Source organism: Lacerta agilis, chromosome Z (assembly GCF_009819535.1).
Source record: "Lacerta agilis isolate rLacAgi1 chromosome Z, rLacAgi1.pri, whole genome shotgun sequence".
Taxonomy (NCBI): Eukaryota; Metazoa; Chordata; class Lepidosauria; order Squamata; family Lacertidae; genus Lacerta; species Lacerta agilis.
Window position 1 is genome coordinate 35,727,322 of NC_046331.1, and position 144,179 is coordinate 35,871,500.

Here is a 144,179-nt window from a genome sequence, read left to right on the forward strand (position 1 = left end):
GGTATGAGCTTTCATGTGCATGCACACTCCTTCAGATACAGTCACACATGCACACGAAAGCTCATACCAAGAACAAACTTAGTTGGTCTCTAAGGTGCTACTGGAAGGAATTTTTTTTTATTTTATTTTGTTTTGACCTTCCAATAACACTTTCTAAAACCACACACTTAGAAACACATGCTTACATCCTTCTCATGTACTCTCCCCTGTGGCTATAGATGCAATTGAAGAAAATGACAATTAGATTTGGCCTCAACAGAAATTCTGCCTTTGGTCTATAAGTTAATTGCAGTGTGTGAACACACAACTTGGCCACATCCACGCCATTCATGTAAAGCACTCTTATACCACTTTAAAGTCATCGTTCCTCCCAAAGAAACCTGGGAACTGTTAAGGGTGCTGATAGTTTTTAGAAGACCCCCTCGCAGAGCTACAAATCCTAGCACTCTTAACTACATTACAGTTCTCATGATTCCTTTAGGGAAGCAAATTGCTTTGGTGTAAGAGTGCTTTAAATATATGGTGTGGATGTGGTCAGTAACCAGAATCATGAGTTATATGCACTCAGGGCACCCAGTGCTGTCTTCTAATTCCCATCAGCCCTAGCCAACACACCCAAGCTCAGCTAAATATATTGAGGTAGCTCAGAGACTCAACCCACTGGGAACGTCCTAACTCCAAAGCACGATGAAATGAGTGGCAAATTGGCAAGGAGCACATGCATACTCAGATGCGAGACCCATTAATTCATGCAGCAGTCACTGTCAAGGGGAATAGGAAAGAGCCATTGTTGGCCTCAAACTCTAGAGACCTGAATTCAAATCCTGATCAGCCATGAAACTTGCTGGTTGGTCTTGTTGGGCAAGTCAACTCTCTCTCAGTCTAACCTAAGGGGGGCATGGGAACAGTAGAGTGGTGCTTGAACTAATTAGATAAAGGTTGGGATACAAATGTGATACATAATAAAAATCATTTCACTCTCCTTTTGCCCGTTCTATTTCTCTAAATATAATTTTTTTTAAAGGGACACATTTCCAGTCTGAGAAATCTGTTAACTTTCTTGGTCATGGAAAGTTATTAAGCCAGGGGCATTTAGATCTCCCGATAGTTAAACAAATCTCAGATGATTTTGATATGCATCAAGCCAATCATGTAAGTGGTTCACAATTAGAAACTGGTTGGAATGAATATTCATAATGCACTTGTTTCCAAAACAAACAGTAGTATTAACCGCCCTTATACCGGTAAATAACTTATTGCAGAGCCGGAGGGAAACTTTTGAAACCTATTGAACCACAAGGCTGGATTCTTGATCCCTCTTCAGGCACCTAACATTATTTCCTGGTTTTCTCTCACTGCAGCTAGACCAAATCTATATGTTTGCAGGGATGCATGTTTCAAGTTTTTCCTTCTTAGCATTGAATATTTATCTGGTCCAGAAGGATGGTGCAAATGTAACAACTGTTGTGGGAGCGGACTACGTTTTTATGTTGTTTTCACTTACATGCATTTTTCTGTACACTTTACCCCAATGTTTGCATTTTTGTAAATGCTAAGTAATTAGACAACTGTATTGCAATATTCAGAAAAGTGCAAATTTTGAAAAAAGGCTGCATTTCTGTTTACATGTCACTTCAGGAAAGGCAAATTAGATAGATTCACTTTTAGATCTTAACGGAATTTCATTTACACCACATCTCTACCCCAGCATGGCATTTTATCTGACCAGTATTAGCCCTGATTTAACACATCAGACTCTGCTTTCAGAATCCAGTAGCTCAAGCATATCAATCCTTCTATTTCCAGTTTTCATGGTGTGAGTGCCATTGCATACTTACCTAAAATGGAAACTCAGGAGGGAGCTATCAGAAGGCTTGGGAGGGAGGAGCCCTAAGAAGTAAAACAAATATTTAGGGGGGGAATGAGGAAGGCAAGCCCCGAAGTAGACCAATGAAGGCAGAGCATGCCCAGTGGCTACAGAATGTGGATCATTCTTGGAGGATCAGGAATGAAAAACTGGAGGAATGCCTATGTGGCAAAGCAACCATACTTTAGTGCAGTCTTCCTCAACCTCGGCCCTCCAAATGTTTTTGGCCTACAACTCCCATGATCCCTAGCTAGCAGGACCAGTAGTCAGGGATGATGGGAATTGTAGTCTCAAAACATCTGGAGGGCCGAGGTTGAGGAAGCCTGCTTTAGTGAGTGAAAAGCTAATAATTGTAGGAACGGATGGTCTGCCTTCCAGAGGCAGCATGGGAAAATAATGCATTGTGCTTATTACCACCTCCACCCCCCACAATCATTGTTGGTATTGTTAAGACAGCTGACTTCAAAAGCTCAAGATTGTGCTTTATATTAAAATAAACAGTTACACCTAACTTTCTAATACATCAGTGTTTTAGAAAGTAATTTAAACTGTCCTTTCAGCATTCTGGGTCCCATCTGCATGATACACTTAAAGTAGTCTCCGACGACTTTTAACAGTCATGGTTCCCCTCCCCTCCCCAAACAATTATGGGAAATGTGGTTTGTTAAGGGTGCTAAGAGTTATTAGGAGACCCATATCCCCTTCACAGAGCTACAATTCCCAAAGTTTCCTCAAAGTTAATAATTTCAAGCTTGGCAGAACGGTATATTTCAGACATCAATTGCCTTAATGAACAGAAATGCTTTTTAATTCCCTCCCGAATGTCAATAATGAGAAAGACAGGTACACTTCACCATAAAGAACATTACACAAATTAGGAGTCACCACTGACATGGCTCTGTCACCCATCATTGCTAGCTAGGCAACAGACAGCAGCAGAACTAAAAACAAAGCCTTGCATGCTGATTGTAGGGTACAAGGTGTTTGCTAGTTTTGATACTTGGCTCCCAAGCCATTTAGGGGTTTATACACAGTAATGGAATCTTGAATTGGGCCCAGTAGCTACTGTCAGACAGTGCAGCACTGTAAGAACCAGTGGCACATAATGGCTGCCCCCTAATTAAGATAGCAGTCACATTCCACACAAGATGAAGCTTCCTGACCAAGGACAGACCCACATAGATTGCACTCGAGTAGTCTGGACAGGATGAAGAACCTGGGAATAAGTTGCACTGAATTCAATATAACTTATGAGCAGACCACCAGACTGCACAAATAAGCTTCATATAATTATTAATTTTGTTATTATGCCCCTTGTGTTCTATTAAATCTTGGCTGTCTTCTTTAATGTAGAGCTTCCTTCATAACTTTATTTTTTTATATAAAAACGGGTTGGTCATAATGTTCTATGATTATGTGTTCTGAAGTTCTGTCTGTATCAATCACTAAGTGTGTTAACTGATTTCCATTTAAAATGTGTCAGAAAACTAGGTGAAGACTATTCAATAATTTCATTTTGGGGGTAAGTGGGAGAGAAACATTCTGGCATTTCAGGCATCTCATTTTGTCTGACAGCTTCCCTTTGGTAAGCAATGCAAATAAAAAAGAAAGATTAAAAAGCTGGCGGCATATCTTTAGTGTCAGATGCTAATAATATTGTTCAGACACCAAGACAATATTCACTTTATGCTTTTCAACATGTTGTTCCATGCTCCTGTCACTTCAGACTGTCTTACAACAATTTCCTTCTTACACTTGTAGCTGCTAAAATATATTCCAACAGAATATATTAACAATGTGAGTCAGGGGCAAGGAAGCTGTGGAGCCCTGGAAATTGCTAGACTGCAACTCCTACCACCCTTGACCATTGGCCATGCTGGTTGGGGCTGATGCAATCTGGAGTCCAACAACAACTGGGATGCCACAGCTTCCCCATCCCTGATTTACGTCATTGACCCAATTCAGATTATCCAAACCATCAATTTGATTATTATGAAAGACTTTACATGCCTGAGGATCCTGTACTCCCCTCCCCATCCTCTTCCTTTGCTTTGGTTTCACTTTTGAGCAAACCACAGTTCCCTATTATGAACTCAGGGAACTGTGTTTGTTCTATCCATGGCTTATTAACTAACTGAAGTTAGAACAAAGCAGTTCTGTAAGTTTGTTCTAAACTGAAAGAGTGAAGGTACAGGAGAGTGGAGCATGTAAGCCTGAAGTTTTTGTGGGATCATTTGTGATCACTGCAACCATTGTTTAGATCAGCATGTTGTTGGGCTACAACTCCTATAATCACTGATTATCTAGAGCAGGCACGTCCAACAGGTAGATCGTGATCTACCGGCAGATCACTGGACATCTGTGGTAGATCACTGGCTCCCCCCAAAGAAGCTCAACAAATATGGCTCCCTTAAAAAAAGCTCAATATTTTTGCCCTGTACCTCCAAAAACTGGGGCTTTCCTTCTCCCTAAAAAAAAAAAAGCTGAACAACATTGATCTGAATGCCTAAAAAACGGGCCTTCCTCCTCCCCCAAAAAGCTGAACAACTTTGACCTGAACCCCAAAAAGGGGGTAGATCACTGCCAGTTTTTAACTCTGTAAGTAGATCGCAGTCTCTTGGGAGTTGGCCACCCCTGATCTAGAGGGCTCAAAAGGGCTGACTTAGATGATCAACTGAACAGGGTCATTATCTAACATCAGTGCATGTTAGAAACTAGGAAATGTCTAATTTTAAATTCCTCCCTCTCTCCTTCCATGCTGCCTTACTATTTCATAGATGTAAAAGAGACACCCACTGTTAATGCCACCATTGCCATCATTGTCCAAAAAAAACAACAACAACAAAACAACAACCCCACTCCCCTTCTTACCCATGGAGAAAAGTTCATCTCTGCTTGCTGTCTTCATTTACAATAGACTTTCTTGCTCTGCTTTAAAAGAAAACAGTAAATTTAAAAAATGTTAAGAGGCTTTAAAAAAAGAAAGAAAGAAAGAACAAATAAGACACCCCCTCCATGTCAAAAGCTTCACCTTTTCTCAACCAGTCAGGTCTAACCATGACCCTCAAAATGGTGATTCTCAATCCACCACCTGCAAGTGAGATGACGGCTTGTGTGCAGTTACTTTTGACCCATTCTTAGCTACAATTAGTGTGGGGTGAGTAGTTCTGTCTCCTCCAGGGGACCTGGTTATGGAGGCTAGCATGGATACCCAGTGTGGCCATGTACTCCTGGTACCACTGACTCAACTACACCTGATGGATTGTCACTGCCCCCTTGCGAGGAGAGGCAGGTGTGAAGTACAGTAGTTTGTTCATATTGCTGCTTAGAGGTTTTATTACAATGAAGCGGTATATAAATTCTTATCAGCTTTGCTAGTAGCAATATCATGCCTTCACAGATGCTGGGCAGATCCCAGCTGTTGAGCCTCCCCAGCCCTGAGTTTTCTACATTGCTTTACCTTAGCTGAGATGGTCTTCACAGACACTTCTTCCACTTTTTTGGTATTTCTCACATTCACAAATTACCTTGCTGCCAAATCTATGACAGAAAGAAGAAAATTACCAATGCACCTGGTGGAACCATACTTACATACCACTCATACATCTGTCTCTCACACTGATTGGAGGTGCAGTCACTTGTCCTCATTTGGTGTGGTCCTGCCTCTATATTTAGAAACAACACATTTGTGCATATGATGTCATCTGTCCCAGCAAACATGTTTTGGCATTTGGGGGCATGCGAGCAAGCAGGAAACACGTTGTGAGTTTTTTTAGTATGTTGAGGATCATTAACTTGATTGTGTCAATTTGCTAAAGTGCCAAGTAATGATTTTACAGGTAATTAGACTTTAACAGGCAGAAACAAATTTATGTCCTTGTTTTTATGACACATGTAATGATAGATGTACCATCATGCAAGCTGTTGTTTCTAGGTACACAACACCTCTTAATGTCTTCAAACCAATGAAATATTACATGTCAGGAACTGATCAGTGACTGTATAAAACACATTAGTGGCTTTTTCTTCTTTTAGCTGCTGTTAATCGAAGCTCATTCGTCATGTCATAGAAAGATGGAATGTTTCAGGTTATTTTTTTGCTGTATGGAGAAATGGCTATGAACCTTTAAGGTCAAAAGGATAAGACAATAGTTTCAGGTTATTACAATTGCTTCCCCCCTCCCCACAATAGTTCAGGCCCATGTAGCCTTAATGGATTTTGTGTTCATTTTTCCCCTTCTATGTGTAAGTACTCATAGTGACAGCAAGGGTAAAAGCGCCTGCTGAGTTTTTAGAGGATTGGTATGGTACGATGTTCAGTTGCAGGAAACCGCGTTATAATACTTGATCAACCAGGAAACTCTTTGAGTGACTTTGTCACTACCCTGGTAAACAACTTTTATCCAGCCTACCCCAACCTGGTGACCTCCAAATGTTGCTAGATTCCAGTTTCCATATGCTCCAGCTCCATGAGCAGGATTGATGGGGGTTTGGAGTTCTGAAATATGTGGAGAGCACTAGGATGGGGGAGGCTGATCTTATCCAAAGGTTAACATTAAATGTGGTCTGTTGCCTTGGTTAAGATTCCAAAATATACAATGAACTATACCAGGGTTCCCAATCTGTGGTTCATGAACCACCACTGGTTTGTGGGCTGGTTCAGGTGGCCCGTGGCATGCCCAATTTAAATAGTCATTGTATTTTTATTGCTTCTTTTAGTTCTTATATAGTATTTTATTGTTTTAAATTTTGAATTGTATAGAATGCAGATTGTACTTAATTTTCCACATGATTTCCTCTCAATATAATATCCTTAGGCACATTTTCCTATAATGTATGCATTTTTGTACACATTCTTTTGTTGGAGAATGAAACACATAAGAAAAGAAGAGAATTTTAAGGATAGCTATATTAGGTAGTTTCTCATTAAAATGCAAACAAAATTTTTCAGCAATCTCAATAATAATAATAATAATAATAATAATAATAATAATAATAATAATAATAATAATTTGTTGTTTGTACCCCGCCCATCTGGCTGGGTTTCCCCAGCCACTCTGGGTGGCTTCCAACAGATATTAGGATACATTAAAATGTCACAAATTAAAAACTTCCCTGAACAGGGCTGCCTTCAGATGTCTTCTGAATGTAAGGTACCGGTAGTTGTTTATCTCTTTGACATGAGATGGGAGGGCGATCCACAGGGTGGGTGCCGCTACCGAGAAGGCCTCTGCCTGGTTCCCTATAGCTTTACTTCTCGCAGTGAGGGAACCACCAGAAGGCCCTTGGCGCTAGATCTCAGTGTCCGGGCTGAACGATGGGGGTGGAGACGCTCCTTCAGGTATACAGGACCGAGGCCATTTAGGGCTTTAAAGGTCAGCACCAACACTTTGAATTGTGCTCGGAAACGTACTGGGAGCCAATGTAGGTATTTCAGGACCAGTGTTATATGGTCTCGGTGGTGGCTCCCAGTCACCAGTCTAGCTGCTGCATTCTGGATTAGTTGTAGTTTTGGGGTCACCTTCAAAGGTAGCCCTACGTAGAGCGCATTGCAGTAGTCCAAGCAGGAGATAACTAGAGCATGCATCACTCTGGTGAGACAGTCTGCGGGCAGGTAGGGTCTCAGCCTGTGTACCAGATGGAGCTGGTAGACAGCCGCCCTCGACATAGAATTAACCTGCGCCTCCATGGACAGCTGTGAGTCCAAAATGACTCCCAGGCTGCACACCTGGGCCCTTCAGGGGCACAGTTATCCCATTCAGGATCAGGGAGTCCCCCACACTCGCCCGTCCCCTGTCCCCCAAAACAATACTTCTGTCTTGTCAGGATTCAACCTCAATCTGTTAGCCACCATCCATCCTCCAACCGCCTCCAGACACTCACACAGGACCTTCACTGCCTTCACTGGTTCAGATTTGAAAGAGAGGTAGAGCTGGGTGTCATCTGCATACTGATGAACACCCAGCCCAAACCCCCTGGTGATCTCTCCCAGCGGTTTCATATAGATATTAAAAAGCATGGGGGAGAGGACAGAACCCTGAGGCACCCCACAAGTTCTAGGTTACCTGGAGAAGCAGAGGTATTTCATCACTTCCTTTTGCTTTTGTTTGGGCTCTAGCGATCAGATGAATATGACCCACTTTCCTGTCTCCACTAGTGACAATTCAGACACAGGGGTTAATTAAAGATAGCACGATGGGCCTGCCTCGGTTAATTGCCCTTGTTACCCATTTTATCCTGGAGGGCAGAGAAAGAGGAAGGAGAGAGGAAAACCCATGCAGCTGTGTGCTTAAAAGCCATTTGTCTCTGTGTTTGTTCCCTGCTTCTCTGCCACAGTGGCTTGTTGTCAGTCAGTCCTGTTGTCAGCCTGTTGCCTTGCGCTGAAATGTCAGCACTGCAACATACTTTTGTGAAGCCTGATGCTTGCACAAATGAAGTGTTTACTTCCAAAGATTCTTACCTGTAATTATAATGTCACAACTCACAAAACTGGAGTTAAACCTCTGTCACTATTTTTTAATTGTTATCGAAAGTGTTGTTTTTCCTGCCGCAATCTCAAGGGTTTATAACTTTGGGGAAATGTTATTAAAGGATAAAAAAAAACAAAACCGTTTAGCATGCAAACTCCTGTTCTATAAGCCACCAGAGCAAGTCAGGAAATGTGTTGACATGCAGTTTCAAAGGCAGAAGAAGTTAGGATTGACCCAACTGCCCATGAAAACCCAGTAACATTGCTTGGGGTGGAAGTATATGGTATATAGGGTGCCAAGGGAGCAGGGTGTGATTGGGAAAGTATGCACACACCTGTAGGAAGAGAGGCTGATTGTTTAAACCACTCAGAAGTGTAGCGCTGTGAAGAGACTAAGGGTATCATAACAAGCCTCAGCACCCTTTAGGAACTTACAGTTCCCAGGATTCTTGGCGAAACCATGAATGTTTCATATTGTTGCATGCTATCCCAATCTCTGAGTGGCGTAAGATTCCAGGGGTTTCTTTGGAATGAGTGACAGTGGAAACTGTGGTGTCCTTATGATATTTGGTTTATTTACACACATATACAACTTGAGACTACGATGGAGTGGTTCACAGCATTAACACCTCAAGAGAGCCTTGCTTCTCCAATAGCCATAGTATTGTACTCCATTCAAACAGAAATCAAGCATTACTCTGAATCTCTCACTCCATAGCTTGTTGCTTCCAGCGTCTAGCTCACATCATTCAACTCTCAACTCTGGCTTTTGTATTTCTAACCAGCAGGCAGTTGAGGGAGTGGTCCCACCCATTTGTCATCTACAACAGAGCCACTTTCTTTGTTCCCTTAATGACCCATTATCTAGGCTCACCTCACCAAGAATCTATTCTGGTTTTTTCCAGGAATTAAATGGCACCCAGGCAAACAACCTACCCCACACAAAATTCATAAGAAACTGCTTTAAATGTATAGTGCAAATAGAGCTTGGGTCTCACTGTCATCTCTACTCAAACAGTTTGGATAGTTCTTTGAAGTACTTTAAAAAAAAAAGCCCACAAGAAAACCTTTTTATTCAGTTTTTGGCAGTCTTTGGTTATTGATTGTACAGATATTGATTGTGTCATTTTTGTGGGAAATTATTGTTTTGGATTATATAGGTAACTAGTTCTGTTTTTCTGTTCATATATATATTTGTGTATAATATGTAATGATATATCTAGATATAGATATAGATAATGATTGTATTTTGCATTGGGGTTATGTTCCAGGGATGGCACATCTATGCAAAAACATGCAAACTCAAACCACCCCCTTGGAACCACTCCCTTTCTGGAGCCATGCCTCCCCTCCAGCAAGGCAGAGAGCTCTTTAGACTTCTGGGAGGTTCTTGTGAGACCTTGCAAGAGCCTTCCAGAGAAGGAGAAGGAGAAGAAGAGTTGGTTTTTGATATCCCGCTTTATCACTATCCAGAGGAGTCTCAAAGCGGCTAACATTCTCCTTTCCCTTCCTCCCCCACAACAAACACTCTGTGAGGTGAGTGGGGCTGAGAGACTTCAGAGAAGTGTGACTAGCCCAAGGTCACCCAGCAGCTGCATTTGGAGGAGCGGAGATGTGAACCCGGTTCACCAGATTACAAGTCTACTGCTCTTAACCACTACACCATGCCAACACAAGAGAGCCCCAGAGCCCAGATAGCAAGTCTCGGAGCTTAAATTTTGTTTTGCCTCAGAAAACCCTCTGCAAAAGAGCTCTGAAGCTCTCTACCTTTGGTTCATTCGATTTATGTGATTTGAACGGGCTGGCCTTCAACAATGTAAAGTTGAAATTGCACATGCTAAATGTGTAAGTTGTGATCATACTGTGTATATATAGATATAGATATGGGGAAAGGTGCCTGAGAAATTAATAATAATAATAATAATAATAATAATAATAATAATAATAATAATGTTGTATCCAACCCTAGTCCTCCTCAGAGCAGAACCATTGAAATTAATGGGCATTACTAACTTCCATTCCTTTCAATGGATCTACTCTATACGACTTAATTGGATAAAACATGATGATGGTGATTTATTTAGGGTGGGGGCTTGGTATTCAAATGGAAAACCCGTTTCCCCCTCTCCTTTAATTTACAGTTAATTGGTAGCATCATAGTTGCTAGCTAGTTTACAAACTGTTTAGCAGAGAAGCTGAGTAATTACTTCCCATTAATATCAGAGTTCGGAATTTGTATAGCTGTCATTAAGACAACACTATGAGGGACTTTTCCCTCTCTCTCTTTGGGCAAAGCCTAAGGGTAAATGAATGCTAATTAGCCACACAAATGTCAGTTCCTTTTTGCAAGTGTCAGCCCTCAGCATGTCTACCTGGGGATGTAACCAGACTGGAAATAATGTTATGCCATTGCTTTCTATGATCGTGGTGTGAAGATGATAACTGCTGTACGCTGTTGGGAGCAGTGCACCGTTCTAATGACTAGTGAAATCCCTGAACTGTAATATAAATAATCAGTGAACAACTTCTAGTCTGTGTGGTACTTCCACCCCCACCCACAGGCTTCCATTTAATTGTCAGGAATTCTTGCCAATAGATCTCCAACTCTAACCATTATGTATCGTGCAGAAACAAGCAAACAAAGCGAGACAAAAGTGCAACTGACATTGCATTTTCTCTTCTGCCAATATCATCTTTGTTGCGTGAAAGGCAATATCTATCAAGCCAAATGAACTTGGCTTTCTCAGAATGAGTTAGCCCGTGGTGTTAACACTGAGGTTTTATGCTGAAAAGATCCTGACCTACATTAAGCAACAGAATGATTTCCAGGACTTGAATTTCACACTGAGGCTTTTATTTTTAATTGAAAGGTGATATTGTATTTATTTAGTACATTTGTGACTGCATTCACACGGCAGTTTATTCTGTTTCCCTGTCTGTAAATTTCCACATTATATTTGAGCTTTCACAGAACACAAATGCCAGTTCTGGAAATCATGAAAGAAGTTGGAGTTCTTATTGCCAAATAAATTGTAATGAATCCAAATAAGAACTCTGGCCAAAGTTTTAACAAAAAAACATGCGTTTACTCATAAGTAATTCCAAACGTATTATCAATTCTGTAAAGAGTTACAGTCTTAAACAACAAATAGTTTCATATGAAAGTTTTCTTTAAAGTCTTTTAGAGATGGCTGTCAGGGCTTCTCCAATGCGTGTCAGGTGTAAACCAGGGAGACCAGGACAGGGCCCCGTTTCGGCATGGATGCCTTCTTCAGCTGGCAATATCAAATAGTATTAAATAGCACAGAGTACATCAAGTTTCAAAATTGAACATTTTAAACAACATCAAACGAGTTATGTAAGGTTTTAAACAGAATTATAAAGTATCATTCACTAAAGGTCATAATTCAACAACATCAGATAAATTATTATTACAGGAAGTTTTAAAGTCTCGTGCTTATATATGTGCCCAAGTGGCTTTTCAAAGTATTTGGTTCCTTACCTTGTTTTTTATGGTAGAAGTATGTGAAAAATAAAAATGGTGTGTTTCTTTGATTCCTAAGAGGATATAGCGTCTGTAAACCATAGAAAAAACGACTGTTACAATTCTTCCATTAAATTGTGTATATGTGAAGTACAAGATTATGTGTGGTCTCACCTTAGAAGTTTTGCTGTATTTTTCTCTGTTTTTTTCGGGCGTTTCCTACTCATAGGTGAGTTTGTGGCCTTATATCTGAAAGGGGAGGAGATAACCCCCTGTTCTTCTTAAAGGTGTAATGCAATCTAAACTCCTCAAAAACAAAAGGCACTGTGGTGATATTTTAAAGAAAGGAAATGTATTCCTGATGTTCATTCAGACCCTTGGGAGACATGGTTTCCAACAGGTTTTTTTGTTAAAAGTTCTGGAAATCAAGCAGAATCTAGTGGAAGCTTAGTCCTTATTTCCATGTTTATTGCTTCCGGGGGTAGGGGGTGGGGATACCACTTAACCCAGAAAATTGTGAGAGCTAAGTGATGAAATTTGGTTGTAGTGAATAGTGAACACTGGAAGCTGCAAGTCCACTCACCCCTTTTGGTTCCATGGCGTTGCAGGACTCCAGAGGCTTCACCAAGGCTCCGATGAGGGAACTGGAACAGTGGTGCCCTTCCTGATATGCGGTGGGGGCTTAAGCCCCCTCTGCCTATCAAGAACTGGATCCTAGCCTGTGCCAGGCTTTGGCTAATGGGGATGCAGGCTGGGGCTGGGGCTGGGGCTGCACTAGGGGGGCGGAAGCCGACGGAGCAGATAAGCTTCCCTCAGATCCACCCCTTGCCACAAGTATTTTTATTGCCCCATGCCCAAGCCAAACCTCTGCATTCATCTGCATTCAATAAAGTTGTGGCCTGTTTTGATCCAAATACCAGCCTCATTGGTCTCTTATTTGCATGGGTTGGGGTATGGGAACCCGATGCCTGGTCCTGCAAGCAGTGCAGGGTGTATTCACAGGAGCAGGCTAAACACAACATATTCCTGCTTTGCTGGGAGTTGTACTCAGTGATTTTTTGTGTGTGTGTGGTGGTACTCACCAGTACTGAATACTGAAACTCAGGCCCTGCCCATTCAAAAGGCCGGGTGAGGAGACCACCTCAGGTTGCAGGGTCCATAGGGGCAGCAGATCCCAGTGTACCTCTTTATTCTCCCTCTGCTCCTGATGTAGATCTCCACTCACCCAATATCTGATGGTTTGCCTCAGGTGCCAAAATGTCTTGGGCCAGCCCTGCCGACATCCAAGGCAGTGCTATTTTGTGCTGGCAGCTGCAGCACTTTTATCGAGTTATGATTACAGTCACCTCATTTAAAACAAACAAACAAAAAAGCACTGGGATTAAACCTTTAGCATGGCAGGCCCAGCCCTGTGGAATTCCTTGCCACTAGTACTTTGGCAGGGGTTATCCTCACTTACTTTCTGGTTTGAAAACTGCACTGTTCAGACTGGTGAGTGTGATTTATTTAATTTTTTTACCAAGCAGCTTAGCAAAGCGTTATTAGCCTCTAAAAAAAAAAAGCTTACAATTATATACAGTGGATGCTCGGGTTGCGAACGCGATCCGTGCGGGAGGCGCATTCGCAACCCACAGCGTCTGTAACCTGCAGCGCCACGTCTGCGCACGCGCGGGTTGCGATCCAGTGGTTCTGCACATGCGCGAGCGCCGAAACCCAGAAGTAACCCATTCTGGTACTTCCAGGTTTGGCGTGGTGCGCAACCCGAAAATGCGCAACCTGAAGCGGCCGTAACCCGAGGTATGACTGTAATTAGATTTCTATGTTGTATGCTGCCTTATGCTGCCTCTCTTTGAAAGTATGCTTTATAAATTTTTAATTTTTTTAAAGATTGCTTAACTAAAAAAAAGCGTACAATAACAACCAATTAGAACATACACAACCAATAAAAACCCAAAGAAAGCAATTACAGGGCCTGGGTTAGTTCATGCAGGAAGAGGCGCTCCTTGAGGTATTTATGCTATTTATGCTGAGTCAACCATTTACCCATCCAGCCCAATATTGTCTACCATGACAAGAGCTAGCTAAAGCTTTGTGAGAAGTCCTCTTTCTGCCAAACACCCGTCCCCTGTTCCTTTTAGCTGGAGCTACCCTAGAGCTAAACCTTCTAGGGGCTCTCAGGGAATGCCAAGCATGTGTTCTTCCAATGAATTATGGGGCCCATCCCTAATCCCCCAGATTTGGCAGGTGTGATGGGCTTGATAGCAAGTCCTGCTTGTGAGGCACAATTTCTCTTATCACTGTTGTCATCCCTTATCTTTCAGAAAACACAGACTATTATAGCAAACTGTATTGAATAATGTAGCTGGCTAGACCAAGGCAGCCCTGAAGGAATAGAGATTGATCCAATAGACTGGAAGATGGAAGTGCAGTCACTCGTGAATACAAAGTGTGATTGGGAGAGCTGGGTTGTAAGATGGTGGTTCCTTTTTTACTGTTGGTAGAGATGGGGAAAATTTGATTCAGCTCACATTTAATGGCAACCTACATAATTTGCATTTTTAAAGCCCACCAACTGATGCACACCCATCCTTCAAAATTTGCACCTCTCCTAATTTTGCAATGGAGTTCCCTCTTACAATACACCATAGTTGCATCTTCAGCCTCTCTGCTCTCACCTGCTGGTTGGGGTTCCTTACTGCACTACTGTGGAATTCTGTGTGTCCAGAAGAACCCTACTCATTGGTTGCATTTCCAAGCAGACAGTGAGGCCTGAAGATGCAGACTTCCTTCAGCATAGCTGAACCTTGGGAGAAGGTGGGACGTACAGAACAAAAATCAATTTGAGTACTGCTCATTGTGCTGTTAATCTCATATTAACCCACTGTTGTTGTTTGAACAAATGGCATTATCCACACATACCTTAGGAATAGGTGTGTACTGTGGGAAGGCTCCTATTCAGACATCGAAATTGGAGTCCCAGAACTTGAGCCAGAACTTAATATAAGAAGACCATTCCTTAGATACTGAACCTGACCTGGATGCTGACCCAAGGGCTAAATTATTACCTCATTTTCCCAATGTTCTGACCTCCAAACTAACTGGAAACCAGATCCAGAACAAGGCAGGTGGTTTTAAGGTTGGCCCAGGGTAAGTCAACCTCACTGAGTAGGGGCACTGTGCACTGACCTAGTTTACATTTTAATGTTTGTGCAACCACCTAGAGGTCTGTTGTCCACTAAGTCATACACAAATTCAATAGTAACAATAATCCCCAGATCACATATTGTTGTGATGGTGAAGAACTATGTACCGGTAGAACATTTTGAGTTCCTTAGAAGAAAGCTGAGACTGGTGTGGGAATACCATTATAGTTTTCATAATGGTCTTCAGCTCTAGTTTTCTGAATCTTCATAGGACCTATGGGATGTAAATTACTCAGCTGCATACTATCTATTCAATACAATACTATCTATTCAATGTACAATACACATGTTACCTTGCACACATTTTGAAGGGGGTTAAACTGTTTCCTTTGGAAGAGGGGGAAATGTGTACTCAAATTAGTAGCTCTTGACGGCTTGAAGTTAATTCATCTAGGAAAATTGGATTGCACTTTTCTTATCAACTGCTGCTACCTTGATGTGGTTGTGAAAAATCCATTCCAGTTTGATAATTTCAAGTGACACTTTGAAAGTTTGCTAGTCATTGGCTCTTAATCATGGAGAGCTTTGATAACCATCAGCTGTGCGACAGGAATGTCACGGCCCATTTCTTTCAGCAATAAAAAACAAAAAGGTAGCAAGCTCTTGCTGAATTTTGCTGTTCCTGTTTTTAAGAAGAAGAAAAAGAAAAAAAATTTGAGCAGTCTTTACTGAATTTTGCTATTGCTATAAAAATCTCTTTGGGGTGACTCTACATAAGAACTGGTGCACGCTAAGAACTGGTGCAGATGCAGTAAAGCAACTGTATCTAAATGATGGTTTACAAATTACAGGATCACACTCCCCAGGGATACCCCACTATGGTCATATTCACACCATATATTTAAAGCACTATGATATGACTTCAGATAACCATGCTTCCCCAAAAAGAATTCTGGAAGCTGTAGTTTGTTAAGTGTGCTGAGAGTTTTTAGGAGCCCCTGTTCCTCTCAGAGAGTTACAATTCACAGGTGGTTTAACCGTCAATCTCTTTTCACTGGAAACTCTGGGAATTGTAGCTTTGTGAAAGGAATAGGAATCTCCTAACAACTCTCAGCACGTTAACAAACTACAGCTCCCAGAATTTTGGGGGAGAAGCCATGGCTGTTTAAAGTCGCATCATAATAGTGCTTTAGGGCATGCGGCCTTTTTGAAGTAAAGTGGGTGACTTTCTGGTTGTGATGCTCCCCTTGCAGAATTCTCTGCTGATGCAAGTTCAACTTTTAAGGGAAGTGTAATCTAGAAATGTTTTCGTTTGCACACTCTTTCCGTTCAGTCTCAGCTAGCATGACCATTACATTACCAGATCAGATTCAAGGTTCTTGTATTAATTTTCAAGGTCCTTAAAAAGTTAGGTCCACGATATCTTGAAGACAATATGATCCCTGAGATCTTTGGAGGAGTCTCTGTTGGTGGTTCCCCATGGCTTGGATGCAATGCACTCAGTGCTGAAAAACTAATCCTGTGGTTGTTTTTGTTGTTGTTGTTTAGTCGTGTCTGACTCTTTGTGACCCCATGGACCAGAGCATGCCAGGCACTCCTGTCTTCCACTGCCTCCCGCAGTTTGGTCAAACTCATGTTGGTAGCTTCGAGAACACTGTCCAACCATCTCTGTCATCCCCTTCTCCTTGTGCCCTCAATCTTTCCCAATATCAGGGTCTTTTCCAGGGAGTCTTCTCTTCTCATGAGGTGGCCAAAGTATTGGAGCCTCAGCTTCAGGATCTGTCCTTCCAGTGAGCACTCAGGGCTGATTTCCTTCAGAATGGATAGTTTTGATCTTCTTGCAGTCCATGGGACTCTCAAGAGTCTCCTCCAGCACCATAATTCAAAAGCATCAATTTTTCGGCAATCAGCCTTCTTTATGGTCCAGCTCTCATTCCATACATCACTACTGGGAAAACCATAGCTTTAACTATACTCTCTCCTGATTGAGATTATGCAGGTACCCTGCTTGCTGAACTTCAGGTGTATGACAAAGACTTTCTTATTCCAAAAGGCATATTAAGGCAGTGTTTGGTTTTTATGATAACTCTATGTATAGTTTGTTTTTATATAATCACTTGGAAATGTCTTAAACATTAACAGACATTGCATTTGTTAATCACTTTATAAAAATGTTTTGTCTCAGTGTGACTTAACAACATGCCCACCTTACTGACAGTTCAATGTACACAAGGGAGCAGACAGGTGCAGCTACCCCTAAAAAAATTAAATGAAAAACTAAACAGGTTTGAAGGGAATCTAATCCGTTCCTCCAATGTTCTCCCAAAAGTTATCTGTCTCAGCTCAAGCGGCATGGAGGCAAATTATGTTTTTGGTGGGTTTTCTTCTTTCCTGATCATGGCCTTTTAATTGAATTGGCTGCTGTCCATCTCTCTGCTAATTTGGTGGCAGCCTTTGCTGAAAACTGCACAAAGTTCCTAATACCAGGCTATATTTGGAGGAATGAAGTTATCAAGTTTAAACCTCATTTTCTTGTTTGTCTTTATGAGCAGTAGCTAATGGCAGCACCACTGAGCCCTGAACATGACAAAATATTAATTATAAGTATCTACATAATGGAAAATCCTTTTCTAAATTTTAATCTCACAACAATTCCCCATAGGGCTTCCTAATCCCAGAAGCCTTTCTAAGTCAGCAGAGAAAAGATGATGGGGAACATATGCCTTAGTGGTTTTCATTTAATTAAACAAAATTCAAAACTGGGAGTTTTAAAATAGGAGAGATTAGTTCATTAGTGACCCTTAAGCATGTCACAGCAGTGAAATATAGTGCCCCTCTAGTGATGCTTTTTTGTAGGGATGTTATAGATGATGTCAGGATTTGTACTGACCCAGAAATTATTCTGATACATTGTAGTAAGGGTGAGGGAGAATTTGTACATTTTAATACAAATCTGCCTATTTCACACTTTCCAGCACCATGGCAAACTAAAACAAAGATATGCTTTGAAATTCACCCTTCTCTGAATGGTTGTGCTCTGGTTCTCCAGCCTAAAAATGCATACAAAAACTGTGTTTATGAAGTGGAAGCGTGCAGTAAGTTAACATAAAATGCGATGAGAAGTTGCTTGCAAAATTCATTATATTAGGCAACAATGCGCACAAAAACGTGTGTATTGGGGGAATGCACATGAAAATGCACACAAGCTTCTGAGGAGGAAATGGGGCAAACTGATCTTAAGATTTTGAAAATAAGAAGCTGAGATAGACAAAAATGAATGGATTCTTCCATGCCTACATGGTAAGCTGCTACCAGTCCTGACCAATGTGTTGATGTTTGCAAAGTGATGAGATCAAGAGCTTCTTAGAGAGCAACAACTTCTACCTTCCTAGGGTCAGTTTCAACTAGAGATGTCATAGATTAAATCTGGGTCTTTTGAATATAGTGCATGTGCTTCACCCCTGTGTTGCTGCTCATTCATGTTAATTCCCATCTATCAGCCAAGAAGTGATTGGTCAGTTTTGGTTTCTCTCGGTTTTTCTTTTTTCTCCACATTTCCACCTAAGCTTCCACTTTTTAAAAAGTCCTAATGAGAAATCATCAGTATCTTGGTGTCAGTTTTCTCCTAATACACACATTTCTATGAACTTTTGTCTGATACTCACAGCTAGTTACCAGAAATAATGCATTTTTATATTATGTTCACTGATGCATGCACTTTTATGCACACTTTATCTCTCTGTGAGAATTGTTCAACATATTACTCGGCTGGAGAACTGCATTGCAAAATTCAGAAATCTATGAATTTCAAAGAATGGCTGTGTTTCAGTCTTCATGTTGTTTTGGGAAGTGTGAATTAGTTAGGCTTACCTTTACCTCCTGGCAAATAGAAGGGGAAGAAATTGAGGCAGTGAGAGATTTTACTTTCTTGAGTTCCATGATCACTGCAGATGGTGACAGCAGTCACGAAATTAGAAGACGCCTGCTTCTTGGGAGAAAAGCAATGACAAACCTAGACAGCATCTTAAAAAGCAGAGACATCACCTTGCCGACAAAGGTCTGTATAGTTAAAGCCATGGTTTTCCCAGTACTGTAGTAATGTATGGAAGTGAGAGCTGGACCATAAAGAAAACTGATCGCCGATGAGTTAATGCTTTTGAATTATGGTGCTGGAGGAGACTCTTGAGAGTCCCATGGACTACAAGAAGATCAAATTTTATCTTCCTTCCACTGATGGAACAGAAGAGCAGACACCCTCTATACAAAATCTCATAATATGAAATAATGGCTCCAGCAACAAATAGGCTTCTAAAACATGGGTTCGTTTCCATGTCACAGTTAGGGCTGGATGGATTAGCCTATTTTTTTAATCAATCATAAGTCTGTAAGACTGTCCCAATTTTTTATTTTTTTTATTTTTGCAGGTGGTTTCTTCAGTTGGTATATGCATAGACCTCTACAAAATTGTTGTGAAACAATAAAGCAATAAAAGAAAACAAGTGGAAACAGATAAAATTGTTCTGTATGTATGTATGTATGTATGTATTTTTAAGTGCATGCTGCCCACAGCTTCTGGGGAAACTTGTAAATAGAGAGTGTTTAAAAAGGTAAAGGTAAAGGACCCCTGACAGTTAAGTCCAGTCGTGAATGACTCTGGAGTTGCGGTGCTCATCTCGCTTTACAGGCCGAGGGAGCCGGCGTTTGTCCACAGACAGTTTTTCCAGGTCATGTGGCCAGCATGACTGAGCCACTTCTGGCGAACCCAGAGCAGCGCACAGAAACACTGTTTACCTTCCTGCCGCAGCGGTACTTATTTATCTACTTGTAATGGCATGCTTTCAAACTGCGAGGTGGGCAGGAGCTGGGACCAGTTTGGTGTAGTGGTTAAGAGCGGCAGACTCGTAATCTGGGGAACCGGGTTCGTGTCTGCACTCCTCCACATGCAGCTGCTGGGTGACCTTGGGCTAGTCACACTTCTCTGAAGTCTCTCAGCCCCACTCACCTCACAGAGTGTTTGTTGTGGGGGAGGAAGGGAAAGGAGAATGTTAGCCGCTTTGAGACTCCTTCGGGTAGTAAAAAGCGGGATATCAAATCCAAACTCTTCTTCTTCTTCAACGGGAGCTCACCCCATCATGGGAATTTGAACCGCCAACCTTCTGATCGGCAAGCCCTAGAATCAGTGGTTTAGATCACAGCACCACCCGCATTTAGCATCCAACAAAATGTAGACAGTGTTGGAGCTTGTCTAACTGCGATGGGCAGTGCCCTCCTCAAGGCAATTGCTGCTGTGCTGAAGGATCTAGCCTGAGCTGCCAAGGAACCACAAGGAAGGCCACCTGCAGATAACTGCAGTAAATGGACAGGTGTGGGGGGACATGTCCAATTGGTTTAAACAGGTCTACAGGACTTTGAGCAGGACTTGGACGCAATGATTTGAGTAGAATTTGGTAGCTGAGTAGAAACAGGGAGCAAAGCTTTCGGCAGGAGTGACAAGATCAAACAGTGGTGGGGTTGTTTTTTTATGAATGAGATAATGAGATAGTAGGCAAGAAAACATTCTGTAAAGCATTAAGGTCCATTTGTCATGCTAGGGCTTCTTTCCCCCTCCAGTGCCCGAAAAACAATCAGTCTTTCCTATCTGAGTAATACATTAAACTAAAGCACGTTAAAACTATTAAACTCCATAGTCACTGGAAAGCCCTCAAAATTAGTTTAAAAATTGAATAATTAGGCTCATGCTGTGATGACATTCAGTCTGCTGGTATTGCTTTCAGCTCCTGCATAGGATCATTGTGCTGCCTTCATTAGCTGCTCCTTGGAAATTGGTTGCTAAAGAATGCCCTGTGTTTTCCATTAGATTTTTAATGGGAGAAAATGAATTATGGCCCATCCAACAATCACAAGCATACAACCAAATTCAGAACCCAGGTGAGACGAATTATGTTGGTTTAAACTGATGTTCTCTTATTTAACTCTTCTCCTGCCCGCCCAGGTTTCTCCTGGATGTTTATATGTTCTCAGTTTAGAAGTAAAGGTTTACACTCCAGCAAATGACTATAGGATCAAACCGACCTCATCTAGTTCATTTATGATGATGAGAAAAAGTATTATGATGAAGAAATAGATAGAGAAATCAATCTATTTCTGACTGTGTCATTTTCATATTTATTCATTCATAGATACACATTGTCCTGTTTCCTGTTTTAGAAAAAACTGTATTAAATTTGCCTTTAAGTATGCATTTAAATTCATCTTTTATCTTACTGTACTCATTTCTGAACATATGTTTTGTCATGCATTGTGGCAACTATTATTATTAGTTGTAGTATTGTCAGGGCTTTTTTCAGCTGGAACTCACCAGAACTCAGTTCTGGCACCTCTCAGGTGCCATTATAAGAGAACAAGGGAACTGTTTGTGGTGAGTTCCAGCACCTCTTTTTCTAGAAAAAATAGCACTTTTTGTTGTTGTTAGGTGGAGACCTGTATCACAAATTAAGGGGAAGTTTGAAGGGGGAAATCTGAAGTATAAATCTATTCTGATCCACACATTAATTTGGGAGAGGCAGACCGAGCCAATTCCCAACAAAATTCACAGAAAACCATTCCTCATTCATCCCTAACTGGAAGCCCACATTGCTCTACATTGCATGTCACCTCAAGCTTAAGTACTCCTACAAACAAGCAATCTATTGGGTGCCAAGGCCCTGTGACCCACAGTTCCCTAGTGATTACTAAACACGTGGACACGAGTATTTTGGTTTATGGGTTCAAATAGGCCACAACTTTATTGGTTACATATGTGAGTGGTTTGGCTTAGGCATTGGATGAAGCGAGACTATATCTTGACTCCCGCTCGTCTTCTGGTGGTCCATCTAATGGTAAACCACCAATAGGGGGAGCCCTATGACTTACATCAAATAGGGAAACCCGAGGTGTCCCTATTGGGGTCATGGCATGGCCCTAGACCACGTTCAGGCATTGGACAGGATCCACACATGATACTCTTAATGAGGAGGGGCAGGCAGAGGCTACAACCTCCTCTCCATCCAAACGAAGGCTTACCCAATGCCTAACCGCCACTTGAGCCCAAATGGCTCACCGCCAACACCCTCACACTTGCAACCAATCTCTGATGTTCTCTGTAATGTCATTCAGCCAGATATCATTGCCCACATCAGAAAGGTGTACCCTGTCATTACAGGGGGAAAAGGCCTCCTGGTTGAAGGTGATGGTAGGGTGATGTATCACACAGCCTTTCAAGTGTTGCACAACTGTGTGGTTTGCTTTCTTTCTAGCTCTATTATTGGCAACCAGGTCAGGGCAATCACGCCAGCAAGGCTTCTCCAGGAGCTGGGACCAAATTATGGTTAAGCCGGGTACAGGGCAGCAAGCTTATCAAAATCGTCTTTAATGGTCCAGGTTAGATCAATGCCCTTCCTTAGAACTAAGTCGTTTTCACCCAGCTGAATGACCAATTAATCATAGAGGCCATTCAATGCACTTCTCGTTGTCATGATGGACAGTTGTCATGTGCAGTTTCATGAACATGTCTTGTCAGCCAAGAGACCCTGATGTTCTGTGGGAGCCCCAGCAAATTGCTTTGGTGTAAGAGTGCTTTAAATATATGGTGTGGATGTGGCCAGTAACCAGAATCATGAGAGCCAGTGTGGTGTAGTGGTTAAGAGCGGTAGACTCGTAATCTGGGGAACCGGGTTTGTGTCTCCACTCCTCCACACGCAGCTGCTGGGTGACCTTGGGCTAGTCACACTTCTTTGAAGTCTCTCAGCCCCACACACCCCACAGAGTGTTTGTTGTGGGGGAGGAAGGGAAAGGAGAATGTTAGCCGCTTTGAGACTCCTTCGGGTAGTGAAAAGTGGGATATCAAATCCAAACTCTTCTTCTTCTTCTTCTTTGCTGGTAGCGATGGCATACATTTGGGCCCAGTGGGTTATGCTGTGTCTGACAATCCAGATATTGTGGGTTCTTGTGGATGTATCTTCTATATGCATTACAACTTCAAAAGCCCATATCTTGTCTGTAGGAAGACCCCAATGTGTGGCCACCGTGGCGGCCCCAATTCTAAAGGAATGAGCTGTGAAGTCCACAGCCAGGAGGCCACAGGTCTGCATGTCTTTGTGGGAATGATCTTAGAGGGCTAGAGCCAGGAGGCCTGAGGTATAGATATCTTCTGGTGTCTTTTACAGGACAAGGGCCCTTGTATTCTGAAGCTGAGAACCTGATTAGCACGCCTTTACCTGACTGGTCTGATTTAGAGTGATGAATGTGGATTACCAATGCAGAGGGGCTAAGGTTTATGTCCTATTGTAATAGCCCTCTGGAGAAGGCGCCAGGCTCACCCTAACTGACACATTCGCTCACCCCGAGGGCCCCAAAGAATGCAATGGCGTAGACTGCAGAGAACAGATGGCAATCATATTTCGACCAGCAGGTGGCTCTTAAGACTCTGGAGATACAGCAAAGGAGGTCAAATATGATCCGTTTCCTACCCTCCATGTTCGGGGGTTGAAGTCTATGCCAGCTTTTTATAACCCTGCACACTACAAATGCTGAACAGATACATTTGCTGAAGTAGGTAATAGTGGCAGTTTGTATGGATAACATTTTAGCTGCACGTCCAAGCCTCCAGAGGTGCACCAGGTATTGCAAGACCTGATCCTTGGTAGGTAGCTGGGGTGGCCCAATGGAAAGAGTTTTTTCTGCAGAAGGCAATGAAATCAGACCAGGCCATCTAAGTGTAGATGGTGCCACAGAGGCCAATACTTCCTGCACCTTGTTGAACTTCCAAGGTACCAGAGATGCTCATGGAATGGCTCTGGTAACTGCTGGGCCTCCGGCGCTAACAGTCAGAAACGATCCATCTGGAATCAAGGTAATGTGTCAGCAATGTTGTTGTTAACCCCAGAGATAAATCTGGCAGAGAAAACAATGTTTGATTCCAGACACAGAAGAATGAAGGAGTTCAGTAGTCACAACACCCTCTCAGAGTGTGCAGATTGTCTGGATAGGACACTGACTATGGCTTGATTATCCGTCCATAAGCAAACTCACTGGTCCTTGAAGTCCTTGATCCAGAAATGAACTGCAACTACTATGGGAAAGAACTCCAAAAAGATTAGGTCGCATGTGTTTGAAGTACCACACCAGTTGACAGGCCACTGCTGCACACACCAGTGACCTCTAAAGTACACCCCAAAGCCCAAGGACCCAGCCGTGTCTGAATGCACCTGGAAATCATTATACTCCTTCAGATTATCCTGATTTGGAGAGGCAGACCTGATGAAGGGGGCATGTAGGCTCACAGTGAGTGTGGCTAGATGGGCACAGAAGGACCAACCAGGGGCAACCACACAGCAGGCAAAATTTAAATGACCCAGGAGTGATTGTACTTGACAGAGAGTGACTTTCCTAGGGGGAAGCACCTGAGTGATGATATTCTTAAGGGAAGCCAGCTTCTCTGTGGGAAGGTGGGAGGACTGGGCCACCGTGTCTAGCTCGATGCCCAAGTAAGTGAGAGTTGTTACCAGACCCTCAGTTTTGTCTGCAGCCGAGAGAACCCTGGTGACCTTGGGCTAGTCACACTTCTTTGAAGTCTCTCAGCCCCACACACCCCACAGAGAAGCCAGGCCCCTCAAGAGATTAACGCAGGAAGGTTCATTTGTAGGTCCCACTAAAAGAAAATCATCCAGATAATGAATGACTCCCATTAAACCTGTCTGAAAATGAAGTACCCAATCTATGAAGGTACTAAATGCCTCAAAAGCTGCACATGTGATAGAGCAACCCATAAGCATGGCCTTATCCACATACCATTTGTCTTCAAACCTGAAGCCCAAACAATGAAAGTCATCTGGGCACACCAGAAGCAGGCAAAAGGCAGATTCAATGTCACACTTCACCAGTAGAGCCACAGGGCTGAAGCTCCTGATTTATGGCATGGTTGAAAGGGGCGTATTTCACCATACACAAGTCTGGCCCCACTTCGGATAAGACAAATTGTGAATTAAACAGAATTCTCCAAGGGCCTTTATGGGGATAATACCTAGTGGTGAGATATGCAAACCGGGACTGGGCAGAGAGGAGAATGGCCCCACCATACGCCCAGCCACAATCTCCTTGGTGATGTTCTTCCTAGCTACTTCCAGTAATTCCCTAACTGATTTCTGATTTGGCAGGTCCTTGGAGTTAGGGGGAGAGAAGACTAGTATTATGAAGCCCTGAGTGAAGCCCTACCAAAGGTACCTAGCCACATCTATATTGGGGTGCTTATCAAGGAGAGGCTTTTATGTGGGAGTTAGCCAGGGAGAAGCAACTATTGTTTACGGTTGCCTGCTGCTGCCTGATTGGTAAGTGTTACAGGGGTTCCGCATGCAGTTTGAGAATTGAACCCCTGCCCCTTGAAGGGGCTGTTTCCCCCTGTTACATGAAACCCAGGGTGCATGCCAAGGCACCTCTCGCACTCGTGCAAGAATTTGCAGTTAGTCCACCGACATAATCCCTGATTGAACTCCCAACACACTTTACGATGAGGATCCCATCTGGATGTGAATTTTGGGCATCTATTAATGTCGGACTGCTTCTTACTGATGTTAGACCCTACAATCTTTATCCACACCAATTGATTCACCAAGTCCCACCTAATGCTAGGTAAATTTGAGGCTAGATTATGAAATATAACATCATAAGATAGTGCTGTGGCTTCCCCTGCCAGTGCATTGGCCTCCCTCACATTCTTAAGGTAATTAATGAGATGCCAAGCTTTCAGGGGTAGGCTGCGGAAACAACCCCTGAAAAAGCACGAAAGCCTTCCAGCCAATTGGTGAAAGACCTTTCTACCCTGGGTGCCCTATACTTACGTTTACCGGAGGAGCGTTTCAACTGCCCCTTCCCCAGGACATCTTCTGGCAGTAATAGTTTGAACATGTCAACGTAGTCCCCATTTAGTATTTTAGCCCTCAATCTGGGGGTCAGGTGGGAAATTGGGACATCATCAGTGGCAGCGTGTGTGGGACTTTTTTGTGTCCTCCACCAAGGCCCCACCCTTCCATTTCAAAGTTCCCCCAAATAAATTCCAGTGGAAGTTCACTCTCCGCTCCCAACACCAATCCGGAAGACCCCCCAAAATCTTCCCCCTCCACCTAATAATAATCCAGCAAGGTGCCGCTATCATACTCCAAACTGGATGTACCTGATTGGGTGCAGTAGAGAGAGTGGTGAGGCTGTGCAGCCAGGGAACTTCCTGGCCACCAGGCTGCTCGATCCAAGGCAAAACCAAAAGGCTCAATCTAAAGGCTGCAAAAGAGGATCACAAGGAGTGTCCAATGATGAAAGGCAAGATCCGGTGAAAGGGTGAGAGAAAAGGGCCCCCTGGCCACACAGCAGTTAAATTTCCAATGGCCATGCCCCCTATTGGCACTGATTGGTCAGCGGGGCCACACTGGGCATGGCCCCGCCCAGCACTGATGACATGACCAGGCTGGCATAAGGGGGGTCATCAACTCCCCACCACCATGCCGGATCACTGCAGGGGCCCAGGTGTCTGGCCTCCCACTGAAAAAGGTGGGCAGACCTGCCTCCCATCCAATCCCCAGAAAGGCACCTTCTGTCCTGAACACACCCAGGCCAATGAGGACAACTGACTCGACTTTGAGCTCTTTATTGGCAAAGCACTCGGTTAAATGAGCTCCTACTGTGCAAGTGATGTACAACAGCACTCTCCACTAAGCAGCTGGTCTAGGCAACGTACAGCTGTAGACCCATGCTCCATTTTGGACAATTGGAACAACAGTGTAGCCCCTGCCGTGTCGCTTTCTTAAACCCCCTTGTCTGCACAAGCACCTGACAGCTACTCCTTAAGCAGCTCTAACTGTTCCCATCACTTCAAGCCCCTCCTTGAGTATAGAGACAATGGAGGGGGCAGGGGGGGATTCCAAAGACACGAAGTGTAAGATGAAAGATGGGGACTTCTTCCATATGTGGTGGGGGTGTGAGAAAGTAAAGCAATACTGGGAAGCAATATATAATGAGCTAAAAAAGATGTTGCAATATACCTTTCACAAAATACCCGAAGCCTTTTTATTAGGATTAATGGGAAGTGACATCATAAAGAATGACCAAAAGATATTCCTTTATGCTACCACGGCGGCAAGAATTTTGCTGGCCCAAAAATGGAAAACGCCGGACCTACCTACAATTGAAGAGTGGCGGAACAAATTAATAGAATACTTGGAATTAGCTAGACTAACAGGAAGGATAAGAAACTGTAGCATAATTAACTACTTAGATAAGCGGCCGCAGGCTGGGCTGCTTTCGGACGCTTACTATCTGGGTCCACGCGCTTCCTCCTACGCATTAAACTCACAGTTCACAGCAGAGCAGTTCTTTGTGTAGCAGAGCAGAGCAGCGCAGCTTCGTCCCAAATAATGAGGCTTCAGAAGTCTGTAGTATTTTGTCTACAAACTACTTTTATTCATAAACTATTTACAGCTTAGCCCGGAGCACACTCCTGTAACATGGTGCTCAGAAAAACGAAACCGAAAGCAGTAAAGCCATACAGCAACTGAAAACGAAAGTAGAAAGTACAATAGCTTCAAGACATCAGCAGTATATATCCAGTGAGGGACGTCACATCCTTGCCAGGCTTAACCCTTTGTTAACCTGTATGTACAACACCCCCTCTCGTACCGAAATCTGGATATTATAAACATAACAGTTCATCCCAAACCAATCCCATCACAGAACACCTTGTGTTTGACGTTTCCTAGAGGTTTGGTGAATCCATCAGCCAAGTTCTCCTGGCTGGGACAGTATCGCAACTTAACCATCCCGGTCTTGATACTTTCACAAACATTCTTGAAGCGTATGTCCAAGTGTTTTGTCCGAGATTTAAACTGTCCTGACTCAGCGAGTTTCAGGCAAGGCTGATTGTCTTCCCAAACTGTAATGGGCAATGGACAATCCCCACAGATCTCACGAACTAAACACTTGTAGAACTCAAGTTCCCGAACTGAATCTGAAAGTGATGCGAACTCTGCTTCTGTGCTCGAAAGCGCTATAAGGCTTTGTTTCTTGGATCTCCATCCAATTACAGCATTTCCAAATTTAACAATCATACCAGAAACAGATTTTCTATCTGCCAAATTGGCCCAGTCAGCATCAGTAGAACACTGAAGCGTAGTGTCACCCTGTGCTGACAGTTTGAGTCTGAACGTTTTAGTATCTTGCAAGTATCTCAGAACCCTTTTTACACCATTCCAGGCAACTGTACTGGGTTCTGCAGTCTCCCTACTGAGTAGGTTTACCGCATAGGCGATATCGGGTCTGGACCACTGGGACAAATACAGCAACATGCCGATTGCAGACTGATAGATTTCCGGCCTTTGAAACTTGGGTGTCCCTTCAACCTGAATATCTTTTACAAAGCATGATTCCATGGGTGTCTTTGACCCTGCACAGTCAGACATATTGTACCTTTCTAGTAACTGTGCGATTTTACCTTGTTGGCTCAAAAGAAAACTTCCATCTTGAGATCTGGTGATCTCCACACCAAGGTACATGCTCACTGGGCCTAGGTCCTTTAGCTTGAAACTCTGACCTAGCTCATGAGCGAACTGTTGTACCTGTTTATCTGACTGACAAGCCAGAATGACATCATCAACATAAATTAGAGCCAATGTTTGGTGCACACCTGCCCCTTTCAGGTACAGGCAGCTGTCTGCACAACTCCTTTTAAAGCCTAGCTTGACCAAAGCTGCATTAAGAGTAAAATTCCAATTGCGTGCAGATTGTTTCAATCCATAAATAGACTTCTTCAATTTCCATACCTTTCCTGGCCATTTATCTTCAAAACCTGGCGGAGGAATCATGTAAATCTCTTCCTGCAATGGAGCATTGAGGTATGCCACATCAACATCAAAGTGATTTACGATGTACCCTCGCTGTGCAGCTACAGCTAGTAGCATGCGCAAGGTTTCACACCTGGCAGTGGGTGAATACACCTGTGTGTAATGCACCCCAGGTCTCTGCGCGAAACCTCTTGCGACAAGTCTGGCCTTGTACTGTGGTGTACCATTAGCAGTGGGTTTCAACCGGTACACCCAGCGACAGCTTACAGCTTGCTGTTGTGCTGGTAGAGGTGTGGGAGTGAAGACTTCCAAAGACTTCATAGCATCCAGTTCCTTTAACATGGCATGCTCCCACTTCTCTGCTTCTGCTGCAGGTAAGCGTTGTACCTCAGCATAACTTTCTGGTTCACACCTTGCAAACCCAATAAACACATTTGAGGCTTGATACCTATCAGGAGGTCTTGTGGTGCGTCCTGTACGCCTAGGCATCACGGCAGCCTCATTCTCAGAGCTAGCTGAGCTTGAAGATTCTGACTGAGAATCTCTTTCACTGGTTGCGCCACCTAGTGACCTACTATGTTTACTCACTCCACGTTGACCTGGTCTGAACGTGGGTGATACAGGAGATCTACTTCGTTTGCGTGATCTGGTTGACCTGCTTCTATCTGAAGGAGAAGCACTTCTGGTCTCTTGCTTCACTACCCTCTTAGGAATTGCCCCCTCTGAACCTGCAACCTGTCTGGAGTCGGGCGTCCGCCCCTGACCTCCAGGAGATCCGTTCTGGACAGAAGGTTGACCACTAGGAGGAGCCCCTCCTGAGGGTCCAGCACCACCTGGGTCCACTCCAACCGGAGCGCTTGGTGCAAGTAGTTGAGGGTCATTATCCAGTTCATAGAACACGTCTGTGAGCACTTCTGGGTTACCGTGGATTCTCTTCCAACCCTCTTGCTCACAGAAGTCAGCGCTTCTGCTCAGCAACAAGCGTGAACGATCACCTTGTGGATAAGCAAATTTCCACGCTTTTGACGCTGGCTCATAGCCGCAGAAGATCATTTTCTGTGTTCTAGGACCACCCTTTCTGCGCTTCTGTTTGGGAATCAAAACCCAGGCAATAGCTCCAAAGGTCCTGAAGTAGTGCACCTTGGGCTTCTTGCCATATAGCAGGAAATAAGGCGTGGTTCCAATCACAGAATTGTAAGTCCTGTTAAAGACATGGGTACAAAACTTCCAAGCTTCCCCCCAAAATGGTCTAGGCAAATTTGCATCAAAGAGTATTGCGTCTACTGCCTCCTGCATCGTGCGATTCCTTCTCTCCGCAACCGAATTGCATTGAGGCGAATAGGGAGCACTCAGTCTGTGTTTGATGCCCTTTGCACGAAAGAACGTCTGCAAAGTAGACACCAAAAACTCGGATCCTCGATCCGATTGAATGGCTTTTACACGGGTGTCAAATTGTAATTCCACAGCATTCACCCATTCTATGACTGTGTCAGCAGTCTCACTTTTGTCTCTTATCATCAAAGACCATGTGGCCCGAGAAAAATCGTCCACCAGAGATAAAACATAACGTTTTCGTCCAAGACTCTCTACAGGGAAGGGTCCACAGAGGTCTGCATGAATCAACGCGAAAGCCTGAGTGGTGACCCTGTCTGATTTTGGATAAGTGCAAGTGTGAGTCTTTGCACGTTTGCAAGCATTGCAATCCAGGTACTTAGAACATGGCTTCATCTTGCAGCCTTCAGCATAGTCTACCTGTTTGCGTACATACCCAAAATTCATGTGTGCGAAGCGGCGATGCCACAAGTGTGCACAATCCGAATGCGTGGGAGCGTTAGCACACTGCGCCTGAACCTCTGCAGTTGCTACCTCCTTAGCACCATCAGCTTGAGCCTCAGCTGAGTACTCTTTACCTGTTTCCAAGACATATAACCCATTCTTGGATGGTACCTTAACCAGCAGTTTCCCACCTCTGGAGATGGAGCAGATTTGGTTCTCAAACTCCACTTTGAAACCTGCTGCATCTAAGGCTGAAACAGAAAGCAAAGCGTTAGGCATCTCAGGCAAAACATACACATCTAACTCAGTGTTTAAGCAGTCCAAAAAGAAAACACCAGTAGTCTGTAAATGTCTTTTGGAAGAATCAGCCAAAGTAACAGTCTGTCCATTCTCAACATCTCTGCATTCCAGCAGGTCAGCTGTTGAAGGAAAAATGTTTCTGTTGGCTCCCGAATCAATAATTAGTTTAAGAGCTGGTCTGGCAACTGCACTCCCCACCATTGCATACGTAGCAGACACATGGGAAGTCTCTGAATTGCCAGCAATTAAGCTACGTGACTTGTAGCACTTCTTTCCTCTCCTTATCTGTCCGTCGCCCCTAGCAACGGCCTTGTGGGAGGAGGAGAACTCCCGTTGCTTGGGACAATCTCTACGGAGATGGTGGGGGGAGTTGCAGCTGTGGCAAAGCTTAACAAGATTAGCTTTTACGAACGGCTCACCAACTGCACCCCCACTCCTGGGAACAGCAAAGCCCCCCTTCGCAACATTTCCTTTCTCTCTAAGACGTTTATTCTGTTCATCCAGCAGTCACGAAGTTACGTAGTTCATCGATAAATCGTCAACTGGCACTGACTCCAAAGTTAACACCATTGTTTTCCAGCTAGGGTCCAGCGAAGACAGCAAAATATAAACCTGCTGCTCAGCAGTAAAAGGCACATGTAGCTGCCTCAGTCTAGTATACAGCGATAGCATCCTGGTGATGTGGGCTTGAATGTCCCCTCCAGGTGACAAACGCGTCTCAAACACTTCACGTATTGCATGTAAGCGCGAACCTGCTGTATCTCTCTCGTGAAGGCGTTCCAAAGATTGCCAAATTTGCTGTGCAGTGCCATCAGGATCAATATGAGGAAGCACATTCTCATCTATGGCCATGCAAATGCTAGCAGCTGCTTTGGCATCCCGAAGCTGTTCTCTTTGTGCTCTAGCCACAACATCATCGGCAGCACCATCTGGAGCAACAGCCGGGGGGTTTAATACACAAGTCCATAAATTTCGTGCCCGCAACCAAAGTTTACAACGGATCGCCCAGTTGGCCCAATTAGCACCGTTAAGACGTGGAAATGGGACTTGAAAACTCTCATGGGGTTCAGCAGCAGCCATTTTCCCTCCCCAACTCCAGGGATTTGCGTACTCACACTCAGACTCAGGAAAAACGCTCTTCTCTTCCCCTCAGTTTCTCAAGCCACCGACTGTAACTCGATCTCGCAGGCAGCAAACAAAGCAGCAGCTTCTAGCAGCTTTTTCTCACAGTATTAGCATTCCAAAAGCTTTTGTTTTCTTTTCGCCCGCAGCCAGCAGCGAAAGGCAAACAAACGTAGCTAACGAGCTCACAAGCTGCTCGACCTTGCAGCCAAGTCAACATTCTTCCAGGGACATCAAAGCACTCTCATTAATCACCCATAACCTGTAGCATAATTAACTACTTAGATAAGCGGCCGCAGGCTGGGCTGCTTTCGGACGCTTACTATCTGGGTCCACGCGCTTCCTCCTACGCATTAAACTCACAGTTCACAGCAGAGCAGTTCTTTGTGTAGCAGAGCAGAGCAGAGCAGCTTCGTCCCAAAGAATGAGGCTTCAGAAGTCTGTAGTATTTTGTCTACAAACTACTTTTATTCATAAACTATTTACAGCTTAGCCCGGAGCACACTCCTGTAACATGGTGCTCAGAAAAACGAAACCGAAAGCAGTAAAGCCATACAGCAACTGAAAACGAAAGTAGAAAGTACAATAGCTTCAAGACATCAGCAGTATATATCCAGTGAGGGACGTCACATCCTTGCCAGGCTTAACCCTTTGTTAACCTGTATGTACAACAGAAACCAGAGAGACCAAAAGGTCACAACAGATTGGAGTAAATTTATTGAGTATTTTAAAAAGTCTGGTAATAAAACGATAACACCAACAGGATTTAACAAAATACTTGCAATGTGAAAATATTCGATAACAGATGTAGATAAGAACAAATTAAGAATGTACATATGGGGAATGAACAATAATTAAAGCGAGAGAATGATGAGAAGACTGAAAACCAGGGATGGAAGGGAGGGAAGTCACAATACTCGGCAGAGTATAGGGATACACAAAGAAAATATTTGAATACATAATTGTTTGCAATAAGTCATGGAATTATGTTTAATATTATGTGAATTCGTTGATGTAATTAATAAAAGCAATTAAAAAAACTTTAAAAAAAACAAAAAACAAAGACACGACTCTCTCTGGGGGTGCCGCAGGCTCTCCAAACTCCAAGAAATCGTGCAGCTCTTCTCTTACCTCTTCCTCCCCTTCCCCAGGCTGCCCAGTCTCTTCCTCCTCTCCCACCAGCAGCTGCCTCATGGGTGGCACAGAACCCCACAAATCACTGGCCCCTCCCTCTGGATCATCTGCCTCCCCACCTGACCACCTGCCTCTGCTGACCACACAATCCCAACCCCTCCTTGGGCTCCTGCCCATCCCTGACACCTCACCTTCAGATAACTCTCTGCCCCTCGGTCTCCATGTCTGTGTCTGAAACTGCAGTTATTTTTGCTCCTCTTCATGGTCAGAAACATCCTCCCTCTCCCCATAGCTGGGGGGGGGACAGGCATACCAGCTCCCCCAAGTTCTGATGGGTCAGATAACAACAAGTTGTCTTAAAGTGGGCCCTCCAAATCCAGCCCTCCAGTCATCAGCATCTGGGCATTGGGATTCTCTCTGTACCATTCGCCCCTCTTCCCACCCCACTTCTTTTTCACCATCCTTGAAAGATTTTGCCTGGCTGGAACATGTCTTTCAACTCTGGCAATGCCACTTGCTTGTCCGGATGGAGGATTAGAGAGGGATTTACATTGTTGCTCTCCCCACTTTTACTTTTGGCCCCACCTCCACTGGCATGTGACCCCTGGGAAGTTGCCCAGGAGGGAATTTGGCCCCTAGGCTCAAGAAGATTCCCTTTAATTAGTTACCAGTAAATAATATATCAGATATGGAGATACTGTGAAAGAATAAATGAAAAATATGAATTTACCTGGCTTGCTAATTTTCTGGATACGTGCGTCAAAATGAGGAAGCTGAAGTTCAATTCTTCAGCCCTAGTTGGATGTTCATTATGAACTTGGACGCCATCCCCACTAATAAATGAATATAATGGAGCACTTTTTAATCTTGGCAACAGCAAGAGCTAGAGTCAGTTATCCGAAGCAAGAACAATTATAGAGATGCATTCTAGAGAGTTCATTTGTTCTGGAGACTTGAAACATTTATGTGAAGCTTCATATTGAATATTTAACCAGTGGAAATGTGGGATATTGAAAAAAGAAAAGAAAACCTTTGGCAGGGACCCTGAAGATGCTTCACTAAACTTTGTGTCTTGTTGCTGGAATTGCCAAGTATTTGCATGCACTTCGTGCCAAAATTATGAGTATCCAAATTTGTTATTGTGCCTCCATACTGGATCACTTGGGTCTGTGAAATATCATGACAAATAGATGTTTGTTTTTATTTTACACATGTTAGGTCTCTACCCATTTGTGCTTAAGTTGATCTATTCAGTCTTCTTGCAGAGTCCAGCCTATGCAATCATCACTTATACCAAGCACGAATCACTTGAAAAAACATCCTATGAAAATGATCTAACCTTAAGAAATTGGAGCAGTGAAGCAAACCCTTTTTTTAATTATCATTATTATTTATGATGTTGCTTTAAATTTTGCTAAGCACTGTGAAAAGAATAGAATAAACAGGTCCCTGCAAGCGAAAAAGGGGGGGGGGGAAGAAGTTTGAACTGGATGCAGCACAAGAAGACAGAAGGTTCAGGAAATTTCTCTGATTCCCAGGTACAGTGGTACCTTGGTTGTCGAACGGCTTGGCTCCCAAACAAATCGGTTCCCAAACGCCTCAAACCCAGAAGTAAGTGTTCTGGTTTGCGACAGTTTTGGGGAAGCTGACGTGGTTTCTGCGGCTTCCAATTGAGTACAGGAAGCTCCTACAACCAATCGGAAGCTGCACCTTTGTTTTCAAATGGTTCCCGGAGTCAAACGGACTCCCGGAACAGATTAAGTTTGATAACCAAGGTACATTCATTTTCAGTATGAGAACCAGGTGAAATTGCCACTGTAGTAGTAGGTGAAATGGCTGTCTGATAGTGGATGTTTGGGGTGGTTGTGCTTCCTGTGACCTTGTTGCCAGTGCCAGGGAACCAGCAAGCAATAAATCACACCGGGAAACTGGAGCTGACTCATTATTAGAAGAAACAAGGTCTTCTCAGGGAAGCCAGGACTAATGAGTACAGGAACTCTTCTCAGTAAATCTTGCCCTTATGAAGCATTTGTGGAAGCTGAAGGTGCCTACCTTCCCACAGCTGCCTAAATCTCCTCTCTTTCCCCCCCCCCAGGTCCTTCCCAAGTAATCTGCGACTACGCCATGCCTTCCTCTGCTCCTCCCTCTTCATACCTTTTCTGACCTTTCTATGCCACCGTTCATCCAAGGCTCACAAGGTGGTTTACAATATTAAAACACAAAAATGCATACCATAGTAACAAACAAAAGCAATAATCTACACACATTTTAGGAGTTGGCTGTGATTCCTTGGTCACTTCTGGGCCGAGTTAAAAAAAAAATGGCCCACCCATTGATTGGTCTAGTGGATTGGATATTATTATTATTATTATTATTATTATTATTATTATTATTATTATTACCTACTCCACACTGAGAAGCTCGAAGATGGTGTTAGCAGTCCATCATATGTAAATAAATTAATTTGGTCACTTTGGGCAGGAAGGGGAACAGGAGGTTTCAGCTAAGTGCACCCCATAGGCCCCTTTCAAGATGAGAGAAGTGCCTGAAGCTGGGTTTTTGGACAATGGGCCCTGGGACTGGGTAGAGTCTGAGGCCAACCTGCCTCAGCCACCTAGGGCTCTGGGGCCCCAACCAGGGGTGATATGGGGAAATCCTACCTACTCACCTTCAGGGTGAGGCCTGAGGAAGGTGTTAGGCAGTACTTCAATACCCCCACTTTCCACAGGTTGGGGTTGGTTGCCCTATTAGCTGCAGGATTTGCCTGATATTTTGAGCTAATTCTGCTGGTTGGTTGGTTCAGAGTCAATAAAGTGACCCTAGTTCATCCCAATCCGATTTGCCTGATACTTTATTTAGTCATCAGGTCGTAAGTGGGAGGAGTAAGAATGAAATCAAGCAACCATGGTTTGCCCAAAGCTCAATATTTCACTGAGTTCATTACTGTTATGCACCACCTCAAACTCCAAGTGGTAAGACACTCAAAGGGTTATTGGGTTTGGTTTCCTTGGAATGAAGGTCCGTGGAGACTGTGGTGTCTTTAGGATGTATGGTTTTATTTACACATATATACAACCTGGGGGATAAGATAGAGGGGCTCACAGTTCTAACACCTCAACACATCTTACTTCCCCATTAGGTTTCCATGGGAGCCCCAAATTCCAGCACAGAGTGAACATCCCTAACTCCACAGCTACAACAGGCTATCTGTTGCAGGCATTCGCACATGCCCCCCAACACATGGTAGCTTAACACTTCATCTGAGGAGGGCTGATGTATTTAATCAGTGTGTTGTTTTTTTAAGGAAAAAATGGTTCTCAGTGTTATCATATACTGAATTACACAAATGCATCAATGTATTATTATTTCTTTATTGAATTTACACCCTGCCATTCTTCCCAAAGGAGCCCAGGGCGGCAAACAGGTCCACAAATTATAAAACAACCAGAAAATGAAGACAAACTTTATATTCAAACAAGTCCTGTAAATTTGGGGTAGGAGGTTTCGAATTTCTATGCAAAGGTGTGCATGATAACCATTTTTACAATGTTTTGGTTTACTGTAAGTAAATATGTTCTTATTTCTAGTCAGAATATCATGTGAAATATTTTTATTTTGTTTGGGGCTTTTCCCCTTCTTTTTGCTAATTTGTCTTGGAAGTCACCCAAATTGTGTGTTGTTGTTTTTAAATGAAGAAAGAAAAATGGAAACAAGAGTTGAAATTCTCAGTTTATTAGTACGTTTACTTGTAAACAATGTATTTTCCAGTCTGGTTTAGGCAGTTCTGACATAATACTGCGATTACATATAGAAATGTACACTGAGTGGCATTATGTTTCTGTAATAACTAGATTGCACCAGAAGTAAGGTGGGGCTATCTTTGAATTTCTCTTTGTATTAGCTTATGCTGCCATCTAATGGATAAATGAACAAGCTATAATATTTGTTCATCTGACTTTGAATATTGTGGGTTGTGGTTATTTCCCTTGTCTGTGAGAAGATTAAATCTAGGGTTGCCATATGTCCAGAATTTCCCAGACATATCTGGAATACTGCAGTCAGAAGCAATGTCTGGGCAGAAATTGGATTTGGGAGCTCAGCCATAGCTCAGTCGTCTTCATCATCATCATCATCATCATCATCATCATTTTTATTTATATCCCACCGTCCCTGGCCAAAACAAGACTCAGAGCGGCTAACATCAAATGTATAACACATTAACATAAGATCAGGCAATCAATTAAAATGCATCCTAAAATCAGATCAGGATAAGAATAAAATCCAATCAAATGGCAACCCACAGATTAGGATTGGGGACCTTCAATGCTCACCAGGCCCAACTGTTTGTGCTGAACTTATATGAGCCTGTGAGAAAAATTAGGAGGCCAATTTCATGCAAGTTCTTATGAAAGGGGAGGGGGAGTCAGACTGAACCCTGACCAAAGGCCTGGCGGAACAGCTCCATCTTGAGGGCCCTGGTCTTTTGTGACAGGGTGTTCCACCAGGCCAGGGCCACAGCTGAAAAGGCCTTGTCCCTGATCAAGGCCAGCCTTGAGGCTCGGGACCTCCAAGATGTTGTTATTTGCGGACCATAAGGTCCTCCATGGGGCATACCATAGAACACATGCTCTTGGCTAAAGAACACAGAGCAGAGAGTTGAAACAGATTGAAAGTTCTCACAGTGGAAGGGTGTAAGAAGTTGGATCTCCCAAGGATCTGCAGCTGGACCAGTGCTTTTTGACTTGTTCATAAATGATCCTGAGTTAGGAGTGAATAATGACATGTGTAAATTTGCTAATGATACATGGGTGGCTAGAGCAAAAAGGTATTATGAGAAGCTGTAGAAAGATTTGAGCTCCAAATTGGGTGAACAAGTGCTGAAATGGCAGCTGCAGTTCAGTGTAAGCAAATTTAAAGTGGTGCATCTTGGGAGTATACAGTATTATGCATGGTGTGCAGGAAATGGATTGGAGAACCCTGCGTCATCCAATAATTTGTAAAAATAAAAATGGTTTTAATGTGGCAGCATCAACACTTTGTTAGTCCCTGTGTATTGGCACCAGGCAAGTCTCTTCATTTAGTCTTTTTGGTGCCTACTAAAAACATTTATTTTCTTTAGGCAAGCCTATTCATGCATGTAGAATGTTGAATATATGCTCTAATCTGGTTTCATAGCTTGTATGTTTTTCAACAGCTGTGTTTGGCTCATGACTTCATAGTTGTTGCTGTTTTATAAACAGCAGCTTTAGGGTTGTTGTTTTCCACAGTCAAGCAGTATATAAATTTTATGAAATAAAATGTTGGAAGATTCAGGACAGGCAAATGAAAGCGCTTCTTACACAGTGTGTAGCTAAACTGTAATTTGCTACCATGAGATGTCACGACTGGTACTAAGATGCCTTTAAAAGTGTACTAATGGAGGATGAGTCATGGAGGCTTTGGCTGCCTCCAGCAGAGGTATGCTTCTGAGTACCAGTTGCTGGGAATATGAGTGAGGAGAGCACTGCTGTGCTCATGTCCTGCTTGTGGCTTTCGCATAGGCATCTGGTCGACAACTATGAGAACAGAATGCTGGACTAGATTACCCGCAGTCTGATTTATTAGGCTTTTCTTACATTCTCCATGGTTCAATTCCAGGCACCCTCAATTTAAAATATTTCAAGGAATATCCTGAAGAGCTATCGCCCATCAAAGTGAACAGTACTGAGGATGATGAATTAATGCAGGGATAGGGAACCTGTGCTGTCCCCCCCCCCACCGCCCGCCCAAAGTTGCTGGACTTAAACTCCCATCATCCTTTACCATTGGCTTTGTTGCGTGATAGGAACTAAAATCCAAAAACATATGGAAGACTACAGGTTCCCCATCTCTGGACCAATAAAGGGTGTTATAGAAGGTCCAACCTGTATCATTTTTCTTGTCATTCAAAAAAAATTATCACAATGGTTTGATTCCAATATCTACAAACATTTGAAGACAACCAGAACATTTCCCCTGTTGTTTCTTTCTGCCAAGTTGTCTATTGGGTTTAGGTCATTTTCAATTTGGGGGCCCATCCTCTAAATTCCTTGCAATGTTATTTTAAAATACAGGAGATGAGCCATCCAAAAGTCTTTTCATAGAGCCTCTGCTTCTATTTCAGCTGTATCACTTAAGGTCCCCAAAGTCCATTGAAAGAAATTCAGCAGCTCATTAGAAGAAACAGAGCCCTTTTTATTATATTCTCTAATCTCTTTATTGCCAGAATCACAAATGAGAATATAAGGCATGCACCAATAGTCTATTAGCCCCTCTGGATTCTCTGTTCTACTCTCTGCCTTAGTGGTTTCCATAATAATAGCTCTGCCCAGGCCTCTCATCACTGCTGCAGCCTCCCATAACAGTTGCTACAGCGATAGCTTCAGGGAACTCCTAGGCAAGCACAGTGGTAATGGACACAGCCAATTAATTTTCTCTCTACCCTTTCCCCATGCATAGTTTTGCTCAATACTGGCACTGAATGTCAAGTTTAAAATTTCATTGTTTCTTCATCCCCAAACCATCCCTTCAAACCTCCCTAATAAATGTAATCAATGCATTTAGAGCTATGGATGCTTAATCACGTTGAACACAATAGTTTTCCATAGACACCTGACCTTGAAGCAGCAGTGCTACAGTACACACAGACATCAGCAGGGTCAGAGTTCCAGGCGAGGAGCTGTGAGGGCCTGACCCCCTTAAGAATTTATCTCGTTCTTCTGAGGCCTCATTGGGTTGTCAGGTGGGGAAAAAAATAACATGGCCCAACTAGGTCCAAAGGCTAAGGACAGAGCAAGGAGATGAGAGCAGAAGGAACCGGGGGGGGGGCTTGTTAAAATGTGCAATTAAGGGAAGACAAGGTACCCAAAGTCTGTGTCCAATTTGGTGGGAGCTGGAAACTCGCAGGGAAAGCAGGAAGCATCTGTGCCAAGCAGCCACCACACCAGACCTTGGACAGAGCTATTATCTACAGAGAGCTAGAACTCGCTGGTGCCTTATGTAGGCTGACCAGCCCTGGAGTGTGGTAGGCTCCAGCTCCTTGTAACAAACATTGTCTTATTTTGTAGTCTTTGGTTTCTGCAAGGCTGGAGAGGTGGAGACGCTGCAAGGGAGTCATCCTCTGAGCCACAGGATGACGGCAGGGCTGTGTGAATGAGAAACTCTCTGTTCTCCCTCAAAGGAAGCAGTCTTATCCTCATCAAACAACTCTGCCATGCAAGACAAGATCACTGAGTCAAGACGTTCTGCAGCGGCTACTCATAAGAAAGAGTTGCTCAGACAGATGGACAAGCCCAGGACTTTGTATGCCTAGGTGAGTTGTGGGGTTGGCTGACATTGATGGAAAAGTCCCTAGTGAGGCCAATCCCAGTGGAGTACCCTGTCAGTTTCTGGTTGCTCCTTTGGAGCCATATCTTTAGGTAAAGGTAAAGGGACCCCTGAACATTAGGTCCAGTCTCAGACGACTCTGGGGTTGCAGCACTCATCTTGCTTTACTGGCCGAGGGAGCCGGCGTACAGCTTCCAGGTCATGTGGCCAGCATGACTAAGCCGCTTCTGGCAAACCAGAGCAGTGCACGGAAATGCCATTTACCTTCCCGCCAGAGCGGTACCTATTTATCTACTTGCACTTTGATGTGTTTTTGAACTGCTAGGTTGGCAGGAGGTGGGACCGAGCAACAGGAGCTCACCCCGTCGCAGGGATTCAAACTGCCGACCTACTAATCAGCAATCCCTAGGCTCAGCGCCACCTGTGTCCCTGGACTCAAATCATTGTGCTGCTGGCCAACCAGATGCCTACAGGAAAGACACAAGCAGGACTTGAGTTCAGCAGCATTCTCCCCTCCAGTGGTTCCCACAACTGGAATTCAGAAGTATACATTGTTTGGACATCAGTTGATGAAGATGCACCTTTTTCACAGGATGAGGGAGGTGAAGATGAGATTGGAACACCCCTCCCATTTGTAGTGCTGTTGCTTTTTCTGACTTCTGACTTAATTTATGGTCTCATAATCTAATAAATGGTTGACTTGTTACACTGAGCAGTATTTAGTTCACCCTGGGACTACATGGTGAAGTGTGGTCTATGAATGCCTATAAAAAAAAATATGCCATGCATAGCTTCTGGAGTATTAACATTTGTCCTTGTTTCTGTCAACTGCAAAGCATTTCACCCTTTGGAATGTGACTGTGCCCTTGAAGATGTCTTCTACAAGCAGAGGACCACCCAGCTGTGTAAGCATCTTAAGCCAGTACAGTCAGAAGTTGCATCCACACCAAACATTGAAATCACATTTATACCAGTCATGACTTCCCACAAAGAATGCTGGGAATGGTATTTGTCAAGGGTGCTGAGAATTGTGATTCTGCAGCGGGTCTCTTAACAGCTCTCAGCACCCTTAACAGACAACAGTTCCCAGGCTTCTTTGGGGGAAGCCGTGACTATTAAAGTATCGCAAGAGCTCTTTAAACAAATGGTGTGATGTGACTAGAGACACAAAGAGAGGATTTTGCCATTGCTTTTCATTAAATGTGTGAATGGTGTTGTTTCTGATCACATACACACTTCAGGCAATAGGATTTCCATAATTAAGGGGCAACAGAATTGCAGCAGATTTCTCTCAGAGGGAAGGCAGCTTTAGCTTTCATTATGGAGTGAAGGTCATATTCTGAGTGGAGGAAGCTGAATGAGTGGAACTTTGATGATCAAAAACATTTTTTTAAATCCTCCTTAAACATATAGTATGATGCATGTCAGAACTGGGCATAAATTCTGTTGACATGAGATTATAGTGTTTAATGAAAACTAGCCACAGATGGATGGAGGGCTTCACCTGAATGCTTTGTCAACCCATTGCCATTCCGAGGATACTTGGCGACAATAAATATGGAGGAAAAAGTAAAGCTCTTTCGACTCAATTTTACACGCCATTTACTTGCCCGCATTGATTCCTCTATTAGATGAACATTTTCCAATGTCACATGCAGCACTGAGGAAGAAAAGTGATTTTATGTATTATCACAATTGCTTAGTGGGAAGTGTGTTGGTCAGGATTAGGAATGGGTGAATATGTTAGTTTCTGTTTCTCTTGTTTTCTTACTTTTCCAGTCTCATGAAGTTTTCCACATTATTTTGCAATGTAAAAAAAAAATGCTCATGAAAATTCACCAGCATTTTAGTGCAATTTTTTCCTAATGTACACATTTTTGCAAAGCAGTTTTCCCTAATATAATGAAGTTTTTCATAACAAAATAAAAAATAAAAAATTCCTTCCAGTAGCACCTTAGAGACCAACTAAGTTTGTTCTTGGTATGAGCTTTCATGTGCATGCACACTTCTTCAGTAGTTTTTCATGTTACTTTCACTAATAAATATGCATCTATATGAACACTAGTACCCTAGTACAGTGGTACATTGGTTGTCAAACAGAATCTGTTCTGGGAGTCTGTTTGACTTCCAAAACATTTGCAAACCAAGGTGCGGCATCTGATTGGCCCCGGAAACAATGCCAACAGCCGAAAAGGACATTTGGCTTCCAAAAAAAAAAGTTTGCAAACCGGAACACTTCCGTGTTTGCGGCATTCAGGAGCCAAAACGTCTGAGTACCAAAGCGTTTGACAACCATGGTATGGCTGTATATGCATTTTTGTACACATTACTTGGCTAGAGAACTAGCTTGAAAGAATCATAAATTGGCTATGTGGCTGGCTGGTGATCATGGAAGTAGCATTCCCAAACATCTGAAGGGTACCAGTTTGCCATGTCGGTTTTAGGGTAGCATGAGTGATGGAGCCATACTGGACATCAAGCTGCAAGGGCACCACAATGATGTTGTAGGACAGAGCACGAGAGGTGGGGTTGCCAAGTTTTAGTGTCACACAGGGGGTCACTGAAATTTGAGAGCCCAAAGTCCACCAATGCAGTTTGGAGGAGGCTAGTCTATACTGGCTGTAGGCAGGTAGGCAGGATTTCAGGCTGTGATCTTTTTCAACTTTATCTGGATATATTGGGGATTGAACCCCAACTTCTACATCCAAACCATGTGCTCTACCACTGAACTTTCCCCCTTCCCCTGCCCTATATTCTAACATTTAAACTTGTTTGATCATCAAGTCATAGAATTGCAGAGATGGAAGGGACCACTGGGGTCATCTAACCCAAACCCTCTGCCCATAACCCTGAGATTAGGAGTCTCATGACCAACTGAGCTATTTCTTAGTAGATCCTGGGGTACAGCTCCACAGATGGGCTGAGAAACAAATTCAAAAGCCTGGTGGTTTCTATGACTTTACCAAACCCAGCTACATTGGCAAAGAAAGCTTTAGCTGAGCTTATTCAGTTTGGATTACACTGTAATTTATGCCAATAGAAAGTCTGCATTAGCTTCGGTGAGCTATCACTAAGTGCTAAGGTCAGCTGTGCATTTCATACTTCAGCTGTACGGGAAGCATTTTATGGCTTTTCAGAGTCATGCTGCAGCAAAAAGGGTTCTTTATGATGCCACAGACAATTAATTGAGGCACATTACCTAAAAACTAAAAAGGTCACACATGGAACATAATCGACACCTTGTATCCCTTGTTGCTGAGTGCTGAAATGCAAATGAGTGCATTTTGACTTCCTTGGAGTAGCATAATTCTTTGGCGGTCTTGAATTATGCTTCCATTTGCTTACACTTTAAAATACTAAGTTTACCTCCCTTTTTAAAATAATAACATTGGTCAGAGTTGGAAACGGTTACAGACCATTTTTAATTTTTATTTATTTTGAGGAGAGAAAGCGCATTAAGCTGCAATTATAGCTGTGTCTGGCACAAATGGGAAAAGGAGTGTGGGAATCTGCATAAAAGACACTTTCAAATGCCTCAGCAAATCCTCTTAAGGCTGCAATAATAATATTGTGTCTGTGCTGTAAGAAAGATAAAAAAAGGACAGCCCAGAAGGGTAAATTGGAATGCAAAGACATCAGAGTGTAAGGTCAAGAAGAGAGAAGTGGGGGGACATGTCCTATATTCAGAAATACAGCACACTCAGGACTGGAAACGGTAGAATATTCTGGGCCTCTGAACATTATGGATGTAAACGTGGATATTATTCACATCTGTGAATAGTAGAATTCATTTTGTCACAAGGATCTGACCATGAATGAAAATCTTATGTTTTGAGCAAGGAAGAGCCAAACTACATGTGATGTTGTGTGTCCTTTTGGTTCTTCCATCAGAATACTGATAGGCTGTGTTGCTCACAGCAAGAGGAGATCAACCTGGCCCTATCCAGCCAGAGAAGGAGCAGTTGATGAGAGTTTGCCTCTCCCCTCTCAGGCAGAAGAACATTTGGCTCCAGCTACTTATTGCCTTGGGATCCAGAACTGAAGGGGAGCACACTCTGGCTTCATGCATGAGCCAGGGACTAAAAGTTACTGGGTAGGGATGGGTGAACCTATCAATTTGGGTTTCTCTCTGCTCCTCATTTTTACAGCCTTAAGTTTAGTTCTCTATATTTCTGCATCAGTTTATGGATTTTAAAAATAAGAAAGACTTCATGAAAGCATTCTGGTGTGAACTTCTGCCAATATGCAAGTGTTGTTGTTGTTGTTGTTGTTGTTTTAAAAAAAATCAATTTCCTCAATGCACCCCTTTGCAAAGCAATTTTACTTAATATGATGCAATTTTTCTTGCCCCCACAAGGGGATAGCATTTGGTTCTCATGCATGAAGTCCTGGGTTCAATCCCCAACATCTCCTTGAAGGCCTTGGAGAACCACTACCTGGAAGAGAAGTCAATAAGTACTGGGCTTCATAGGCTCATTAACTAGCACTTTAAGGAAGTTTTGGTTTCTTGCCTCTGTTTCATTGACTTCCTTCACAGTCATTCATATAGAAAGACTAACATCCTGCTAGCTTTACCATGCTTCTCTTATTCAGCAGGGGAAGAAAGTTTTCAATAAAATTATAGGAGAAAAATCTGATATCTTATCAATGGAAGGCAGCTTTATATCTTCATACATACCCCATGGACTCCTGCCATGCAGTTGGACTATTCTGGCATTGTGTTTGTGGTAGAAGAGGGAGAAGTGCAACAAAAATTCCCACACTGCAAAGATAATGCCAGAACAAGGCCCTCAATGGAGAATGTTGTTTAAGATTAGGTTAGAGATAGCCAGGGCTTTTTTTAGTGGGAACGTGCCGGAACTCAGTTCCAGCACCTCTCAGGTGGATGCCATTGCCATTATAAGAGAACAAGGGAGGTGTTCATGGTGAGTTCCAGCACCTCTTTTTCTAAAAGAAACAAACAATGGAGACAGCCAACATGGCACCCTGCTATAGTTATTGGGTCCAGCTATGAAAATTGGCTATGCTGGAAGGAGTTGATGGGAGTTGGAGTTGTAAAGGCACCATGCTGGCTGTTCCTGAGCAGGTGAAAGGACCCATTGGGTGGTTAGTTCTGTCTCCTCTAGAGCATAAGACAGTGCCTTACACTGAGTCCATTAATTGGCTCAGTATTGTCTACACCAGGGCTAGTCAATGTGCTGCACTCCAGATGTTGTGAGCTATAACTCCCATCAGCCCCAGCTAGCATGACCAAAGGCCATGGATGGTGGAAGTTATAATCTACAATGCCTGGAGGATATTGTTACAGGTAGGTAGCCGTGTTGGTCTGCCATTGTCAAAACAAAATAAAAAATCAAAAAACCCTTCCAGTAGCACCTTAGAGACCAACTAAGTTTGTTCTTGGTATGAGCTTTCGTGTGCAGCAACACTTCTTTAGATACCTTCAGGTATCTGAAGAAGTGTTCATGCACACGGAAGCTCATACCAAGAACAAACTTAGTTGGTCTCTAAGGTGCTACTGGAAGGGTTTTTTATTTTGTTTTGGAGGATATCGTGTTGACCAGCCATTATTTATACTGTTGGACAGGGTTTTCAAGAGGCGTCTTTCCCCACCCAACCTGGAGATGTTTCGATATGAACCAGATACCTTTTTCATGCAAAACACGTGCTTGACCTATAGACCACTTCCTGTTCTGATTCTGATCTGATGCTAGTCAAAGCATGCCATGCCCATCTTAACTGCAGGATGAAACTCCCAAACAAGTTTAATGTGTAGTTTTAAAGGAAGAGGGAGGAGGGAGGAGGGAGAAGGAGACCTCCCAGGCTCAAAAAGAGACACAAGTTAGTTATCATGCAGCAAACAGAAAGCCACTGTCTTTTAAAAGGCCAAAATATAGTCATGGTGTCTAATATGAAGGAGAAGGAGGAAGAGAAGGGGAAGAAAACCCAACCAGGTTCATATGCAGACACAGGTTAGTTAGGATGCAGCACACCACTGCCTTGGTACATTTTCTTTTCTCCCAGAAAAAATGCTTTTATAGATCAGTGGAGGAGGAAAGATTTAAATAAAGTTATGAGAGAGAATTTGATTTGATCATCAGTTTAAAGAATGCTGGAGTGGTAATTGGAAAATTGAATCCTTACTAGGATTCACTGTAAGGAGAGTAAAATTTGGCATGCATGAAATGAGATGTTACCGGCCAGGTGATTTATCACCCAAAGTGAGTTTGCCACAGCTCATTTGCTTTTACTATGCAAGTCCCTCCCCTTTCTCCTCTCGCTCACCCTGATCTTAGGGTTGAGCACATGGATATTTGTTTTCCCTTTTTCTGTTTTCCTGTCAGGCCTGCTGCTTATTCCCAGGGGTTTGTGTGCATATATTTTACCGGTATTTTATTTTTGCTGGTGTTGGCCACAATAGTGTTGAATGGGTGTGGGGGTCCATTTGTTTGCATTTTAATAAAAAAGCTACTTAATTTGGACTTCTTCAGCCAATGACACGATATTGATATTTCTCCAAAACATGGAGAAATAGGTTTAAGTTTAGCGAAATGAGAAACCGTATCAAAACTGGCAGATCCCTTCCTCCCAGTTGTAGGTGCAGCTTCACTTCCTGGAACTGGGTCTCATAACTTTATGATCAATTGGGTGATTGTTCATTTATCTCACACACAAACACACACACACGTCACCAGGGCTGATATCAACAGGCAGCTACCCCATGCACCTGCCAAGGCCCATTAACTGAAGCAGAGCCCTTTGGTGCTGATACGTGGCCCTCACGCCTGCCTGTTATCATAAGAAAATGAGAGCTGAATCAGGACAATGGCTTATCATGTACATCAGTTCTCACAGTAGCTAATCAGATGTCTATGGGGAGCCTGCAAGCAGTGCCTGAGTGCAACAGCAACTCAGTAGTGATTCCTAACTACTGGCATTCAGAAGCATTGACACCTACAAAAGAGCAGGCACATTGCTCCTCCAGTCACAAACTTATCTGGCAGTAGCTGCTGGGCCTGAGAAGCTGCCCATCATTGAAAATGTTCCACAGTAACTGTCTCCACATTGGGATGTGGTTATTTGAATCCCCATTTGAAGGCTTCCACCAACCATGATTAATTATGCTGGTGCAAAACTTTGAATGGGGATCCTTGAAACGCAAGCATTTATTTGAGTCCAGCCCCATTTGAGCTCAAAGTAGGTTTAGTCTTGATGTCCCTTTTCACACTTCTTCTGTTGGGCTGAGGAAAACTACAGTTGTGGACACCTAAGCATGCTCTTTGCAGGTGAATCCACTTAAAAGCAATTGTTTTTCAAATAATCTTTATCATCATGATGGATCATTGTGAAATGTTACATTTCTAAATACAAAACCTATAGCATGTATCCAAAGTAGTACCAAGCCAGTTGTTCCATTAGCACAAAGATTTACAGATGTGCAACAAATCTTTCCCCTCTCCACCCACCCAATACCCACTTAAATCTGTTCTAGGGGCTCCCCCAACCCTAGGGTTGCCATATTTGAGGGTTTGGGGTTTGTTTGTTTCTTGCAAAATCTCCAAAATCTCCAGTTTGGTCAGCCAGAGTGGGGGGGGGTCATCAAAAAACAGCTCAGCAGCTCAGCAATCTTACAAAAGAAACTCAACAACTGTTTTTGCAATTTCCCAAATTTCTTAATTTTGGGTTCCCAAAAACAGGGGTTGTCATACATGGGATCGTGTTATGCATGAAAAATTACGATAAGATTTTGATGCATATTTTAGGGAATTCACAAAGTAAAATCACTTCCAATATGGGCTGCCCTATGCTAGGATCTTCCTGGAAATTTTAACTGATTTCTGAAAATTCCGCCCAGGCGCTATTTTCAGCAGATGAATCCCATATATGTCCGGGAATTTCCATACATAAGGCAGCCCTACCCAACCCTCTAGAGCAGATTAGGGGATAATATAAGTGAGGAGAGGGGCAAAGTTTTATTCTGCAAGCATAAATCCTTGCACTAACAGAATGAGGGCATTGGAGATGTACAACCCTTTGTTTTAGATTAGAATTGAACATTTTGAAACTAACCAACCACTTCTTCAAAAATGTCCCCAAAAGGAAATTCTCTTATAATCTGAGCTTTTCTGCTTTCCCTTAGCAGACTTGCAAATCTTAGCAGAAAAAACCCCTTTCCATCCTGGGGAATATGATATATTTTGCACCACCACAATTCTTCAAAGGATGCATAATTAATGATTCACATTCTTCTGTTTTCATCTGGGCCCTGATCAAAAATTGATGATTATCTTCATAGGTCATCCAATTATAATTCAAAGTAAGTATATCTAATAAAAGATTAACACAAATTTCCATTTATCCAAAAGACAAAAGCTATGTTAAGATTAAGTTAAGGGTGAGAGGTCGCAACAGTAATTTAAAGCTCAGTGTTTCACAGGCAAATTGTAGTCCTCTTCAAAGCTAAAAATTAAGGTGGGGGGAAGAATCCTTAGAAATTCTGAATTAATCTTAGCTGAAAAGAAATCGTGCAGCCTGATGCAAGGATTGGCTAAACTTGTAGTTTTCCTGTGTAATGACTTGTGTTTCAATGGCTAAAGTTAAGTTCCTGCACTTCAGAGGCGAAGCAGTGTCAGCAAAGTAGGTCTTGTGGTGACCATGACAACTCATGTCATGCTGTGATCTGGAAGCTACAGCTTATCTTCACCAACAGGGAATGGTTTAAGCACTTCTTTTCCTGGTAAAGCATGCCCATCTTGAAAACTAAGGCAGAGAGAAAAGATCTGTGACTGTCCCAATGTTCTTGGACTCCAGCTCCCATCAGCCCCACAAGCATTCCCCATGGTCACAGATTTTTAGACCTGGAGTCCAATAACATCTGAAGGGCCACAGGTTCTCCATCTCTGATTTAAATGTATAAACAACAAGCTGTTCCCATACCCAGATAAGCCATTATGAGAACTAGAGTTTCCTGAGTGGAGTGTTGGGAGCAAAGAAACAATGCTTGCTATAAGTTACCTGAAGCAGTAGAAAGTACGGTGGTACCTTGGCTGTCGAACTCCCGGAACGGTTCAACAACCAAGGCACGGCTTTTGATTGACTGCAGGAGCTTCCTGCACTCAATCAGAAGCTGTGGAAGCTGTGTCTGACATTTGGCTTCCAAAAAACGTTCGCAAACCGGAACACTCACTTCCAGGTTTGCGGCATTCAGGAGCAAAAACATCCAAGTACCAAGGCATTCAACAACCAAGATATGACTGTAATGCAAAGGCTACCTATCCTTCCCTCACAGATTCCTTCTTGAACAACTTCCTGTAGATTGCTTTTCTTCAGCCTTTACTTCCTTAGTGCTTCTTCTCCAAATCAGTTAGTGTTAGTCTTAGCCTCTTGATTCTAGGCTGCCCACATGTAATCCTGTACCCTGAATAGCTTTGTTTGCCATGAGTAAAAAACAACAACCTTAACCTTCTATATTATTTCAACCAGCAGCCTTTCCAGACTATCAACTTCCGCAGTCGATTGCAATATATATACCAGACTCCAAAAGGGAGTAGTGTTATCTGAAAACCAAAGCACATTTCCTAGCTTATGACCTTCCTGTAGGTATTTGGTTTGCCATTGTTGGGAAAGGGATGGTCTTGAGGTCTGATGCAGTCAGGCTCTTCTGCCTTTACAACATAAGGCAAGGGGGCAGCCTGTGGGCCTCCAGATGTTGCTGGCCTCCAACTCCCATCAGCCCCCGCCAGCAAGGCCAATGGTTAGGAATGATGGGTGTTGTAGCCCAGCAACATCTGAGAGCCACAGATCCCACAACACTGATTGAATGGGGTGGGCACTCCACATGGAAAAATGTCCACGTGAATAATAGATCTTGACATTCACAGAGAGGGGGATGTTCATGCTTATTGGAGTTACATGCCAATGAGACTAACCATTAGGTACCCAATGGACACATTAACTTAGATGTATTCATGTTCAGGCAGAGACTCTTGAGGGAACAGTGACATACCATCACATGTTCTATATCTACTATATTTCTTGAAAAGAGGGTTGTTTCTCTATCCATTTGTTCTCTCTGGGTTTGGACAAATGTTTATTGCCAAACTCAGCATAATGGTACCTAAGGTTGGGGGTCTACTTGTATATTGACAATGTGCTGCTGGATGCCATTTTAAATCAAGATAGTCAACTGAAACAATCACTTTGACATAAATTCATCCATTTGGGGGCATGGGGTTGGCCACCTCTTGAGATATCATCACCCAAGCTGGAGGCAGCAGTCTTTGTTGATGTTTGGATGACAGACACCACTTTGAATCAAAATGGCAGGCTGAAACATGGCTTTGGTGTGACTTCACCCAATTTGGTATGGCAGCCCCAAACTGCACCAATGTGCACCAACTCCTCTGCAGATTGTTGCCTGGTTTGGTGCAACTTTGCCCAGTTCAGTGTCATGGTACAAACTGTGCGGATTTTGTGGACTCTGGAGGTACGGTCACCAAATTTGGTGTGACAGGTCACAACTGTGCTTATTTGGATGCCTCTCAAGACATTGTTATTCAACCTGTCAAAAGGATTCCTGAGGTAAAGTGGGCAGTCTTTGCCTATCTTTGGACACTGGACACCATTTTGAATCAATATGGTGGATTGAAAAGTGACTTTGGTGTGACTTTGCCCATATGGGTTTGACTGTTAAAAACAAGAGTTCCTAAGGTGGAGGAGACATTTCCACCTACATTTGGATGCCATTAGATGCATCAGTGTGTGTGTGTGTGTGTGTGTGTGTGTGTGTGTGTGTGTGTGTGTGTTTGCAGTCCCGAACCTCACAAATTATACTATGCATTTAAAAATCACTTTGGGGCAGACGGGGGGGGGGGGTTCCTTCAGATTCCTGAGCAGCACTGGGTACTCTCCACTAGTTAACTAAATATAGTTCGGGAGAGGTGGAAATCCAAGGTTACTGGCTTTCTTTCATTCAACAGCTTCCATGTATTCTCCAGTTGTGCCTCCAAATGTTCTTGGTGGTGGTGGTTGTTCCCCCCCCCACACACACACACACACACACACACTTGGAAATGGAGTAGATCCCGTATCCGTCTACTAATCTTTCATAATTGGAGTAAACATTACTGTAAATAGAAGATGCTCAACTTATCTCTGACAGAATGTTAATAGGATTAACAGGCAATATGGAATCTCATTGCCACTGAGTGCTGTAATCCTCCTAATTAGAGTGGTATATCATGGCATAAACCCAGTGTTGTGATTTTAATGAGCAAAAACATACTTTGGGGGGAAATATGGGGGAAATCTAAATATTTTCATGTCGTCTTTGATTCTTCAGCAAAAGAGGGGGGGGGGTCCCTCTGGTTTAATCAAGGATGCAAATTCTTTTGGCGTTAACACCTGCTTCACCCTCTTTGAGTAAGCAATCCTGATGCTTCTTGTTGTACCTGAGGAGCAGATCCTTCACAGATGTATTTGGTCATTGCCAATATCAGCTTCTTCCCATAGAAAACAGCTATTTGTTGGTTACAAAGGCAGGAAATAGGTATATAAAGGAGAATTCCCTGGATGCCAAGATCCAGGTTTGGGGAAAGTACTCTTTGGTGAGAACCCCAGCAGAAATTGTAAATTACAAAATATGGAGCAAAGTAAAGTGTGGAAATATAGGCTGTTAGACCTTTAAAAGGTGGTGCTGTGGGTTAAACCACATAGTCTAGGGCTTGCTGATCAGAAGGTTGGAGGTTCGAATCCATGCCACAGGGTGAGCTCCCGTTGCTCTGTCCCAGCTCCTGCCCACCTAGCAGTTCAAAAGCACATCAAAGTGCAAGTAGATAAATAGGTACCGCTCTGGCGGGAAGGTGAACGGCATTTCCGTGCGCTGCTCTGGTTCGCCAGAAGTGGCTTAGTCATGCTGGCCACATGACCCAGAAGCTGTCTGCGGACAAATGCCAGCTCCCTTGGCCTATAGAGCGAGATTAGTGCCGCAACCCCAGAGTCGGACACGACTGGACCTGATGGTCAGGGGTCCCTTTACCTTTACCTTTATGTTCCTTCAAAAGTTTCTCCCTTCTCCTAGCATAGAAAAAGGTTACACATTTGGTAAGTTAAGAATGGTTTAAGTTAAAGTTTAGAAAGGTAACTTGCAACTTTTGTTCATTTAACTTGTGCACATTTTGCTTTAGGCACTTGGCTTTTTTTTTTCAGGGGGTGGAGAGCAAAAAAAAAGAAAAGAAAAAAAGCTTTGCCGATCCCACCTGCCATTGAGCCCAATGTCTTTTGACTACACACGATTTTGGATTTACACTATTGCACACATCATTTTCTGATTGTGGCTTCCCAAGGGCACCTGGTTGGCCACTCTGAGAACAGAATGTAGGATTAGATAGGCCTTTGGTCTGATCCTGTGGAGCTCTTCTGTGTTCTTATATGCTGTGTCCCTGTTTGAAACTGATTTGTTTTCAATGGATGCATTATCAAGAACAAAGTCTGCATTTTCAACTTTCCCCATCATGAAGCCGCAGAGGTGGGGCAATTGGCCCTGTTGAATTACTGCCTGTAAAGCAACTAGGAAGCTACCTTTACTGAATTGGACCATTGCTCCAACTAGCTCAGCCTTGTCTACAATGACCGGCACAAGCTCTCCCACATCTCAGGCAGCAATGTCTCCCAGCTTAACCCAGAGTTGCCAGGGATTGATCTTGGGGCTTTCTGCATGCAAAGCAAATATTCTGCCACTAAGTTATGGCCTTTCTCTATTCTGTTAGAGGCATGGGATGCCCCCCTTTACGTTGTGCAAATGTTGTGTATTTCCATCCTAATCTTGAAAACTGAGCAATAGAGTTTCATTCACACATAGAACATAACTCAGCATGTTGGACTCAGAGGCATTCCACTATAACAAACTGTGTGCACCCATAAGCATCAGGTTGGCCACTATGGGAAGAGAACAGTGGACTAGATCGCTCTGGTGCAGCTCTTCTTAGTTTCTTATATGTTACATTCCTGAATGAAACCTCGCTGTTTTTGGAAGGTCAAGAGGAGCACCTGTGTTTTCTGCTTCCCTCACCATGGACCTGCAGTGGTGGAAAAACTGAACCTGTTGAACTACTGCATGTAAAGCCCACTCTTAAAGGTGTGGAAGTTACTGCCAGGAGAGGGCATGTCTCCTTATGCCCTTTATGGTATGTCAGCCTCTTGCTTGCACATTTCCACCCTAATCTATAATGTGGAAAAGTCCTAAATAAATTGAACTGAAGAAGGGAGTCAATTTACCATCCATGCAACAAGTCCATACGGCAAGGGAACTTAGGGAGGACCTCTTGGCAGCAGTTTCACAACTCAAGCTCAGATACATTTCAGTATAACAAGCTATGTGCTGGATTGCAAATTCATTGAATAAACTTCAATTTGAGAATTGCTTTCCTCTCTTTGGGAGACATAGGGAGATAAGCAAGGACTTCTCATCATCTCGGGATGATGAGTGCCTGGACCCACAAACCACTTCTTTCATCCCTTGACCTTAGAGCTTTCCATTCCTCTTCCTTTTGAAATGGTCCAGAATCCGAGTTTTAGAGGGTGAGGGGAAGACTTCATTATCACTGTGTACCTCGGGCTTCATTGTGAATAAATCCAATTATATCCTAGTAATGAGACTACTGGATTTTAAAGTCATGTTTAATGAATGGTAAAGTGTACTCAAAAACAAGCTGAACAACTCTGCTTGCCCCAGAGGTCCTCAGAGATCAATGCGCTTAATTGGTTATGGCATAGCATAGAAGCAGATGTGCAAGGATGTATTGATCTAACTAGTTCCTCTGAATTAAAACTGGTGCTCATACGAGAGGGCCCAGGTGAACAGTAATTTCTTGCTATATGCCAGCTTTTTTCTGGATGCAACCAGTGAATACTCAAGATGCAATCTGTAGACATGTGGACACTTATGTCTCAGTGGTAATTGTAAAGCATTTTACAATGCACTTTTCATCTGTCATCATCATCATTATTATTTCATAATCAGATAACCATAAATGGACACAAAAAATGTTTAATTAAATATTCAGACAATACCATTGCAGAAGCACTTCATGGGTGGTATCCAACTAGCTTCTGCTAGTGCAAGGATTTTGGCTGTGCAAGAGAACATCCCTCTCCTCTCCTCTCCTCTCCTCTCCTCTCCCCATGTACCCCATAAATCTGTTCTGGTGGTCCTCTTCAGAGCAGATTTAGGTTGGGTGTGTGGAATGCATGTAAAGAAGAGAGAGGAGGAAAATTCCACTGCATAAGCAGAAACCCTTTCATTAGCAGAAGCGCTCCACTGGGTGCTACCCTATGTCTTTATCTGAGTGCTTATATCCCAAGCTCAATCACTGATATCTTCGGCAGGTGTGTCATTGGTTGTTCCTTGAGTTGGCAAGACTCATTTGACCTCAACATGAAATAGAACTGTCAGTGTCATTGGCCCAGTCCTGTGAAATACTCTGCCAACATAGATTCAGCAGGTGTCCTCCATCTCAACCTTTAAACACCTGCTGAAAACTCAACTATTCCATCAGGCTTATGCAAGATATTAAAAATAAAAACTAAAAAGCATCCAGATACCAACCGTAAGAAGCAGGAAACTGGGGCTGCACATTTGCCTTTGGTTTGATCCAGTGGGGCTTTTCATTTGAATCCTCAGCACCTTGCCAAAAAAGTACCCACAATCTCGGAGGCAAGCCACGAGTGCTATAAAATGATGCAAGATTTATTTATTGTGTTTATATCTCTTCCAAGGAGATTAATATGGTGATTATGGTTCTCTCTCTCCCCCCCCCACCATTTTCTCTGAACAACAGCCCTGTGAGGTAGTTTAGGCTGAGGTGTGGGGAGTGGGGAAGAAAATCAATTCAGTTTCACATTTAAAGCTGAATCTATGTAATTTGCACGGTCTGAAATGATATGCAAAATGAAGCACAGCTCTTCTCTGAAGTCTGCACTGCTCCGAATTTTGCAATGTTTCCCAGTCAAGTACTGTGCACCAAAATGCAGAGTGCAAAGTGTGCATTCAAATGCATATATTTGTGAAAACAGCATACAAAACCACATTTTAGTAGGGGAAATTGCAGAAATATATAAATTGGGCCAAATGGCATGCAAAATGTGTACGTTAGGAGAAATTTGCACTAAAATGGTGATGGATTTTCAAGAGGACTTAAAAAGCACACACATCATCAGTAAATGTGGAGGACTTAACTTAAAACAGGAAAAAATGAAAAACTAAGGGAAACCAAAATGGACAAATCTGCCCACTCCTAATTGAGACTGTGTACTGCCCAAGGTCTACTTCATGATTGACTGGGGATTTGAACCTTCATCTCCCAGGTCGTAGTCTGGCATTCTAACCACTATTCTACACACTGTCTCTCAGATCAGATAAGACTTTATAGTATAGTTAATGCCAAAGTCCAACTTGTTGCTTCCATTCAGTCCACTGTTCTTGCATTCACTTCCACCCTCCAGCACATGTTCTCTGCAGTGTTTAGTCCCCTGGTGGCTCTAAATAAATGCTAAATAGTGCTTGCAGGGAAAGATGATTAAATGAAATCACTGTCAAGTCAGTTTAGATTCTAATCACACGGCTCAGTCTGTTTTATATTCTATTTACACTGTTGCCGCATTTCTTTAATCCAGCAAGCTAGCCTGGTGAATAGAAGGAATCAGACTCAAACACCAGCTGGAGAATGCTGGATGCGTTATGCACACCACCCATGCTCAGAATTGGCAATGGCTGCAAGCACACTTGAGAAGGAACTCGGAGCTGGCAGAAGCAACAGCCAAGTGTAAAGGAACTGTGATGGGAAATGTGTGCATTTGTGTGCCTAACAATATGAGCTGTTACATATGGACAGGCACATCACAGCAGCAAAATGCATGAACCCCAAATAAAGTTGCAAAAGAAGATAGACTTGCAGCTAATCAAACTATTAAACTAACATGTTCTATTCAACAGGTGTATTTTCCCTTAAAGGTGATCATACAGTGCCATCTTCTGATCAGAATTTTTATTGCAGGAAGTATACTTGAGGCTTGGTGTGGTGCAATATTCAGTATTCACCTGCTTCATACATAGGACATTAGAAGCAAAGGATTGTGGGACTTTCACCCAGGGTGCCCTTCTGGTGTTAACAGGCCCATCTTCCCTGATCATTGGCCATGCTGCTTCTGAGACTCTTTTCCCAGATGCATTTATTCTCTTCAGGGCTACAACTTTTAGTTTGTTGATCAGTTATATCCATCCATAATCATTGTTAATGGACTAGAACGAGGCTCCTACTTAAGCAAAACAAAGATTAAAATAATAAATTTAATCTGAGCAGGCATGGTGTCATATCCAACATTCTGTGTTCGCTAGCACAAGAGTCCTTGCATGAGCAGATGGCAGAGATTAAAAGGGGCACAAATAAAACCAATGCAAGAGGTATGCTAGCAGAAGCTTGCTTTGATCCTTATTTATTCATTCATCAGCTCATTGAGTTTCTATCCTACCCTTCCTCCCTAGCAGCTGATTCTTGTTGTGCAATCCGCCAATCTTTGTGTACAGTGGTACCTTGGTACTCGAACGGCTTGGCTCCCGAACGCCGCAAACCTGGATGTGAGTGTTCTGGTTTGCAAACGTTCTTTGGAAGCTGAACGTCCAACGTGGCTTCCACAGCTTCCAATAGAGTGCAGGAAGCTCCTGCAGCCAATCGAAAGCCACACCTTGGTTTTTGAACCATTTCAGGAGTCAAATGGACTCCTGGAATGGATTAAGTTCAAGAACCAAGCTACCACTTTGTTTACTTAATTGTGGTAATTTAGAAAGCCCTAAATAATTTGGGCCTGCAATACATTAAGGAAGATCTGGTTCCCTTATGCTCTGCCTCAATCACTGAGGAACCTCTGAGGGGGCACTACAACCTACAGGCTGAAAATACAACTGCAGCACTACAACCTACAGGCTGAAAATATAACTGCAGCACTACAACCTACAGGCTGAAAATATAACTGCAGCACTACAACCTACAGGCTGAAAATATAACTGCAGCACTACAACCTACAGGCTGAAAATACAACTGCAGCACTACAACCTACAGGCTGAAAATATAACTGCAGCACTACAACCTACAGGCTGAAAATATAACTGCAGCACTACAACCTACAGGCTGAAAATATAACTGCAGCATTATTGAAGAACCCAAAGGCGAAATACTCAAAAAGGACATAAGGGGAAGGTAAAGCAAAGAGGGGGCACATCTCAGGGTTCCCCTTGTCCCTGAGGTTCAGGTGGCTTTTATTAGGGACTAAGCCTCTAGTATGGGAGGCCCTGCCCTTCAGAATTCTCTGGTGGTAGAGGTTTGGCATGAATCACTTCTGCCTTCTTTTAGATGTCTTCTGAAGACTGTTACTCACATGTGTCTTTGCAATGTGAATCTATTTTCACCAACCAGTATTTATTGGTGCTTTTCCTGATATTTTTCCCCTATCGTTTTTATTGCGCTTTTATTTCTCTTATTGCAACTTTGTATTCTGAATACCACATTGTTGTGTTTTTTCACGGAACTGCAGCCCATAGATACGCCAATAAATAAATAAAATAACTAAAATTTGGGATAGAAAAGCCTCAGCGAATGAAGAAATACCGCTACTAGAATTCACCAGGTGCAAAACTGAACCGTACAATTTCAAACGTTTTCAAAAACCTTCTTCTAGAAATTCTGGTGGCCCAACCTAAATCCTCCCTGTGAAATCCATTCTGCATTTCTTACATCTATACTCAGGGATGGCTAGCGTAGTGCCCTCCAGATGTTGTTGAACTACAGCTAACATCATCCCTGACCATTGACTTATGCTGGCAGGAACTGATGGAAGCCATGGCTCAACAACCTCTGGAGAGCATCAGTATAGCTATCTTAGTTCTACGCGCTCATTTTTTGAGACACCAGGAAACCTTCATGGTTTTCTCACACACCAGTGAGCAGTATCATCACTTCTGCATTCTTTCCTAGTGTTACCAATCCATGTCCTACAATCAATGGTTTGAAGGGGAGGGGGGTGAGAAATGAATAGGGGTGGTTTTTTTTTCAGCCCAGAAGACTAACTCTGCTATTTACTTGAAGAGAACAAACACAACTACAAATGTTTGCTCTCTGTATTATCAATGTTGTTCAATAATTCAATGCACTAATCATATTCATGGACACACTGTGCAATCTAGATGCCTCTTCAATTAATTGTTCTGTATCCAAGATCTGAAAGAATGTTAAACACTTTCTAAAGAAAAGGGATTTAACCAGCTCTTCCCAAGTGATTTAGAACAGAGTTAGGCAGGCAGTAGGTTTACATGGTGAGACTTTAGCTGGAGTTTACCATTTTGTTCTACGGGGGGAGTGCGGGAACATATTTGAATATCCACCGATACATGCACACATGGATATAAAAATCATGCATGGGTGGCAGGGAGATATATCAGGGAGAGAGGCCAGAATTATTTTCCCCAGTGCACTTTTCAGTTCAATTTTTAGTTCATTGATCAGTTATTTCCATCAATAATTATTGTTTACAAGCTTAAATGAAGCTCCTACTTAATCAAAACAAAGATTAAAAGATTTCATTTTAATCAAAGCAGGCATAGTGTCATATCCAGCATTCTCTGTTCACTAGCACAAGAGTCCTTGCACTAGCAGAGATTAAAGGTGGCACAAATGAATCCGCTGTGACAGATACAGTTGCAGAAGCTTGTTTTTCATTCTCTTTTTTATTCACTAATTCACTCAATTTCTATCCTATCCTTCCAGTCAGCTGATTCTTGCTGTGCAATCCACCAGTCTTTGGTGATGTGATTTCTCTTGCACAACTATGTCCAGCCAGCACAAGTATGTTGCTTGTCCAGGCTCTCACCGCATGAAAAACTCGGGCTAATATTTCTGCAAAAATCTATAATGCTCAGATAAACATGATGCTTGGGTGGAGGTGAGGGTTAAAGGCACTTCAGGTGAACTGCATGGCTATGCAAGTTAAGAGGTGATCCAGTGAGCAACACACATCCTGCTCTTTGCTTTAAAAGATAAGGGTGCGCACAGCTTTAGCACGGCGAGAGGAATATTCAGACTGGGCGGGCAAGCAAATAGATGCTCCTCAGAGTGAGTTGGTTCTGAGCAGTCCCTTCGCGCTGGTGCTGGCATCTCCAACTGTAGAGGCAGAGCATAGCCATTGTGGCAAGTAGACATCGACAGCCCTGTCCTCCATGGATTTGCTGAATCCTCTTTTAAACCAAACCAAAATAAAATAAAAAATTCCTTCCATTAGCACCTTAGAGACCAACTAAGTTAGTTCTTGGTATGAGCTTTCATGTGCATGCACACTTCTTCAGATACCAGTTAGGTTGGTGGCCATCACTGCCTCCTGTGAGAGTGAGTTCCACAGTTTTAACTATTCACTGTGTACTTTTATTTTGTCTTTCCTGAATAGTTCAACATTCAGCTTTGTGGGATGTCCACGAGTTCCCATGTCATGAGAGAAGGGGAGAAACTTTTCTCTATCCACTTTCTCCACTGAAAGGTTTTAATCGGTGCTGGGGAGAAATGATACAGTGGAAGTGAGTTCCAAAGGGTAGGTGATGAAATAGTCTTTTCAGGAGGCCCTCTCTTGCAGGACACAGTGGGCTTCATTTGCACAAGGGGGTGGGTGGAGGCTGAATACTAAAGGAGGTGGAGCCCAACCTAAAACTAGGTGGGGCCAAAGGACACATCTGCACACATACAACCCATTTAGGCTGCATTTCTGTGGTATTCCTGTCATTTCTTTACCTGTTAATTTGTGTGGTGTGTTGTTGTTGTTTTGTAATATTTGACATGACACAAATGCCACCTCTGGAAATCCAGTGAAACCTTGCAGGTGTTTCGTGCTGATTTCTCCGTTAATCGTTTCCAAGTGGGGGTGGGGAACCAATTTGCAACTCTTCTAACTTGGAAAATCGTGGGAGTTTTGTGTTGTAGTTTCCCCCACGATTTTCTGATCATGCCACCATCACTCTCATATGATTAAATTTGGGGCGGTACCCCGGTATACAGTTCTTCCCCACCATTTAAATACTGTAACAATAATCAGAATGTGATGGATCAAAATGCCACAGCTCCACAATGCAACAGGAACTGCGGCATAAAAAGGAATGTTAGAAAACAGGTCAGGGGATGCTTGCATTATATCCAGGCACCCCCAAACTTGGCCCTCCAGCTGTTATGGCACTAAAATTCCCATCATCCCTGACTACTGGTCCTGTTATCTAGGGATGATGGGAGTTGTAGTCCCAAAACAGCTGGAGGGCCGAGTTTGGGGGATGCCTGCTTATAACCCACAAAGACCACATCTGAATTCAGCTTCATGCATGCCCATCACAACAAATGTGTTCAGACACACATATTCCCACGCTTTCCCCCACCACTCATCTGTTTCACGAGCAGCTGGGCAGCATAGAGAGAAAGAGATCACAAGGAAGAGAAATTGAATCCCTCGCTGCTACTGTTCAGATGACAGGGGGAAACTGGTGGAGGAGCAGCCACCGTTTCAAGAACCACCACTAAACCTCAGCCTAACTGAGACACAGCCTAGCCTTCCTTCCAGGGTTGTGAGCGTAACATGTATTTGTGTTGGTGAGCACACATGATGTTGGTGTCCGATTAAAAAAATCTTTCCCCCTTGGTGCCCTTTTCTTAATTAAAGTCCCTCCTTCCTCACCCCATCCGTCTAAAACTTTTTACTACTCCATCTGAGAGAGAAAGTGCACTTAATGAAGAAATTACTTAGAGTGGGGGTGGGAGCCCCTCCTGCAGCTTTGGTCCACATGCAGAACTACACAGCTGCCATACAGATGCTCTTTACCAAAACAGAAACAAGAGTCACAATCACGGGCATGCATTGGCACACCTAGTTTGGTCCTCAGTAGTCCTTACACAACAATCTCTTAAAGTAGGCCAGAACCAATGTCTTCCACAGTACAGGCTGAGATACTGTGGTTGGCCAAAGGCAATGCAACGACCTTTGGACTAGACGGTAATATAAGCTCTGTGGCTAACAGCTCATTTTCCAAACCAATGTGCTGCACTGGCTCCAGCATAGGAGCCAACTCCAAGTGGCAGAGGTCCCTTCGTCTCTTCCGATAAAATATTTGAGAGGACAGCCTCTTCCCCCCCCCCAGGTGATGGGCATTGCCACTCGGATGGCCCCCAATATTTTATTCAAGTTAGTACCCCTTGTGACTGATATCCTTTGGTTGCTCACCAAAAGCTACTGGAAAAGCATCCCTTCTCTCATTTGATTGTTCACAGCAACAGATACCGTGAAAAAGAAAATCACATCGTAGCCAAAAATATACCATGAATTCTTTGTCAGAGAAAGTAGACTTTATTTCAACTGCATGCTGTACTTGCTGCACTATAAATATAAGGTATTTTTAATGTTTGAATGGATCAGTATTTTTTTATTAAAAAAACGACAACAACCACAAACCCTTCCCTCCCCACCTCCCATATACTACCCACCCCGCTAAATACTTCCATGTTCTGCACCTTTTCCCCCCTTTTCTAAGTCCAGCAAATAGTATATTATTTTAAAAATCATTTATTTAAAAAATTGCACATTGACAGGGTTCAGAAATCATTGTCTGGTTTTTTTGTTGTTTTTTTGGTAAAACTTTTATTTCCCCCCAAGTCACAATAACTTTTTAAAAGGGAGGAAGTCAACTTGCAAAATTATGTGGGTAAACACATATGATTCCAACTGTTTGTTTGTTTTTTAAACCAGACCAAGCTTCTTATATACAGTGTAATATTCCCTTGCTTATATGATGGCAACAGGTGAAATAATCAGAAACACACACACACACTGTATAGATTGGCACATGAAAGGAAATATATCTGCATGTGCTTTGTTCTTTCTCTGGGGGAGCTGAATTATTTCTAAAATTCTTCTCTCTTTTTTTAGGAAGACTTCATTGTTTTCCTTAATAACGGGATGATTACATACATCATGTGCTTATGAGGTTACACTGATGACAAAATATTATACTGGTACCTCAGGTTATGAACTTAATTCTTTCCGCAGGTCCGTTCTTAACCCGAAACCGTTCTTAACCTGAGGCGCACTTTTGCTAATGGGGCCTCCCACTGCTGCAGCGCACCCGGCGAGCAATTTCCGTTCTCATCCTGGGGCAAAGTTCTCAACCTGAGGTACTACTTTGTTTGTAACTCAAAGTGTTTGTAACCCAAGGTACCACTGTAACTTCATTTTAAAGCAATAACTGCTGGCAGTGTTGAGCACCAATGTAGGGATCGGCAATTAGAAGACCTTGAAGCAAATCCCACCCACCACTTGGCCCCTTAAGTTGTCAACCTTACGGCAGGGCCGTGGCTCACTAGTAGATGATGATGATGATGATGATGATGATGATGATGATATTATTTCTGCCCCGCCCATCTGGCTGGGTTTCCCCAGCCACTCTGGGTGGCTTTCAACAGAACGTTAAAAACAGAATAAAACTTCAAACATTAAAAACTTCCCTAAACAGAGCTGCTTTCAGATGTCTTCTAAAAGTCAAACAGTTGTTTACTTCCTTGACATCTGATGGGAGGGCGTTCCAAAAGGTGGAGCATCTGCTTTACATGCAGAAGGCCCCAGGTTCAATTCTCAGCATCTCCAAGTAGGTATCCAAGGAGGCAGAAACCCAGCCTGAAATCTTGAACAGTTGCTGCCAGTCACTGGCTGCATGAAAGAAGGCAGGCAATCGGGAACTGATTGAAGGCAGATTAGGGTAAGGGGGTGTCTGCCACTGTGCCTACCCTTTACATTTCAGGGTAGCTGGTATGGGGGTGGGGAACCATTAGTTGCCTGGGACACTGGAGAGCAGCTGCCAGTCAAAGTAGACCGCCCTGAACTATATGGACAAACAGTTCAACTTGCTCTAAGGCAGGCATGTCCCACAGGTAGATCGTGATCTACTGGTAGATCACTGGACGTCTCTGGTAGATCACTGGCTACCCCCAAAGAAACTCAGCAACTTTGGCTCCCCTAAAAAAGCTCTACATCTTTGCGCTTGAAGCCCCCAAATCAGGGCTTTCCTTCCTAAAAAAAAACAAAAAACTCAACTTTTACCCAAATCCCCCAAAACATGGATGACTTTCCTTCCTAAAAAAAGCACAACAACCTTGACCTGAAACCCCAAAAAGGGGGTAGATCACTGCCAGCTTTTAACTCTGTGAGTAGATCACAGTCTCTTGGAAGTTGGCCACCCCTGCTCTAAGGCAGTTTTCTGTGTTCCTATATTGGAGCCTCCCCAAGATTCAAATGCACAGAGGGAACTCCTGAATACTTAGGTTCCCTGCATTCACTTTAGTAGATCTGCCACTTTTCTTGGATTCTTTTGTCATGGGGAAAAGTCATAGGCCAGTGATAGAATGCTTGGCATACAAATGACCCCTTCCAGTTAAATAGACCTCTGGTTAGCATTGTTCGCAATGATTCTTGCCTTGGAGAGCTGCTGTCAACTGGAGTGGGAAATACTGACCTTTACACATTCATATCCTCAGAAGAACACACCTGCTGCCCATTCAGTATAAGGAAGAGGAGGGCAGAAGAGCACACAAGTATCATCTTTCCATGTGCCCAGTGATGGCTGGTGCCCAGTGGGACTGATAGGGCAAAAGGCAGGTTAGCCAGGAGTAGATGGAGACACAACTGATGGCAGGCAGAAACAACTAATTCTAGGTTTTGTCCTCATCCTCCTCCATACTGAGTTTTTCAGGGTCAAGACTGAGAGTAAGGAGGAGGAGAAGGAAGCAGGTGATTGTGCCAACCACCTGGACTGGGTGCAAGTAGGAAAGCAGGCAAGTGGGGGCTGGGTGAGGGCAGACTGAGGTTGATGGGGCAGGACCCCATTTGCCCTGATGGAACAGCCTCCAATGGGAAGAACATATCAACATCTCATTAGGGCTGTGAAAGACACCCTGCCAAAAACCCTGGAGAGCTGCTACTAGTCAGTGTGGACAGTACTGGGATGGAATGGACTAGCGATCTGACTCAGTGGAGAGCAGCTTTCTATGTTCCTATGTATTTTGCCCTTTCCTTTCCACAGCAAGTGCTCGACAAATCACCTTCTTTACTATTCAGCATCTTTTGGAATTAAAGTGTAAACACACTTATTTTAATGATCTGTAGTTCCCTGCAGCACACCAGTTCTGAACTTAACAGAATATTTATCGGAATGCACCACAAGGTTTGCACCCCACAGCTGAGGTCGCAGGCTTGTCATATCAATATGATATACATAGTTCCCCCGTGTATGTTTCATTCCGCAAATGCGATTACATTAATGCCACACTGCCAACAGGGTCTTGACCCACGGCCATTATTCCAGAGGAAGCAGAATTGGTTCAAAACGGTTCTCACAGATGGATTTGCAAAGGAAAGACAATTCCGAGAATCATCGGGCATGTGGTGATTAATATAATAGCAGCTGTGCGGTTTTCAGCTTATGTTTTATGTGCCATCTTCATTAGAAATCCTTCTTTTTGAGAGAGAGAGAGAGAGAGAGAGAGAGAGAGAGAGAGGGAGAGGTGTTTCACTTTTGGTGGTATATAGACTTTGGATTCTGGAGGGCTGTACGCACTACACAACCTCAGAAAGTAAATCTTAAGAACACTTCACATATTACAATGAACATACAAAGAAATGGGAGCAGAACTGCAGCCATTGGCCCTGCCCTTGATGCTTATTCAGCATAGTAAACATCATGTGCAAAGTATATCCAGACTCTTTAGGAGCTAGGAGGGACCACTGGACTGGTGCATATGTACGTTGCACATAGGAGAAGACTACAGATATGAATCCTGGCCATGGCTATTCTAACATGCAAAGCAGGGGAGAGGACCCCTATTCCTCTCACATAACAATTCCCATGGTTCCTTGGGAACAGAGATTACTTGTTAAATCACTCCAGAACTGTGGCTCTGTGAGGAGAACTCTCAGCACCCTTAGCAGATTACGGTCTACAGGATTCTTTCTGACAGAGGTTGGATGGCCACCTGTCATGGATGCCTTAGTTGATGTTCCTGCATTGCAGGAGGTTGGACTAGGTTACCTTGGGGTCCCTTCCAACTCTACAATTCTATATGATTCTAGATCCCAGGCTGGATCTAGACACATCAAAGAAGTGTTTCAGTTAAACGCGTTGCAAACTTTATATGCGAAATCGGGTTAGCAAAAGCAGAACTCCACAGCGCCATCTGGTGTCACAGCATTATAATGCATATACAAACGAATATAAAGCACTTTTTCTTTGCCAGTGTAGCTGTGTCCTCAGACAATGTTGGGACCCTGTCACCTTCCTGGGGTACCATAGTGAAAGACTTGAAGCCGATGGTCTGCGGTGTTTTGTTAGGGAAGGGGTTGGGTGTTGGTTGCGTTTACTTAAACCAGGGTGATGAACCTTTTTGAGCCAAAGAACATCTGGGGCAACCTTCTATGAGCCACAGACCTGTGCTGTGCAGAACCAGGGGCAAAAGTGAGCAGATCAATGAATAGGAAAGTTAGCTTTGTACAGTAAGTTAGTTTATATACACGCACATACGCACCTCCATCCAGGCAAGCAAGCAAGCAAGCAGGAGGCACTATCAATGGCACATTTCAGCAAGGGGGATGTGATGCAATGCCAGTGCGCAGAGTTTCATTGGGTCCCTTTGGGCCAGAGGCTCCCCACCCCTTCTTTAAGCACTCTGATGCTTGCAAGACATGCAACACTTTGCAGTGGCCTAGGCTGATCTGTCGCAGGTGGGTGAACTGTAGGGGGAGCATGGATGGCCCAACTGACATGAAGTAAGGGGTGAAACCTTGTGCCACATCGCACACCTTCTCCTGAGGACTTCTATTTGGTGCTAAAGCCTCTGCCCAACAAAGCAGAGAGATTCTGTGTGCATTTGCAATCATGCATTTGCAATACACCAGACCTCAACTGGAGAACTGGAAGCACGTGACTTTGTGTGGGTGGAACCAGCACTGCAGTGACTTTTTTTTCCCCTGTCAGAGGAGGAAGGAAAGCAAAGAAAAGAGGGCAGATCTACATGCAGCAGGGGTAAGCATATAATACATTTACAAAAACAAAAACTGGGCCCATGTTAGCAGAGTCCTGTGTTCAGAAAGACTAAAGACCACTTCCATAATAATTATGTCTTATATTCATTTTCCATTAGCAATTCCAGGAACATCAGTGTGACACTGTATTTGAGTTGCTGCTTATAACCTACCAAGTATTTTATTTCTGCAATCACAATCTCCTTCCCACCTTGTTTCTAGACATTGGGTGATACGTAAGCAATGTCTATATTAGGAGCCACTGACTCCTTTTTTTATTACCATTGGCCACATTTTGAGCAAGGGCTGCATTCCCACCCTCTCCCAGATCAGCACCTTCCCCACCCAAAGACAAAAAAGATGAAACACATGTGTGTGCACGCACACATAGATTCTACAAGGGTCAAAGTTAGAATCAATATAATTAATCTGAATCACACACACACACACACACAATATTAAGAGTTGGAAGAGGATGCGAGAAAGAGTGGAACTTTTCCAACTTCCTCCTTCAGCTGTATGTACTTTTGAAAGGAGAAGAAAGTAACCCCCCCTTGCTACCTTATGACCATGGGGACAGTGACAGGGGATGCTCAGAGATTCCATAGCTGCATAGCCACCACTGTGCCAACATGTGCTAAGTTGCCAACTCCTGGTCTAGATTTATCACAGAATCCAAAGAATCAGGGTCAGCTCAAGCATTAAGTGGCCCTGAACAATGTGTCCTCTCGGCACTGCCTTCCATCAGTGGACATCTTGCTGCAGTAGCAGTGCTCCGCACAGCATTAGCCAGCTGTGCCTAGCTACCCTTTTATTTTTCCACATGCAATATGACCCCAGGTCAAGAGCACTGCGAGAAACTTTAAGGGCAACTAGATCCAGCTAACCGATGGTGATCAAAACCAGGGGCAAGGCCTGAAAAAGCTCAAAAGAGGCAAGCATTAGCAAGGAGCCTTGCCAAAGTCCTGGGGTCCTGGCAACTATTCACGGATGCTAAGTGGTGCAGAAAAGACCCTGCAGAGGTATCTTTGTGCATGAGGAGGAGACTACGCAAGGCGTCTTTCTGGTGAGGGAATAGGGATTCAAGGCTCCACATGGCTCCCTGCCCTCCTTCTCCATATCAAGCTGTCCAGGGGTTCTTATAATGCAAGTGTAAGTAATTATAGGGGGGAGATACATGTTTCATTTTCAGCTGCACGCTCAGCTGTTCTTGACACAGAATTGCTTTAGAATGAGGCTCTCTCTATTGATGCACAGTGTGTACCCAGATCCTCCCTACAGATAGAGATTAACATCACCCATGATGGTCAAACACCTGCTAAGTGTGTCTTTGGAATGCAGAAAATGTGGTTTTCATGCTCAGGCTCCACATGGGCTCATCCTTGTCTTTCCTCCTCCTGTAGTGGAAGCGCTTTGTGTTGTTTTCAAGGATGCATTTCCTCCTCTTCTGCCATGCTTCTTATTAATATTTCACACCTGGAAATGGTCTGTTATGGCAGCTTCACGACTACAACACAGGCACCAGCTCTTCCTATATTGACTGGAACTTCCTAAAAAAAAAACCAGAATGTGCACTGTTAACTCCATCTAACATGACAGTCTGAATCGGGGTGGGGGGGGGGACACAGGGGGAACTGCTGCCCTTTGGATGTTGTCAAACCCGAACTCCATCAGCTAATGGCCAAGGATGGTGGGAGCCCAGCATCACCTCGAGGGTGAAAGATTCCCCAGCCATGATCTAAATTAATTAAGAATAGCATATAATTTCCCTCCAAATACTATGTTGCTATTGCTAGGGCTATTGTTGGGGTGTGGGGAGTGTTAAAGGAGGGGTGCTACCTCTGGTGGGGGACATGTGCTGCTTCTTCAGGGATAGTTTGGTCCCCACCCTTCACTCATTTCTCACCTGTGGCATCTAGACACTGTCAGCATGCAACAGCAGCCATACCCCCAGGAACGTCTTTGTCTGACCAGCTAAACCAGGTGAGGGTAGCCAATGGGTCTCAAACCCTCAGTGAGTTAGGTACCTCCCCTGCATGGCAAATTAAGTGAATGAGGCCAATAGTGGGTCTGAAGGTGGTTTCTTCATGTGCTTTAGAGAAAAGTGAGAGGCAGATGGGGTTCGTCAACTTGGGAAAGGAGCCAATCTAGGAGATGGAAAACTCTGACCCTAACACACACACACACACACCCCACACACACTACTTTGCAGGATATCTTCAGGAAAAGAAAAAGCTAAGGAGTAAACCCTACACGAATCCAGAATGGAATCCCTAAGGTTGGATGGCTTCCTTGTATGTTTCCTTCTGGCAATTCCTGCAGCCAGACATGTTGCTCTGCTTGCCCTTGGACCACATCAATAAAGCTGACAGGGGGGTCTTGTCACCTGGGCAGCCCAGGACCTCCATATACGCTGCCCAGGAAGGTCACTTCAGTGCTGCTTATGCAATAGTTTGACTACATCCCCTGAGGCACACTCTACTGAGACATACAGATGTCAACAACTGTGTTTTGGGGTAATGTAGAGATCAATATAAAAGTATAAACTGGGGTGCTTAGTAAATTGGAAGATTGTGCATATCAACCAGTGAATATGCATACTGTCCAAGTGCAGAATATGCACAGTAAGATACTGGTCAGTGTGTGAACTAGCTGAAGGACCACTTGCCCATTCAATCCAAGTGTGGTTCCAAATGTGCACACCTTCTGGTGGTTAGGCCAAGCGGTGAGTGAGGACACAGCCTTTTCTGTGATGACATTTCAACAGTAAACACCTTCTCCAGAAATTCTCCTCTGTCGGACACTGTTTTGGCCCCATCTGCACTATGCATTTAAACTGTATCATACCACTTTAAACTGTCATGGCTTCCCCCAAATAATCTTGGGAACTGTACAGTGGTACCTCGAGTTACGAACTTAATTCGTTCCGGAGGTCCATTCCTAACCCGAAACCATTCTTAACCTGAGGCACGCTTTCGCTAATGGGGCCTCCCGCTGCCACCGTGCTCCCAGTGCGCCATTTCCGTTCTCATCCTGGGGCAAAGTTCGCAACCAGAGATACTATTTCCGGGTTAGCGGAGTTTGTAACCCGAAGTGTTTGTAACCTGAAGCATTTGTACCACTGTAGTTTGAAAGTTGTTAGGATACTTTTAATCCTCTTACAGGGCTAAAAACCCCAGAGTAGTTAAACAACCAGTCCCTCTTCCTGGGGAATTCTGGAAATTGTAGCTCTGCGAGGGAAATAGGTATCTCCCAACAACTCTCAGCATCTTTGGCAAACTAGCTTCCAGAATCCTCTATGGGAAGCTGTGACTGTTTGAAGTAGAATAATAGTGATTTAAATGTATAGTGAAAATGGGGCCTTTTGTTAACCTGGGCCTCTTTTCAAGGATGTCATCATATAGTCCAGCCCCCTGCAATGCAGGAATCACAGCTAAGGAATCCCTGAAAGATGGCCAGTGAAGGAGAGTCCATCACCTCCCATAAAAGGGGTTGCATTTTACTGCTGCTTATCTATTAATTGCCTTACAGAGTAACATAGACAAAAAGGTAGATCCCTGCCCCAAGACCCTTACAATGTAAACTTTGACAGAGGGGGGGAGGAAGACTTAGGCAAAGTAACTAATATGGGAGAAATACAGTTAACGCACACTAAAGTTTAGTTTCTGTGCAGAGTAAGGACTTATAGGCTTGTACCAGAGGCTTTACAGGATAATTGCGTTTGAGGTGTCTTGAGAGACAGGCTCAAGCAGAAGGGGCAGCCAGGGATAATGGGTGGAAACATTTGAGGGAAAGGGAGACCCTGGAGCAGCCAGGGTTGGTACACCTGGAAGTGCAATACAGACAGGTGGGCATTTCTTGGTTAGTGGCAATGGGCAAGATGGTGTTGTGTAGTGTAGCTGTTAGCAGGCTAGACTCACTCAGCCATGAAGCTCCTTGGGTGACCTTGGGCCAGCCACCATCTTCTCAGCATAATTTATCCCACAGGGTTGTTGTGAGAACAAAAATTTGGGGGGGGGGGTAGGAGAAGCCATGTAATGCAGCTTGAGCTACTTGGAGGGAAAGTGGGGTATAAATGCAATAACAAGCAAATTACCTCTATCCATTCATTGTTTTGTGCATCGTAAGATTCCACCGTATCCAGGTAGGTTTGTCCATCGTAACCACCCACTGCGTACAACCTGTCTCCAAGAGGACAGATCCCAACAGCATCACGGGGTACGCTCAAAGGTGCTACAGTGGTCCAAGTGTCTGTTTTCGGATCATACCTAGAGTATTTATGTAGATCTTTGCAGTTATTAGTAGAATAGATATAAATAAATAAAATAACTAAGCTCAAATGCCTCCTTCAGCTGCAGCACCCCATTGGAAGGGGCCAGTTTGGTGATTTGGGCATGGGAACTTGAAGAGGGTGGATTATATACACAGTAGCATTCATCCTCATCTCTTATACTACATGGTACTTTCTCTTCCCCCTCCCCACCCCTGCAAAGTTCCTTCTGTTTCTTCCTCTCTAGACAGGACGTGTCACGTCCCACTTGTGCCCTCACTCTGATTTGGCTTCAGGGTAGAATAATCAGAGTGAGGGCAGGAAAAGGAAGCAACATTTGCCTTCTGGGGAGGAAGGAATCGATGGCATTGGGGCAGCAGGTATACCTAGCAGCAGCAAAGAGTAATCGAAGAGAAAACAAAGGCATCCAGATTAACAGGAAGGAGTGGCACTGCTTTGAGAAAACTTCCCCCACACCCAGTCACCCAAATCTGAGCTGGTAAAGGTTCTCAAGACTCCATATTGAGCCGCGAGGAAGAAATATAATCATGCTACCTGCAGCCACAAGAGGGCACTCTTGACTTATGATCTAGTCTTTTCTTCTTAGTCACAATGTAAAATGACTGAGTTGAAGCATGCAGCAGCAACAGTGACAGCCAATCACCCATTCTTTACTCCCTTTCCATTTGGAGGACATCAAGCAAATGTCCCAAGAAAAAAGCCAAGCATTTATTGTTGTTGTTAGTATTGTTATTATTATTATTATTTGCTGGATGGCTATAACAATTCATAGAAATGTTTTGGTCTGTGCACGCTTTAAGGAATTTTAGATTATCAGCAAGCTGCCTTTTGAAGAAATTGATGGATTCTTAGTATAGGAGCCTTTTGCAGATCTTGAAGTAGTTTGAGATAATGTACAGCTTAATAAATCAAGGCTACCATTCATTGTTAGATGGAAAGTGGGCATGCAGCATACATTTGGAATTAAGAGAAGCAGCATTTGCTTCAGATAAATCAGGGGTGGGGGAACCTCAGGCCCAATTTCAGACCTCCAAGCCTCTCTGCCTGGGCCTTAGAACTTCTCCCCCATCCGCCACTGACTCTACTTTGCATCCTCCTTGAGTGTTTTTGCCTGCCTTGAATATGTCCTCGAATACGGATCATACTTCTCGCTACCATGGAAGGAAGATAAAGAAGAGTGTGTGAATGTGTGTAGGACCTAGCCTACTGTATAAATGTAGATTTTATATGCATTGTTGCTTATGGTCCTGCCCACACGGTATGTGGCCTCCAGAAGGTTCCCCACCTCCAATATGAATCTATCGGTTTACGAAGCGGCACACAGGTACAGTATGATCACTTCCCTAGTTTTAACTTCCATTCTTTGGGAGGCCCTCCAACTGCATCCCCAATTTTGTTAATTTTATAAATTACTTTCTCTGGTGAATAATTTTAAACACCTGGTAAATCCAGCATGTTGTTTAAACCTAAAACATCTGCTTCGACGCACAAAGGAAGATTCCAGTCATTTAATTCCTTTATGCAGTGTGGCATAATGGTTACAGCATGAGAAGGTGACCAGACCCCCACCCGGGCATGAACCTCACTGGGGTGACGTTGGGCCAGTCACCTTCTCTCATCCTGAACTACCTTATAGGGTTGTTGTGGGGATAACGTTGGAGTTGGAGAATATTGTATGCCACCTTGACCTCCTTAAAGAGTATGCACTAACAAATTTTTTTAAATGCCCCCTACCTTTCTACGCAGTCGGAAAGCCGAGAACAGTGGTTAGAAGCAGGTGCATCATGGCCACCCACGGCATAGAGAAACCCGTTGTAGGTTGCAACACCAACCCCTCCACGCCGCTTTGACATGGATGCACACATGCTCCACTTGTTTGTGTGGGGGTCAAAGCACTCCATGGATTTCAGGCAGGAGCTGCCGTCTCGCCCGCCAACAGCATACAACCTATAACAGCAAGACAAGCAAGACATGAAGGCATATTGTCTAACTGCCCACATTTTAAAGGAAGGACGCAGGAAGCATGCCATCGGTTCATCTTGCTCTACAACAAGGATGTAGAATACGTGGCCCTCCAGATGTTGTTGAACTCCCATCAGCCGTTGCCAGCATGGCCAATGCTTAAGGGTGATGGAGGGTGGGGATGAGATGCAGTACAACATCCAAAAGGCCAAAGGTTCTCCAACTCTGGTCTGCACTGGCTGGTGGTGGCTCTACAGGGTTAATCATAGAATCATAGTGGAGTTGGAAGAGACACTGAGGGTCATCTTGTCTGACCCCCTACAATGCAGCTATCCCATACAGGGATTGAACCTGAAACCTTGGCATTATCAGCCCCACAGTCTAATCAACTGAGCTTATCTGTGAGTGTTATGCATACTTGCTGTTCAGTGCTGCAACCCCCACAGTGCTCCTTGGTGTTGCCATGCTTGCGACGTAATTCCACTGCCGGGCCTGAGGGTCCCATCTTTCCACCGTGTTGAGGTAACTCCATCCATCATGGCCTCCCACCGCATACATTGGCCCTTCAAGCATTGCTACACCTTTGGATGAAAATCAGAGTTGGGAGGAAAGTAGTAGATATTAATGTAGAGACACATCTGTTGAATTACGTATTCGTGTTCCTCACCTACACCCCGCCATCCACCCAGTAGAGCCATATGGTGGATAACTGGCATAACAGTCACACAACAAAACAAAACACCGAAATTCATGCACCAATACAGGACAAGGAATCTCGGGCTGTGAACAGCCTGTGAAGCTTCATGGCTATGGAGTAGGGATGGGTGGAATGGCCCATATCTGTTTCATACAGTGCATTCCATCCCATTTTTAACTCTGTGTGTGTACTCATAACATTCTCTTTTTAATAACTGCAGTGAAGAGGAGGGCTGGGAAAGCCCAGTAACACACACAGTTCTGACTTCCACCAACGCTGGATCCAAATTGTTGTGTTTGAGATATGATAGAAAAGCTCTTACTGTGATCACTGAATCACAGTGGTCCATTCACACATGCATCTAATGTCAAGGGATGGCTAGGAATATGTAGACCTGTTCTCTGTTAGAGGTCTCTGGAGAATCATTGCACAGCAAGTGCATGTTTAATGTGTGTCAAACTGTCATTGCCAGTTTAAGTAGAAGATAATTTTGCAGATGCTCTTACCCAAACCATGCCTGTGGGTTGACATTGGGGGCATCACGGTCCAGGCTTTGGTTACTGGATTGAAACATTCAACTGTATTGGATGTTTTCAGGCCATCTCTTCCTCCTACAATGTACAGCTTGTTGTCAATCACAGCAACTCCGAACTGTAGCCGCCTTCCATTCATGGTTCCAATTTGGATCCAGCTGTTTGTCCTCAAGTCATATTTCTCAATGGTGGTAGTGCCTGTTGAAAATATATGAATAGTGAATTTGAAGGAGAATCTTACAGAACAGTGGTGGCAATGGAATATTCATGAACATTCAGTGATATCGCTGACACTGATTGGAGATAATGAACAGCCAATTTTAACCACTTATATAACTGAGATATCTTGAGAACTTGTACGTAAAATACATGAAAAGTATTTGTGCCTGAAACACATGGAAGTGCAAGACACCATTAAATATTTGGTGGTTAAGAAGTTTTTTTAGAGTTAGCTTCAAGGATAGGAACTGGTCAAACTTCTAAAATTATGGTGTGGTCATATGTATCAGTGGCAAGCAACTTAGTGTGGAAAATGAACTACATGCTTATAGTTGCATGCAGAAACAGGTTGAAAAAGTAGAGTGGTAAACACCCAAGACTTGTACCTTGTAGCTAGGGATATATTCACAGACTGAGTGGTGCATGGTGTTTTTAAATCTTTTTTTAAAGCTTTGTAAAGGCCGAAGAATTGATGCTTTTGAATTATGGTGCTGGAGGAGACTCTTGAGAGTCCCATGGACTGCAAGAAGATCAAACCTATCAATTCCTAAGGAAATCAGGCCTGAGTGCTCACTGGAAGGACAGATCCTGAAGCTGAGGCTCCAGTACTCTGGCCACCTCATGAGAAGAGAAGACTCCCTGGGAAAGACCCTGATGTTGGGAAAGATGGAGGGCACAAGGAGAAGGGGGTGACAGAGGATGAGATGGTTGGACAGTGTTCTTGAAGCTACCAACATGAGTTTGACCAAACTGTGGGAGGCAGTGGAAGACAGGAGTGCCTGGCGTGCTCAGGTCCATGGGGTCACGAAGAGTCAGACATGACCAAACAACAACAAAGGCTTTAAAAAAAGAAAAAGAGCAGGATCAGGCCAACCAGATGTCTATGTGAAGCCCACAAGCAAGGCCTGAGAACAGCAGCCATCACAACTAGTAGGCACTGATAGTCTTATCCTCCTGAATTTCTCTTTTAAATCCACCCAAGTTGGTGGCAATTCCATTGTTTAACAGTGTAAAGAAGTATTTTCTTTTGTCTTCCAACATTCCGCTTCATTGAGTTTCCCTGAATTCTGGGGTTATGAGAAAGGGGCAAAAAAAACTTTACTCTGTCCACTTTCTGTGACATCTATAATTTTACCGACTTCTATAATTTCATCTCTTACCTGTCTTTTCTCTAAACTAAAATACCCCAGAAGTTGTAACCTTTCCTCAGAGGGAAGTTGCACCAATCCCTTGATGGTTTCGGTTGCCCTTTTCTGAACCTTTTCCAGCTCTACAATATCCTTTCTGAAGCGAGGCAACCAGTGTTGCTATTTTCAACTGTGAAATTCCAATTAATTCTAATTCATTCCACTCCTGTCCATTCAATTCTAAAGGTCAGCCACTAAAGCAAAGATCTTAAGGCTCGGACTTCAGCTTCAATCTCCTATGTGTCCATTATGATTGCACAAGAAACACAATGCAATCCAAACCATTTTCTCCCCTTCATCCTGAGGATCTAAAGTGCTGTGCTTTTTTTTTTTACCTTGGGAGCGGTGTGAGCAACTCTATCTGAATAATGTTAATATTCATTCCATATAACGAAATGTAATATGGTGGCAAGACGGCGTGTTTGAAATTAGTTCAAACATCCAATCTTGCTAGCAATTTCTGCAGTAGCAAGTAACACTACAATCTCTTTGAATAATTGCTTTTCTGTGGGTTGTATGCTGTGGGTGTAAGGGTAAAGTTTCTGCAGGTAGCAGTGGAATATAAACCTATTCTTTCCCCCTTTTTTAAAAAAAGTGTGGAACTTTAAAAGTTGCAGATGGAATCGGATAGGCTTTGGCCAACAGTTGCGAGGTATAATTCGGAGCAGGGGTTTTAGTGTGGCTACCCAGTTCTGTGGAGCATTATTCTTGTCAAGATGCAACAGGTGCCAGCTATCTGCACTTTCCAGAAACAATTTAAGACCATCTTGCTCTGACGGGCTTTCCCATTGGGATGAATGGGTCTTTACCATGAGTGTCTACTTTGCATATTTTTGTATTTTAATCTGTTTTAAAATATATTCGGTGTAAATTGCTTTGAGACAGTTGTGTATAAGGATATTAATAAATCAATAGTAATAATAATGTGAAGGTAGATTAGGAACCACAGGAAGTTGCCTTCTAATTAAGGTGGGATGGTTGGTGGCGGCGCCGATTATATTAAATTATGGGCATTCCACACACATTATGTCTCAAGGCAGTGTACAAAATGCAATAAAATGCAAAATAAGCATACTTCCAGCTGGGAAACAAAAATGTCTTCAACTGTTTCCCAAAGTGCAGGTAGTGGTCACCTGTCATATCTTGACAGGAGTGATGTTCTACAGAGTATCTTTGAAACCTAAAGGAGAAGCTCCCCCACAGACCACAGTGGCCTGCTGAGTATATAAGGGATAAGTCAGTATCTCAAGTCACCTGGTCCTGAGTTGTAGAGGGTCTTATATGATAGTAACAACACCTTGAACCTGACCCAGTAGCAGATTGCCAGTGGTAGTTTCCCCCCACAAGCAACCTAGTCACCAGGTTTTGTACCAGCTGTAGCCTGCGGAGCCACTTCAAGGGTAGTCCCACATAGAGGACATTGAAGTAATCCAACTTTACATGGACAACTGTGATCAAGCTATCCCAATTCAGGAATGGCCATAGCTGTCTTCCTAGCTAAAGCTGGTGAAAGAAAATGCAAGAGGGCAGGGCTCCTCTTGTAGTTGTGTAGAAGAGGTCACTACATTTGCTAAAATTCCCTTTTCTACACAACTATTTAAATACAGGAGCCCCATCTTCTTTTACATCTGCCCATCCTAGTCTGAATTCTAATCAATAATCTCCAATGGCCAAGGATGGTTGGAGTCCAACAACATCTGGAGAGACCCAGGTTCCCTATCTTGGCTTTGTATCAGGAGTAGCTAGTGGGTACCCACCAGATGTTTTGGGCTATAGCTCTCATCATCTGCAGCCAGCATAATAAATGATCAGGGATAGTGGGAGTTGTAGTCTAAAACATTGGGAGAGCAGCATTTTGGCTACCCCATCCTTACATCCTTACATGCTAACTACATTTATTGTGAACTAAGTTTTCATAGGCCAGAGATCACTTTGTCAGTTTACCTTTGGTGGCATCCATACCCCCCACAGCATAGAGAGAGCCCACGGTGGACTTCCTAGGCTTAGTACGAGGACTCTGCATCATAGACCTCCTTTCTGGTAGCAGGTGATACTTCATTGCTTCCATGAGAAGTTTCTGGCACTCAAGGTCATCTGTGAACATGGGGCTGTTTTCCAGATCTGCTAATAGCTGAGACATACAAAGTCTTGGTGTTCATATTGATGTAATCAAAAGGTCATTTCTAGATATATCAGCCAAGTCTTTCTCCAGATGTTATGGGCCACAGGGCATCATAATAATTAGTGAGGACCCTGAGACAGCCAACAGAAATCCTCCTCATGGCTGGTGTTGCTGCTACTGATCCTCCTCCTCTTCCACACCTGGAGTTGGCCAAGGGAGGAGAGGGTTGGCAAGTGGGCCAACAGGACCCAGGATTCAGGTTGCATTGGCTTCTGTGCATATTAGTTTGCGCACACAAAACTAAACAAAATGTTGGAATTCAACTGCAATTTTGGGGAATGAAGTTGGCTGGTGCATGAACTCCAGTATATGCCTAACCATGCTGATTCCTGGCTTGGGGAGCTGCTGTCAAGCCTCCTCCAACCAAATCCCACTCCCTATCATCCTCAACCTTCTGGTCATAGCTTGGAAGATTGTCTCCCATCTCTTATCCCAAGAAAATGACCTTCTCAATGCATTACCAAAGCACTTCCCCGTGGTCTGATGATCCTATGATACTATTGGGATGTCTGGATGGGGGAATTATAGGAAACAATTCCACTCACCGTTTCTCACACAAGCACAGCCTGGTCTCCAATGGGAGGTGCCATGTGATTTACCACCAGACCTGGCCAGCTTCTGCTCTCTGATGCCTCCAGCTTTGGCTCCAACCTAAGTGCCAGGATTGTTGACATATCCCTATTGTCTTCTAATGAAAGGAGTACAGTCCCACTGTCATCCTTGGGGAGGGGGCCTTCCAACATTAAATTGAACTAATTGCCAGTGGAAGGTTTTTACTAGGTCCAAGCAATACCAAAGGTAAAACCATGGCTATTCACCCAACTGTTTTGTTAGAATGGTGCCCTCATTTGGCTGATATAACCAATATGTCAGCTTCAGTTATTATCCACATTTCCACATCAGATTGTGAGGGGTTCATCCACATTTTATTGAAAATGTATTCCAATATACACATTTTAATACTTTTTACACGCACACCCAATCTTTATGTTTTGCAAAGCAATTTCCCCTAATACAGTGCATTTTTAATAAAAAAATATCTCTCTCTCTCTCTCTCTCTCTCTCTCTCTCTCTATATATATATATATATATATATGCATTTGAAATATATGTGAGCATATGAATTTTTGCACATTACTTGGCTGGAGACCCTCATTGCAAATTTCATGCAAGTTTGAATTTCAAATACTGTTGTGTTTCAGTTCATATGCTGTTTCAGAAACTGCAGATTAGGTAGGCTTCACATTTCAGTGTGATCTGAATCAAATTTCTCACTCGGTCCTAGTTGTTAGTGTAGGGTTTGATTTTCACATTAGGTGCATTTCAATGAAATATTATTTGAAATGTGATTGCTCGCTCCAGGATTGTGTGACCAATAAAGAGTAGGTTCAAAATAATTTAAATAAAATAAAAATTAATAACAGCCGTAACAACAGGGGGTTTGGAGCTGAAAACTGTATCACAAAATCTAGGGAAGCACAAAATCTGCAGGATAATGATGTTTCAAGCTGCACATTTACCCTGGAAGTGTGGATCAGGTCAGCGTGCATAGGGATTCATAGAAATAAAATCTCTCAGGCATTCTAGCTAGAGGCCTACCTGCGGGGACAGCAAAGGCAATCTGATGTAGGAGAGAAGCATTCCGAGTTCCCGCTGCCTGGGTTGCAAGTCATGCCGAACCCACAACATCAGTGCCTTGAATATGGATTCTTCATCTGGGACATTGATGTCATCACTTGACAGGAGCTTAGCAATTTCACTGGCAGGCAGCAAGAGAAATTCCTGGTTCTTTATTACCTCAGTGAAGTGTTCCTAATGAAGGGAGTAAAACATAACTTAGCATGGCATCTGCATTTTACACATTTGTTCATTCATATAATCATAGAAGCTGGAAGGGACACCAAGCATCATCTAGTCAAACCCCCTACAATGCAAGAATTTCATTCACACTGCCTTTTATCCCACTTGATCCTAGAGGCTCAGAGAGGATAGTATTGCAATTACAACTAGACTACTTTTCTTTCTTCTAACTCTAGTGTCAGGGCCTGGCTGGACGCTGAGGAGTGGTGGCTGGATACTGAAGAGTGGGCGTCGGGAGAAGGAGGGTTGGAGACTGACTTGGAAGAAGGGGTCAGTGATCTGAGGGAGTCTGTAACGGCCAAGAGATTGAGAGTCAGAGGCAGGAGAAGCTGAAGGATTGGAGGGTGAAGAACAGGTGCAGGAAAAGGGAGAGAGAGGTCCAGCTGGCATAGAGTCCAGGGCTTCCTCACCTCCTCCGCCTGCCCCTCACCAGAAGAGGATTGAACTGGGAGGAGCAGAAGCAGGTTATATGCAGGTGGAGTCTTCACCTGCTTTTCTGCAGCTCTAGTGGGGAAGATACTTAAGCTGAGATTGGGGCAAGGCCTCTCTGTTGTGGCAAGTGACTCATCAGGTGCACACCTAGGAGGAGCTGAGAGAGACAGGGCTGATGGACATGTCTTTGCCTAACTTATAAGGGTAGTTTTGACAATAATGAGATAACTCCTTACTCCAGACATTCCTTGCCTGATCCCCAACCAGGTCTCTAGAGAAATATGCTTCAGCTGGAGTTCTGAGCCCTGGGTGGAATATTTTTGCTAACATTTCTAGGATAAAGTAGTAGGAGTGCAGCATTTCATTGATTTATCAGTCATATGAACTGGTTAAAAACTATGCAGGATTAATCCCTACTCAGATGCTATGAGTTTAAGAAATAGCACAAGCTGTTTATAGTAAACAGTTTCTTACTTGTAGAAGCAAGTTTCCCAGGCAGGAGACTGTTAATAGTTCACATCAGTAACAACAAAGCTAAAATAATAATGATCCTTTCTCACAGGACTTTTTAGAGGCTGTTTCATATATCCACTGAGTGTTTATTGCTGAGAGTCACTCTCCTCATTCTCATGCCTGTTGACATTTTCAATAGAGGACCAAGTTAAGCGTTATCTTCGCAAATTCAAGCCTGCATCTGCTCAAATCATGGGATGCGTAAGTTCAGGGGGAACTTACTGGGGACGAGTTATTGACAGAAACTCTGGAATGCTCCTGCCAGTCAGTGCAGACAATGGCAGTGTTTGCCCATTGGGCCTGGTAGGGTGGAAGACAGTAGGTAGAACCATTGCCAACAACAGAGACTACTAATTCTTTCTCTGCCCCCATTTTCCTCTTCCCTGCTGAGTTCTGCAAGGACAGCACTGAAACTAAGGAGGGGAGAGCCAGCAGTCTGCCACTCCCTGGAAAATAGGGAAGTAGGGAAATAAGTGGGGGCTGGCTTAGGGCAGACCGAGGTTGGTGGGGCATTTCTCCATTTGCCCTAATGGCCCAGCATCCACTGAATTCCTGATGTATCTAAGGCAGGCTTCCGCAACCTTGGCCCTCCAGATGTTTTTGGCCTACAACTCCCATGATCCCTAGCTAGCAAGACCAGTGGTCAGGGATGATGGGAATTATAGTCTCAAAACATCTGGAGGGCTGAGGTTGAGGAAGCCTGATCTAGGGTAAGCACCTTCTTGGTTCTCTACAAGTGAAGGTGTGAGGACTCAGCTGCTCCCTACCCCAAGAGCAGAGCGCCTACCACCCATCCAGAAGTCTATGCAACCAGCGCCTTGCACAACTTAATACCACTGCCATGATTCATAAAAATTCAGCGGCAGTGTGCGTTCTAGTTTAACTCATCTTGGTGGCTTCAAAAACCATGGAAATTCTCTTACTTTGTTTCACAGGGATTTAAGCTGCTTCTGAATCAAACAGCAACTTGGCTTGAGCTTGTGCGCATCAGTTTCATTTCGCATTCAGACCCAGGAATTGTTGCTCTTTGTGCATTTGTAGAGGTTCTCTTAACTCTTCCCGCCTGCAATATTTATACTGTACCTAGATTTTATTTCACAGCAGGTTTCCTCTTTCTCACCTCATGTCTCAATTGCTCTTTCCTCTGCTTTGAATCACTGGTGTATGGGAAACATTGTATATGCTCTTCTCTGCTCCTCAGATTATAGATATTTTTCACATATCCGCTTGTTCCAGCTCCTGATCACACCCAGCCATTTGCTCCCTTTCTGAAAAGCACCACTGTGTTTTCCTTGCCACCAAAGGCATCAAAACCCACCCACAGCTAATGTGCAGCTTCTCTTTGGGGAGCCGCCGTCTTTATTGACAGTTTAAAGAGGATTCTAGCCTTCGTTTGCCCTATCATCTTGAAACAGGAGGGACGGGAGAAGGCATCCTTTTTGCTCTTTGAAAAAAGATGACATGTAGAAGTGAAGAAGCTTGAATGGTTTTAATCGGTGCATCTAATCGATTAGCTCAGTTGCAAAAATTTTTTAAAAAAAACCTCTTCAGATTAAATTGAGTCAGGCAGATGGGCTCTTGTTCCCATCCCTTTCCATCACAACCTGAGGACATGCCAGTTCTGATGAGACCTAGGGAGCTACAGTTGCATCCCATCCAACTTTTTCAGATCAAAAACTGGGATGTGCATCTTCCTGGATGTGCTCCTGGGCGAGTCACATGAACTGTGCCACAATCTCACCCTGAAAAAAAACACTTTTTTCAGGGTGCGATCTTACATACACATTTTGGGATGCCACACAAGATTGCAGCCCCACCAAAATGCTTTTTTTCAGTGTGAGCGTTGTGCAAGAGCTCGCAAGATCATGGCACCCAAAATGGCAACTGTGGTCTTTTTATTTTTTAGGACACTTGGCGGGTATGCAAATGCAGTGATCGTGATGGAAGAGTGGACTGTACCTCTTTAGGAAGCATGTGGGGGAGGGAGAATAAAGATTCCTTCAAACCTCCCTTCAAACAGGCATCAGACACATCAGGGACATGAGTTCTAACCCACTAGTTTTCTAACTGCAGAGTGCTTGGGGTTGTTGTTATTGTTGAATATATGGAAGTATTCAGATACAGTATTCCCCTAGCGCTTGCTGATTGAAATGGCAGAGTCCATTCTGCCACCTCTGGACTGTTCCACTTCTTTACCAGCTCCTTCCGCTGCATTATGTTGATCAGTCTTCAGGGCAGTTGGGTGGGGATTGAGCAGAAGGCTTACATAATGATTACCTGTTGTGAGGTTGGACGATTTAGGAATATTGGAAGCTGCCTTATACAAAGTCAGATACCAACAGTCCATCTGGCAGCTGCTTGGAAGCAACTCTCTAAGATTTCAGCCAAGGGGGCACTCCCAGCCACACCTGGAGAAGTTGGGAAATGAACCGGGGAAGTTTTGCAGGCAAAGCAGATGAGGTATGGCCCTTCCTCTCATTTCAAATTGGAGGCAGGGGGAATTGAGTGTTTGCTTCTTCATTTTCTTACATGGGGCGGTAGCTCTTTTTAGATTGCAAATGTGTACTATTTTAAAGGTAAAGGGACCCCTGACCATTAGGTCCAGTTGTGTCCGACTCTGGGGTTGCGGTGCTCATCTCACTTTACTTGCCAAGGGAGCCAGCGTACAGCTTCCGGGTCATGTGGCCAGCATGACAAAGCCACTGCTGGCGAACCAGAACAGCGCATGGAAACACTGTTTACCTTCCCGCCAGAGTGGTACCTATTTATCTACTTGCACTTTGACGTGCTTTCAAACTGCTAGGTGGGCAGGAGCTGGGACCGAGCAACGGGAGCTCATCCTGTCACGGGGATTCAAACCACCGACCTTCTGATCAGCAAGCCCTAGGCTCTGTGGTTTAACCCACAGCGCCACCCGCATCCCTGTGTACTATTTTACATACCTTAAAAAGTGGTGAGCCAGCCTTGCTCTGCTTACAGGCCATCTCACTCATTCTGCTTAGCTGGGCCCTGGATATGTGCTGCAAAGTCCTACCTTGATGGTGCCCCATACAGATTCCTTGGGCATTTAATCTTGTTGTAGCCATTTGCGACCACAACCACAACTTGCCAATTCCCCTCTCTAGCTTTAACCTCCCAGCAGTTAGTTCCAGGAAACTTGTTCCTTTGACCTCACCATAGTGTACACGTGCGCCACCCGCAGGAGTTCTGTGCACCCCTGAGCATCTCCGAAGGACCGAATCCCTAAGCAGTTTGATGGATGGAGCTGCTTCACGAGAAAGTTGCAGCAGACTTCAATGACTTGTGAAAGCTGAAGAAGGCAAGCAGCGGCCAGCAAGCTTTCAATTGTTTCTTCTTTGAGTTCTAAGACACCTGTGTGGTTTAATATTTTGAGAGAGAGAGAGAGAGATAGGAAGATGCATGAAAATGGATTGTTCTTTTTTTGTGGGGGAAACTCAAAGAAAGTGTTCTTGTGATTACACAAGATATTAGGCTTGTTTGCACAACACAATGAGCACAGGCACAAGCTGCCTTCAAATATGCACAACTGTTTGTGTGAAAGAGCATACAGTTCGTTGATTTGGAACCCGCTGTGGATAAGAGAGTTAGCAGGGAGTTTACCTGTGTATGCATAGTGCACAAGGTCTTTCAGTGCGTCGGGGTCCACTCCTTCCATTTTGATTTCTTCCTGTTTGGCTTCACGGACATCATTGGTAAACATTGCAGCAAAATAGTCAGACACAGCACTCAGAACCAACCTGGGAAGAGAAGGTGCTTGGTAAGGATCTGTGTCAGCGCTTTATCTTGATGGAAGCATCAGCCTTCCTCACTGCGTTGGTTTTGTTTTGCTTTTTGCCTGGGTTCCTCTAAATGATGCATTGTGTACACATGGAATAACATATTATTTTTGGGGGCCTATGACTAGAATGTCACACATCTGTACAGTGAAGAGGAAAATGTGATTTAAGTAATTTAATATTCTCTTGGAGAGCTGTTTCTTTTCCCTGGGCAAATGAAATCCCCCCTCACTGGCTTGCTACACTGACAGCTCAAGTCTCTGCATGTCTGCTTAGAAGGAAGAATCATTATTTTCAGGGGAACTTACACCCAGGTGTGAATAGGGGAGAAATTCAATTCAGTTTACACTTAAGGGTGAACTTACCTGATTTGAACTATACAGTCGTACCTCGTGTTGCATTCGCTGCAGGTTGCAAACAGCGAGGGTTATGAATGCGGCAAACCTTGAAGTGTTTACTTCCAGTTTTCACCGTGCATGCACGCGCAGAAGCAGTCCGGGCGGTCTGCGCATGTGCAGAAGCGTTCTGCGCAGGTCGCGGATGTGCGATATCGCCACTCGGGTTGCGGACTTTTCGGGAGGCGAACAGCACCCCGGAACGGATTGTGTCCGCAACCCGAGGTACTACTGTACTTTGAAATTTGCACCTCTGAATCTTGTATACTGCAGTAGTTCTCAAGCCACAAAACGTGTACAAAAATCCATATACTGGGTTAAATAGTGTGCATATAACTGCATATGTAGTGAAAATAGCATTCAAAAATGCATTATATTAGGGGAAATTGTTCTGCAAAAGTGTGCATATTAGACAAAATTGCATAGGAAAATGTGTATTTTAGAAGAAGCAGGGCAGTCAGGGAGGCTGGACACCTGTAGCAGGTCAAAATCTTTACCTGTGGGCAGGAATCCTATGCTCTCCAGCAATGAGAAGAACATCACATAGTTGCTTCTGCTGGAGATAATTCTCCATCTTGCGGAATGTCTGCTCTGCATGGTTTGCGGAATGAAAGCATTCATCTGATCTGTTGTTGTTCCCTCCCATAGGAGAGGAGCAGCTGCTTATTGATAACCTTTTGGAGAAAAAATGAGGTCACTGTTATGCAGTTGTATCTGTTAGCAAAGTCACTTAAATAACACAGAGTTCAGAGAGAAAAGAAATCCTAATTATGCTTCACTGAGGAAACTGGACAAAAACGGTATATATAATTTGGGGAAAGGGAAACCGAAATGTTTTGTCTTTCTTACTTCAGGCCTTGTATATATTGGGGACACATTCAACTAAACATACAGGGGGGGGAACTCCCTCAGAAGTAGAGAGCCAATCAGGGTACATGCTCCTTCAGCATACCTCATGCCAACCTGTCAGCTTTAACACTGACAGAATTTACCCTTACATATTGCATACAGAATGATATTGGCTGTCGCACTTTCAACATTAACTTAGGGAAACTGCTGTGCAACCAAAGCGTCAGCACGGAGGGGGGAGGGGTAAAGTAATAAAATCCACCTACAACTAATAAGGTTTTTTTCATTTCTGCCAAATGACACATCATTCTTACCAGTAACATTTAACAAATAATATACACATACAATTTTTTCCCCTGAGGATATAAAATAAAAGGAGAGCAGGGATGGAAGCAGTGCAGTGCCATTCCACCAGTATAGCTGACAGAATAACAGTATTTGACTCCTGCTCTTATTCAACTGGGACCACCCCATTGCTCAATAGAACAAGTTGGTTTTTTTATTTGTAAAAATAATTCTAAATCAACAACTCATTTTTTAAAATTATAGCTGGTAACTGAGAACTTGTACACGAGTTTCCTTATCTCCTCCTCCCTCCTTGTCCATTTTCCTTTTGTGTTGTGTCTTTATTTATTTATAGTAGATTTCTTGCCACCCTTTACCATAAAATAAACCTTTCTTCTTCTTCTTCTTTTACATTATATGCCCAGTGGCTGGGTTTCCTTCTTCCTCTCTCTTATAGTGATTTGCTAGTCCCTCTAGGTGCTTTTCTGTGGTTGAAGGGGATAAACAAAATTAAATTCACCCTGAATTCAGGAAGCATGAGATTAGAGCGGGGGTACTTTCCGAAGTATGGCATGACATCTCGCATGCTGAGGTGTCTAAAGCTACATACAGGTGATAAAAGTTCAGTTAACTTAAGGTGTTATTGTTTACATGTCTTGGGATTGTGTTCGGTTAATCTGATATTGTAGATTTTGAAGAGAATTTATGTTTGATTTGTCTGCTTGACATTTTCTGATCTGCCCTTTGCCCTAACTTCCCAGAGCATGTTACAGCAACCATGCAATTAAAATAATAAAATAAATAAAACAGGTTATATAAAATTATAATAAATAAGAAAAACAATTCCAAACAAAAGCAACAGGACATAAAACAAAACAGAAGAGGTAGACCCTTAAAAAAGACAAAAACACTTTAGCTGTTGAGAGGCCAGGGAAGTGGAAGATATATGAAGAAAACACCAGATGTCCTTCTGTGGGAAGGGAGTTCTACCCTTCATGGGCTGCCACGGTGTCTAACAGTGTATGCTGCCACCATCGAATAACTTTTATGTCATCCTATTTATTTTATTTATTTAAGAGCCCTGTTGGATCAAACCAAAGGCCCAGCATTTATTCCCAGAGAGGCTAGCTAGATGCCAATGGAAAGTCCACATTCAAGAACATGTTCTTATTTAGAGGGATTTTTATCTTTTGATGTGAAATTGACTAGACCAGATGCAACTTGAGGCTGGTCTAGTCAATTTCAATATGCCATTAACTTGCACCAGACTAGGAGTGGCTCCAGTAAAAGGGGACTGGATCGAACAGGCTTGCCCCACCTGCATCCCTGCTAAGTTGCACACCTGTAAAGTTACTGAGTGCTGTAGCAGCAATGTGGCTGGGCATAGGGGCGGGGGGAGGAAAGTTCAGGTGCAGCACAGAAATCATCATCTGTACATAGCCTAAAGGATTTTCTCTAGTTGACTGAGAATGCGTGACTCCCTCTTCCACTCTCTTTTCCTATTTTCCATCAAAATGAGTTATCCCCAGTGCCAGCCACTAACAGAGCTTTTGACGGAAACTCATTATATCCAATGGAATGCCCATACATTTCGAACGTAGGCGCCGAGCCGGCTGCTGCATTAGAAGATAAATATGGGAGACTGAGCTCAAAGATTGGAACTATTAGGTAAATAGCGCAACAAATTGCTGGCATTGCATTTCGGGCAGAAGACGGTGACGCGCTAGCACCAGAATTACCGTGGAGGACAGAAATGTCCTGAAGGTGGCCTCTTTAATCCTGTTGGTGTAATTGTTTCAGAAATAGGGGTGGGGGGTAAAAAATGAAGATCCCACTCCAGCTGGTGAGTTTCTTTTGAAGCTTCTGAACAGCAGCCTCGCTACACTCTGCCTTGCAGCATAACCTTTACAGCATGGTTTGGGGCTTGGTTTAACCAGCCAGCTTATTCTCCTGTTTGGGGAGGGCTGTAGCTCAATGGCAGGGTGTCTGCTTTGCATGAAGAAGGTTCTCTAGGTTCAATCCCAGGCATCTCTAGGTAGCGCTGGGAACATCCACCGTCTGAAACCCTGGAGACCCACTTCCAGTCACTGCCTGCAATACTGAGATATGTAGACCAGTGGCAGCTTTCTGTGCTCCTATTTGTTTTAGCCTTTTATACAGAATCATGAGGACTGGGACCTTGGTTTATTTTTAGGGGAGGAGCCATAGTTTAGTAGAGCAGCATCTGTTTGGCATGCAGAAGTTCTCAAGGACAATTCCCAGCATCTCCTGGAAGAGCTGGGGAACGTTCCCTGTCTGAAACCCTGAAGAGCCCACAGCTAGTCGATGCAAACAATACTCAGGCCCAGTCAGCTGATATGATATAAGGTAGATTCCTATGTCCTTACTGTTCCCACTAGGTGGCTTGCCACTGTTTTAAGATATCTATCATTTATCTAAACAAAATAGGAAACAAAATAGGAAATTCTTTCCAGTAGCACCTTAGAGACCAACTGAGTTTGTTCTTGGTATGAGCTTTCGTGTGCATGCACAGATACCTGAAGAAGTCTGCATGCACACGAAAGCTCATACCAAGAACAAACTCAGTTGGTCTCTAAGGTGCTACTGGAAAGAATTTCCTATTTTGTTTCCTATTTTGTTTCGACTATGGCAGACCAACACGGCTACCCACCTGTAACTATCATTTATCTATCTATCTATCATCTCAGTTTTGTAACTGAGATCATGGACAATGGGAATTGTGAAGGTATGACTAACCTATCCAAATATTTTCAATAGGACCCAAATTCAGCAAGCCTTGACCCTCATGTAGATGGGAAATGTGGAGAACACACACAAGTCATCCTGTTGTTCCTGGCCCCACTTTTGCCATCATGATGCTCATGATAATGTCAGCAGTAGAAAGTCTTCTCCGTGCACTGAGCGCCCCATGCATGTTACAACCCAAAATAGCAAGGCTCCTAAATTGCAAGAGAAGAACTTCCACAACTGCTGCAGACATTATCCGGAACCCAACAAAATTGTGTCAGGAGCAATGGAAGGAAAAGAATTTAGCATGATAAATGGGCATGGAAGTCCAATTGAAGAAAGGTGGCCACCGCCAACTTACAAACTATCATAACAGTTCCCAGGATACCAGAATTTAAATCTCCACTCAACCATCAAGCTGGCTGTCTCTCAGTTTCCCATCTTCCCGGTCCTAAGTTTAATTCTTCATATTTCTACAATGGTTTGCCATTTAAAAACTAAAAACCAAGTCTCTATGAAAATTCAACAGCATAATGATAGGAATGTCTCCTAATATACACATATCTGAATGAAAATTTTGCCTGCTATATACCTCTAATAATACATTTTTTTGTATGTTATTTTCATGAATATATGCATTTTTATTCACCCTCCACCCTAGTATATGCATTCTTTGTACCCATTGCTTGTCTGGAGAACTGCACTGCAAACTTTGGAAGCGCGCAGATGTCAAAGGATGGCTCCGTTTCATTTTGTGTATTATTTCAGAAAGTGTTAATTAGGTAAGTTCAACTTTAAATGCGGACTGAATCTAATTCCTCCCCCATCCCCCCCTCTTACACACACATTTTGCCTGACTGATAGAAGTCACCAGGGCATAGGAAAAAGCAGTTGTTCCACCTCAGTTTCTCCCTCTCCCTGCCCCATTGGAGTGCTCTGCCCACATTCCTGATCACGCAAACAGCAAAGAAATGGGGTGCAGACATGTTTTTTGAACTGTCTCAGTGAATTGTACCATCATATAGGAATGGGCTGAATCTTCCTTTTTGAAGGGATGGGCGTGGGGGAACCCAAAGAAACACATTTGCGCGGTCAGGCAGAGTCCCCCAAACCCCAAGCAGCCCCTGAGTGGAATAACGACACAAGACAACATGCTATGGGATTAAAATTAGCCACAACTTTATTAAGATTCAGATGTAGGGAGACCTTGGCACAGGCGTTGGCCGTTTATCCTTCCCAGCCCTCCAGCCGGGGTTCTGGGTAATTTCAGGGTTATCCAGCATGTGTGGGGATTGGGCTAGCTCTGGAGAACATATGTTCAAGCAGATAGCCCACCACCCTGTTCGCCGCTGCTGAAGGGGGAGGGCAATGACAACCTATGGGCATATGGGCCAATGCCTCTCCCCAAGACCCCTTTAACGGGAACCCTGGTATCGATGCCACAATGGGGGCGTGGGGTCACCGCCCCCCCTTTATGAAGATGACTAAAGTGAATTGTATCATCAGATAGGAATGGGCTGCATCTTCCTTTCTGAAGGGGCGGGGGAACCCAAAGAAACACATTTCTGAAGCTTGTGAAAATGTCTTCTGCGGGTGAAATTGATGTGTCTCCAATATAATGGGAAACTCATGTAACATTAATGGAAACTTATATGATGTTAGGTCTGGAGAATCATTTTCATTTATCACCACTGGGTTGTTTTTATGAGTTTGGGATTAAAATGAGCCATTTTCCTGCTCCCAGCTCTCTTGTTGAGTATTTATGTGGTTGAGAAAACAGGGAACTTGTTTGTATTTATGAGGCAGTAAGACTATCAGGAGACTTACAGAACAAGCAGCATTACAGCTTTTTAGCTACCATGAAGACCCAGTGATTAGACACCCACCTCTTTGCCATCACACACTCAAAATGGAAGATACATTAAGACCTATATCTGCTAAAGCTAGAGGTGGAGGGCAAATTCCATCTAGAGCACATTTAATGGCAGACATACCTAACATGCAGTTTCTGAAACAACATACAAACTGAAACACAGCTATACTTTGAAATTTGTGCTCCTTTGAATTCTCCAGTGCTGTTCTCCAGTCAAGAAATGTGTACAGAAATGCATGCACTAGGGTACAACATGCATTATAAAATGCACATGTTAATGAAAATAGTATACAAAGTGCTCTGTTTTAGGGGGAATCACTTTCAAAGATGTCTCTATTAGGCTAGCCAATGGTCTGACTTGGTTTAAGGCAGCTTCCGATCCACTTGAACTGTCTCAAAAGCTCACTGCTGAAGACTGCTGTGCTGCTTTTGTTGGTTTATGTTTCTATTATTTATTTATCTAGCTATTTATTTTTCATTTGAGAATTTCCACCTCCACTATTCATCCCTAGACAGTGTGCAACATATTAAAATAAATGCAGCAAGTGACAGTAACGTATCAAGTAGCATAAAATATTGGTAATAGCAGCAGCAGGCAGACTTTATGAAAGCACCTTAAAAGACCCAGCACTTAAAAGATAACATGATAAATTTCAGATTAGGTTCCCCCCCACACACAAAAAAAAGAGTTCCACAGGTGCAGTGCTACGGCCAAAAACAGCCTCCTGCCTGGTCTCCGCTTGTCTCAACTCTAACAATGCAAACACCTGAAGAAGAATACCAACAGATGACCACGGTATACAGGTGAGCTGATACAGGAGCAGGCATGTCTTTAAGCATGTGAGTTCCCACTGTGAGCGGCTTGGCAGGCAAACACCTGCAGTGTGATCTGGGCTTGGCAATTGTTGTCAATCAATGGTAAAACTTCAACGCTGGCTAGATATATTCCCAATGGGAAGTCCAAGTAAAATTTCTAGCAGCTGCATTCTAGTTTCTGCACCAACTTCAAGGGCAGCTCTATGTAAAATATATTGCAGTAGCCCAACTGGAGTTTATCAGTATGGGAAGAGTCATTCATGTACAAATACACAGACTGAGCAGAGGAGAAAGAACATTCGCATAAGCAGCATTTGTCCAAAGCAAAGACAGACCCCCTAAAAACCATCATCGCTCTCTTGAAGATCTATACCTATGCTGCTTCTTTCCAGCTAGTGACTTATGATTACCTTTCCCAACTCAATAAAACATATCACTACTTTCTCCCAATTTTCAATTCCATGCCAGGGCATTAGCTCTCTCATTCAAGGAGTCAGAGTGGTGTCATAGCTGTGTCCTATAGCTCAAGCCCACAGATTATTGAGTGTGTGATTTACTGATATTCTTTTCTGCTCTCATTTCCCCCAAGTGCTTCCTTCTAAAGAAAGATTACTGGAGATTGGATATGTTGTTGTTTTTTCTAATACCCGATCATGAGGAAATTACATACAAACATACATACATCATCATTTTATCCACAAATAAAACCATGCTCAAGGCAGCTTACAACATGGAAAAAAACTACAGAATTATAAGTATAACATAAGTAGTCATAAACAATAAATTAAACACATTGTACAATCAATTTTGACATAAATCATAATACAATTTAAAATTAAAGCTACAAAAAAAATCAGTAGCAGCAACAATAACCCCCAACAAAAACCTCTAAACAATCCCCCAGCCCAAAAGTCTGTTCATCCCCTGTAGTCGGAGTCAGTCAGAGCCCAGGTGGAAAAGGCCTGTAAGGCAGGGAGCAAGTCACTCACAGCCAAGGTTGTCTCTGGCCTCATCAGTAGCCTCAGCTTCTGAAGATGGAGTCAGTCAGGGCCCTTCCCTATCAGACCAGGTAGGAAAAGGTCTTTCAGGTCTCATATCCAAGCAGAGGAACACCTAGGGGTTGGCAAAACTGGCCCCACAAGGGGCACAGGCCCAGGGTGAGCACAAAAATCACCTATCTGACAATGGCATTTATGTGTATGGTGACACACCTCCACTGTTGTGGTGATATCAAACACAAAGGAAGCTTCCCTTCCTTCTCACAACGCAGCACAAAGGCACATGAATTTTTCCACACTTCCTCCTCACCTTTCCCATACATACTCAGGATTTCTTCAAGTACTTGGACCACGTAGAATGTAATGATTTCTAATGTGGTTATTGTGGTAAAGTTATGTTTTGGGGGGAGGGGAGTGATATGGCCCCTTGTCAAGAGTTCAAGGGACCCTAGGTATGCACCTGCAGCCATGATGGTATGTGGTCTCTTCAGCTCCCTCAACTTTTGTAGCTGGAGTCAGTCAGGGCCCTGCCCTCCCAGGCTAGGAGGGAAAAAGCCTGCAAAGCAGGGAGCAGGTCTTCCAAGACTCACAGCAAAGATGATGATAGTATAGGTTGAGCAGGCAGGAAGCGTGCACACTCTTGAAACATCCTCCCAGGCTATAAGACCAGTGCCTGGAAACAATGACAGAGAGAGGCATTATCCTTGCCTTCATGCCCTGTGTTGACAGGCTTGGATGATCAGGCAGACAGAGGCCCTGAGAAGAAGCTGAAAGGGAAATGAGCTTAGCAAGTGTGAGGTAAACTTCCAGAGGCTTTAGGTTACTGCTTTGTTTCACACCAAGAGTGTCTCTGTCTAATAAAACACAATACTCCCTGGTTTAAACTTTATGCATTTTCCCCATAATCTTATTAATATAGTTCCATATTCATACTCTTATGAAGCATTAGAAACCATTTGGCAACTGTGACCTTATAAATAATACTCTCATTATGCACCCAAACATCCCAGAAGATGCGCCTTCACGTACGTGGTAATAAAGCGTGAGCCTTGCTCTGCAATACTAATAATCTTTTCAGCTTGTCAGGTAAATAGCCAATTATGGCTTGATTAGTTGTCCAAGTCCAAAGGCTACAAAATGCAGAAGAATTATGGTAACTGGGGAGCCACTACACAAATCCTTTAGAGAGGAGCTGGCGCCGATGGGCCTAATTTATTTGTGGTAGTTGTGTACAGTGAGTCTAATTATGCTAGATTCGGTAATTGCTCACTCTGCCGCTCTATAATAATTGCTTTTCCAATTAATCTTATTTATTTTGAAATTGCTTATACATTTTCATATTTGACTTAGGTATCAGTGACTGCAGTAAAATGGCTTCCCAAATAGATGATACGATGAGGACTAGAACAGTGACAAGTTTGCATTAGGAAATGATTTTTTTCTTCAAATTGGTTTCTTGCATTTTTCATTTCCTGCTCAGAAAGCTCAGAAAAATCCTTTCCCACAAGAAGGGCTTGAATGCAATTGCCCTCTGTCAAAGTTTGTTCCCTCAGTAACTGGTGTATATGAATCTGCCCAATTCCCTTCTAAAGTTATCTAAGTTTGCGATCATCGCCATATCTTACGGCAAGGAGTTCCACACATTAATTATGCATGGTACCTTGACTTCCAATCAATTTTAGCTCACAGTCATACTGGTGAGAATGTGCCTCCACGAAATGATCAGCTAAAGCTTTAGTTGATTAATCTATGGAGCACACTTTTACCCTAATATACACTTTTTGTGTGCCCAATTTTCGGCTGTGAAAATGCACCACAAAATTCAGAGATGCGTGAATTCCAAAAGGTAGCTTCCATTAAAATGTGAACTGAATGAACATCTCTACCTTCTTCCCCCTTCCAAGTAACTGAGTACCTGAGAGGCAGAGAATGTTAAATTAATGGGTGCTGGGAGCGTGTGTGGCATGACGCTCCCCTCTAAAGTGATGTACAGTTTTGCATAAGCTGTCAGAAAGACCCACCATAATTAGAAACATGCGTTTCCGTAGAAACAGCATCTTTGGGGAAGTGAGCTGCTGTCCTGATGATACCTTTCACACTGTTGTTCTGATGACGCAGAAGATTATACTTGGTGTCAAAAGACGGAAAAGCAAGAGGGGGTTAGAGGAGAGGATTGTCAACTGGAACGGGGGAGAGGGTGGGGTGGAAAGAGAGAAATCTACCAAAAGCTATTCAGGAAAGATGGCAGGGGAAATATCTTTATCATAGCATGGAGCAAATCCCCAGCTAGACAAGGGCAGAAATGAAGGAAAAATACTGTCCCTTCTTGACTTTTACTATACATGTGCCATACATGAGACCTGAAAAGGGTTTCTGGGGTTAAGCAGCGAAGGAACTCCAGCTCTAGGTTAAGTTCCCCTTTCAACAAACTTCCTAAACTGACATCTTGATCCCAGTTGATATCTCTGCTGTACTGTTTTGAACTGATTGCATGCATGCATGCATGTGTTGTTGTTCTGAACTGTTTTAAACTATAAACTGTGTTTTTAATCGTGTTTTTTTTTTATAAATGCAATTGTTTTAAGTGTTTCGATGTAAACTGTTTTATACATATATTTTATTATTTGGTGAATCACTTCAGGATGCCTCATGGGAACCAATTTATAAATGGTGTAGAGGAGGGGAGGGGAGGGAAGGAGGAGGAGAAGAAGAAGAATTAAAAATGTAAAATTCTGTGGTTCTGGGGAATAACACAGTAGGGCTGCTCTGAAAACTTATTGCAAAGGTGCTGCTTCTAGCCATATGGAAAACCTCAGAATTGTTATTTTCCCACAGTTGGGATTTCATGCATTTTAGCACTTTGCACATCAGCTTGCAGTAAGCGTGTAGGGCCCAGTTCTGAAAGATGTGGTGAGGCTTCTGCCCTTATTAAAATTAATAGGTGTTGACAGCTCTTAGAGCTGAAGGGTGCAGAGGAACAGGGGGAGGAGCACCCAAATGCTAATCTAAGATGTCAGGAATCCATACTGAGCATGATTTAATTCTGGAGCTAAAGGAACAGGAGGCGGACGCACATTTGAGACTAAAGGGGGGGGGCACTGACTACTCTGTGCCAATGTGGAGTTCAGGATCAGCCACAAAGCTCACCAGCCAGCTTTGCACAAATTCCTTTCCTCTCCCTCAAACATGCTGTTCTGGTAAATTGGATGACAATTGGAGGGGATTATGCTCTTATCTGCAGTGTTTTTTTTCTTGTAGGTCATCCTGACTCACAACTCACAGCTGTGTTGCACGGATCTAAGCCAGGCATTCCCAAACTCGGCCCTCCAGCTGTTTTGGGACTACAACTCCCATCATCCCTAGCTAACAGGACTAGTGGTCAGGGATGATGGGAGTTGTAATCCCAAAACAGCTGAAGGGCCGAGTTTGGGGGTGCCTGAGCTGAGCTGAGCCAAGCATAATGTGGTGTGACCAGCATTTTGCTTTGAAACTTCCAGAGGAGTAGATCAATATTCATGGAGAATGAGGGCAAACAGATACTGTAGTGAAGGAGGTGGGGGAGGGGCGCTTTTGCCTTCCAGATGTTGTCCCATCATCCCTGGCTTTTGGCCATGCTGGTTTAAGATGAGGGGAGCTGGAATTCATTGGCATCTGAAAGACCCACAGACTCCCTGCTCCTGCCACAAATGAAGATAGATGCAGTTTAGGCAGCTGCTGTCCAGCCATTCCTTTGTAAAACAGTTGGATGGCTAGGAGGTCCAAGAGGTCCAGCTGATGGGAATTAATTCTTAGGAGATGGTCCCCTGAGAGCTGGAGATCTCTCTTGGTCTCTGAATGAGATATACTTCAGCACTTTGGCATGGTTGCACCCGTCAAACTTAGGGAAAGGTGGGAGAGAGTGGGAGAGAGAGAAACAGCTGGCAGTTTTGAAAGAGAGAGCAAAGGGTTACTCACTCGAAGCTGAGGTGGAGTTCTAGGAATGCTGCTTACATTCCCCTCTCTATTATGTGTACATGAGAAAGAGCGGGAGATAATGAAGTTGGGGCATCTAGTTGCTCTGCCTGTGTATCAGAGGGAGGGTCTCTGGCAGAAGAAATCACCCGAACCAGAACCCTGAGAGTCTCACACTGTCCAGGATGGAAGATTGGGGATCTAGGGTTGGAGGGGAAATAAGTATGCCAGCTCCTGGGCTGGTGCAGTCAACCCCTGGTCCTGCATTTCCCCACTTCTGCTATAGAAGGAGCGCATTACACAAAGGATGTGCTGCCGCAGAGAGGTCTGTGCACTGCATCACCAACCACAACCCTCCACTCACAGGAGAATGTGAAGAACAGACTTCTTGGCTGGCTGTCAGATGCTTGGGAACCCCACACAAGAGATTTTGGCAGGTGCCATGTGATAGACAGGTGGGTTGTCCTGGTGAAGTTTTCGGGGGAGGGGAATGTACCTACCATACACATTTTTGCAGAACAACTTTCCCTAATGTAGTGCCTTTTTGTGTCTTATTGTGTGATATTTTAACAACAATATGCACTTTTATGCACAATTTTTCAGAATGTATGCATTTTTGCATTCTATCTATCTATCATCTGTCTGTCTATCTATCTATCATCTATGTATCTATCATCTATCTATCTATCTATCTCGATCTATCATTTTGTATAAAGCCCTATACCCACAGGTCTCAGTTGGCTGGACTATTGCATTGCAAAATTCTGAGAATTTTGAAGGCTTTATTTCTCATATAGTTGTGAAATGTGCAAATTATGTGGGTTCACCTTTAAATGGGAACTGAACCAAATTGCATTCCAATCCCTGGTAAGGACCAAAGCTGATGGGTAAAGTGGTCAACACAGCATGGACAATTGTCTAAAGCATGAAGCGCACAGCGCTAATGGCCTGTGCCTAACTCCTCATAAATAGTTTGGAAGTCAATGATTCAGCCGTAAAATAACCTTTAATTGTCCATTAGGTCTAACTAAAGTGCTTTTAGACTGCATTTCTATAAAACGAGCAATCGTTTTTTATGTCCTCCTAAGAATGCGCACACTGTGATGCAATTTCCTGTTGATTTCATAGCTGTATCACCCCAACTTCTCCGTGGAAAATAATCGAAACGCTGCTTTAATATGCTTGAAGTATCATCTTATTTCATTGCTATTTCATACACTGTCCGCAGGCCCTTTTTTGAGATGCCATTTCTCACAAGAGTAATCAATGGCTATGTCGAAAGATTTATGAACTATAATTAGAAAGAGTAAAATGTACCATTCCATTATCTTTGTTTCCCATGATAAAGAGGGCGATGTTGCTAAAGTAATGCAGCCTTCCCCAACCTCGTGCCCCCCCCCCAGATGTTTTGTTCCCACCAGCCCCATGGGACTACAATTTTGGACTCCCATTGAGCCTGATGGGAGCTGTGGTCCAAAAACCACTGAAGCACATAGGTTGGGGAAGGGTGCTGTGAGCACACTGCCAGGATCACGGGCAGCTGCCCAGAGTCCATGCCCATTGTTGTGCCATTCTTCCAAGCTATTTGGATCGAGCCACAAACATAAAAAGTTGTGTGATTTGCCCCTAGTGTGTGCCTGGCTTCAAGAACAGGATAGAAAGCCTGTTGTGGAAGTGTAAATGACTTCTCTTATTGCCTCTACGTTTTATAGAATTGTGTATAACCTTTACTTAAAGGGCACTTCCATGCTGCTAGTTGGTGCTTGCTGCTCCCTTAGGTAACAGCTACAGCCAATTTTTGCTGCCTATAATGAGAAACTATAATATATAATTTAAGTTATTTTCCAAACGATGCCCCTACTGAGTGTAATACAATTAAATGGGAAACCTGACTTGCAGTGCAGAGGCTTTACACCAGAAAAGTCTAACATTAGGCACAGGAGAACTAAAAGAAAAAGGTAATAATGAACTGGCAAAATCATTGTATATTCACAAAAGAATATTTTTCTTCCTTGGCCCAGTAGAATTAAAAAGGTCCCTCCACTGGGTGATATTGCCCAGCCATACAACAGTGTTAGGTTTACCAAATGTAATGTTTATCATAAACAAAACATTATGTTGCCTGTGGTCTCTACCTACACAGCCATAGGCTATTTCAGAGAAAATGAAACTGCAGAATGTTAGCAAAGTGTGCAACTTCTGGGAGAGAAGTGAAGCATCTCTTTGCCTAGGGAAAAGAATCAAAGAGCACATTGGGGAAATGAAGGAAGTGAGGTCATAAGAGCTTAAAAACTGGGGACTGTGAATGCAAGAAAGAGGCAGAGATGATGGGAAAACAAATTGAACTATTCACATGTAGGGATGCAGGAGAAATTTGATTATGTTTGCATTTAAAGGTGAACCCACAAAATTTGCACTCTCCAAAACAATGCACAAAAAAACACAGCCATCCTTTGAAATTCACACATCACCAAATTTTACAGTGCAGTTCTGCAGCCAATTAATTTGCATAGGGATGCATATATTCTGGTAAAGTGTGCATAGAAACACATATGTTTGTGAAAATACTGTGCAAATTTGCATTGTGTTAGGGGGAAATGCCTTGCAAAACGTGTATATCAGTAAAAATTGGCACTAAAATGCTGATGACTTATCAAGAGTGGTGCTCTGCTAACATTATTACCCTGGAAGAACAACTGCTGTTGCCTGGCTGTCTATCTGATACCTTCCCTATCTGACATACAAATATTTATCCTTCATCTCTCTCCTTCTCACCTATTTCTCTCCTCTGTTTTGTTCCTTATATTCACATTTATCAAAACAAAAAAATCAGATTTGTTGGTAATTAAACAAGTCCAAGACAGTGGTAAGAAGGAGAAAATTCAACTATTAGAAGCCTCTTTTCTTTTCCCCTGTGAATTTTGTATCACCAAAAAAAAAGAGAGAAGAGAGATATCTATTTTTTCAAGCTTCTCAGTCTGATGGTAAATCTCCAGATACAGTTGGACTTCAGCTCCCACTGAACTTGGCCAGTGGTCAGGGATTATGGGAGTTCCTCCCCGTTCCTTCAGTTCTCTATTCTACCTTCAGTTATCATTATTCTCCTTTTTATTGATATAGCTCTGGATAAAAACATTAATAAACTACGGATTTGGTGATAAAGGTAAAGGTACCCCTAACCGTTAAGTCCAGTTGTGGACGATTCTGGAGTTGCACGCTCATCTTGCTCTATGGGCCGAAGGAGCCAGCGTTTGTCCACAGACAGTTTTTCCAGGTCATGTGGCCAGCATGACTAAGCCGCTTCTGGCAAACCAGAGCAGCGCATGGAAACACTGCTTAGCTTCCCACCGGAGTGGTTCCTATTTATGTACTTGCACTTTGATGTGCTTTCGAACTGCTAGGTGGGCAGGAGCAGGGATCAAGCAACGGGAGCTCACCCCGTCGTGGGGATTCTAACCGCCGACCTCCCAATCGGCAAGCCCTAGGCTTAGTGGTTTGGAACACAGCGCCACCCCAGTCCCATGCCAGTTATCATTATTCTCCTTTTTATTGATAGAGCTCTGGATAAAAACATTAATAAACTACAGATTTGGTGATGGTGGTGGTGAAAAAAGCTAAGGCTGCCAAAGCTCCCGAACCACCTTTTCTGAAGGCAAGCTGTGTGCATCTCACCTTGTCAGTCTTGCACCCAAAGTCTGCCGACTCGGAGGCAGCTTAATGATTTTCTGTATAGCTGACCCTGACCTTATTTAGGCGACGCTGATTGGAAGTCATTGTGTGAGCCTGGAATAAGCTTACACTGCTAGTTAGTGGTCCAGTTCAATGTCATCTGCATAGAAAGTGCAGATGTGACTTGAAATTTAAATGGGCAACTCTGCAGGCAGCAAAATCCTGGAGGGCTCACAACGGCCTGAAAGGAATAGGGATTCTTCCAGACCACCCTGAAAACAAGAATCAGCCAGTGTCGTTCATACCCACTGCTTGGAGCCACTTCTCACTGACAAGATTCTGCACTGCCATGCAAAGTTCATAAATGTGGGAGTTGTGCAGGTGGGGCTTATTGTGTGGTTCCTCTCTATCAGGGTCACGGCCCTCCAGTTCTACGGAAACAGCTTCAATGCCTGTAGCAAATAAATGCTCGTGGAGGCAAAAGCTGTACTCCCAAGTCTGGGTCATAAGCTTAAATGCCAGAATATTTCTCCCTGTGCTCAGGGTATATTTCCTGAATTAAAGTGTCAGCTCAGAATAACAGCAAAGGCGATAGAGAGGCAACTTTCTAAATCTGGATTGTAAGCTCCTCGATGCAGCCATTTATTTCCCTTAAAGCAGAGATGAGGGACCTGGGATGAGGGACCTTAAAGCAGAGATGAAGGACCTTAAAGCAGAGATGGCCAATGGTCTCTGGATGGTGGGATCTGTAGTCCAATGATATCTAGATTTCCCAGCCCTGTATTAAAGTGTCATCTACATTCATAACGTACTCAAAAACAACAGGAGCAGCAATAACGAAATGTTGCCATTCCTGATTCCAGTCAGTCTGTCATGTCCACTTTCTGGATCTGTCATTCCATTCCATTCCCCCTCCCCAGAGTCCCCTTTCTATTTCCCCAAGAATTAGCATTCTGTGCCCATTGAGCATGCCCAGTCCCCACTGAGCTGCTTTTCAAGGTTTTCCACCCTTAGGAGTTTCTTCCCTCCGCAAAGTCTGAGCCTCTTACAAGCCTGCTGATTCCTTCTTGCATGGGGTAAGTGTGCTATTTGCCAGAAAAGGATCTACACTTGACCATTTCAGTCTTGGAATATTTGATGAATACACTGAGCATGATGACTATTTGGGGAGGCAATGAGAAGCATTTGTTAGATGGGCACACAAATGGAGCCTAAATCCTACAAGGTATAGCCAAAATTGCTAGCCATGGGAGCCGAACAGAGCCTCCATTTACAAGAGGAGAATACCACTGAATATGATTTCCTGGGGGCCACAGCATGGAAGGCTCTCACCTTGGGGGATTGCTTGTGACCTTCCTGGAAAGGATCTGATAGCCAATGTGGGCATCAAGAGGCTGGAATTTATATACCCTTATCTGATCCAGCACAGTTTTGCCTTCTAATGAGCAGAGTTCCTCTTGTGCAACAGAGTTTCCTTAGGAACATAAGAAGGTGCTTTATGGCAAGTGAGAGCATTTGTCCATCTACCTCAATACTGTCTACACTGACTGGCCATGACTCTCCAGACAATGGCCATTCCCAGTCCTACCTGGGGATGCTGCAGATCAGACCTGTGACCTTCTGCCTGCCAAGCATACACACTGTTTGAGAAGCTTCTCCTGGTGGTGAGGGAGTTATCCAAAATTATTATAGTGGGGGGGGGGTGGCAGGTAGCAGTTGTGAGAGGGAATTTTGGACATCATACACTCCGCTTCAGTTGTTCTATGAATAGAATAGTTTTCCACTTGTATTGTGGCATCGTTGGATCCAAGCCACAGGGGAGAGAAATTTGGCCACTCAGTTTAAAAAAATATGCCTAGAATGTCTGTCAAAACACTAGACATTTTAGAGGCAAGAACACCATATTCTATGGTAATGAGAAGATAGTCATTGACAAGGACATGAAAAACGCAACGCCCAGTCAATCCTGACAGTCACGAATCCTTGATAGAAAGAGGTTGTGATTCAAACGGTTCCCGTTAGATGAGTCCACAATCCCTATATTTGTCATTTGGTGAAGTTCATGAGAGACGCTAGACATGTGTCATCACGATTTGGGGAAGCTAGGCAGCAGATGAGAAGTGCCATACCCTGACCCTTAATTGCTGGGTGCGGGAATGTTAAATACTATTATGCCTTCCACTTTCTCACCCTTCTTGGGTTGTAACGCAGACAATCACTAACTTTAACACTGCAAAACAGAATAAAACACCCAGTCGAAAAATATGCAATGTACAAACAGCTTGCATTTGCACCACATGCTTTTAAACTTCAAGCAGATGGTCACAGACAGTACTTTTTTGCATTTTGGGACATTTGATACCAGTGTTCACTCTCTTCTTCTTCTTCTTCTGCCCCCTTCTGCACCCATACATATGCCAAGTGAGGATAACACTTCATGCATCTGATAAAGCGGGGATCTGGTTGAAGAAGCATGTGTCATAATAAATGAGTTAATGTTTAAGAAGCGACACAACTAGCATGTCTAACCCTCTGGCCATTTTTAATACTGGCCCTTTAACTGTCTGTTTTCACAGCGGATAGATCTGCTAGTGGCTTAACAGTGGAGGCTGGTCCATTAGGACAAACTGCCCCACAAACCTCAGCCTGCTCTCAGCCACCACCCACCTGCCTGCCTTCTGGCTTACAACCAGTCAAAGGGATGTCACTGCTTATCCTCTGGTGCTTCCTCATTCTCAGCATTTCTCGTGTGCAACTCGGGATGGAGGAGGCCAGGGACAAAACAATAAATTAGTTTTCTCTGCCTTTCTTTGCTCTGCCTTCACCTACTGTTGTTCTCCCTGCCTACCAGCCCCATTGAGCTGCTAATGGGAACCAATTAGAACTTTCAGGTTTTAAAGCAATTGCTGGGTCATGGCCATAGCTCAGTGATCAAGCTTTTCTAACACATCGTCACAGGAGTGTGCTGGTCTGTAATCACACAGCTGAAAGATAGCTAACTCTTTATTTGCAAAAAGAAGGATCTCCACAGGCGTGACTATCAGGCTTAATGAGCAGAGCAGCTCATTCCCAGTGGTCTTCTTCCATGAGAATCAGTTGCCAGGACTGAAAGAGCCCACCCCTCAGGCTTTTTCCAAGCAATCAGAGACTGTGCCTGCATGAAGCCAACCACTCCTCTGCCCTTTTCATGCGTCTTCTGGTTCTGGGAGGAAGGGGAGCCTGTCATAGCAAGAGGGGGAGACACCTGTGGCTCTTCACCAGCTGGACTCACCTCTGCCTCTTGGCCTCCCTCTTCTCCTACTTCAGCTTCTTCCTCTGATTCTGGACTTCTCTCTGCCACAGACTCTCCCAGCTCACTCAGCCCTGTTACCTTTTCAGCTTTTGACACCTCCTCTTCCCAGTTTTCTTCCTCTGACCACTCATCATCATCCCACCACCAATCCCTGGGCTCTGAGCCTTCCTTTCCTGGAGGTTCTCCAGCTGGTTCCTCCCACCATTCTTCTGCATCCAACCAGTCCACCATGACACACATATGGGAATCTACCCAGAGCCTCTTTTTGACCACCATCACCACTACCAATGCAAGAAGAAGAAGGAGGAGGAGGAGGAGGAGGAGGAGGAGGACACACTGCTTTAGTGACAGTTTTTCTTTCCTGCCTAGTAATTGGAAACAACTTCTCATTCTGATCTCGTTGCTGAAGCCCCTAGCTGGAAAGGTTGTTGCTGTTTACTTCTCCAGTCCAGAGAAAATATGTTTTAGGGTTTCAAAACACAGATACTGCAAAACACAGTAATGCTGCCCATTCCAGGTAGGGACCATAGTTTAGTGATAAGGCAGCATCACTTTGTACACAGAGGATCCGGGGTTCACTCCCCAGGACCTCCAATTAAAATGAGCAGGAAGCAGGAAATGTGAAGGACTCCACAGACTCTGAAGGGCTTCTAAGTTGGGCTATAGCTTAGTGGAGGAGAGCACACTTTGCATGCTGAAGGTCCAAGGCCTAATTCCCAGGGACTCCAGTTGAAAGGATCCAGAAACAGTCAATGGGGAGGACCTCATTCTGAGTAGTCAAAGTAGGCAATCCAAGTTGGGTGGACAACTAGCCTGATGTGGTACAAAGCAGCTTCTTATGATTCCCCATGCCAGGTCCAGTACAACTGGAAGTACTTAGTGCCTGGAATTGCCCTCACACAGTGACTTTTCCATGTCCCTGTTCAATATTCCTGACAGCTGCTGTAGGATATATGGAGAGACTCTCAAAGAAAGGCCAGACTCCACACAATTTTGAAGGCATCCCAGCAGTGATGGCTATATTAACTTGTTGAGTTTTGCTGGGCAAAAGTGGCCTCCCAAAAATTTTCCACCCTTATTGTGGGAGGCAAGACTGGGGAGGAGGATATGCAGATTAATCTCTGGGAGGGATGTGGAATTCTCTAACAGGTTTTGTGGTAGCAAAAAGAATTCCCAGAAAATTCTCATTTGAGACATTTTGATTCAGGTTAATGCTGAATGAGACTCATTCATTCTGATGGAGGAAGGAAGCAATTGGTCAGGAGAAGAGGACCAGGAGAAGAAAGGGGTGCCCATTGCTTTATTTAATATTACTGAATTACTGAATATTAAACAATATGAAAATTGGGGGTGCTTACCAGGAGCTGAAATTCTCCATCCAATTATTGGATTAAGAAATTGAGGAGGCCATTTTGTTGAATATTCTCCAGGGGAGAATCAACATTTTCCAACAGTTCAGAAAAATAAAAATTCAAAGAAATTCAGATAAAATTGTATTTCTGAGAATTTCAGCCCAACTTTAGCCAGGTACCAGCAGAGAAAGGGATCTTTCCAGCCAATGGTTGTTGGTGCGTATCTGGGCTGCTAGCTGGAGCCAAGTAATTCTTGTTTGTCCCCATCCTCTTCTCTTCTGAGTTATAAGGAGTAGAAAGCTAGTAAGCAGTGCTACCCTTAGAAAGGCCATAAGAAGTCGTGCAAGCTAAGGACACAATGAAGTTGGTTGGGCAGTGCTGCATTTGCCCTAGTATAGAGGTTTCCACTGTTTCCACCATATTTGTTGCTCTTCATGCTCAAAGTTCCTGCTCAAGCTATGCTCTCCCATACACTTACTTGGAAGTAAGCCCCATTGGCTTCCATTGAACACTTATCAGTAAAAGTGTGTAGGATCAGACTTCACAAGGGAAATTCCATTACTGAGTATGTTGCTGTATTCTTGTTGGCATCAGTGCAAAAAGTACACTGGTGTCAGGCACTTAATGAATCCTCTATAGATTTCAATATGCCAACTTGCCTTTTGTTCAAATTGCCCAGACATAGATTTGAACAAATCTGGATTGCTACACATCACAAGCTGGAGAAATGAGAAGCAATTTTTAAAAATGCAGGTTGTCAAACAGGATTTCTTTTTCCCTGGCATGAAAAAATGCCGGAGACTAAAATGATATATATTTTTTGCAATACATGTGAAGTTTGTATTGGAGCAAATACATTTGCATCCTGACTGAACTAAATAAATATTCTCACAGCAATTGTGTGAGGTAAGTTAGGCTAAGAGAAAGTGACTGGCCCAAGGTCACCCAGTGAGCTTCAGGACTGAGAAGGGATTTGAACCCTGGTCTCTCAGCTTTCTTGTCCCAACACTCCAACCACTACAACATACTGTTTTTAAAAACAAATTATTTCTGGAATCACATTTCCATCACTCCCTTTTCTTGCTTTTGGCCCTTGTTGCTATCAGTTGCTATCAGTTACTCACAAGAAGTGACTCCCATCCTAAATCTGAACTCTAAAGCTATCCTGTTCATTTTCAGTGACATTTTACTTAGAAAGGTCACAGCCTTGTCTACACTGGCATAGAGGATCAGCCTCCATGTGTGTTTAGGACTTACAGGTCAATCCAACATATCAATCCCTGACAAGCAAGTCGTCGTCTGCCCACCTGCCCCCCCCCCCGCTCCTGCCGCCAAGCATTTAGTTTAATAGTACTCCCCAGCAAGCGTGCATGACTGCCCTAGGTTCTCTCCCTTCAGCAAGCTGCGGGTGAGATTACTGCAATTTTAAAATAAACCTTTAAGAAGCTCTTTGCCACTTTCCAGTATGGTTCAAGGTTAATTATATTCATCAATGAGGCAATAAACAGCAGCAACAAAGAGGACCGGTGGCAGTGTCTGTGTGTGTCCCAATGTTTTCCATTCATCAAAGTTTGAACTTACAGTATTGATAAAGTCATGGGAAAGGGAAGGTTTTGAGCTGGTTCATTTATCTGAAGACAAATTAACACAGAAGCTACTGGAAATTCACAGAGAAGTGTCGGGGGGCAGGGGGTGGGAGTGAAAATAAGGTGAAGCACAAAGGACGTTGTTCCTTGGTGGGGGGTTGCATCTCATAAAGAGGAAATGCCATTCACACACACAAAAACATAGCAGTATTTAGCACAGTGTGATGTGTGTGGATTTTAGAGGAAGGGGTTTCATTCACTTGGGGTTAAAAAGCACCAGCATTTTTTAAAAAAACAAAACAAAGCATGCTTCCTAAGAACTGGGCGGTATATTCATTTCCAAGACAATAGCAAGTGTAAGGTTTATTTAAAAAGAGAGAGAGTTGGGAGAGAAAGAAAGAGTAAGTAGTTTAGGCCAAATTGCCTTTCTCATTAAATGTTAGGCTCACAAACCCTTAACTGGGGGAAAAGGAAGCTGTTATATGCCAGGTCAGACCACTGGCCCATATGGCTCTGTATTGTCTACACTGGCTAGCAGCAGCTTTCCAAGATTTTAGGCAGGGGGTATTCCCAGCCCTACCTGGAGATGTTGAGAATTGAACCTGGGACCTTCTGCATGTAAAGTGTGGATGCCTTACCACTGAGTTAAGGCCCTTTCCATACCCTGCTGTAACCAAGTATAAGTACATGCAACCAAAATAAATGCACATGGATACCCTGTCTGCTTCAATTTCTCTGTCATTCCTCGCTTACACACACACACACACGCCGCCATGTCAAATTTTAGACTGTAAGTTCCTCCAGGCAGGGACTTGTTCTCTTGTGCTTTGCAATGTGCTGTGCACATTGATAGTACTTTTTATATTCAACAACAACAACAACAACGTTAGCAATAACTACAAACAATGACCATTAATAAAAGCAATAACATGCAGCTGTTTTTCCTCAGCGCTGCCCTCTAAATCACCCACCTCTCGACGGACTCATCCTTGCTCTCCTCTGTGATCATCTGCAGCTCCTGCACCTTTCTGTCCAGCTCTTCTTTGCCACCTTCCTCCTCTCTGACAGCTTTCGGCGCCTGCTCTGTGGCTTGCAGGTGCTCGATGAAGTTCTGCTGCTCAGGCCAAGTCTGGATCGGCCGGTGGGGCACTGGGGTCGGTCCAGGCACTGGCGCCAAGATGTTGTGTCGTATTGGGCTGTTGTTTTTCTTCAGCCCATTTCTGTCCCGCGAGTGGCTCTTCAGCCTGTTCTGAACTGGTGTCCCTCTATGCTCATATCCTTCCTGCTGCAGGCAACCTCCGGTGCCTGTGGAACTCTGAGAGGGGTGGCTGAACCATCTCCAGCGAAGCCTCAAGATCTGCTTCACGTCAAATTCCTTCTTCCCCGAGACTGACATCTTCACAAGTTGTGGAAGGGGAAAGAGAAAGAGAGAAGGAAAACACTGCTACAAAAATCCTGTTGTTCCAGAAAGGAAACAGACCCTGTGTTCGTCTCCTGTGTTTTTCAATTCCTCTGCTTCATCCTCTCCAAAATAAGGAATGAAAAGGAAGAAATGCTCGTGTTCCTAATACTTGTCTTTCCCTGTCTCTCACTGAGCCTTCCTCTGTATGTCACGGACAGTTCTGCTAAGATCTTCCAAACTGTATAGGTGGGAATCCATCCTGACAGAATGATGAGGTCAGATCTTAAACAAGTAAATCAGCTTAGCGCAGGCAAGCATCTGCTATTACACTACCCGGTGGCTCAGCTCACACACACTCATGCAAGCAGCACTATAGAGCTGCACTATCATCCTAAGGGATCTTAGGCTGCAACCTCAGCTGCATGTAAAAAAGAAAGCAGTTCATACTTTATTCCACACACAAACACACACACTCCCCCACACCCAAGGCAAGCCAAAATGCCTCTCCCTCACACTAGGGCTGCGATCCTATATACACTTCCCTGGAAGTTAAGCCCCACACATAGGGTCAGGATGCCTTGTTGAACAACTTTAAGCCTTCTTTCTTGTAAGCAAACACCACTCAGTGAAATCAAATCTGGTTCATTTCCAAGTCAGTCGAGGAGGTTTAGGGATGTGATACAAGATTTTATAAGGGGTATTAATGGGAGGATGTTTCTAAGTAGGTTTTTAATGCTCAGTTTTTCAATGCCATAATTCTCCAGCAGTTCAGTTTCTTCTTAAGAATATCTTTCATATATTCCTTGTTTTTGTTAAAAAAAATTGTTTTGTTTTTTTAAGTGAAATAACTAGAGGCAGATAGCCCTCAAGTATCGTACAATATTACTGTAAATGAAATGAACAGCATTTAATTTTAAATTCAATAGCATAGTCTGGCATAAATGCTCTTTCTTTCTCCCCCCCCCCCAGGGTCCCCCAGTTTGTAGGCGTAGAATTCTGTGGAATTTACCTTCCCTATAGGAAGGACTGCAGAGGAAACTTGAAACATTCAGATGAGATACCCTCCCCAAAGAAGCATATCTATGGAAAACACAACACTGTTTCCTGGCTTAGTGCCCATGTAAATATCCTCATGCCATCCGGCTCATCTATTTTCTTCTCTCTCTGACACACACACACACACACACACACACTGCATAAAGAATCAGTTGTCTATTACCAGCTGGGGTATGCTAGAGCAGGGGTCAGCAAACTTTTTCAGCAGAGGGCCGGTCCACTATCCCTCCGACTTTGTGGGGGGCCGGACTACATTTTGAAAATAATCCCCCACAAATAATCCAGAGATGCATTTTAAATAAAAGCACACATTCTACTCATGTAAAAACACCAGGCAGTCCCCACAAATAACCCAGAGATGCATTTTAAATAAAAGGACACATTCTACTCATGAAAAAACACGCTGATTCATGGACTGTCCAATGGCCGGATTTAGAAGGTGATTGGGCTGGATCTGGACCCTGGGCCCTGGTTTGCCTACCCTTGTGCTAGAGAACCAGCACATGGATTTAAAGTTCCTCTGTCATTTTATTAAAGATCCACATGCCTCCCATTTATGATGGTGGGGTGTTTGGAGGAAGAAGCTACCTATCATGGGGTATTTGGAGGGGTGCAGTATGTGCACACAGACATCTGACACACTGCGTTTCTGGAGCACCTGGGTTCAAGGATGTCAGCCTTGTTGAAACGATGACCAGAAGTGCCGTTGCTTTTCCTCATTACCATCAATGAGGAATCTCTATATTAGGAGCTGCCAACATGGTGCCCATGGGCACCAGTCTGCCCACCCATATTACCTACAAAATCCACAAATGCAGACTGTTTGTTCTGCCGGCTCAGTTGCTGTTTGCAGTGGCACACAGCCTTTCTCCCCAGTTCAACATGTCCCCTTAAGCATGCTCCTATTTCATTGAATGCCAGGACTGGACATCCACCCTCCTTTGCATTCTGAACAGAGGTGCAAAGAACTTCCCTCTGTAATCAAATAGCTGCCTTTTGTTTCTTCATTGATGGGTGCTGATGAGAGGTGATTCAGAGCTCCACAGAGATCCTCCCATGGATCTTTGGCTTTTTGCCATCATGTATTTTTTCCCCCTCCATCTTCAGTAGGGGAAAGAAAATTGGATCCAGTTTGCATTTCAAGGCTAACTTACTGAATGTGTCATTTCTGAAACAATACAAGAACCAAAACACAGCAACCCCTTAAAATTCGCATTTCTCCAAATTTTGCAATGCAGTTCTTCAGCCAAGTCATGTATATAAAAATTCATATACTAGAGGTGGTGTGGGGACCCTTTGGACCGCCTGATGTTGTTGAACTACAATTCCCATCAGTCCCGGCAAGCATGGCCAATGGCCAGGAATTATGAGAGTTGTAGTTCACCAACATAATAGATTCCCCACACCTGCATTAGGTTAAAGTGTGCATGAAAATGCATTAGTACAATAACACCCAAAACACATTATATTGGGAAAATTTGCTTACTAAACTGCTGATAATTTTTCTTGTGCGCTTAAAACAAAGTGATGCCAAAATGTGAGCTTAAGATTGTGACAATGAGAAAACAGAGAAACCAAAAACTGACATATTTGCCCATTTCTAATCTTCAGCATTTACATTTTATGCAAAATAAAACTGAAAATCAGGAAAGAATATAAAAACTCTTAAGACTGTTTAATGCATTGGGACCTAGTTGCTGTGATATCCACAATGCTTTTCATTTCATTTTCTTGCTGCTGTGCATCTGAGTGTGTGCTTGTTCAAGCACTTGCTCAGCAGGATTTAAAAAAAAAAAAATCAACAGCAACAACAGTGAACCAGAGAACCCACAGCTTAGCAGACTTAAATTGATCCTGGCGGGACACTAACAGCATATTACCTGAATCTGGCTTAAGTATGAGGTTGCATGGAGGTGTTCCTGTTTTTGTGGAGTGCTCAGCATGCTTTCTGTCAACTCAGCACTGTTTCACAGTGATGAAAAGTGTGCCATCTGGGTATTAACAACGCTTTAAAAATGAACACGATCTAAAGGTGCTTGCCTGTTTGAACGTTTGCTCCTGAAGTTTGCAGGGCACTCCTGTGAGGTCAGTTTGCTCAGTCCTATGAGCTGCTCAAATCAGTCTATGGAATTTCCACCTTAAGAAAAAACGACAGCCCCAAACTCCCATGTTTCTGACACCAGCCTGACACATAGAATTCAAGCAAACAGGCTGACGGCTTTATTTCTGGCATTGAAACAGCTGATGAGAAAGTCTCTGCTGCACAGGAGCAGGAGCAGTTAAGATAATGGCAACCCTGGAAAGTGCAGGAGGGAAGAGTGATCTCATGCTTGGATCCTGCTTGTGGATCTCCTATGGGCATCTGGGTATCCACTGTGAGAACAGGATCTTGGACTAGATGATTATCCAGCAGGCTCCTCTTATGTTCTTAAGTAATCTGATTGGCCACTATGAGAAGAGAATGCAGGACTAGGTGGGCATTTTTCAGATTCAGCAGGGCTCTTCTTGTGTTTATATATTCAGAATGACCACTCCCCACATCAAAACATGACTTTTGCGTGGTCATGTGCAGCCCCCTGGACCCCAGTGCGGCTCCTGGTAGTTTGGACTGGCCTCATCCTCCCCAGGCTGGATACCTGGAGGTCTCTGCCTACCTCAGCCAATCTCCCAATCCCACCTGGGGATGTGTTGCCAGGGGATTGGCCAGGTAAGGGGAGGGACCACCTGCACACACAATAGAAGGTAGCTTGCCGTAGAAGCGGCAGTTGGGTTCCAGAGCTTCTCCCACCCTCAATTAAGTCTTATTTTTCAGGTTAACCTCTTCTCCACAGGTATGTGGGCGCTGCTATGCCAAGGCCTCTGTTGAAGGGCCGGAAAGGAATTTTCCTACATTGGCAGGTTTCACCTTTCCCGTAGCAATTCATCACAACTTTGGTGGTTTCAGGCCTTGGGCGGAATCCTTTAGTCTATCTTCCTAAATGGGGGGGGGCATGGGGCGGTGACCCATGCCCCTTTTGCGGCATCGATACCAGGGTTTCCCATTAAAGGGGTCTTGAGGGGGGTGCATTGGCCATATGCCGAGAGGTTGTCATTGCCCTCCCCCTCCAGTGGTGGCGAAAGGGGGACGGGCTGTCTGCTTGAACATACGTTCTTCAGAGCCAGCCCAATCCCCACACATTCTGGATAACCCTGAAGTCTCCCAGATCCATGGCTGGGGACTGGGAAGGATAAACACCCAATGCCTGAGCCAAGGTCTCCCTACATCTGAATCTTAATAAAGTTGTGGCCAATTTTAATCCCACAGCACGTTGTCTTGTGTCATTATTCCGCTCGGGGGTCGCCTGGGGTTTGGGGGACTCCGCCTGACCACGCAAAGAAATTAGATGAAAGGCATTAGTGGTTGTGCCTATGGTACTGCCTCCTGCTACAGACTCTCTCCTAAGTCCAAGCCTAAGCACTTTGTTAAACCTTTGTGTTAAGGCACAGTGAGTGAAGATGGCGAAGGTTTGGACAACAGTCCAAGCTTTCAAGATGGGGCAGGCCAAAACTCTCCCCTTATCTCAGTCTCAGGATAATGAATTTTCATCCCAGCAGCTTCAAATGAAGCTTAACTTCTGCAGGATTGACAAACAAGAATAATAACTTAAGTCCTCCCAATATTCCCATTCACTAAATAAAAACAGTAATGACCAAAAACATTTATTTTGCAAATGAGAGACTCGCCATGTGCCAGTAGTTCTTCTTGCTCTCATAAAGAGGCAGCAAAGAAAAAGGAGCAAGCAGAAAGGCTGCTCAGGGAACAAGCACACCCCTAAAGCTCAGCTGAGTCAGTGTGGTGTGGGCTTCAGCTCTGAGCATGCTCAGAACCATTATATGATTCTGACATAGGCTAAGGCTACCCCATAAGGCTGTTCTTGGATCAGTGTCCTCCTCACCCTTCCCTAATCTCCTACAGCAGGGTTTCCCAAACTTGGGTCTCCAGATGCTTTTGGACTACAAGTCTCATCATCCCTGACTACTGGTCCTGCAAGCTAGGGATGATGGGAGTTGTAGTCCAAAAACAGCTGGAGACCCGAGTTTGGGAAGCCCTGTCTGTGCTGGATTGGCCTTATTAAAGCAGATGTACAGTAGGCAATCCTATCACTGGTGGTTTTGCTTAGAGACACAAGGGAGGGACGGCTTTGACATAGCTATACTTTTGGTTTAGTGGTACAGAGAGCTGACTGTCCAGAAAACAACAGATTGGCAGAAATGTCTGAAGAACTTCTCTGAGGTGAAAAGTATAAAATGTGTGTAAGAAAGGAAAGTGTGTGTGGCTTTGAGGCTTGTTTGTTTATTTGTTTGTGGGGTGGGGGGTTTGGCAGGTGGGGGGGTTAAAAATTGCTTGACATTCTTATTGGAGAGGTCTGTTCCCAAAGTAACACCCCCTTGTACATCCATACAGCACCATGGCCGGCACACTGTTACATAATAGTTTTGCAAACATTATTTTGTTGGAGAGGTGCATCATAGAATCTTGATCAGTGTGGTTTTTTTGAAGGAAGGTTCTGTTTCAGTTTCCATATTGTTTTGAAGTGTGTGAATTTCAGATTCACCTTTAAATGCAAACTTGGTTGAATTCCTTCCCCACCTCCAGCAGCAAGCAGAATTCACAGACCTTGGTCTGCACCAAAGTGTATCGTTGAGTCCTATATCTTGCAAATTGCTGCCTCAGCAGGGTGGCCCATAGCATGAAGCACACATTTGCTTTTCCACTATTAAGCATTATGCCCACAATATTTCAATACTTCAGAGAAAAAGCAGAGAAAGGGGCCTTTTGTTAGGAGGGATTGAGAAGTTCCAGTACTTTCTAATGGGAAAGAATATATAAATACACATAGCCTGGAGACTTTTATAAAAGAGAGAGAGGCAGAAAAAGAGAACATTCAATTTAGACACTTGTATCATATTGCAGCTGGAGCAAATGTCACATTTCTTTTTGCAGACTTGCCACTTAACTCGCTTGTTAAGGAAGAACCAGAGGGGGGAAAGAGCCTCATAAGCAGGTTGTCAGCTCTAGTTTGGTTTTTTTTTTTCCTCCCTCCCCTCTCTCACAATAAGTTATAGTTGTTGAAAGCCTGAAATGTTCAACATAGTTTTTCATTCTGAGGTGGACCGATGTGCTGGACCTGGTTGACATCCAGCTATTGAAAGAGTACAGTCATAACCTGGCTCCCAAATGCCTTGGGAGTCAAACGTTTCGGCTCCCAAATGATCGAAAACCGGAAGTGAGTGTTCTGTTTTTTTAACGCTCTTTTGGAAGCCGAATGTCTGACGAGGCTTCTGTGGCTTCTGATTGGCTGCAGGAGCTTCCTGCAGCCAATCAGAAGCCGTGCTTTGGAAGTCAAACGTTTCAGAAGTCAAACGGACTTCTGGAACAAATTCTGTTTGACTTCCGAGGTACAACAGCAAGATCATTCAGTCTGTAACTTAAGAGTTAATTCTGCTATCAGCAGGGCTGGCCCAACCATGCGTGAGGTAACTGGTGGCAGAATTCACAGGGGCACCAGATCCCAATGTAGATCTTTATTCCAGCCTTGTTCCTGATATAGCTGCTCACTCACCCCTTGTGGGGAGGGGGGTACCATTTTGTGGTTCGCATCAGGTGCCAAAATATCTTGGGCCAGCCTTGGTTATCAGTAAGTCAACAAGCCAAGAGGAGGAGGAGTGCAGATGTTACTTAGCAATCAGGCAGAGTGGCATGATTTTCACTGCTCTGATTGGCTGTATAGGTCTGAGGGAGTTTTCTTCTGTATATTTGGTTAAATGTCTCCCTACTATGTGCTAGGTCTGAACTAAGAAAGGCAATACCTCTCTGTTCCATTCTTCTCAAATTATACACTGTTTTGGTTCAGTTTGCTTAGTAAAGTTTTATTGGGACTTTTCTATCTGAACTCAGTTTACATTACTTAATTCTTTGCTGTGAGTGCATATACACAATTTGATCAGATTAATGTGTTACTGGTTTTTTTAGGTGTACCCTGCTGGATTGCATCAAGTATCCACACAATCCAGGGATCAAGAATCTAGTGACCCTTCAAAAGTTACTGGGCTACATTTCTCATAAGCTTTTGACTGTTCACCATGCTTTCTTTGGTTGATGACAGCTGAAGTCCACCAATATCTACATTCATGGGTTTCCCTCCCAGATCTAACCCCACCACTAAACCATTATATGTTTCCAAGAAGCCCACAAACATGAAAGGAATTTACTTCCACCATTACCAAATTGTTACTCGGTAGTGGAGGCTGGTCCTTTAGGGTGAGTGAGGCACCATCCTAAGTCTTCTCTCACCTGTCTACCTGGACATGGCCTTGCCTGCCAGCTCCCTCTTCCTTAGTCTCAGCATTGCCTTTGCAGATTTCAGCAGGGAGGAGGATGGTGTCAAAACTAGAATGAATTGGCTCTGCCTAACATTGCCTTTAGCTCCACCTACTGTTAGAATCCTAGAGTTGGAAGAGACCACAAGGGCCATCCAGTCCAACCCCCTGCCAAGCAGGAAACACCATCAAAGCATTCCTGACAGATGGCTGTCAAGCCTCCGCTTAAAGACCTCCAAAGAAGGAGACTCCACCACACTCCTTGGCAGCAAATTCCACTGTCGAACAGCTCTTACTGTCAGGAAGTTTTTCCTAATGTTTAGGTGGAATCTTCTTTCTTGTAACAGGTGGGTAGCCGTGTTGGTCTGCCATAGTCAAAACAAAATCGAAAATTCTTTCTAGTAGCACCTTAGAGACCAACTGAGTTTGTTCCTGGTATGAGCTTTCGTGTGCATGCACACTTCTTCAGATACCAGCACCTTAGAGACCAACTGAGTTTGTTCCTGGTATGAGCTTTCGTGTGCATGCACACTTCTTCAGATACCTTCAGGTATCTGAAGAAGTGTGCATGCACACGAAAGCTCATACCAGGAACAAACTCAGTTGGTCTCTAAGGTGCTACTAGAAAGAATTTTCGATCTTCTTTCTTGTAGTTTGAATCCATTGCTCCGTGTCTGCTGTTGGTCTCTCTGCTTTCTGTCCAACTAGTTCCAATGGGCACCAGCCACCACTGGTAGTGTAGCACCTCAGAATGCAACACTCCTACCTCATAAATGTGTCCAATACCCTTGTAAAGACATCAGGGCTCCCTTTAAAGATACGGGATTGTATCCAACGTCATTGACACTCAGATTCCAGAGAAGTCAATAGGGTTAACCAAGTCAAGATCCCTTGTTTTCAGTGTGTCTACTCTACTCTACTCTACTCTACTCTACTCTACTCTACAGGAAGCTCCTGCAGCCAATCGGAAGCTGCGGAAGCCACGTCAGACGTTCAGGTTCCAAACTACGTTCGCAAACTGGAACACTCACGGCCAGGTTTGCGGTGTTTGGGAGCCAAAACGTTTGACTCGCAAGGCATGCGGAATCCAAGGTACGACTGTACTCTTATATAAGGTCTCAGAGAACAAGTGTCTCTTAACTGTTTTACAGTGGACTTTTTGTCCCCATTATATTTTTTAAAAAGAGAGAAGTACAAATGTCTCATTTTCAGTTTTCCTAGTAATCAGGGTGCCCTAAATTACATGTGCACCAAATTTCAGCTTTCTGGGTCATGTGGAAGTTCCCTAACAACTGCAATGCTCCAGGGATTGAACTGTCTTTCTATGTATAGTGATATGAACTTGCTGGAGAAATGCAAAGCACTTAAAATGTTGTGGGATCAAAGTATATTATCCCACAACCATCACCAGTGTATTCACCAGAAATGCCTGGTTTATTGGTTTGTTTTTAAAGGGTGGGGTTGACCTGTGGATGAATGACCCGTGGCCCTCCAGGCTCTGTTGGATCCCATCAGCCCCTTGGCAGTGGTAAAGGGTGTTCATCACTAGAGTCCAGCAACATCTGGAGGACCACAGGTTCCTCACTCCTGCCTCGAGAAAGCAGAAACTGTCAAGTGCCTAAATAATGGATGTGGCTGTGAATTTGCCTCCCAAGCATATTACATGCTCCTAAGGCATATTTGACTGATTTTGAGTTTCCTGAGAATTGCCATGTCACCCATCACATATTCCCTGTCAGCTTCCCTCTCTGGCAAGCAATTACATTTTTCATAAATGAGTTCCCTATCCGCATGCACCATTCGCCTGTTACATGGGGATATTGTGTCCGCATAGCTTGATTTATGATTGAATATTGGAGTTGATTGGTGCATACAAACCACTTCTATATTTCCAGCCTATTCCCTATATCCATGTTGTCTTTTGTTTGAGTGATGACTTCTTCGGGGGGGGGGGGAGAGAACAAGAGAGAACACGTTATTCCTCAGCAGCAATATTTTTTAGAGAAGCCCATGGGAGCTGTGAAAATCATCTTGGTTGTCTGCTAATGTTGTCGGTCTTTGAATTAGCACCCCCCCCCCCAATTCCTTGGATAACTTGTTAGGTAGAGAATGACCTACTATTCTCTCTTTTGTTTGATATACTGAATCAGAGCTCATGAAACATATTGCTTTCAAGAATGTAACAATGGCAGCCATATAGGTGGTCTCCAACAAGGTGGCTTAGAATCGACTTTGCAGGTATCAATTGGTGGAATGACAAAATAGAAAGATAATGTGCCTCGTACAGTGGGGTGAGATGGGGGGGAATCCCCTTGCAAATATGATACATCTTGGTTTTGCAGCCTCAGCTCCTTTTTAATTCTTATGGAATATCCTCCAGTATTTCATACATGAAAATAGGGACAAGTGTTTAACACAAACACAGATTTCTCATGCCAAGGATTACTATCCAAATTGCATTGTCATTGCTGAAAGGTTTGCTCTGGCTGATTTGTGCTGTGCGTGGAAATTTATGGAAACATCAAATTGGAAGGGACCATGGAGATCAATTAGACCAACTTGATACAGGGTCTCCAAGGCAATATGAAACTATATCGTCCCTGGCAGATGGCTGTCCAGCCTCTCAGATGCCTACAGTGAAGGAGAGCTCACCACCAACCAAAACTCCAGATTAAGGTTCCATCTGCACTATACAATTAAAGCAGTATCGTGCCACTTTGAGCAGTCATAACTTTCCCCCAAAGAATCCTGGGAGCTGTGGTTTGTTGCTGAGAGTTTTTAGGAGAACCCTACTCCCCTCAAAGAGCCAAATCTTCTGGAGTTCCCTGAGAAGAGGAGTAAACTACTCTGAGAACTGTAACTCTGAAGTTTCCGAAAACTTGTGTCAGGAATGCATAAACAAGGCTCTAAAACTGGGTCATTATATTCTTCCACAATGGGGTGACATTAGTGAAATACCTATCAATTAAAAGGCACCTCCATTTTCCATCCTGGCCTCAGTGCCATGACCTTCCTCAAAACTTGTCAAAAGTAGTAACAATATTGAGTAAATTTTAAGCTATGTAGAAAGGCTCTGACATTCTCCTAAACAGAGTTACCAATAGTGCTTGGCATTCATCACTGTGGATCTTCATCAAATAGCATCCTTCAGCCCTGACAGAATAAGTGCATGTGCCTAAGGTCAGTCTCAGCTATGTCTTTCTTTTTCTTTATCTCAGAGGTGCTCAGTCCACTGTCAGAGTAAATAAGTCCCTCACCCAAAGGATGAAGCAATTACCAACCTCTAGCAAATGTCAGCTTCGGATGTTGCTTATGAAAGATGGGGTCCCCCCCCATCTCTCCAGATCTTGGTGTAACCTGAGTAGGAATAAGGCCCAGTAAGTAACCCACTGCCGTGGCAGCATTTGAACTCAACTTTGCATTCAAAACACCAGGTTCAATCTCTGGTGTCTCAGGTAAGGTTGGGGAAGGACTTCTGCCTGAAGTCTTTGAGAGCTGCTGCCAGTCAGTGTAAGCAACACTAGGTAGAACATTGGCCTGAGCCAATATAAGGTAGTTTTCTATTGCCACTCAGAGCCATGAAGACTGGAATCACTTTATTTTTAGGCAAAGGGTCATAGTTACTTGCAGAGTGCCTCATTTGCATGCCAAAGGTCTCAGGTTCAATCCCTGGCATCTCCAGGTAGGACTGGGCTCAGAAAGATTCTCTGTCTGAAACCCTGGGTAGCTGGCACTAGGCAGTGTCAGCAATACTGAGGTAGATGACCCAATGATCTGACTTGGTAAAAGGCAGCTTCCTATGTTCCTACAGATGTCTCTATGACCCCATCTGCACTTTACATTTAAAGCAGTATCATACCACACTGAACAGCCATGGCTCTCCCTCACCCCCACCCCTGAGAATCCCGGGAAGCATAGTTTGTTAAGGGTGCTGAGAGTTGCTAGGTAGCACCTGTCCCCTTCACAGAGCTACAGTTCCAGAGTTCATTGAGGAAAGAGTTTGATTGTTAAACCACCCTGGGAAATGTAGCTCTGTGTGGAGAATAGGGGTCAGAGCTCTTAGCACTTTCAACAAACTACGGTTCCCAGGATTTTTTGGGGGAAGCCAGTTTAAAGTGGGGGAAAGCCAGTTTAAAGCTAAAATTTATCATGGTTCTTGCAATAAGTGCTGGAAATGTAAACAAGTGGAAGGTACTTTTGTCATTTGTGGTGGACATGCCGGAAGGTAAAAGACTTCTGGGAGAAGATTTATAATGAGCTAAAGAAGGTGTTGAAGAACACATTTATTAAAAAAAACAGAGGCCTTTTTACTGGGCATTGTAAACCAGGAAATCCCAGTCAAAGATAGAGTAATTTTTATGTATGCCACGACCGCAGCAAGGTTTTTGTTAGCAAAGAACTGGAAGACAGAAGTGATCCCGACAGTTGAAGAATGGCAGTTGAAGATGATTGATTACATGGAGCTCGCAGAAATGACCGGGAAAATCCGAGACTAGAGGGACAATGCGGTGGAGAAGGATTGGAAGAAATTTATGGATTACTTAAGAAACCACGTAAAAATAAAGATTTAAGAAAGGAGCAGATGGAAGTAATAGGCTACAGTCAGTTTATATTAGAAATTGAAGAATAAGTTTAATAGTATTTTTAATGTTTAGAAATATGAGGCTAGGGAATTACTACAGATGGGATACAATGTACGTAGAAGGAGAAGGTGCGAGGAGGTCACCAGGATAATGTAAAAAAAAGAAGTGTGCATGCACACGAAAGCTCATACCAGGAACAAATCAGTTGGTCTCTAAGGTGCTACTGGAAAGAATTTTCGATTTTGTTTTGACTATGGCAGACCAACACGGCTACCCACCTGTAACTGTAAAAAAAGATGTAATGGAACTTATGATAAGGTTTTGATGTTATCGGTTTTTCTTTTCATTAGTGTTTGTATTGTGTTGTTGTTTTGTATTTCTTTTCTTTTTTTGTATTGCTATATTAGAAAATAAAAAATATATTTTTTAAAAAAAAAGTGGTGTGATACTGCTTTAAATGTATAGTGCAGATGGGGCCATAGAGTGTATGGAAGGACCCAAGATTTTCCAAACTGTTTGGAAGAACCCAAAGTTTCAGTGCCTATCAGCAACAAATATTTTCTTCTTCTTCTTTTGCAGGATCATCTTTTATTTGCTGGATGAGGGTTCATGTGGTACATGTGTGTGTGTGAGTGTGTGTGTTTCTGTCTGATTCAACCTCATCCGGTTTAAGCTTTCAGACCTATCAGGCACATAATGAAAAAGAATATTTTGGCAAAATGTGCCATTTACACTGAAAGAGATGGCAAGCTTTCCTTTTCTTTTTTAATCTCAGTGTACAGGATTTAGAATTTCTCCAGCACAAATAAATTGTTCTTTTCAAAACAAATATTTTCGTCATTTAAATTCATCACAGGTTGAGTATGTTCCAAATTGCTCTTGACTGTGCAACTTGGCAACCAAAGGGCATATAAAGAGATTGTCATTCACGTCAGCAGGCCTTGTGTGGGTGGCTGTTGCCATAGCCCTGGAGCAGTTTGAATTTACCCAGGTCAGGGTCACCTCAATCTAGCAAATCTTTGTTGGAAATAAAACAGCAGAGATCATTTAGTGTGTGACTTAAGGGTTAATTCTTTTATCAGTAAGTCGGTTAGCCAAGAGGGGGACAGTGGAGGTGTTTCTTAGCAACCAGGCAGAGTGGCATGTTCTTCAGTGAAGTAGCTCGTGCTCTATTGGCTGCAAAGTTCTGAGGGAGTTTTTCTGCTTTATCTGTTAGTTGAATGTCTTTCTGCTATGTACAAGAAGAGCAAAACCTCTCAGTGAGGGGAACAGGGATCTCCTAACAACACTCAGCACCTTTAACAAACTACAGCCTCCAACGTTCTTAGGGCAAGTCAAGACTGTTTTAAGTGGTATGATCACACTTTAAATGCACGGCACAGATGGAACCTGTGTTACATTCTGGGTGTTTTACCCGCAGCACGGTCCAACTAATAACATCTGTGTTCTTCCCAGCATCCTCAGTATCAACCCCAAGGGTTCTCCCAAATGAAAAAGGGAATATATTTTGATGGGACACTGAGATCAGGCAGCGTTGCTCATTCCCAATTTGCTCAACAGCCTCTACGAGATGACCCCACCTGAGTCATCTTCAGTCAGCAACATTTATTTCACTGGTCCTGCACCCTTCATTTCTTGGGATCATCGTACCTGTTCTGCAATTTATTCATAAACATTAGTTTTATCATCAGCTTCTGGAGTTAACTGTGAAAACATTAATGCCATTGATTCTTCGTTAATCAGGAATTTATATAGCCCTTGTGTATTATCCCCAGTTTATTCTTCTCCGCTGTCATAAATCTGTTGCATTTCAGGCTTCAGTAGATGCTCCCCAATCCATAAATCATTCCAGACATCTATTATTTCTTAATTACTTTATGAGGGATGCCTTTTTCCAGAGGTTATGCAGTAATTCAAGGTGACAGCGACTTAAAGCTTCAGGTGCCTCTTCTTCTCCACCACCAATCAGGCCCAACATAATCAGGATAACATAACAGCAAGCCAGTAATTCTGGGTCACATATTGAGACATTTATTATTGCCAATTAAAATCCCGGAATACTTAAAAGCATTGATAGCATTGCAATGATGGGTGTGTACTAGTGTATATTCTGGGTCGTATCCACTCCCAGTCCTATTCAGAGTAAATTCATGGTTCTTTCAATGGTTCTGCTCTGCACAGAACATGGTTGGATACAGCCCTCTGTCAATAATTGGCTGTGTAAGTCTGCCTAGAATAATCTATTTTATTAATTTAACCACTTGGAATTTTGTTTAACCTATATATTTTATTTTTACTTGGCCCGTGAAGTCAGTGGCCAGGGTGCTATTTGACTTGGCTTGACTTAAGCTGACTCTTTAAATATATCTGTTTGTAAGTAATGGCCAGTGCCGGATTTACATATAAGATAAATAAGCTATAGTTTAGGGCCCCACTCTCTTGGGGGGCCCCAAAAAAATTAAAGGGGAAAAAACTGGATGTACATTTCCAAAATATAAGATTAAAAAAAAATCTACATACAGCAACAGTGTTTTGTGTTGTGTAGGCAACACAAATGGCTTTAGATGCCTATTGAGTCCATAAATTACCATATAGCATATATTCAACACAAAAAACAGCGACAATTTTTTTTTGACAAAGGACAGCTGGACATGTAAAGGGCCCCATTACCTTCAGTAGCTTAGGCCCTCATCAAACCTAAATCCGGCCCTGGTAATGGCATATATTTTCCATTTCATATTAACATCCAACATAGTGTCTTTGCTATAATAACAAAAAATATAAAGAAGGGGAACTATTAATTAAAAAACAAAAAAGTAGTAGCATAGTGATTTGTTATTAAATGTTTTACTGCCACTTTTCAATTTACTAATATGCAAAGTAGCTCTATACATGACTGGTCCACCCATGAAACAAGGTGAGACAACTGCTTCAGGTGGCAGGATCCACGGGGCAGCAGATCCAACCTCGTATGAATGCATTGCTCTCTGCTGCTGCTGCTGCTGCTTCTGCTGACAGTTGCAGCACACTCCTTGAAAGAAAGATCTATTGGTCCCTCAGCCTCCCACCTCTGTAATGGCCTCTTGGCAAATAGGAAGCACTGCTAGCCTAATCCCATCCCTAGGGATGGGCAGAGAGACCAGCAACCGTAACAGCAGCACCTATTTGCTGAGAGCCCACTGGGCAATGCTGCCTCCACAGTGGCCTCTCAGTGAATAGGAGGCGCTGTTGGTCTCTTCCCCGTCCCATCTGGAGTCTCCTGGACTCTGCACCTACCCAATGGAGGTGGACCATTTCCCCCCCTGCAGCAGCCTTTGATTCCTACTTCAACCATCAGATAAGGTTGGTTTGATTCCCACCCTTGTTCCCAACATAGATCTTTATCCCCATTGAGGGGTGTGGCCTGGGAGGGGTTGTGGCCAAGTGACAGGGGGGCTGCATTCAGGATGTTTATCTGTCGTGTCTTTATTCTCACAGAATAAATTCTTCCCCCTTTTTTTCTCAATGAAGATAGGCAGTTCGAGTAGAATAATGGGAGGAAATGCATGAATGGCATTCTCTGCTGATGATCTCAGCATATGCTGATCTACCCTAGAAGCAAACTGAACCAGGGCCTCTTAAAAAAAAAAAAACATGTATCCCTCAATCCTCATTCATTGTATGCAATAGCCTTGCCCTTCCTTTACAACATCCCACAGCTTGTATATGAAGGGATATTGGGGGGGTTGATTCCGAAAGTGCTTATGCTTCTATAAGTTACCTAACACATGTGTTTGCATAAATTGTCTAATCAATATGAAACACTACAGTACACACACATAATTAAAATAATAGAGGATATTATCCATGAAGGCCTTCTGTAAGTGCAACCGGGGTGGTTAAATAAATAATGAATTGTTGATCTCAATTCAGCAATCTCAAGCACAGGATGTGGTTTAGCCTAGAACAACCGAAACAAAAAAATCTGGATGTCTGCAAAAGTTCAAGAAAACCAGTCTATAACAAGTCAAGCTGCTCGCAATAAATAAACAATAAGATACCCCTATTCTGCAAAGGGACACGGGTGGCGCTGTGGGTTAAACCACAGAGCCTAGGGCTTGCTGATCAGAAGGTCGGCGGTTCGAATCCCCGCGATGGGGTGAGCTCCCATTGCTCGGTCCCAGCTCCTGCCCACCTAGCAGTTCGAAAGCACATCAAAAGTGCAAGTACATGACTTCCGGTTAGGTGCCGAGTCAATGGCGGACGGGAGTCCGACGGCTCCGTCCTCCGTTAGGCGATAGGGAGCTCCGTGCCTGCGCCACGGGTCCCTTAAAGCCACGGGAAGAGCGTCCCGTGGACCGACGGCTTCGTGGGTCCCAGACGTGCTGTCTCCGCTCCTGATTTACCCTCGTAAGGGGGAGAATCGGGCGAGCGGAGCCCCAGCACGGGACTGAAGAAGCGGCTGCCTGCGGAGGATCAAAGCAGCGATCCCGCCAGACCTGAGCACCCGGCACTTCCTACATAGAAACTTCCAAAGAAACTCTGTAAGTCAAAAATTTGGATTATTTTACAAGTTTAAAGAGCACTGCTTGCAGAGGAAACTTCAAAAGGAAGCCTGTTCCCTTTGAACTGTTTGTGCGAGCTTGGTAGCGCTAAAGGATCAAAGCCGCGGCTAACGGGAAAGTTTTGCGAACTCTGCCAAACTTTTTAAAAGTGATTTAAAAGTTGTTTAAAGTTTGTTTAAAGATCCAAAAACAGTTGATATGGCAAAAGAAGAAGCCCCTCACCCTCTGGATTAGGATTCCGGGTCAGTAGCGGGCTGGGATATATTGTTGCCATTTTTTCTTTGTTGGTGTTCCAGTGTTACAGTGACTGTTTACCAGTGGAGATACTTTGACTCTTTTACAGCCAGATACAAGCTACTTTAAAGACTTGGTGGTTACACTGCAAGTGAGAAAATAGTTACTGGCTTGGGCTATTTAAAATAGACTCTTCTTGGCTTTAAGGAATTTACAATTCTGAAAAATCTGAACTCTTTGCCTAAAAGTTGGATTAATGGACTATTGTGGACTCCTGGCTCAGCAGCCTCTTTGTTCTCAGAAAGTTAGCTGCAGGCCACCTGGTGTTTACTTTTGGGACTGTTGGTCTTCTGCTGTGAATGTCTGAGATTGTTACTATAGCAACTGGAGTGACCTTGAGATTACAGTTACAGAGCCCACAAGGAATGGAACTTAGATCTAAAGGAACTGGCTCTGAAAAAAGGAAAGGCTCTGTTTCCTTAACTCTTCAGGAACAAATGGAGAAATTGGCTGCAAGTGTGGCAGAAATTGCAGAAGGCTTGAAAAGTGTCACCGAAGGGTTGAAGCAAACACAAGAATCGGTGAATGCTATTGGTGCATCAGTGAATACAACAGTTAACTCTGCAATAGAAAAGCTCCAAGTGGATATTAAGGCCGATATTAAAGCCTCCACCCAAACGTTAGAAAAATCGATTGGCCAAATTGAGGAAAACGTCAGAAAGAACAGAGACGAAATTAATAAAATTGGGCAGGAGGTGACCACGTTAAAAAAGGACTCGGAGGAAATTAAAGTGGTCAGAGAAAAAATAAAAAAGGTGGAGGAAAAATTGGACAATTTGGATTTGGAGCAGATCGAAAATATTGGAACACGACAGAGGACTGTGGAAGAGTCTCTTGCTTTTCTGCAACTACATCAGAGAGAAGGAAACCTAAGAATAAGGGGTCTTCCAGAATTGGAGGGGGAAGACCTGAAAGCCTATATTGTGGAACTATTCTCGACTTTTTGGGAGTTAGAAGAGGTAAACGTCTCAGCACGCATAGTGAAGGCCTTCAGATTTGGACCAAGAGGTTCCAGAGGAAAGAAAAGCACTAAAACAGTCAGTGACTGTTTGATTGTGCTACACGATAGACACGACAGAGACTATTTTCTGGATCTACACTACAGAAACAACCTGGTGGTACAGCAGAATAAAGTAATTTTTTACAAGGATATCCCCAGATTCTTTTTAGATAAAAGAGCTCCCTATAACGACCTGGTGACGGAGCTAAGAAGAAGAAAAATCTCCTTCAGTTGGGAATTTCCAGAAGGCCTGGCATTCACGTTTGAAGGGAAAAAGATAAGAATAAGGTCCTTGGCGGATAAGCAAAAGTTTTTGGACAAGCATCTGGAACATTTCAAAGGAACTCCATTGGATCCAGCACAGCTTTACAAGTTTCCAGAAGTATTTCCACCACCGCCGGGACCACCAGGACCAAGCCAAGATCCAGAACAAGATAAGAAAGGACAGGCAACTGGAGGAGAGGAATAAACAAAGAAATGGCGCTCAAGTTAATGACTTGGAACGTTCGGGGATTAAATCAGAGACCAAAGAGACGCAGAGTGTTTTACAGCATAGAAAAGAAGAATTTGGATATAATATGTCTACAGGAAACCCACATAGTTCGGCGTCACAGAAGATTGCTACAGAACAAAAAATTAGGCCAAGAGTTCATATCATCGGATAAGGTCAAGAAGAGAGGAGTAGTGATTTATGCAAAGGAGAAATATAGCCCAAGACAGCTATTCAAAGATGAAGAAGGGAGATACATCGCAATTGAAATTAACGTACAAGGCGAAAAATTTTTGATTCTGGGACTTTATGCACCAAATGATGGAAAGTCGATTTTTTACAAAAAAATCCATGATTTGCTGCTGGATTATTTGGATTATAAGGTAGTTTGCCTTGGAGACTTTAATGGGGCAGTTTCCACATTAATGGACAGATCTCAAAGAACAAAATTAACAAATGATGGGAAACTCCCAAAGACTTTTTTTGAAATGGTGGACAATTTGAATTTGGTAGATTCTTGGAGATTAAAAAATCCCACAGAAACAGAGGCAACGTACTTCAGCGAATCTCAGCAGTCATGGTCGAGGATAGATTATATCTGGATCTCGAACGAATTGGCTCCAAAATTACAAAAAGCAGAAATCGGTCCTAAAACGCTTTCAGACCATAATCCTGCACAGGTAAACCTAAAAATGATTTCCAAGGATTCTTTCAGGTGGAGAATGGATGATGCATTGATGAGAGATACCAAGCTAGTAGAAAGAGCGGTGAAAAAGATGAAAGAATATTTTCAAATTAATTGGAATTCAGATGTGGAGAAAAGGATTGCCTGGGATGCAAGTAAGGCGGTAATGAGAGGATTCCTCATTAGTGAAAAGGCAAAAAAGAAGAAACAACAAAGTGCAGAGATGGAGAGACTGTTGAAATTAATCAAAGAAAAGGAAAAAGAACTAAGAGGACATCCCAGATGTGTTAAAATCCAAAAAGAAATCAAATACTTGCAATCCCAATACGCGAATATCATGAATCAAGACATCGAATGGAAAGTGAAAATGATGAAACAAAGAACATTTGAATCTGCAAATAAATGTGGAAAACTACTAGCTTGGCAATTAAAGAAAAGACAAAAGGCAAATGTCATCAGTAAATTGGTAGTAAATGGAAAAAACGTAGAGAAACCGGAGGAAATCAGATGGTGCTTTCAGAGATTCTATAAACAACTGTACAAGGAGGAGAAGATAGATGAAGTAGAGATAGACCGATTTCTGGAGAAGAATGGATTGCAAAAGGTCCCAGAGGAAAAACTTACAATTCTCAACCACCCAATAACGACACAAGAAATAGAAGATGCAATAAACAATATGCAACTGGGGAAGGCTCCAGGACCGGATGGATTAACAGCAAAATATTACAAGATATTGAAAGACTGGCTATCACAGCCGTTAAGAGAAATTTGCAATAGAATACTAGAAGGAGATAGGGCACCAGAGACGTGGAAAGAAGCCTTTATCACACTGATCTTAAAACCAGATACTGATAAGACTCTAATGAAAAACTATCGTCCAATATCCCTTTTGAATGTGGATTATAAAATTTTTGCAAATGTTTTGGCTACAAGGTTGAAAAGAGTGTTGAAAGATCATATACATAGAGACCAAGCAGGTTTCCTACCAGGAAGACAAATAAGCAATAACACGAGAATTATTGTGGACATTTTAGAAAAACTGGAGAGAGACATAAACACAGATGCAGCACTATTGTTTGTGGACGCAGAGAAAGCTTTTGACAAAGTATCCTGGACATTTATGAAAAAGAACTTGGAAAAGATGGGAGTTGGAGAAAAATTCTTAAATGGCATTAAGGCCATTTACACAGAACAAAGAGCAAAAGTTATTGTAAACAGTGTGATATCGGAGGAGATTGAAGTAGAGAAAGGAACAAGACAAGGGTGCCCTATCTCCCCTTTACTTTTTATTACGGTCCTGGAAGTCCTTCTGAATATGATTCGGAAAGATAAACAGACAAAAGGAATTAAAGTGGGAGAGAAGGAATACAAATTACGTGCCTTCGCGGACGATTTGATGCTATCCCTGCAAGAACCAGAAGGCAGTGTCCCCAGAGCCTTGGAATTAATTGAACAATTCGGACTTGTAGCTGGCTTTAAATTAAATAAGCAGAAAACCAAAGTTTTAGGTAAAAATCTGAGTGCAGAACAGATCCAAAGAATTCAAGAAGCCACAGGCCTCAATTTTGTTAAATCTGTAAAATACCTAGGTATCAATCTCACAAACAAGAACTTGAACCTGTATAAGGATAATTATGAAAAATTGTGGATGGAGATAAAAAAAGATATGGAGATTTGGACAAGACTTAAACTGTCGTTAATGGGAAGAATAGCAGTGGTTAAAATGAATGTCCTACCAAGGATGCTGTTCTTATTCCAAGCCATACCAATTTTGGACAAACTAGACTGTTTTAAAAAATGGCAAAAGGACCTATCGAAATTTATATGGCAGGGCAAAAAGCCAAGAATAAAATTCAAGATTTTAACAGACTCTAAAGACAGAGGAGGCTTTGCCCTGCCGGACTTAAGGCTTTATTTTGAAGCTGCGGCCTTTTGCTGGTTAAAGGATTGGTTTAAACTAGAGAACGTTGATGTGTTGGACTTGGAGGGACATGATAATATGTTTGGTTGGCATGCATACCTTTGGTATGACAAGGTTAAAATCCACAGAACTTTTAAGTCTCATATTGTGAGAAAATCCCTATATCAGGTTTGGACTAGATACAAAGACTTGTTAGAGAGAAAGACTCCTAGATGGATCTCTCCAGTGGAGGCCAAGGCATATAAGAGACCGAATATGTCTGCAAACTGGTTAAGATATATGGACATATTGCAGCAGGAAGGGGACTCCTTTAAGCTAAAAAGTTATGATCAAGTAAAAAGTCAGGTCCCCGACTGGCTGCACTATTATCAGGTTTATGAAACATTTAAAATGGACAAAAAAGTTGGTTTTCAAGTAGAAAAATCAAAACTGGAAACAGAACTGATAGAATCGAACTTCAAAAACCTTTCCAAAATGTATAACCTTCTGCTAGAGTGGCATACAAAAGATGAACTGGTTAAATCCTCAATGATAGATTGGGCAAAAGATGTAGGACATAATATTATGATGGATGACTGGGAGAGATTGTGGCAAAAAGGTATCAAATTTACTGCTTGTCATGGTTTAAGAGAAAACATAATGAAAATGGTTTATAGATGGTACTTGACACCAGTTAAGATTGCTAAGATGAATACCAAAATGTCAGATGTATGTTGGAAATGTAAACATGCGAAAGGTACCTTTTTTCATATGTGGTGGTTGTGCCCAGCGGTAAGCGCTTTCTGGGATAAGATTTACAATGAGCTTAAGAAGGTAATGAAAGTTACCTTTTGTAAGAAACCAGAGGCATTTCTTCTGAGCATGACCAACGAAGAGATACCCAGTCAGGACAGAGTGTTATTTATGTATGCCACAACAGCAGCTAGAATATTATTGGCAAGAACATGGAAAGGGGAAGAGATACCAACGGTGGAAGAATGGCAGATGAAGATGATGGAATACATGGAACTCGCAGAACTGACCGGCAGAATCCGAGACCAGAGGGAGGAGACGGTGTCACGAGAGTGGAAAAAATTTAAAGACTATTTAGTTAAATCAGTAAAATTGAATATTTGAGCAGAAATAAACAGAACATTGGCTTTGATAGATATGTGTTAGATATGAATGGTAAGAGGAATTGTTGTTAGGTGAAAGATGTATGTGTCAAAATATGTTAAGATAGGTTGTTAAGATAAGATACATAGTTATTGAGATATTTGACTAAGTAAAAGCTAAGTATATTAAAATTTGGGTAAAAGTGAATTGAACAATATATAAAGCTACCTTGAAGAAGTATATGTTTTTTGAAGACAGTGGAGGGAACGGGGGAAGTCCCCAAACAGAGAAGTTAGAAACAAGAAATATTCAAAGAAAGATACTGGTTAAGGTTTGTATATGTTATTTTTATGTTTTTATTGTTGTTATTGTTTTGAATGTTGATTATGTTTATAGTTGATTATGTTTAATGTTTACTGTGTTTTTATTGATGTTTATGTTATGTGTTGATGTTGTATTTTGTTCTCTTTTTCTTTTATTGGAAAATAATAAAATCTTATAAAAAAAAAAAACAAAAGTGCAAGTACATAAATAGATACCACTCCAGCAGGAAGGTAAACGGCATTTCCGCGTGCTGCTCTGGTTCACCAGAAGTGGCTTTGTCATGCTGGCCACATGACCTGGAAGCTGTACGCTGGCTCCCTCGGCCAGTAACGTGATATGAGCACCGCAACCCCAGAGTCGGAACACGACTGGACCTAATGGTCAGGGGTCCCTTTACTTTTACCTTTATTCTGACTCTAAAAAATATTCCCAAGAAAGCTTATTTAGGGGACTTACTCTCCTTTTATCCTGCAATAACCCTGTGAGATAGACTTGGTTGCGGAAGAATGATATCATCCAGCGAGCTTTGTGGCTCAGTGAGATATTTGAACGTTTGACTCCCTGGTCCTAACCTACCACTCTAACCTTTGTGCTACAGTGGCAGGAAAGTTCTTGTTCCTTTTCTCTTTGATGTCACCATGTATACAGCCCCCGCTCCTCTCCCCGCTCCCTTTCTTCTGAGTCATGCTGCTAAAACAGAGGACAAAAGTGTCTAGGAGGCAAAAAGTGACAGTTTGCAACACTGCATTTTAAGGAACCTAGCCATGATGTCCTGTGTCCTAAGAGACATCAGCACTGTGTCAAAAATAGATGAGTCAATACTGGTTTGTATCAATGAATGTAAAACCGAGATGGGATAGGTCCTCGAGACATATATATATATATTCCTGACATTGTTGCTCTGTTTGCCAGTTGGATAATGCCCTGAAAATCACTTCTGAAATGGCATTGACTAGGACTGATGTGCAGTTTCCTGGTGGCTTCTAGGAAGAGTGTTTCAGGATGTAGCAAGACTAACCCTTTTCTCCTTTTATGGGACAAAAAACATGTGGTATAACAGTTAAGAGTCTTGGACCAGGCAGACCAGGGCTGTTTCTGGGGGACAGTAGAGACACGAGTCAGCAGAAGTTATTGAATAGGTCTGCTTACCTTCTCTCCCTGGTTCTGCAGTGTTGGTCTAATAATGGGAATGCTTTAGGAATATCTGACCATTATCTGAAAACATCTTATTTATATTTGACCATCAAAATGACAGCTTTGTTGTTTGTTTGTTTGTTTGTTTGTTTGTTTGTACCAGTCATCTGCCCAACCCTACTCTGTGGCTTCCCCACAACCACACACCCAAGAGGAGGAGGGTGGTTCAAGAGGAGGCCAACTAAAGCCAATCTGGTGGCCATCATTGTATCTTGTGGGGGCATATCCCTATCCCATGGTTTAGCAAGGTACTGTGTGAAAAAGTGCTTTCTTTCTTTTCTGTCCTGAATCTTACAACATTCAGCTTCATTGGAAGCCCATGAGTTCTAACGTTATGGGGGGGACAAATAATAATAATTCTCTCTTCACTCCCTGCTTGCTGTGCGTCATTCTGCACTCTTTTATCTTATCTCCTCTTACTCACCTAAAAAGACATCCCATGCTGCAACCTTTCCTTGCAGAGGAGTTTCTCCTTCCCCTTCAAGCAGCACAGTGTAGCAACAAGGGCACCCCCCCATGTTCTCTTCTTAAATCTTCAATTTACCAACAGAAAAATACAGGATACCTCTTTTCCAGATAACACTGTTTGTCTCAAATTTCCACCTCTAGACTAAACACCATCATGCAGACATTCAGTCAGCAACACATATATCACAGCACTCTTGGAGGAGCTGCCTGGTGTGGAACATCAATGAACCAGGGAGCTTGACAGAACTCCATGGCAACCTCTTTTCGGTACTTAAACCTGGAAAAACCGGTGCTCCAAATTTAATTCCCCCAGGAGAATATTTTTCACTGCTCCTTTCCATTAAGGAATGAAAGGAGTTTCAAGGCACAGTAAAGCACAGAACAAGAACTAAGAGCTGAAGCATCTTGAAGATATGTAGCATAGACTGGGAGTATACTTGGGGTGGCTAACCTTGATCAAATCAAGTCCCACATAGCTTTGCTACAATCCTTCTGGGCAAAAAAAGGTAAAGGACCCATGGACTGTTAAATCCAGTCAAAGGTGACTATTTGGTGCAGCGCTCATCTCTGCATTCAGGCCAAGGGAGTCGACATTTGTCCACAGACAGCTTTCTGTGGCCTATATTTAGAGCAATATCCACTGAGCCACACTGTTTTATTTTTCTTTGTGCTTTGTACTTTGTATCCCGAGCATGTATATTTTTACACCACAAACATATTTATATACTGAGTGGCATAGAAGTTCTGAACAAATAAACACTGTTTGCTGGAACTCAGTAGCACATTTTGGATGGGAAACTGCATTTCCTCAGAATATGATGTCATCCAGATAATATCAGCCCCCTTTTTCCTTTTAAATTTTACACTCTGGTTTAATTTCCCTGCTGCGTAGATTGCTGGTAATGGTAGGATCGCCCATGTTTAATTAATGGTGTGTGTTGCCGTGTTTCTTTCTTTATGATCCTCTTCCTGTTTAAGAGACAAATTTGGGGACTGTGATTTCACAGCACTTGTGCCCCTTTTTTGTTTTGTTATTTTAGTAAGATGCTCATGTCTTATTTGCTTGGTGTATAGATGCATGCCACTTTTGTGTGATCTGGTCTGTTGACTGGATCAATAAAGTGGCCTGTAGCTTTAAATCAGGGATGAGAAACTGCATGCCCAGGAACCAAATGCATCCCTCCTGGCCTCTTAATCGACCCTCAGAACTCTCACCAGCCCACACCCCCTGGCCCTGCATGGCTGGACTGCATCCTTGAACGCTGATAATCCTTCTTGATGGAGGATGCAGAGGAAGGTGTGCGTATGTGCAGAAACTAGTCTGCTGTACGAAGATAAAATCAGTATTTGTGCTCCACCCAGTTTTGCCTTTGGACCCACCCACAACTACTGGCATTTGGCCCTTGGAAAGCTGCCCAAAGGGAAGTGCAGCCCTTTGGCCAGAGAAGGTTCCTCACTCCTGCCTTAAATAGAAAAACAGTAGACAAAGTTGACAGAAAGGCAAAACAGGCAGTTTCCTGAGCTACATGGATTGCTAGGAAGCAGATCCTACCAGTGAAGTAATACAGATGTCTGTCCAAAGGCTTAAGGGAATTTATTTTTGTGGTTAGGTGATGCATATGATTTATCCTTTGACCAAAAGAGAGAGGGGGGGGAAATTTGGAGATAAGGAATTAAAAAGAGAGGCCTCCCCCCACTTCACACACATGTAATGTGACTTCCGCTTTTGAGATGGAGGCGTAGGCAGACACGCTGAGAAGCTCCGCAGCAAGAATGCAAGGAGAAACATAAACATGTAATGTGAGCCTGGGTGTCTCTTGTTTTCAGGGTTCTGTTCAGTACCGCTTATTGTTGTGCTGTGTAATTGTGGTGGACAATGATAAAAATAAAAACTTACCTGAAAGAACTTGATTTGTTAAAATAGTAGCATTTTTTATTAGTATGATAGTCAACAATTGCTTCCCACTCTCTTTTCAATTCACTAACCAGCTTGGTAAAATAAGAATAATAATCCAAATGGAGAAATATTCTGAGCTTCTCTCAGAATTATTTTTTTGCTCTCAAAGACAGATTTGACCAAATCAGAATAAGCCTAGGTTAGGGGTAGCAGCCGACATTGTCTTCTCCATGTGACTTTGGGTTACAATTGCCATTGGCCCCAGCCAACATGGTCAGTGTTTTGGGATGATGAGAGTTGTGGTCCAACAACATCTGGAAGGAACCACATGAGTTACCCCTGCTCTGGGCTCTATGACACTTTCATTCATTGGCATAGGATCTTAGTAGGTACTAGTAATGCAACTACTACATCCTAGTTTAACATGTTCAAATACCACGAGATTATCTTGGTCAAATTGCTTGCTGCCCATTGAGAATAATTCTTACCTTGCTGAGGTTTAATTCAGTGACAACATTTGTTTTGGCTTTCTGATTAGTAAATGCTCCATTTCAGGGGTAACTGATGCAGTGCCATCTAAATGTTGAACTCCAGCCCCCATGATCCCTGACTATTAGCTTTGCTGGCTGGGGCTGATGGAAATTGGAGTCCAGCAACCTTGGAGGGCGCCACACTGGCTACCCCTGTTTCATATTTATGTTTCTTTGTGGAGCAGAAGAAACTGGGGACCTTAGATGTTATCTTTTCAAATGTCCCATTCATGTATCAGTCAAAAATAAAACTCTCTTCCAGCCATAATTAAGCAAGGAAGTTTGGTTCATCTTCAAAATCAACTGTTTTTTAGCTAACAAATATCAAGAAGTATGAATCAAGCCTGCATCTTACACTTTTGTATTATTGCATGTTTCTTTGTTGAGGCAATTGATTGGTTGTCAGTTGCTGTCAAGATTGCTGTAATGATAACTACATTTGGTTGGCTTGTTTCCTACCCATTGTACCAAACTGTGAGCCATGAGTTTTGTTTTGTTTTCCTTTGTTTTCATCATGGCCTCTGGTACGGTTAGCATATTTCAAAAGGTAAAAAAAACTGGACACAGAAATTGTTGAGTCTTTTTTGGCAAAGTTGTTGAATTTTATTTTATTTTTAATTTTTTTGCAAAATATGTGTTTAAAAATGACATTTTCCAGCTACGTTTAAGGAAATTCACGAATTTTCCCAGACATTTCAGCGATTTTCGCCTGGACACAGCTTCTGACTATATGCTGCCTTTCCACTGTTCACACAATGCTCAAGGTGGCTTATAACATGAACAAAATGCATTACTGCAACATAACAAAAGTTGTCATAAACAATAAAGAAAACATTTAAAAAAATACAAAACCAAACAGAACAATTTCCACATAAAGCACAACAAAATATAAAATGGATGGAAAATACCACCAGCAACAACAGCAACAGCCCCCCATCTGCCAACAAAAAGAAAACGCCAAACAACACAATGAGCAATGGTTATTTTACTCGCCATAGCAAATGAGGCTGAAAGGTTATAAATGACATTATAGTTATTTTAGCATCCTTGGCATTTCATTGTACTGATGTAGAACCATGAATCAGGCTGAGTCACAACATTGAACCAAGACGAAGGGGCCTTGCACTATTTTGCTTTGATAAGTCAATCCCAGAATCAAGAACCTGGTGTGTCATAATATGGACTGCCCATCCTCCCCAAATACAGGGTGTTTCTGCACTTACCATTTATAACAACATAAAAAAATAAAAAATAAAAAATCCTTCCAGTAGCACCTTAAGAGACCAACTAAGTTTGTTCTTGGTATGAGCTTTCGTGTGCATGGAGAGTTATCACAGGATGCGGGCAGAAAATAGGGTGGGGTCGAGAGGAGGGTTTTGATAGATTTTTTTGTGCCAGCAGAGTTTGCAGAGAGCGAGGGAGTTGGCAGGCAAAGGGAAGGGATTGGTCTTTTGGTTGCTGATGTCACAGCAGCCTTTAAACTGGTACCGAGAGAACCTTTTTCTTATGGCTTCACATAGGGGTACAAGCAGTTTGTGGAGAGGATGTCTCTTCCTCTTGAAAAAGGGTACAGCAGATTTCCCCACAACATAGATGGTTACCTTCCTGTCCTCTTCAGTTTCTGGATGTCAGTTCAGCAGGAGGAGCTGAGCACATTTTTCAACTTGCAGACATCAAGAGATGGACCCCCATTTGCAGAAAGGTTCATTGATCTACTCTTACCATTAAACTCTTGCTTTAAAAAAGCTCTGTTGAAGAGGCACACTTAAAAACAACTGCCTGTTCAATTTAATTAAAGTATCTTTGTTTGATTTTAATTGCTGTGTTATATTTAATGGGGGGGGGCGAGGAGTGGAGATGTTCTGGGGTTAATATACTGAAATGCTTATTCTTACTGAAATTAATTCTCCTCCAACTGTACTATCTCAGCAGGCTATTTTTGAAAGCCAAGTAAACAAGCCTGGGACAGAACTGCATATATTATCAGCCTGTGTGACTTGGCTCTTCAAGTGTAACATTTCAAATTAGCTGCCCCCTAAAATCCATTCCTTCTCTTCCCCCCCCCCACTCCCAATTTCCCTTCTGAATACAGTATCACTTTTCTCCCACAGGTGCATGTTTGCAGCAGGTGGTGCAGTTGGAAAGACACACAACATAGAGAGAGAAATCTTAGGGAGAGAAATCAGGCCACAACATTACTGATAGAGAGGAGGCAAGCAGGGTTGACACAGCAATCATGCAACGATTCCAATCAATTCCATTTTGGTCCCTTGCTGCTGGAATGGTATTACACTTGATGGAAGACACCCAGCTCTCTGGGGGAATTGGCCGGTGTTTAATTCTACTGTGGTACAGTCCAAGGATACAGGGTTTCTGCTGGGCAATCAGTGAAGCAGAGGGCCTTCTTGGTGGCTGCTCCCCAAACTCCCTCCCTAGAGAAGCTAGACTGGCTCCCCCCTTGTTGTCCTTCCACCAGCAAGTCAAGACTATTTTATTCTGCCCAGATTTGGGGAATTGACTGTTCTGTTAAGAAAATGACTTTTAAGGAGTGCTGTGCTCTTTTTAATATCTGTGTTTTAGCATTCAGGTAGGTAGCCGTGTTGGTCTGATGCAGTAGAAATAAATTTAAAAATTGTCCCAGTAGCACCTTAGAGACCAACTAAGTTTCTTCTGGGTATAAACTTTTGTGTGCATGCACACTGTGTATCTGAAGAAGTGTGCATGCACACGAAAGTTTATACTCGGAACAAATCTAGTTGGTCTCTAAGGTGCTACTGGACATTTATTTTGACTGTGTTTTATCAGATCTCTTTTTACATTGTTTTAATTCTATTATAGTTTATAATAGAGATGGGGCAGGGGTGGACATTGGGGTCTCAAATCAGTGGTGCCCTGTGCAACACCAAAATTTGGTGCTCCCGCCTCTCTCTCTCATTCTGTATAATAATTGTGGCATCCGCTACAGCACCCCTGGCTCCTTGCCCACTGGTCACACTCCCCTAAATCCACATCTGGATGGGGGGATTCTATTCAGTCTACATTTAAAGATGAGGCCATCTATTTACACATGAACCCAAAAACATCCTTGAATTCTGCAATTCATTTTTCCCAGAGAAATAATGTGTACAAACCAGGCATATATTGGGGTAAAGTGTGCATAAACATTTTAGCAAATAACTTACAAAACTGAATGCCAAATTTGAGAGTGTTGTGTTGGCAAAGTTGCATTTGAAAATGTGTGTATTAGGAGACAAGTGGACAAAAATGATGAATTTTCATGAGAAGTGATATGTGATATGGAAATGTGGAGAACTGAACATAAGATTGGAAAAATGAGAAACTGAAATTGATAGATTCACACACCCCTATTCCTTGATGTAAGAATGTAGCCTAAAGGGATTTTTGGACCACTTATCTAAGTGATTGATTGATTGATTGAAATTTTCAGTTCTGCTTATAACACGTACTGTTTCTGCCTTTCTTGCTTGAATTTCACTTGCAACATAAATCATTTCTCTTTCCTGCTCTCACAGCCAGGCTTCTTGATTGTCCAGAAGAGTTTTGCAGGTGCATCAGTGCTGTTCAAATGTATTGGGAGCTTAGCGGAGCAGCAACTTGGGGCGAGGGCGAGGTTGCCACAACAATATTTTTAAAGGCAAAATAGAGAACACTGTGCTGTTTTAAAGATTGGCCATGCAATCTCTTCTAATCCACATATCAATGCTCTGCTGTGGATCAAGTGGCAGGGGGCTTGCTAATGCTGGTGTTATGCCAGGAGTTACCTTGGCAACAAGTCCCATTCTCCTTTCTGCCAGTCTTCGGATATGAGGTCCATAAGCCAGTCTCCAACCAAGACATTTAGCTTGACTGCCTCAAAAGTTCCGCAGGCTGTAGCTTCGCCTTCTTGGTAATCCTGACTTACAAGTGACCTTTCACATCTTTGCTGTTGAAAGCTGGCATTTTCATAGCAGGTCAGACGTCCCTGCTTCCTTTCTTCATTGCCTATTTATTATAGAGATTTGTGGAGCAGACTTCCTTGAGAAGTGGTGTGAGCTCTCTTTCACTTGCAGCATTTAAGCAGAGTGTAGACGTCAGAGATGTGGTAGTTATGCCCTGAACTGAGGTCCTACTCAAGGCATGTGGTTTGGACTGGATGACCTCCAAGGTCCCTTCTAACTCCATCGGTTGGCACTAACTCAAAGTCATTTATCACTATACTTGTTCTGCTGGTGAAATGTGTTGTGCCAACAGAACACTGTTGAGCAAGACAATGTCCTGACTTCCACCCAAGACATGCAGACAGGTGCTCTTACTTGGAAGTAAGACACAGATCTTTATTCAGGGAAGCAATGGGACAGGCTCGGCAGCAAACACAATGATTAGGAGTCATGAACCAGAAGCTCAAGAACAGGGCAAGAGGTTCCGAACTGGACGGAAGCAATGAAGAGGTCCCAATAGGTTTCCCTGTTTTACTCACCATGATTTTCATGATGGGGTGTGGCATGATCACTCAAACTTGTTCAGCCTCCTTCACTGACTGATCAGAACATTCCCCAGCCTCCCATGGGGCGTCCTGCCCTGCAGAGAGGTTGGAGAAGAGAACCACCATCCCTACTCTCTCTTCTAAAGTGACTGAATTTGGGGTGGAAAGTTCCCTCCCCCTCCAACCTGCTGAAAAGTGGTACATAAATGCTTGAAATAAATAAATAAATAAATAAAAGTATGTGGTGTTTAACAATTGAAGCAAGCAAGCAAACAAACAAACAAAAATAAGGAAGCGCCCCCTTTCTGGTTGCTTTTAATGCAACTACTCTGAGTTTGGCCAAACTGCGGGAGGCAGTGGAGGATAGGGGTGCCTGGCATGCTCTGGTCCATGGGGGCACGAAGAGTCGGACATGACTGAACGACTGAACAACAACAACAGCAACAATAACAACAACAACAACTCTGTACTTGTGTGTGTGTGTGTGTGTTTATATTGAATTGGTTGCTGTCTCTGAGCAAACACCCCAGAGTCTTGCTATACTGTTGTTGTTGTTGTTGTTTTTAACATCTGTAAAAGATACACATTCTGGATTAATCCTAATGAAGTCAACTGAGGCTATTAGTGCATCCCTTAATCAACTTCTCTCTGAATGGATGCTAAAATTGACTTCAGGAAGTCGATCAATGTTAATATGGTTGAATTCTCTCCTGGGTTGTATTACTCCTCCTCCCCCCCCTTTCCCCCCCTCCCCTCCACCATACTGTTGACACCTTTTGTCTATCTCTTGGTCACTTATGGAATCCTGTTTGCTTTCCTAAGGCTGGGGTGTGGGGGTGACATGATACTACCACACCACCACCACCATTCAGAAATAAAAGTCCTTGTCCACAGAGCTGTGAGCAATTGCTGTCATTTGACATTAGATGTGTGTTGCTTGTGTTTTCTGTTTTTTTTCCTAGAGGGACAAATTTGTTCTGTTCCAGTTCTTAAGATTTTTTTACTTTTTTAATGTAATTGGTTCCGTCAATTTTTAAGAATATGGAGAAGTGGGGAGACAAAAAGCCCTCAAGATGGTTGCTCTGAAGCTTCCCAGGCTAATTTCCATGCTAAGTCTTCTAAAACTGGATAATATTCCTCCCCCTCCCCCTTTCTCTCTACTTCATTTTTATTATATATATTTTTGCCTTCCCCTCCAGCTTCCATGGCATTTGCTCAGATGTCCTTGCCTCTTTCTAGCAGAGGCTGAAAACCTCTGGAAAAGAACATCATGTACAGAAATGCTGTAATATCTGAAGTTTTGAAATTAGTCACTAAGGAGCTGAGAACAAGGTTTTGAAAATCTGAACAATAGGTGCAAGGCTGCCAGAGATGTCACACTGTACTGCAATGGATAAAAATATCCTCCTCTCAAAAAGAAAATGAAAAGGTTTGGGTTGGATCAGAGATATGGGGTTCTGCTCCACCCCCCTCCATCTCTTACTTTTTAAGATCAGGTCTGCAATACAGTTTGCTTGCAGCATCTCAGATCTCAAGATCACAAACTTGCTCTGTGCTTTGGACACCCCCAAGAAGATGTCCTGAAGTTAGGTCCAAACTTAGATGTGATGGTGCCAGATTCATCTAAGCCTGCAATGGACCAAAAAAGGTTGCCCCGGTTTTGGATAAGCCATTCATGGGCAATGAAAATGGCAAACACATAGGAAGCTGCCTTATAACTAGCCAGACAATTGCATCCCCTCCAACGTCATACTGATCAAAATCAGAATGGGTTTTTTGGTCCCAATCTCTCGCAGGAGTCAGCTGACTTGTGCCTGAGTACCAGACCAAAAAAAAACCAGGACATTCTGGGATCCAATCAGAAGCCAGGATGGTTCTGGAACTCCAGGATATTCCTCTCAAGATGAGAGCTATTGGCCCTTCCCAGGATATCCCTCTCAAGAGAAAGGGCTATTAGCACTTCCTACTTATCGCTGGCAGCAGTTGCAGTTCCAGGGTTTTAGACACAAAGCCTCTCCCAGCTCCACCTGGAGAGACCAATGACCAAAACTGGGATCTTCAGCAGCACAGTGGTGGAGGAACCCTCTCCGGCACCCAGGGCGGGGTGCCGAGGGGTGGGGCAAACTGCCCAGTGGCACGTGTGCGGTGTCCTTACGGACTGTGCATGTGTGGCCATGTGAGAGGCAGTCGCCATGTGAGAGGCAGCCCGTATGGACGGCACGCAAGAGCAGCAGCCTGTACTGACTGCACACGCCCTCGGCTGCTCTACAGCTGGAGGGGGAGGCAGGGGCCATCTTGTCACACACCCCCAGAGTGGCACCCAGGGTGGACCGCCCCCTCCACCCCCCACTTCGTACGCTAAGCTACAGCCTTTCCCTACAATAGAAAGCTGCCTCACACCAAGTCTGACCATGGGTCCATCTACTTCAGTATTGTCCACAATGACTGGCAATAGCTCTCCAGGGTTTCAGACAGCAGACACACCCAGTTCTGTCCAGAGGTGCCAGAAACTGAACCTAGGACTATAACCTGCATGTAATACAGATGCTCTACCACTGAGCTTTGGCCTTTGCCCCATTTTGGCTTATTTGTGGAGTAGGGCTGAATTTTTGAGGGCATTGTGATGTGGGGTATTCTGAAGGAACAAAAAAAAATGGTTCAAGCAGCAGGCTGGAGCCAAAGGAGGTGCCAGTGAGTTATATCCCCCACTCTTAAGATTCACTCAGCTGGTATGTAAAAGCAGAGAGGCATTTTTAACCCTTCTCATACTCGAGTCTTTTTCTCCCCCCCCCCCAAATAATTCAGTTGAAAGTTTTCATCTGAGAAGCCTATGTCTGCTCCAGTCACATATTTTCCATCATTGCTCATGTACTGTGGAATGAAATGTCTTGTGGAGTCAGATTGTTTGGCCCAAGCTTCCCGTGACCTGTGGATTGGATGCTGTTGTTATTGAATTTATCCTTTTATCTGCTTTTAAAATCTGAATTACCTGCCCAAGAGCAAATTGGGCCTCTCAACTCCCCCCACTCTTTTCCCTTTGGTTAGAATAAACCCTGCTGCAAGCCTGTCTTAAGCACCCTACCTGTAAGTTGTATATACCCATTCAATATACCTGTTAGTTACTGAAACCTGAATGGAGCCTGAATTAGACTCAGAAAAGCATGGGAACAACTTGGGACAACTGGAGAGTTTCAGGCAGCCCAGACAGGGCTAGAGATAGACCATTACTCTTGCTATAGAAGGCAAATCCATTATATCCATTCCTGTCTCTTGCACCCAAAAGTGGGTGCTTTGTGTCATTTATAAAGGGACACAGCCCATTGCTACCAAGAAAATTGGAGGGGTGTGTGTGTGTGTGTGTGTGTGTGTGTGTGTGTGTGCTGCTCTGAGGTAGCAACAGAGAGCAGTCTCCTGGGAAGTGTAAATGCCTTCTTTAGTATATATAAGCACTGGTCTTTAGAGATGAACATAAACCTATGGCATGTTTGCTTTGCAACCACATTGAATGGTAGTGTGCAGGTGCACTCTAGTAGCATCAATAGTGTACAGCATGCTCCTTCTCTTCCCGCTCAGAGCAGCACCCATCAATGTATATGCAAACACATGCCCTCCTTTTTCAGGTGCTCCTAGGGGGCATGGCCCCTTCTCTCTCTCTCTTCTCCACAACTTGACAGGGAAAGGGTCCTTTTGTGTTTTTTGTGTGCCAGGTTAAGTTTCCAGTGAAAGAATATACACCCTAAGAAGGCGAGCAGAGTGGCTTTGCACACTCTGGCTGTTTAATCACGAGATCTCATTACTGAAGATAAACAGTGGTTATTAATAGCTAGCCCACTGATTTCGTAGCCAATCTATTATTCTACCAGCAGAGTGTTTTCGCTTCCAGATTCTAGAAGAAGTAATTCAAATTCAGAAGGTAATTAGACTTCAACAAACCCTTGTTGTTATTATTATTATCCAGCAGCATATGATGAGATTGGAATATCCAGGAGTTCAGTGGGAAATATAAACTTCATAGCAGGGTCCAGGAAACACCCTGAACTCCCTTCCAGGGGCCACAGGCCAGAGTAGAGGGGCAAAAGACAAAAGTAGGGAATGCACATCTTAACCTTTTTACAGGAAGTTTCTTACTGCACACACATCTCTTTAACCTCCATCCAGGCACCACCAGAGTTCAAAGACCCATTCCAACCAGCCAAAAACACTCAGGGGTCATGTTGACACCATACATTTAAAGCACTTTCACAGCTATGGCTTCCCCCAAAGCTACCATTCCCAGCACCCTAAACACGCTACAATCCCAGGATTATTTGGGGGAAACTATGTGTTGAGACGCGGGTGGCACTGAGCCTAGGGCTTGCCAATCAGAAGGTAAGCTGTTTGAATCCCCGCGACAGGATGAGCTCCCGTTGCTCATTCCCAGCTCCTGCCAACATAGCAGTTTGAAAGTGCGGGAAGGTAAACGGCATTTCCGTGCACTGCTCTGGTTTCGCCAGAAGCAGCTTAGTCATGCTGGCCACATGACCCAGAAAGCTGTCTGCGGACAAACGCCAGCTCCCTCAGCCTATAGAGCAAGATGAGCGCCACAACCCCAGAGTCATCTGCGACTGGACCTAATGGTCAGGGGTACCTTTACCTTTACCCATGTGTTTAAAATGTGTTTAAGGTATGGGTGTGACCAAGGTGCATATGAAGGAGGGCTGGTCTGTTGGTCTGGAGAGAAGGTGTGTGGCTTGGGGAGAGTCATACATAGAGGCCGGGAAGGGGGGGCACACATTTCATCCTCAGCCTTGAGGTGCCCCACTCCTGTTTTACACTGGTTTTGAATTGATGGCAGTGGTGACAAGGAGAGGATTTCCTGAGGGTCACCTGCTTGCCTCCACCATTTTCCAGTTTGTGTTTTTAAATGTGGTCACCTTGCTGGCTCCTGCTTCTATAACCTTCCCCTGCCACCTGAAAATCTGCTCCCATTGCCCATTGATTTTGCTGCCCATGAATGATGAAGTGAAATGGAGAAGACTCTAGACAACATTCTCACCATCATAGAATATTTGGGAATTGAAAAAATCTTTAAAATCCATCTGATGCAACCTCCTGTGCTCAGTGTAGGGCTTGCAATGCAGGGAACAACTATAGCTTCCCAAAAAAGGATAAGAGGAGCCCTGCTAGATCAAGACTATGGCTCATCTAGTCCAGCATCTCCTGTTCTCACTGTGGTCAACCAGATGCCTTCCAAACTGAGCTATAGTAACTCTTGCCACCTCTGGAAGGGTCATACCACTGTGGTGTAGCATCTGCTTTGCATGCAGAAGGTCCCAGTTTCAATCCTTGACATCTTCAGTTTGGCCTAGGAAGGATCCTGGTCTGAAACCCTAGAGAGCTCCTGCCAGTCCATGTAGACAATACTGAGTTAAGTTACCCAAAGTTTCAGAAAGCACTTTGCCCCACTTTGGTCTCTGCGTATCCTGCCTACCAAACTAATGGCTGTGGTCCTTCTCCTTGTCTATGCTGGAATGTGAATGTCTCTATGGTTGGATAATCACTTTTCATGTGTGATTTAGTTGAAATTCCTGCATTGCAGAGGATTGGACCAGGTGGCCCCCAGGGTCCCATCCAACTCTACATTTCTATGATTCTATGAATAGTCTAATAAAGTAGTTTCCTGTTTTCCTGTGTTCACTAACCTATTAATGCTCTGTTAGGCAAATCTGTATTCTCCTCCATAAGAA

General features: G+C 43.3%; 1 protein-coding gene across 1 annotated transcript; it reads right to left on the reverse strand.

Annotated features, from left to right (window-relative positions):
• Positions 1-67,127: 67,127 nt before the first annotated feature.
• Positions 67,128-107,984, reverse strand: KLHL4 (kelch like family member 4). Its single transcript, XM_033137797.1, has 11 exons — positions 107,099-107,984; positions 85,206-85,382; positions 84,138-84,274; positions 83,692-83,888; positions 79,311-79,523; positions 77,474-77,660; positions 74,097-74,321; positions 73,312-73,474; positions 72,666-72,878; positions 70,737-70,908; positions 67,128-68,190 (listed from the first exon to the last, which is right to left on the reverse strand). Exons 1-11 carry the CDS (start codon positions 107,521-107,523, stop codon positions 68,131-68,133), a joined length of 2,169 nt encoding a protein of 722 aa, XP_032993688.1. The 5' UTR covers positions 107,524-107,984; the 3' UTR covers positions 67,128-68,130.
• Between the last annotated feature and the right edge of the window lie 36,195 nt (positions 107,985-144,179).

Excerpts from the sequence above, each read along its gene's own strand:
- KLHL4 (XM_033137797.1), bottom strand. The coding sequence starts at position 107,523 with ATGTCAGTCTCGGGGAAGAAGGAATTTGACGTGAAGCAGATCTTGAGG. Across the intron at positions 72,879-73,311 it reads GTTGCAGCACTGAACAGCAA|GTTGTATGCTGTTGGCGGGC; the intron begins GTATGCATAACA and ends TTGCTGTTATAG. Across the intron at positions 68,191-70,736 it reads AAAACAATGAATGGATAGAG|GAAGTTCCAGTCAATATAGG; the intron begins GTAATTTGCTTG and ends TTTTTTTTTTAG.